This window comes from Neovison vison, chromosome 2 (genome assembly GCF_020171115.1).
Source record: "Neovison vison isolate M4711 chromosome 2, ASM_NN_V1, whole genome shotgun sequence".
In the NCBI taxonomy this organism is placed as follows: Eukaryota; Metazoa; Chordata; class Mammalia; order Carnivora; family Mustelidae; genus Neogale; species Neogale vison.
Window position 1 is genome coordinate 76,718,467 of NC_058092.1, and position 144,179 is coordinate 76,862,645.

General features: G+C 40.8%; 1 pseudogene; it reads left to right on the forward strand.

The window, feature by feature from the left end:
• Positions 1-749: 749 nt before the first annotated feature.
• On the forward strand, positions 750-62,698 carry LOC122899146 (annotated as a pseudogene).
• Positions 62,699-144,179: the final 81,481 nt, after the last annotated feature.

Here is a 144,179-nt window from a genome sequence, read left to right on the forward strand (position 1 = left end):
TTCATATGTATATACCTGTATAAAGAAAATTTCAGTTGAGGCGCCTGGGTGGGTTGGGTCTCTTCCTTTGGCTCAGGTCATGATCTCAGTGTCCTGGGATCGAGCCCTGCATCAGGCTGTCTGCTCCCCAGGGAGCCTGCTTCCCCTTCTTTCTCTGCCTGACTCTGCCTACTTGTGATCTGTCAAATAAGTAAATAAAATCTAAAAAAAAAAAAAAAAGAAAAAAAAGAAACAAAATTCCAGTTAAATAGAATATCTTCATTTTAAATGAACTCAGCAGTTCTACCTCTGTGGGTAGTAATTTAAACACAATATAAGTGCATTTAAATTAAGACCATCCTAGCTTAAACTCTTGGCTCCTGTCACTATTTTTTTTTTTAAAGATTTTATTTATTTATTTCACAGACCGAGATCACAAGTAGATAGAGAGGCAGGCAAAGAGAGAGGAGGAAACAGGCTCCCTGCTGAGCAGAGAGCCTGATGCAGGGCTCGGTCCCAAGACCCTGGGATCATGACCTGAGCCGAAGGCAGAGGCTTACCCACTGAACCACCCAGGCACCCTGGCTCCTGTCACTATTAGTGGTGTACCCTTGGGGACATTTTACGGTCATTCACAGTTTTCTCATCTGTAAAATGGGGATGATAGTTCTTTCCAACTGGGGAGGTTTGAAAGTGTATAGTCTAAGAAGAGTGCCTAATTCCGTGTGGGCCACAGAGTAAGAGGTGACTTAATTGTGTGCTAGGCAACCATGAACTTTGAGCTGTTGGACCCTCAGAGTAGCCGTTTGAGGTTGGTGCAAGAGTACAGGAGAGAGGATGCTCTGGGAGTGGGGATATCAGGAGAAATAGGTTGGGATATATATAGAGAGAGCTTGTTAGTTCTCTATCTTGGACCTAGTTGCTAGGGGAATAGCTTTGTCCCTGTCAGCAGACTCCACGGAGCTTTGTTCTGAAACTTTGGAATTCCTTTGCACATCATGGTGTTTTTGTCCCTAGAGGGTAGTGAGGGAAGGCATTATCATCAAAACTCCAGTGGCACCTGGGGCACCTGGGTGGCTCAGTGGGTTAAGCCTCTGCCTTCGGCTCGGGTCATGATCTCAGGGTCCTGGGATTGAGCCCCACATCGGGCGCTCTGCTCAGCAGAGAGCCTGCTTCCCTCCCCCCCCCTCCCGCCTACTTGTGATCTCTTTCTCTCTGTCAAATAAATAAATAAAATAAAATAAAAATATTAAAAAGAAACAAGTCTTAAAAAAAAACTCCAGTGGCACCTATTAAAAATTTTTAAAAATTTTAATTCCAATAAACATAGTGTTAATCTTAGTTTCAGTGGTGCAATCAAGTGATTTAACAGTTCTGTACATTACTTAATGCTTATATAAGTGTACTCTTAATCCCCTCCACCCATTTTATCCAGCCCACCACCCACCTCCCCTCTGGTAACCATCAGTTTGTTTTTTATAGCTAAGAGCTTGTTTTTTCGGAGTATCTCTTTTTTTATTTGTTCATTTCTTTTGTTCCTTAAATTCCACATCTGAGTGGAATCATATAGTATTTGTCTTTCTCTAATTGACATTTCACTTAGCATTACACTGTCTATATCCATCCATGTCATTGCAAATGGTGAGATTTCATTCTTTTGTATGGCTAAATAATCTTCATATATATATATAAAGATATGTGTGTATATATGTGTGTGTATATATTTGTATATACACACACCACATTTTCTGTATCCATTCATCAATTGCTGGACATTTGGGCTACTTCTACATCGTGCCTCCCTTTGAATTAGTGTTTTTGTATTATTTAGGTATTTTGTATTCTTTAGGTAAATACCCAGTAGTATGATTACTGGGTCATAGGGTAATTCTATTTTTTAAGGAAGCTCTACACCCAATGTGGGGCTTGAACTCATGACCCCAAGATCAAGGGCCACATGCTCTACTGACCAAACCAGTCACGCACCCCAGGGTACTTCTATTTTTAACTTTTTGAGGAACTTCCAGATGATTTTCCACAGCAAGTGTACCAGTCTGCATTCCCACTAATAGGACACGAGGGTTCCTTTTTTCCCCACATCCTCACAAACACTTGATTCTTGTGTTTTTATATTAGCCATCTACACCCCTCCATTTTTAATGTGATTGTATGAGTGTGTGTGTATGTCTACGTCTTGTTACAGATTCTTCTAGCCCTGATTCTTCCCTCATCATTTACATCCATGTCGTTGGCTGCCACTTTTGTAGCACGGGCAGGACCAGGTGAGGGGATAGATTTCCCATGCTTTCTTTACATAAACAGCTCCTTCTGACTCCCTTTGCCATCTGGTTCAACTTACTAAATTCTTGTTTCTCTTTTGCATGTCTGCTGAAATGTTATGTCCCCGATTAAGCCTTCCATGACTCCTCAAGACTTGTGAGGACTCTGATAATACCCTAGTACCAGACAAAGCCTTTGTCTTTCTGCACTGGCACTGTGGCCGTGCTGCTTCCACTCTTGAATGTAGCCGTTTCCTGACTTCCGAGCGCCTGAGAGAACTGCACCTTCTCACCTTCTTGAAGTTAGGTGTGGCCGTATGGTTTGATTTGGTTGATTTGTGAGCAGACTGACAGTTATCCTGTGCTCACATCCTTCTCTCTTTTCCACTGCCGTGGCAATTCTGAAAGCACACGTTGATAACAGAGGTACAGTGGTGAAACATGATGTGGACGACATCTGCCATGGAGACACATGATGGAGAGAGATACCTTTGTAGCTTTTTAGCCACTGAGATTTTTGCGACTGTGTTTACTGCAACATATCTTGACTGATACGGCCATTGCTGGGCCGTCATCCTGCTTCCTAACCTGTCTCTACATCTTACTGAGGGAAGTAATCGTCTTGTTCACTATTCCCATCCCTGGAGCCCTGTTACCGGCCTGCCTGACATACGGTAGGCAACTAATAAATCATTCATGGAATGAAATGATGATTCTGTATCAAGGAAGGCTCTATCTGAAGATTGCATTTCCATAGTAGCCAAACCCTTGGAATGGTTCTGATGTGAGAAAAAGTGATAAAAAAAATATTTATTTGAGGGAAAAATAAAGATCATGGTTCCATCTCTAAAGCTTTAGAAAATAAGTTATTTAGAAAAAAAATATTTTTTCAGTGAAAAAGAGCAATGGATACACAAGAAATGCATAGTTATCTTTATTTATGGACTAAAAACAGTGAAATATGCCAGGAATTTGAGAAAGAAGCCCATGCTATGAAGTCACATTGAAACAATTTTTTACTAATTATTCGTTCATTCAACATAGTTTGCTGATTGACCTTGTGTACTGTGGTGGGTGGGAAGAAGACAATCTGACACATTTCTTTGAAAAGTTCTCAGATAAGAAGAAGATAAACAGAGACCATGGAATGGAATAAGGGCAATAATGCAAATGCTTTGGGAAGGAACACAGAAGAAGCCTATAGTACTTCCGAGTTGGGCAATGATGAATTTGAAGAAGCATCATTTTATTTGGGCCCCTACACAGGTATAAACTTACCTTTCATCTCCAGTGACCATCCTCTGTATTCATCTTCAACTACTACTGTGGCCATATTCTGGGCTTTCTCATCATCTAAAACTGTCCCAACTCTGATACAATAAAATTCATGATCCAACTCTCTGACCAGACCCACTAGTCTTCCCAGTTTGTTCAGTTATGGTCAGTTACAGCCGTTCCTTCAAACTTTTCAAGATTTTCTTTTAGTAACCTCTATACCCAATGTGGGACTCAAACTTACCAAGATTTTCATTCTCTGATCCCTCCTATTTAAACTTTTCTCTTTTCCCAGCTTAGACCTCCACAGATCAGAATTTTGCCACTCTCTTGCTATTATTTTTAACTCCTTTATTGTTATTTTGTAGATTCTATAGAACCCATGTGGAAAATTCCACCTTGGATCAAACCACTTGTGGCCTTCTCCATGCTTGTATTTAGATTGCTAGAGAAAGTCATAGGCAGATTGGAGATCCTTAAAAACCATCCTTTGCAGCTTTAACTAGAACCTCAACGTAACTCCATTATCCATTTGTTTCCCTACTTAACCTTTTTCTCCAGTCCTTCACAACAACCACTTCAAGACTTCTTTCCTAATATTCTTTTTTTTAAAGATTTTATTTATTTATTTGACAGAGAGTACAAGTAGGCAGAGCAGCAGGCAGAGGGAGAGGGAGAAGTAGGCTTCCTGCTGAGCAGGGAGCCTGATGCAGGGCTCAATCCCAGGACTCTGGGATCATGACCCAAGCTGAAGGCAGATGCTTAATGACTGAGCCACCCAGGTTCCCCCTTCCTTAATATTCTTGGACCCTCCCATCTACCACATATTTAGCAGATGCCTGTGCCTGTTACTTTTCAGAGAAAATGTAAACCATCACAGAGGTGTAATCTTCTGCAACCCAACATAAAAAAGTCATGGCTCTGTCTTCTTTTTTCCTTCTTGTCTGTTAAAAAGTTGACATTCTGTCTACCCTAGCTGGTAACATGGGCATGGATTAAAATATCATATTGGAGTAAAGTGAGGGATGGAATAAGAAAGGGCCCAGGAAAGCATGTTGAGGAATGACAAGCTCTGAGAACCATAGAGGAGGAAGAGGCCATCACAGGGACAGAATGGGGAGCAGTCAGAGAGGGGAGAGGACAAGCAAGGAAGCGTCATGTTAAGGGAGCCAGGGCACGAGTGCGTTCCAAACAGGAGGGAGAATGGACATTTCCAAGCTCTAAAACCATGGAGAAGTCAAGTAAGATAAGTGAAGATCTATCTTTTGGATTTAGCCAACAATAGGGTCTTACGGGTCTTGATAAGGGTGCTTCGTTAGATGAGTGCAGACAGGCTGGAGTGGGCTGAGAAGTGAATGGCTCAGGGGGAAATGGAGATTCCCACTGCAGATTTCCCTTTCGAGAAGTTCAGCTCTGAAGGAGAGAGGGTAAATGGGACTGAAACTGGATAGAGTTAGAGGGCAGAAAAAAGCTATATATATATTTTTAATAATAGAGACTTAGTATATTTAATTGCCCATGGGGAAGAATAAGTAGCAAGGGAGAGGTTAATAAAACAAGTAAAAGAGGATAGGACAGTTGATGGACTAAGGTCCATATGAAAGCAGGAAAGAGGAGAATCCAAAGTCTTTTATAGATTTTTTTTTTTAATAGATTCTTTTTCTACCTTCTTACTCTCTAGAACTTTTATGCTTTCTAATATTATATATATGCTAATGACTTCCAAATCTATAGCTTCATGCAAAATCAATTTCTTGAGCACTAGATCATTTTATCCAGCTGCCTAGTGGACAGCTGTCTCTAGCCCCAGGCATCTCTGGCTCGTCCTATCTAAAACAACTTATTACCATTTCTTCCAAATATGATTTCTTTCAGTGTTTCTTACACCAGGAAAAACACCAAAATCCAGCCAGAATGCTAGTAGATGTCTCTGACTGTCCTTTATCTTCCCATCATCTCTTCCCACTTTCTTTCTCTAGTGTATTCCAGGTCCTGATATGAGGTTTCCATTTTTCCAAGATGCCTTCTTCATCCCTACAGGTCAGGAATAGGCATTCTACCTACGTGTCCTCGTTGTGTCATCTACATCCTCTGTTTTGGCGCTTCCTAATTTTCTTTTCTTTTCCTTTCTTACTTTCTTTCTTTCTTTTTTTTAGAGTAGTGTGAGAGAGAGTAGGGTGAGGAGAGGAGCAGAGAAATAGAAAGAAAGGGAGACTCAAGCGGACCCAGCATACCCAGCACAGAGCCCGACACAGGGCTCAATCTCACGACCCTGAGATCATGACCTGAGTGGAAATCAAGAGTCAGGCGCTTAACCGACTGAGCCACCAGGTGCCCCACTATTTTATTTTCTGATCGTCTTTTTCTTAGACTCTAAAAGCCATATTGATAGGTATAGTTGTGTCTACTTCACAGTGACATCTCCATCAGTTAAGACATAGCCTTGAATAAATAAATACTAGTGGAATGAATCGTTGTAACTGCTAACAGTTGGAATAGACCATGTTAAGGCATTTCTACATTTATTATCTAATTTAATCTTCATATAGAACCATGAGAGGTAGGTATTATTTTCCCTGTTTTATTGATCAAGAAAGCTGAGGTTCAGAGAGTTTAACTAACTAACTTCACCCTCAGTCATCCAGCTATATCTCGCCTTCCCAGTATTTATTTCACATCATGTTGTCTTTCAGTGAAGGAGATGTGACTTGGGCTAAGGTTTGGTCTGAGGCAGTAAGGTTTCCATGTGGAATGCCACACACTTTCTGATTTAAAGACACCCCCCCCCCACACACACACGAGGATATGTGTGTGTGTGTGTATGTGTGTGTGTGTGTATTCCAAGCTCTGTGGGAGATTCCTAGTGTAATAGTTAAAAACAACAACAAAACAAAACAAAAAACCACTGGAATCTGGCTACATATATTAAGATCCTGGCTGCTACCTCTGAACTCCGGCAAGTTTCATACCCTCTCTAAGACTCGTTTTTTTCAAATATAAATTGGGAAGAGCAGTACGTATCTCACAGTTACTTTCCTAAGAAGCCCTTAGCAGAGAGCCTGGCCTGGCTGGGCCTGTTGGTCAGGGGGACTTACTCATCCCATGCTGTCCCCCGTGGGGTTAGCAGTCACTTCGCTGCTGGGCTGGCAGCAGGACAGACGCCCAGGTTCCTGTGTACCAGGGCAGGTAAAGAGTGTCACCTTGCTTCTCCACGTGTCCAGAGTGCCAGACTTTTCTGGCTCCCTCCTGCAGGGTGACACCCAGGGGAAGAATCCTTCCTCCCAGGCGTCAGACAGTGTTTCGTGGCTCTAAGGAGGGCAGACAGGGTAGGATTGGAGCCTGGGGCATGCTCCCATTCAGACTCTGGAGGTTTGCATATCAGAGGGTGGGCGGAGGAAGATGGATGGGGCTTAGAGGAGAAACCAAAGAGAGGGTTTTCCGGTAACAAAGGAGAGACGAGACCTGAAAAAAGCTAGAAAAATTTTTGAAAAGCTAATAGATCTTGATTGCTTAGTATGTGTCAGGTACTTATGCATATTAACTTTTAAAATTCCTACAACAATCCCGTCGGTTGTGATACTATCTTTTGTAGTTGAGAAAACAGAGGCCGAGGAAGGTTAAGTATGTTGTGTGGGGTCTCATGGATGCAACCAACAGGAGAGCAGATCCGGAGTAAGGGGTCCAAGCTGGAGCCAGTCCCAGGAGGTGCTTAAACGTGGGATCTGGTGAACCCCTGAGCAGCATGCCTTCATTTCTCTGGGCTACACGGACTAGCTTGAGGTAGTTCACTCAGGTAGTTCCTTAAAGATGCTGACAAAACTGGCTGTGCATCACCCCCACCCTCACCCCCGGGGATCTTGTTAAATGTGCAGATGCCCAGGTCCTACTCCTAAAGGTTCTGACTCTGTTGGTCTCAGGTAGGTCCAGCAAATCCACATCTTTAACCATCACCCCAGAAAACTCTGAAGCACCTGGTCCCCTGGCAGGTCTTTCAGAAATCAATACCTTGAAGCTACCCGCCAGCTGGAGGCAGCACGAGGGCTTTGTGCCGGCGTTTACTCCCACAGGCTACCCCCAGCAGCCCTTGCTAAGAATGTATCGATTACTGGGTTCCAGCAGGGGAAGGGCTGGAGCCATGCTAGGTAATTCCCTGGGCTTCCCAAGTCCCAGGCTTCAGAAGGCGCCCCAGATTCATCGCCTGCGAGTGTAGAATGCAACGTGGCCGTAATTCGGGCTTTGAAAGGTATTCCTGTTAAAACCGCTTGTGTTCTCCCTAGAATGCGGCTGGTCTGTGAGGTTAGCTCGAAATCCTGACGATCGGGCCGAGTTCCGCAGCAGTCATTTGTGTTCTACACGAGTAGAGGAGCAATAAGCATTTTGTCTGCAGCAAAGCTAAATCATCCTGAGGGAGCAGTTTACATCATTAGAATGTAATGAAGGAGGTTGTCACCAGCAGCTGCCAACCGCATTTCTGGTGACTTAGAAAAAGGTTATGTTCAGCAGACATTTTTCTGAGTCGTATTTACTTTTGTGCGTGGAGGGAGGCTGGTTATGCTAGCAGACTGATTTTCTTTCTGATTTCATGTACTTTTAATAATGGTCTGTCTGGGTAAGGACGACTAATCTAGTCAAGTCCCTGATGAAATGCTTGATGTCAGAGCAATAATTCAGTGCTTCCCGAGGAGGCCTGCAGAGGCTGCTCTCCTCAAAGATGAAGTGTGTTGCATGCTAAAAGCTATTTATTACCCAACTTTCTTATCCTACTTGTAGGTACAGCGGTAAAAACTCCCAGCTAGGGAAGCCTCTGCCTCTTGCAGTTTCCACACGGTCACCTACACAGTCACCACCCTGGCCCAAGTTACTAGAGGCACACCTCGGAGGTCTTGCCCAGTTTGAGACCAGACCACTGCAATAAAGCCAATATCACAGTCAAGCGAATCAGATTCCTTTTTTTTTTTTTGGTTTCCCAGGGCATAGAAGTTATGTTCATGCTTCGTTACTGTCTGTTAAGAGTGCAAGAAAGTACACACCTTAATCAAAACATCCTTTCTTATTTAGAAAACGCTAACCATCATGTGAGCGTTCATCAAGTTTTAATCGCTGATCACAGATCACTATGGCAAATATGATAATGAGGAGAAGTTTGAAATAGTGTAGCGTGGCACTATTTGGAAATGTGGCATAGAGGCATGAAGTTTACAAACGCTGTCAGGAAAATGGAGAGGATAGACTTGCTTGAGACGGAATTGCCACAAACCTTGCGTTTGTTAGAAAGTATCTGTGAAGCACAGTAAAGCCAAGCACAATGGGACAAGGGGTGCCTGTGTTGGTCCTCACCTAGTAAATAGCAGTAAGCCCTTCAATGCCGCCCCCTCCTCTCTTGCCCTTCTATATCCAGTTCTTTGTTTGGTAGTTGAGTAATTGTTCTGTATGTAAATCAGATCACGTGTAACTGTGAACTCCCCAACATTTAGAACACTCTTTGGGACATGGTAGATGCCTAGACATCATTCGTTAAATGAACAAATAACATTTCCTTTCCTGCTCAAACTTTTCAGCCTTGCCTTTAGGGTACAGATGACACTTCTGAACGTGAGTTATAAGGCCCCTTCCGTCTCCCCACCCCTCCTTTCCACTGTCCTGTCCACCCCAGACTACCTTCAGCTCCTGCATGTTGCCTTCGGTCTCTTCTTAGAGCCTTTACACCTGCTCCACCTGCTCTTCCGTCCCCCCACAGATCTTCCCTTCCCCTCTCCTGCCCACTTCTCTTCGGGTAATTCCCTTCCATTCTTCACATCTCAACCTACATGTCATCTCTTTCAGTACATCTTCTCTGATTCTCCCAAGATCAGGTTGCTTGGACTTCATTCATGATCCCAAGTCCTGAACTCCCCGACCACAGCTTTCTCCCACCGCACTGTCATTGCTGATTTGCTTGTCACTGTGCACGGCGGGGCTGTGAGCTCCTTGGGTGAAGAGGTGACCTCTGGTCTTGACCTCCCAGTACAATAAATTCCATTTCCAAGTGCTGAGTGAATGAATCAGGTGATAGTAACAGCTTAGAGAGCCTAAGGCATAGGCTTGATTTTCCTCTTGCCTTTAGTTGAAGAAGGTGCTACAGATACATACACAGGCTCTCCAGAGGGAGAAGACTCTGGTTCAGCTCCCTCATTAGACCTGTGCACCATCACCACTCTGGCCCAGGCTGCTGTTAGCCCTCGCCTGGATGAGAGCAACAGACTCCTAACTGGCCTCTGCCCTCTCTTCTCCTTCTGTATACAGTTCTCCATTCAGTGGCCAGCGAAGTTGAAGCCCAGAACGTTTCGATGACCCATCCAAGGCCTTACAAATGTTTAGGAGCAAAACCAGAACAAGAAACCACTTTTAAGGAAAAAATTTCTTCTTCCAGCTGCTCTATAACCTCAAACTTCCCCTGGTTAAATCCAACTTGATTCTGATTCATACATGTTTCTTAACACAGCGACGTTACCCTCATTCCAGCTGCACTTTTCCTTGAGGTCTTGGCACAAGTCTTAGGGATCACATTGTTATTCCTTCCTTGTTATTCTGGGTATCTGCTTAATAAGTAACATTCTGCCCTTACCTAGTATCCATTCGTAGTCAGAGAAAGAGATTTCACTGACAGGAAGATATATAATAAACCTTAAATCTGCAGAGTACTTTTAAAGGCTTAATGCCTCAAAAAATGTGTATTCTCAGTGGGGTGTGTGTGTGTGTGTGTGTGTTTAACTCAGTCTGTGAAGACACAAGGGGGAAGGAGAGGAAGCTGGAGACTATTCAGTCCCAAAAGTCTGTGTTATTGCCGTAATTTGCTTTTAGCAAATGTCTCCATCATTAATATTGTTAGCTTGTTTCACTGAACACTCAAGGACCCCAATGACAAAACTTCATTATTTCCAATTGTTTTGGTGCCCATTTTCTTAGCTACTCCATGCAACTGCCATCTTGTATCCTTTGTATAGGTTCCTGATGTTTGCATGTTTTCCCAGTCGTTAGTGCTGTGATAGGATGCATTACAAAACACAGTGGCCTTTTGAAAAGGAGGGAGTAATGTTATGGTTTTCAGGTAGTCTCAAAGTTCTTCCTTTTTCTTCTAGCCCTTAGTCTAAGACCTTTGCTCTATGCTTACTTGCAGTGTTATACTGCCGTCATTTTCCTTGCCTCACAAGTAGCAATTGGGATTGCCATGTGGTCCTGGGTGTGAATACCTACAAATAAGTATTTTTTGAAGAAAGTGCAGAGTTATTTTTAGGGTTGAGGTCCTGTAGTCATCACTTAGACCTGGGCTTCGTGGGGACGAGTTGGGAGGGCAAAGGCGGGGAAGATGGCTTTAGAGGCCAGCAGCTAGGACAACCTTCAAGCAGCAGGTGACACATCCCTGGAGAATCCAGCTGAATAGCCTTGCATGTAGCTGGACGAGCACACCAATCTCAGGGCTCCTTTCCCAGCATTCCCTTGTCCGGACCATGACTTTTTCCTCCCTTCATTTTATTTTGAATTTTGAAATAATTTCACATTTATAGAAGAATTACAAAAACAGTACATTTTTACATATCCTTCATCCAGAGTCTTCAAATGTTAACATTTTTACTATATTTGTCTTCATTGTTTTTCCAGGTATGCGCACACACATTTTTCTGAATCATGTGAAAGTAAGTCACAGACCTGCAGCTTTTCTCCTATTATTTCAGTGTATGTTTCTTTCTTTCTTTCTTTCTTTTTTTTTTAAAGATTTTATTTATTTATTTGACAGACAGAGATCACAAGCAGGCAGAGAGGCAGACAGAGAGAGAGGAGAAGCAGGCTCCCTGCTGAGCAGAGAGCCTGATACGGGGCTCGATCCCAGGACTCTGGGATCATGACCTGAGCCGAAGGCAGAGGCCTTAACCCACTGAGCCACCCAGGCAACCTCGTATGTTTCTTTTTAAATTATTTATTATTTATTTATTTGACAGAGATCACAAGTAGGCAGAGAGGCATGCGCGGGGTAGGGGGAGAGGAAGCAGGCTCCCTGAAGATCCCAGGACCCTGAGATCATGACCTGAGCCGAAGGCAGAGGCTTAACGCACCGAGCCACCCAGGTGCCCCTCAGCGTGCATTTCTTAAAAACAATGCTACGATCTTAACTGTCATATAATTCAGCATCAGGAAATTAGCATGGATACAGTATTATTAAATAATTAAGAAACCCTATTCAAATTTTGTCGATTATCCTATTAACGTCCTTAATACAAAAAGAAAAAAATATCTGGTTCAAGAGCCTAACCAAGATTACTACTTGCATTTAGTTGTCATGACTTTTTAGTTTTCTTTAATGTGGAATAGTTTTTCTTTGTCATGACTTTGGTATTTTTGAAGACAATCTAGTTTTGTTTTTTTTTTTTGGAAAGTCCCTCAGTTTGAGTTTGTTTGTTTGGAATTTCCTCATGATTAGATTCTGATTATACATTTTGGACAGGGAAATGACTGAAATAATGTCCTCCTCTCAGTACATCTGTTGGGAGGCACTTGATATCAGATACATTAATCGTAACATCTCATTAATGGTAATGTCCGTTTTGATCACTTGGTCAGATTTCTCCACCATGTAGTGAACTATTTCTTCTTTGTTAATAAGTATCTGTAGGGAAATACTTTGAGATTATGCAGACAGCTTTTTTTTTTTTTTTCTCATCAAAGTAGAGCACACTAATTTTAGTATTCATTAATGATTCTTTCCTGAAACAAGTATTTCCATCATAGTTGTCAAATGGTGACTTTGATTTCATTATTCCTTCTGTGTTTATTAGTTGGCATTTTACTTTAAAGAAAAGCTCCTTCCCCCACCCCCTAAAAAAGAAATGAAAGCTTTCCCTTCTGATTGATTGATATTTGTATGGTTTCACATACTGTTATATTCTATGTGTTATAATTTGTTACTCTTATTTATTTTGATATATAAATAATTTTGAAATTTGAAAAGATTAAGATTTGAAATCAACTCAGATTTAGCTATCAGGGAGCCCTTAGAAGCTGACTTCTGTGTCCTTCCAACCTGCCTTTACTAGTCTTTGAATGCTCCTCACTCCTTACATATCCTGTCCCAGCCCTGGAACTGATTGTTTTTTCACAGAGCACTGTTCCCTTTGGTGAGGAATGGCACTTAGAAATCAAGATCTGGGTGCTAGGGGTGTTCATCAACATTGAGATGCCATTTCTTCTGGTCTCTGTCAGTAGATATGGCTAGGGCATGTACACACACACACTCCTGTATGTTTTCTTTTTATCTGTAGCAAAAGCTAGCTTTTGCTTATTCAGTTCACAGGGCAATGGGAAGGAATTACTGTTGTGTGTGTAGTTAGCCCTTAAAAAACTGTCAAGGACTCGTATTTTCACCAAGTTAAAAATGAGTCACCCTTTCCTCCCGAATTCCTGGACACATTTCACACATCTATCTTAAATTGTGAGTCTAGCACATGTGCTACATAAATATACCAAATATAAATCAATGTAAGTGGCCAGAAATGATAGAGAATAAAATCTTCCTACTTCCTAATGTGGCATATTGTCTTGTTCCTTCAGTGATGTAGGTGGGATGGGAAAAGTTTATTTATTTGGACATATGTGATCAATACTACTCTGGGAAAAGCAAGCATCAGTATTCTATTTAGTTATAGATTATTACATCATGGGCTGAGAATGTTGACTAATATTAATTGATACTCAATTAAAAATGTTCTTTAGTGAAATATGTAGAGCATTTAATATGCTAACAGGCATTGCAATTCCAAGAAAAAGATAAAGTAAGATTTCCCAAACTTATTTGCCTGCAGAATCTCCTTTTCATGGAGCATCTAAGTAAATTTGTGTCCCATGAAATCTACTTCGGGGAATGCCATTACACACTCATTCACTCACACATACAGTCATAATATCATAAAAGTCCCAGAAAGAGTGATTTGCTCAGAATCCCTGGACTCAGTCATAATGAAGTAGTTTGTATTTTCTGTAGATAAAAGAAGCTCCCCCACCCAAAATGTGTGAGCTCCATTTCCTCTCTGCCCCAAATTGCTATGTGTCTCTGATCAAGTGGGAGGCTTTGGATTTTCATATCCCTGTATCAGTGAGGTGGTAGAGATAGTTAAAAGTTAGCAAATATTTATTTCTGAAAGATATCCATACCTCTTCTTTCCTGACTCCCTAAGGGTTCCCACCCCGACTTCTCCCAAAGCCTGCTGTGATCCCATGTCCTGAGGTGAATTTAGAGCATTTTGGAAAACGCACATGAGAGAGGGGTGTGACTTTCATAGAAGTGGTCGTGGTGCACCTCATTAAACTAATGCCACTGCATATTCGAATTTCATCTATATTCTTAAAAAAAATTATCAGAGAAATTAAGAATTGATCACTTTAAGAAATCCACAATTTTTACATTGTCTTTGTTTTTATAGAGAGCCACAGAAAGTGCAAGTTAAGCTAAATTTTTTTCTTGCAAGTAGATTACATCATACAAATATTTTAGTATTTTTTGCATTTGGAATAATGAAGTTGACTATCAAGACTTTTCACTGACTGATAGATGTTTGCTAATGCTACTAAATCTATTCCTTCAACATTTTTAAGAATCATGAACAACACGTTTTGGGTCCCTGAATGGGTTTTAGATCTGTAAATCAATCCCATGGATCATTTTAAATTACTAATCATAAGCAAATAGATAAGCAAGAATGACTATAAATTGGGTTAATTACTGTAGCTCAAGTTTTAGCTCATAATTTTGACTTTCAAAGGCTACACAAACCAATTTTGTACTCTTAGATTATAATGAGCAGTCTTTATTCTTTAATCAGTTCGCCCCGTATCTGGCTGTCTAATGTAACATTCCTTTGAAGTCTAGAAAGATCTAACATAATTGAAGAAATGTCGAACTACTTGACTCTTTTTTTTTAATATAAAGGAATTAAACATTAATCAGGCTTGCGCATCTCAATTAAGCCAATTAAAATTATCACAGAATGCAATGCATACCGCAATAGGTAGCTTTAATGCTTGAATATGTTATCAACTTTTACCTAATGCTCCCTTCTTCATGAGGTTTGTTACTCGAACAGTAAATACAGACCTGAAGTCTGTCTCACAAGGTCCACTAGTGAATATGGTCTGGCAAAGCCCCATGAAAGACTCGTTTACAGTGTTGATTCAAGTGCTGCCGACAGCGCTGGAACTTACCTTAAATCTCTTGCCAAAAAAGGAGGTCTGTAATTATGGTGATGACTGGTGCCTTCACCCAAATAGGCCATTAGCGATTCAATTTGCTTCCCTAACAACTGGGAAGCAGTTTTGGTCTTGCAGGCTACGGTGTATACACAAAGTCCATATAATTACTAATAATTTGTAACAAGTGTTAATTGATAAACAGCTCCCTCTGGTAGCTTAATTAAAGCTGTAGGATAGCTAGGCGATTTACAACTGGGATTGATCTCAATTAGTCAACAAAATCTGTGTAGTCTGTTCAAAGGAGAAAAAGGAAATTCAGCCTAGTGAGGCTTTGGGGATTTTGTCTTGTCTCCTCGGTTTCTTTTTCCTTCAAGAAGAGAAACAGAATCAGAAGAGCCGCATGGCTCTGTCAGAAGCGACCCACCTAGCTTCGGCGGCCCGTTACTTGTAGGCTCTTCAACATTTGTTCTCCCATTTGTTTTTTCTCTGTCAGGTTACTGAAAAATATTCAAGCTTTTGCTTTTATTACACCCAGTGGTACGCATTGCCGAATACCAACCCTGAGGGACCTGAAAGTAGAAGGAGAAAACAATTTTTAAAAATGTCAGGTTTTGATCTTGCAGAGCTGTTTGCAAACTGGCATTTTGGGGCCATAATTAAAAGGAAGCCCAGGGAAGGTGGCATGGGGGACCCACCAGAGACGGGGCGGCCTGGGGATCTCATAGAGCCAGTTTGGCTGCTTCGGGACTCGAATGATTCTATCGTGGGGCTGATACAGTAAAAACCTAATCTAAGCATTGCTAAAATCGCCCCTATGGAATAGGAGAGGAAAAAAGTGTCATCTGTGCTCAGCGAGATCACAGACTGGCTGCAAACAGCTGCTGAAACATTAATTAATCTGTTTGCAAATAAATTGTGGATCTGTACTAGCTGAAATTGCTGTTATAAACAAGCTGGGATGCTGTACTTTCCAGATTTGCTTGTATTTTGAGATTTTTTTTTTTTTTTTTCATACGCTGTGAAATCACCACGGTGTGTTTACTTCTGGAAGCTCTGAGCCAGTATACTGACATTACCTCATAGACGCTCAGCTTGGAGGCAATTCGTACTGGTTGTGGTCCTTTGGAAGGCTGTACAGTACTGTGTGAAAGGTCTGCACCTCATTTAATTCAGATTTGTTAATCAAAGAGAATGAAATATTCTACAGAGCAAATGGCTGTGGATTTAGTAATTTTGTAATTTTAAAGCATTTCATAAGTGTCACATTTCCTTAATTTGTTCTAACTGGGCTGTGGCAAATTCTAGTTGCCTTGACACTTAGAAGATTAATATTGGTTCCCAGTGTTTACTCATTTTCTAAAAAGTGATAGCATGTATAGCTGGAACAGAGAATCTGGAGAGTTTATTTTGCCAAATTTAAAGTTCTGATGCTGTCTGTTCCCTGTCTCTTTGTCCTTTGTTCTTGATTTTAATTCAGCAAACACTCATGAGCTTACTCTTTATTCATTTACACATTTTTTTGGATGCCTAGTATGAACCAGTTATTCTGCTAGGTGCTGGGATACAGAAGGTATTGAGAATATAACCCTGTTCTCAAGGGGCTTATGGTCTAGCGCAGAGAATAAAAGCAGCCATAGCCAATATATAGGTGATTGGACATGATGGTATTCCAATAAAAGTTATTTAAAAAAATAAACAAACAGTGGCAGGCCAGATTTATTCATGGTCTAGTGGAAAGAGTCAAGTAAAAAGCCAAACTACAATATAGTCTGACTGTGATCCCTTAAAGTCATAGGTGCTATTGGAGCTCATTGGAAGGGCACTCTATCCAGGTCTGGTGGTGACAGTGGTGGTTGTAAGTTGAGTTACGGTCAACAAAGTCTTTAGAGGAACTCTAAGTGGAAATATCTGGATGAGAAGAAATTTTTCAGATAAAGGGACAAACAGGATGGACAGAATGTCCCAGGCACAGGTGACAAGGTGGGGCAAGGTCAAGGGTGAGATATATAGCATGGTGTGTGTGGTAGTGTCATTAAGGTGTTCATCCATATTCTGATTTTTTCCTTTCTTGCAAACACGATGAAGGCTCACACTTCTCTACCCTGCTGTAAAGGGAAGCATGGCCATATGACTTGCTTTAACCTGGAAAAATCAGAGGAAATGGCATGGGTTATCGCTGGTTGAGAGATTTAAGAGCCAGCCCTTAATCGGTTCTTCACATTCATACCCCCTGCCCTAGGGATTCGAGAAGCCCTTGTTGAGTTCAAACTTCCATCTGCCTTGGTTCCCAAGAGGTGATGATGACAGAGCTCCCCTAATAACTTATACTGGACATTTAGAGTGAAGTTCTGATAACTCTGTGTTGGATAAAACCAGTGAAATGTTGGAGTTTTTGTTTTTTATTCTGACATAGCCTAGTCTGTCTTGATTGTTGCCGTGTGTTCTTGGATCTGAAACTATTTGTGAAAGGCTTTCTTTTGGTTACTGGGGTGAGATCCAAGGACTTCAAGGAGTTTGCAATCTATTGGCACTCATTTGTGACACAAAGCAAGATGTGGTAAATGCTTTGAGAGAAATAAGAAATGAAAAGAGAGAGCCCATCCTTAAGACTATCAGGAAAGGTTTCATGAAAGAACTGTTTTTTGAGTTGAGCTATAAAGAACAGCCAGAGTTTCATTAGGAAAACCTTTTTTTTTTTTTTAAGATTTTAAAAATTATTTATTTATTTGACAACAGAGATCACAAGTAGGCAGAGAGAGAGAAGCAGGCTCCCCACTGAGCAGAGAGCCCCATGTGGTGCTTTATCCCAGGACCCTGGGATCATGACCCAAGCCAAAGGCAGAGGCTTTAACCCACTGAGCCACTCAGGTGCCTCTCATTAGGAGATCTTTTTTTTTTTTTTTAAGATTTTATTTATTTATTTGAGAGAGAGACAGTGAGAGAGAGCATGAGCGAGGAGAAGGCCAGAGAGCGAAGCAGACTCCCCATGGAGCTGGGAGCCTGATGCAGGACTCGATCCCAGGACTCCAGGATCATGACCTGAGCCGAAGGCAGTCGTCCAACCAACTGAGCCACCCAGGCGTCCCTCATTAGGAGATCTTAAGCAATGAGCTAGAAAAGGCATATGAGTGGTAAGAAGAGAATGAGACAAGGTATGGAGGCCAAAAAAATATAAATTATGCAGATTGAAAGCAAGACACGAAAATCAAGGTCAATCAGTGGGGACCCTTATATGATTTGCCAAGGGTTTTGGAGGAGAGTGGGGAGAGGAATTGATGTAGGGTCAGAAAATCTGGTTTCTTGTGTTCTTTTTTACCAATTACCAGCTGAGGAGGAAAAGGGTGTCTCTCTCTATGGTGCTAGAATTCAAGTTTCCTGACTTCTAGGTGAAAGCCTTGTCACACCGCAGTACCTCTGTAGTAACCAGAGAATCCTAACCCAGGATCATGTTATTCAAGTGTACCAAGCATACAAAGAAGTCAGCATACGAAGAAGTCAGCAGGCAGAAGTTTTACCTGGGGTGGTTGGAGGAACAACTCCAAGAGAGCAAAGGAATTACCATAGTGCTTCTGGACTTGGTTTCTGGGGCTGAGAATCAAGTCATAGATAAAGACCTGAAATGGTTGCTAAAGGCTGGGGAATGAGGGAAATAAAGTGAGGTTGGTAAAGGGTACAGATTTTCTGCCAGAAGATGAATAAGGTCTGAGTATCTAATGTATAACATGGTGGCTATAGTTGAAAACACTCATATGATTGAAATTTGCTAAGAGGGCAGAACTTAAATGTTCTCACACACACAAAGATAAATATATGAGGTGATAAATGTGTTCATTAACTACATGGGAGGAATCCATTCACAATGCCCCTGTATGTCAAATCATCATGATATATACTTTAAATATCTTACTGTTTTCTTTGTCAATTATACCTCAGTAAAGCTGAAAACCAAAAGACCTGAAATTCCCATGGCATGGTTGTCCTTGATGTCAGGCTTATGCTTCTATTAATATCCACATATGGACTTCTAGTCCTTGAATTTTTGCAAATTTCTTACAAGAACATATTTATAGTTATGTCAGTACCTGATGATAGTTACTGTCAATACAATATTATTCCAGGAGAAATACGTTTTAAAAATTTTATTAATGGCTCTCTACTTCAGAGACAGTAAGGTGTGGAGCATGGCATCGGCAGACTTGGGTCTAGTCTGCGTCCCCAAACCTGCCAACTTTAATGCCTTTGTGTAAGACACACCTTTGGGGATTTTCTCATCCCACCCTTTGAAAGGGACATTTGTAAATAAAAGGTATTATTTTTCCTATTATCAATTTTAAGTGGTAATTTTCCAAGTAAATTGAGAAGGAAGAGACGTTGCTCTAGGCCATCAGTTCACTGCACTGGGGCTGGGCTAGACTGCTTTTCTTCTCTCTCGGGAAGTCTGTCTTCTTGAAGGTGAAGACCAGAATGTATCCTTTGTATCTTCATTGGATCTTAAGCTTATTTTTGCTAGAGGACCTGTTACACATTTGTTTATATAGCTATCTCTCTCATTTATCTGGGAACTCATTGAGAAGTGTGTGCTGGTCTACGGCCATACCACCCTGAACGCGCCTGATCTCGTCTGATCTCGGAAGCTAAGCAGGGTCGGGCCTGGTTAGTACTCGGATGGGAGAAGTGTGTGCTGACCTTCAGGTCTTTTCAAAGTGAGGTAAGTGGAATTGTACCACGTGTGAATCTTACCCATCTAGATGCACGGGTAAGGTGGGGGTGGGGAGAGATTGATTTAACTAGGGCAAGTAAGTGATGCCAGTCACCATTGCATTTAATTATTCTGTGGTCCAGAATACACAGTATTTGGGAGGCCGTCATCTTTCATCTTTCATTCTCTCACACAGAGCTGGTATCTCTATGCTTCTTGTAGTGTGAGCTTCTTGCTGTGTTGGGTGTGATCCTTGGGTGTAAGGGTACGTACTTTTCCTACAACATGGCTGCTAAACTTCGCCAGCCACTTTATCTGTGCTCAGGGAAATGGCTGCAGTCTGTTCCAGTGCTGGAAGAAATACTTGTTCTGTTGGAGTTAACAAAAGATGAGGGCGTCAGTCTGATGTAAACTCTCCTGGGATATGCTCAAGGGTTATTTCAACTCTGCCATGTGTCTCACCTTTGCCTCCAGATACGAACTATTGGGTCTCCTTCACAACTTGGCAATAATTTGGACTCACATAGCTTTTCCAGTCACCTTTTGCTTTAGAGTTGTTTCCTATTAAGGCATGAAAGTGGTCAGTCCAGTTCAAACCACGGCTTTATTCTTGCCTCCAGTTCCAAACTTCTCCCTTCCTCCACTTCCTGCCAAGCCTCAGCCCCATGCCAAAATCTGTAGACCAGCAGGGAAAGATGTGTGGCGCTTTGTTCTTTCACTGTTACTCTGCCTTAGTCGTCTACTCTTTATGTTCCTAGTTCCTTGCGTACCAGGTCAAGGATCAGATGAGGATTAGAAGGGCCACTTGGTGGGTGGAGAGGAAATCTGGCTGTGGTGTCTTCCAGGAGACAGATAGCTGAAGCTTTCGTGGGCTCTCTGGAGGCCCCCGTGGGCATCTCTGGCTCTCTGCTGGCATCCAGTGCTGGACATCCATTCTCTCGCTGAGCTCTTACAAATCTTAGCTCTTGCTTAGGGCGGTAGATTGCCAGCTTCATTCTGCTGGTGGTGTTCTGCTCCGGCAGGTAGCCTCCTTCAGTAGAAACCTTTCAAGAGAGTAGCTAACGAGATGACCTCTTAGTTCAGAGGAAAACACAGCATTCTTGTTCCACCGAATTCTGGAAGGGGAAACCACTCATGCTACTGTCTTTTCTTGTCACTATGGTGTACACAAGTTTTTTTTTTCTTCACTTTGGGGACTTTGGGGACATTGTCAGTATCTCCCAGGAAGTGCCCCAGGCTCAACTCTGATCCAGGGACACTGGAGAATCCGTGTAGCTCGGCATCTCTTGCAGGTTAATGTGTCACTGTCCTCTCTGTAGAAGAACACCCATTCTCTCAAAAGATCTTCTTGAAGCTCTTTTCTCACTTGGTTTAAGAGAGGTCATCTATGAGGAGAGCTGGGGAAATGCATCTGAACTGCTGATTCCGTTGACAGCTTTTTACTTCAGTGGCTCAATGTTCATTTCAAATGTCTTGAGTTCTCTAGTAAGCCTGGTTTTGGGTCACAGTACTAGTTTTTCTATCTTCTAGTAACTCTTTCAAGAATGCATACTGTTTTTGTATCTACTGTATGCATACTTGTTATTTTTTGCTTTGGGCTTCAGTTTAAACTTCAAGACAATTGGAAAATTCCTTTCAATGTTTTGATAGAGTGGCATGTGAGATTTTTCTTCTTTCCCTTTGAATGCTGGTTTTAAGAGCCAAATTCCCACTTACATAGTTTCGCATAGACAAGGTGCTCAGTACATATTTTGGAATTGAACTATGCCCATATGCATACCTGCACTCATGTCAAAAGGAATCATGTGGCCTCCAGAGACTCCTTTGCTGGTCTGAGATTAACTCTTAAACTAAGAACATCCCTTCTGCTAGCTATCAGAAAAAGCATAACACTGATCCTAAGATTTTTCAAGGAAAACACACAAAAAAAATCCATAAGCTTTACTAGTGAATTAAAAACATTCTTCAAAATAAAATACAGCAAATGGAGTCCAAGTAACAGCAAAAGAATATGATTAAATTGATTCAATCTAGGAAATGCCAGGATATATTATTATTAAGAAGTTTGTTAATGTAATTTGCCATGTAAATAGGTCAAAAGAGAAAAGACTTTTTTTAAAAAGATTTTATTTATTTATTTGACAGTAGATGGAGAGGCAGGCAGAGAGAGAGAGGGAGGGGAGCAGGCTCCCTGCTGAGCAGAGAGCCCGATGCGGGACTCGATCCCAGGACCCTGAGATCATGACCTGAGCTGAAGGCAGCGGCTCAACCCACTGAGCCACTCAGGTGCCCCGAGAAAAGACATTTTAAAAATAATGAAAAGAAATTTGAAAAATTAATAGCTTTGCCTCAATTCAAGTCTTTATGGTTCAAATAGATGGATTCTCCCTTAATGTGATACAAATATGTATTTTTGTTTAAAACAGCATCATTCTTAGTAATAAATTTGCCTTATATATGTGTATATTTGAGAAATTCTGTTTCATTGGAATTTGTCTCATAAATCTATATTTTTATTAAAGTTAGGAACAAGACAAATTGCCAATAATCATTATTCTTGCTTAACATTATTTAAAAAATACTAGCAAATGCAATTAGACAAGAAAAAGAATGTGTAAATATTAGAATAGACATCAAAAGTCTTATTTTATATAACTTATTTATAGTTGATGTAATTATAGATTGTGGAAATACAAGATAACACCTGGGTGGGGGGAGTCTTTAGGCAGAATAAGAATCTAATAGGTAGCTATGTATGTACTTAATGCACAAAAATAAATAGCAAACATAGAAACAAGTAGAAGGTTGTAAATATAATGGGATAAAACAACTCATTTACCAAAGCTTATGAATGTGTTTAAGTACTTAGAAATAAATTCAACAAGGAAGGTGCAGGAAAAATATTTGAAGAAAACTAAGTTTTCTCAGGGGGAATATAATAGTTTGCTATAATTGAGAATGATTTTTATCTTTTAACTTTTTGCCTCTGAGTTACAAAATCACAGTTCAACAAAACAAACTTTGCTAGGTACATGAAAGAACACTAATAAATGGAAAAAGAAATTCTATTATCTTATAAAGAAATGGAATATTGTGAACATAACCATTCTCTCTAAGTGAATCAAGATATTCAAGTAATTCCAATAAAATACCAACTTTTTTGTGATCTTGAGAGAATGCTGTAGTTCATTTGGGGGGAAAAAACAGAGAGAAATGCCAGGAATTAAAGACAGAAGACAAGTCTTATCTGATAATAAACTATATTATACATCTATAACATTTAAAACAAAATGGATACTCTAGAAGTAGAATTAAATCCATATGGTAATTGATTATGGATAAAAGAGATATTGCAAATCAATCCTGAAAATATATTTAGGAAAAGACTTAGTTGGAGACCAGTGGATAGCTGTTAGAAAAAGTTTTTAAACATCACACCCTACACAAAAATTAAAAATGTAAATCTAAAAATCAGGGCACCTGGGTGACTCAGTCAGTTAAGTATCTGCCTTTGGGTTGGGTCGTGATCCCAGTGTCCTGGCGTTGGTCCCGAGTCGGGCTCTGCTTGGTGAGGAGCCTGCTGCTCTCTCTTTTGCTCTTTTTCTCTCTCCGACAAATAAATAAAATCTTTAAAAAAATATATAAAGATCTTACTGTAAATGTTTTAGAGAACTAATGGTTGAATTTGTTTTTAAATAATTTTGAGGAAGATCACACTATGAAACAAAAACCAAGGATCATAAAAACATTGAATTTGAAAACACAGAGATATCATACTTTTGTATAGCAAAAAAAAAAAAAAAGCCATAAACAACAATAAAAACAAAATACAGACTTGGAACGTATTCTCTTATAAACAGTACTTACAAAACATTAAGGAAAAGGCTAACAAGACATTAGAAAGATGTATATGAAGTTGCAAAGAAACATAATTGAGTAGCCTCACTCATAATAAAAGAAGCACAAAGTAGGAGAGTGATATACTATTTTAACCTATTAATTTGCTAAAGATTAAAAAGTGTGAACATTTCCAGTGTTGGTATAGATAAAGGAAAAAAATATGTATTCATGTACTGTTGCTGAAATGTTGTTTAGAGATTACTTTGGCATGATTTATCAAATTTTAAAATGTGTGTAGGAATGCCTGGGTGGCTCAGTCAGTTAAGCGTCTGCCTTCAGCTCAGGTCATGATCCCAGGGTCCTGGGATCAAGCCCTGCATTGGGCTCCCTCCTCAGTGGGGCACCTGCTTTTTTTTTTTTTTTTTAAGTTTTTATTTTTTAAATTTCTTTACAGTTTTCCAGAATTCATTGTTTATGCACCATACCCCATGCTCCATGCAATACATGCCCTCCATAATACCCACCACCAGGCTCATCCAACCTCCCACCCCCCGCCCTTCCAAAACCCTCAGGTTGTTTTTCAGAGTCCATAGTCTCTCATGGTTCGTCTCCCCCTCCAATTTCCCCCAACTCCCTTCTCCTCTCCATCTCCCCATGTCCTGCTATTCCTTATGCTCCACAAATAAGTGAAACCATATGATAATTGACTCTCTCTGCTTGAGTTATTTCACTCAGCATAATCTCTTCCTCTGTTGCTCCCCCCCGTTTGTGCGCTCTCTCTGATATATAAATAAATGAATAACCTTTAAAAAATATTTAAAATATGTATATTCTTTGAGAAATTTTACTTCTAGGAACTTCTCATGTATGCATTATATTTATTGTATAATCATATATATATACGTATATATGGCAGACATTGTATAATCATACACACACACACATACATTGCAGACAAGGTTGCAGCATTATTTTTGGTAACAAAAAAGTTGTAACAAATACCTAAATGTTTACCAGGTGGAAATAGGTTAAATGAATTATGATATGTCCATATTAGTATCCATTACAAAGTTTAAGACAGATATAAAATAGAGGTATTAATATTCAAGGATGTTCAAGATACATTATTATCTGAAAAAAGCAAACCACAGGAAATTACATCCTTTATGACCTTATTTGTGTAACAAAAAAAAGGATATCCAGCTCTTGTGGGTGTGTATGTGTTTAAATTCACAGGTTCTAGATATAGAAAAAAAAAGAATCTGTAAAAAATTGTTATCCCTGAGAATGGGACTGAATGGCTGGGAGGAAGTGGGTCCTGAAAAAAATAGTTGAGCTTTTCCATAGCGTTTAAATATGTTACTGGTTTACCAGAGCCATATTAAAAATAAGTCAGGAAAGTTTCAGAAGTTAATAAAAAGTCAGTGTCTATAGCAGCAGCTCTGGACCCTGCCCACATCCCTCATCGCCTTCCACTTTGGCTCACAGTGCCTGACTTCAAGCTTCCAGTAACTCCTTTTTTTTTTTTTCCCTGAGGACTTCTACTGGCCCCTAAGCCCCTCTGCCTAACCATTCAGTAGACTAGAAATGCCAGGGAATGAGTGCCCCTGAGGTGCAGCCTTAATCAGTGACTAACAGGGGCGTTGGTGTATAAATACTTCTGTTGTCACACTATGTCACACTTAGTCCCTGGTGGGACTAAGTCCCTGTTATCCAAGGTGATAACTGGTTTGATGGGGCACCCCTTATTGGCTGCCTTTGTTTCCTGTCTTACTACCTTCCCAATATTTTCTTGACATTTCAAATAAGCTACACGGACCCGCATCCTTGTTTTACAGCCAGCTTCTGGGGCAGCCCAAGATGAGGACACAGTCTCTCCGTGGCTGCAGCACATAGACTGACGTGTTCAACTGCTGAGCTGAATGGTCGAGCAGTTCTATCCAGGACCATTTCATGTAGATATCACCCAAGTGTGAGCATCTATATAAGCTACCGATGGGTGTTTTGGTTTATGGAAATGGAGATGTCCTTTATGCATTAGACAAAGAGTTCCTCAGGCTGCCAGCCTGATGGGCTGCAAGAGTGGGCTCCTTTTGGTTTCTCTTCTTGAGTTTTCTGGGAGGCTGAGATAAGCTGAGGATCCAAAGAATCAGATCCAAAGTATTCAGAGGACTTACCTGGGTGGTTTTTAAGCATCTCCCATTTCCCTGAGCAAAGATGTTGAGTCTATCCAGAATGGTTGGAAGTGTGTGTGTGTGTGTGTGTGCGTGTGCGTGTGTGTGTGTGTGTAGTGCGTGAAGCTGGTTGTAGAATCTGGGGACCTTTTCCGCAGGCTGTAGTGTAGGTGTTTGCCCCAGGTCCTCGGTGTCCCAATCACAATTCGGCTTTACCTACACTTGTGTTCCACCTGGATTTATGGAGCTGTCAGCTTGTAATTGGACTGAAGGGCTGAGTTCAGTTATGGAAACAGAATTTTATTCGGTTCTTATGTTTTGAACAGTTGAGCGTTTTATAGCTGGGTTGGTGAAAAGTTTTTATGCTATTGGTGTCATGAAACATTTTATAGGGAGGGATAATTGAGTTTTTATTTTTACTAGAAAATAATACTATCAGCCTGGCTTTGGGGACCAAAACAGGGAAGAACTTCATTAATGTCCAGAATTCAGGGAGGCCCAGTAATTATGACAACTGAATCGAGACAAATGCAGGAAAACAATAAGACCAGAGAAAGCAAAAACTAATTTCAATTCTTCTGTAAAATTCTGACCGGAACAATGAAACAGTCAAGGACATTATAAATCCATTCATTTATTTCAAAATTTGCAAAACAAATCCCTTCTTACACATAGTATTTGTACAACATGAAATTATTATTCAATAAGTTGACATTTTAAACCTATTACTGCCTAAACCCATCTATTACTGAGCTACTCAGAGCACTAAGTTAACATTTACCAGAACATTCATCCTCACATCATGGGGAGATCAAGCTGAAATCCTTTATTTCATATTCAGATCTTGCCAGGTCAGGATTGAAATCGGCTACCTTTCTGATACTTTACGGAAAAGCCACTGTGAAATCCACAAAAGAATTATTATCAAGTTACTGCAGTTATTCAGCTAGATGTTGACTTTGATATGTCAAATCTCTGATCTTTAATAGAAAATTGATGGTCGTGCCCTAAGGGTCAGTCATATGCACAACCAGGATAGGCCAAGGTTTGCATTAAATTACAGCCAGTCCTGTGGTCTCATTTCCTGGCAGTCAAAGTCAAACAAAGCAAATGGATCCCTTGCTAGTTGGGTCTCTTCATTGTTTCGTGTTGTCACATGGATTTAATTCTGTAATGGGGGACTGCTGGGCACATTCCCCTTATTGAAATAAAAATCTGCCTTATTGATTTTCTGGAGAGAGTTTTTTTTCTTAGAGCACCCAAAAGTGCAATAAAAGAAAAGCAACTGGTGCAGTTTTTCTTTTCCTTTGCCTTGGATGGTTGTGCTGGCAGCAGATTGATTCTGCCACTAGAAATCATATGAAGATATTAAATTATATCATCAATCAATTTGTTTTTAGAGGATTGACTTTCTCCATGCGAGCAGGCTAAGGAAAAGGAAACTGTAATTCCTGTATGGCTCAATCAGGGGCCAGGTTATTTGGCCATAATGTTCCCTTAGATTTGAGCTCGGCTAAAATGGACTCTTTCTATAATGATAATGGCTGACATGCTCTCATTTTCAGTATCGGAGGCTGGAAAGTCAGGGGAAATTGGAGAGGAAGATCACAATGTAAGGTGCGCAGTTTCCACGAAGATTCCAGTGTCGTTAGAGGAGCTCAGCCCTCCTGGCACGAATCATAGGCTAAAGGGACTGTGGACATGGACCTGCCTGTCCACTCTCCACACGCCTACTCCCCAGTGATGCCGGTGAGGACACTGGGATCCAGCAGAACTGAGGGATTTCATAGAGTCTCAGAGAGAATGAGTGCCCTAGTCCAGTCCAGTAGGTTGCTAAGCAAAGTGTTAAAAGAGAAATAAAATTAAAATGGCAGTAAATGTCATTTTCTTGGTATTATTGTTCTGTACCCCAGTTTTCTCATCTACAGGTATAGCTTCTTTGTGGGGTTGGTGAGAGGATCCCATGAGAGGGCTGATCTCCCAGAGACATGGTGGTGTTTGTAGCTTCTCCTGGGACACAGCTCATTGGAGTTGGACCCTTGGCTTGGGTAAAGTGTGACCATCACGGGATGGAATGGAGTTTGGGACCTCATCTCCTTCTCCCTGCTCAGAAGCAGTGTTTTATATCTCTAACTGAGCAGACACATTCATGAGGGGATGGGTTCCGCATTGTACATGTCATTTTTGCCTAGCTTTTTGCTTTCCAGGTTCAAGCAGACAGGATCCGTTTAGGTCTCCTGGTGCTGGTTGGTCAAACCCACTTCTAATCCCATTGCCGCTCGCCAAGAGAAGGGGGTCTGAGCTCTAATTACAGAACAGCTACGTGAGGTGGGAGCCAGAGCACCTTGTTAGATCAGAGGAGGACAGCCGGTTACAGCACATGTTGTTCATGTCGTCACAGAGACAAGGGTGGAGACAGCCCTTTGGGAGACTGTGATCATAACTTCCTCAGTTGAAGTTGTGTTGATAACTATGTATATCTAAAACCCTCTTCCAATGCCACCATGTCTGAAAGTGTTTTGGAGAGCAATGCTACTAATAATAGCAACAATGCAATAGTTAAATATGGGGGGAGTTTTCCCATATGCCAACCATTTGCTAGGTGTTTGACATGGAATTTCTCATTCCAGAGTGGGAGCTCTTTTTAATATTTCCTCATCTGCAGATGGGGAAAAGAAACCTTAAGACAGTGAAAGAAGTTTCCCAGAGTCCTGTGGTGAGAGGCTAAGCAGCCTTCAGGACCACGTGTGTCTGAAGCCAGAGCACCGACTCATGACACCTGTGTCGTGCTGTGTGTTCGCTGGTGCAGGGTGCAACAGGGGAAGACATAACTTCCTGTTTTCTTTATACAGAAGCTTTCTGAAACCTTAAACGGAGGCACAGAAAAGAAATTGAAATCTGTCCTGTCATTTCCCAGGGTCTTACATGCAGGCATGCCTGCCTACATTCATTCATTGAACGCACATTTGTTCAGACTTGGGTACATGCAGCCAGGGGCTGGGGAGACAAAGCTGGGAAAGTGTTGGTTCTTGTCTAATTAATACACTCCAAGTGTGGGCTCAGTTACCATGGCAGGATATGGCCGTGAACAGGGTGGAAAAGCTGGTATTTTGCCAAAGAAGGAAAAAAGAAAAAAACGAAATTGGGTTGGGTTCTGGAGAGGCCACCTTTGTCCCTTTGCATTCCTGATCTTTTTGTTCTTCAAGACAAATATTCAGGTTTTACCTTTGGGGGAAAAGAACTCGGCGAGGAGCCTGGAAACATACTTTAAGGAAGGTCTTCTTCCAGGTTTGCGAGGGCGAGTGCAGGAAACGACATTCATCTGACTCAAAATAAATACTCATTAAATAATTTCGAATAGAAACCACGGGGAGGCTCTTTTAAATCCAGGGTCAACTGAAGCCACCCAAATTTGCAGCTGGCATCATCCCCTCCCCCCACGAACAGAAGTGTGTTTTAATGAAAGAGGAACACTAAACGCTTCCCCCGCATTTTAAGGCATCAGACTCTCACAGAGTGAGTTCTGCCTCACAGCCAGAGCTGGCCCCTTCCTCACCCGGCCCCTTTCATCTGCCTTTGTTCCGTGTCTATGCTGAGGCTGAGATTTCCCCACCTCTCTCTGTCTTACTGTGGCTCTGAAAGATGATTGCCTTCTGGTGAAGCCCTTTCCCCTTCTTCTGTACCCAAGCTCCGTGTTCAATGAACATCAAAAAGCCTTATCATACCCTGATGGTTTAAATCTTTAAACAGAGCGTAACAGCCGGAGTACATCCAGACCGCTCACATCCTAGAGCCTTGTCACTATGTGTTCCTGCAACAATTACCAGGAGAGGGAGGCTGCGGAGTGAATCAAGTAGCGAGTGTTGTCTCCCCGGACTCCATGCTGATGCTCTGATCAGGACTTCAGCAAAATTCTGTTTGAAATGAGAATAGACTAATTTTCATCTGACTCTTCTCCGAGGAATCCCTTGTGGTCCAACACGCCAAGGGTCATCATTAGAAAACCGCCTTCAAAAGAGCTGAGGCTTCTTGTGGCAAAGCTCTCTCCCTTTGTTAAATTTATAAACATTTATGTAAAAATGTATACATTAATTGTTCAGGCTCTTCTCAGCCTGGAAAGCTATGCCCAGGAATGTACTTGGGGGAAATAAACTCATAAAAATACCCCAAGTCAGGATGAAAATGGCCTCGTTTTGACGGAAAATTCAGAAGAATTCAGTGATCAAAGGCGAGTCTTACTCCCAGCTGTTCAAAGGGACTTATATTAAAAAAAAATCAGATGTGACCAAGAATAGAAAAGAACTCATTAAGAGCTTAATGAGACAGTGACAGGTGAAGTCATCAGTTGCTTAAACACCGAACCGCTTTTTTCCCCTTTCCGTAAGAGTTACTCGCTTGTTTTCCTGGATTCAGTTTAGACTTCCTGTAAATCATCGTAAAATGCAGAAAAGTTCACCAAAGGGGGAACATTTTTCAGTCCCAAGTCACTGGGCATCTGTGTAATTAAGATGTCATCTTCCCCACTTGCCCCTCGCCTCTGTGGGAGATGTTTGCCAGCCCGTCCGGGGAAACAAATAATTGAATCGCTTCTCCTTTCCCGTTTCCTTGGGAGAGAGAACCCACAGGAGTGAGCAAGTACGCAAGGAAAGGCGTGATTTGGGGAAGTTGAACACTAAGCCTCATAACCCAAAAGAGAAGGTAAGTTTTTGGCGTCCTTAGAGACATGGAAGAAATCAGGACCCCTAGAGATGTAGGACTGCATACCCTTTTATAGCTTTTGTCCTGCCACTCCGGGTGTTTATAAAACACCAAAACAAAGCAAAAGAAATTTCTTTTCTTTTTCTTTTTTCTTTTTCTAATTCTCCTAAGCAGCTTAAACCCCCTTTCACTTTCCCCAGGCAAGACTGGGATCTCTTGCACGTTTCCAGGCTCTGACCTTCCTGATGTTGGTCTCCCAACACTAGTAGCCAGTTTTTTTATTCTTTAAGTGCTAGAGGAGTCATGAAATATTCAGACACTGGGTTTCCCTGAGACCAATCTGGTGGCTTTTTCTTTGTGCTAACTGCTGCTTTCTATGCATCATTCAAAAGGTACATACCAAGTTGTCAGCCCCTGAACTGCTACTTGGTGTTAAACATGAATATTTGTAGCTTAGCAAGGGACTAAATTTAAAAAAAAAATTAATATTTGACAAGCCCAAAGAAAGGCATAACAGGTCCAGAAGTATCCATTTGAAAGGTTTTTTTATTTGTAAAAAGTTGAAACTTTTTGTACAACAGGGATGATTCTGAGCCACAAAAGGTTTGTTTGGAAAGAACACTGATTGCCAGGCTTCTTCAAGGAACATGGATTATGACTCTGCCGTCACAAACACGGCAGCGAAGTTGTTGTTGTTGTTGTTGTGATGTGGATGTGGATGGCAGGAGGAATATTCATTCCACGCATGTGCCACCAATCTCCCATGACCGGAAAGCGACACGAGATGATAGAAGACTTACCCTACTTGCACATGAACTATACCTACGACGGCAAAATTGCCTTTTCCCACATTTCTTAATTAGAATTAGAATCAGCTTAGAACTAATAGAATCTCTTATTAGTCACAAAAAGAATGGTTGCCTCTCCACTTCAAGTGGCATATCTGCATAACTTACAGCCTTAAGAGCTTATAGTCCCTGGTACTCTTGGCTGACTGCCTTTAACTCTCTCATATTAATGAGTTGTTCTAAATTTAGTCTGCTGTGACAAACTAATATTAATACAGTATTTTATGGCCCAGAGCATTGTTAATACATAGGAATGAAACCCAGAGTCAAAGGAAGGGGGCGAGGGAGGGAGATTACTTTGTGTGATTGTCAAGATATAAGATAATCCAAGTATGTAGATATTAAGACTTAAATATAATACACTGCTTATGGATTTATATTATGTGAAACATTTTCTATTATTTTAAATCCTCATGGCATTAGTTTCCTATTTTCAGGGGTTTATAACTTGGCCATACAAATTCACTCTGGGCCAGAACTTGGAATGCAGGGTCTTAACCTGGGGACATTTTACTTATTTATTTATTTTTCCTATTTAACCAAATTAAAAGTCAGTTTGGCCATTTTTAACCCAGGCTAGTGGCAAAGATGGGTGCAGATGGGGGATAGAATTTTGTGTACAGAGAGCTCCAGCTTCTTTCAAAAAATGAACCCCAAGAAAAGAAAATATAAATGACTCCTTGGGAGAATGTAAAAACAAAAGGGAACAGAAAAGCTCCAAGTGCCATCAATAAACGTGCTGGAGACATTTCTGTCCTTAGGTCTTTGGGCATGGGTGTGGGTCGCCACCCCAGGGACAGACGGCATATTTGTAGAATTTGCAGAGGGCGTAGCTGTGTGCGTGTACGCTCATGTGCACATGTGTAAATGTAATTTATTTTTGTTGTCTGTAACGAAGTCCTAGAACCATTCAGTGTGGGACCTACTTGCTTCCCAAGCACGAGGCAGTGCTTGCTTTTTAATGAATCCACAACTTCAGGAGAAGGAAAGCGAGGGTCACAGCCCTTACCCCAGGCAGCTCCAGGCTGCCAGGTGAATCAATCCGGGAAACGGTGAGGTCCACACCAGTGAGGAAGCGGGGGTGTGGGAGCTCTGGCCAAGGCTGCTTGCGAAACTCGTTTTTGAAGTCCCATGGGTGGAGAAGCCAGCCCAAATGAAGCAGTGTTTTCATCCTAACTAAAAGCCCTAAAAGCCTACCACAAAGCCAGCTCCGTGGGTAACTCTCGGGGTGTGAGAGTGTCCTTTTGGCACGAGTTTTTAAAAAGTCTTTTCAGATCTTTAAAAGGAGAGCCTGTGTGGGAAACTGTCATTGTATTTCTAGGACATTGTATTTTGTAACTTGTAGAAAAATGTCATTTATTGGGCATTGAAAAATTTCCATATATGTGTGTGTGTACACACACACACACACACACACACACGTGGAATTCTGTGGCACTGAGATGAGTTGATAAAATTCTTCTCTCTCTTTTTTTCCTGCTCATTCTGTCAGGTCAGTGCCGATGAATTCATAGAACATTCCTTTCTGTACCAAGATCCTCTCAGGGAGATGCTAGGAAAGGTTTTCTGCCTGGAATTTCACAAAGAGAAATTCCTTCATATGGGAGATGGGAAGTGAGGCTCTTCAGAGCAAGAGAGGAACTCAACTGCCTTGCTCCAGCACGCTGTGGTCAGAGGTCTTTCCAGAGCCTAGGAGGGGCTGAGCGGCCCCAGCTCCGAGCAGCCGGGAGCACCTTGGCAGCAGGCGGAACCAGGAGGCAGTGTTCACTCATCATTTGTGGACTTGCAGTTCCGGGCGACCGTGCAGTGTCGGGTGGTAGTGTGTCCGAAGAAATTGAAAATAACAAGGCAGAATATTACATTTCAAAAGCGGTGGATTCCCCTGTATAAAAATATAGTCAAATATAAGACCAGAAAACAGAAATATCCACTTGGAGGGTTCTGGTTTAAGGACACGACTGTGTCGTTTTGTAAACTTCTTCATCCCATCATAGTCTTCCTGTTAATGGGCTAAAATAAAGCGCGAGCTAATAACCAGAGGCAAGGTAGCGGTAACTATCTGCTGGGGTAAACAAATCCCCTCAGGGCTACTTAAGGCAAAATTCCAATGCCTGTTGCTCTAGGATGACCAGTTACGCGGCTTACGCTGCGTAGATGCCGGATTTTGTCTATTTGAAACGTGGGGTTCACATTGTTTAGATTTAGCTGTTGCCTCTACATAACACATGTTGATGTATTTTTGAGCTAAGAGGATGCATTTTTGCTTCTTCAAAAGAGAAAATAACTTCTGCATTTTATGTTACACCTGCTGAGTTTCATAATCAAACTGAAAACCAGGTAGGGATTTTGCTATTGGATTTTGAAGCTTTGTTACCAATTTGAATCAGGGTTTCATTTAGCAGGGGTTGGCTGAGCATCTTGAATTGTGTATGGTTTTAAGAAAATCTAGATTGATTTTTGCATGGCAGCGTCAGGTGAGATAATTTGCTAGAACTGACAAAATGAGTCCATCCTATGAGGAAGTTTTCCTTTCTGGCTCTTCCTTGGGATTTAATTCTTCTTTTCATGTTCTTTTTTCTTGGGGGCCAGTGGAAGGGTGCTCTTTACCTTTATTAAAACCATCTGTTAAGGGGCACCTGGGTGGCTCAGTGGGTTAAAGCCTCTGTCTTCAGCTCAGGTCATGATCTCAGTGTCCTGGGATGGAGCCCTGCATGGTCGGGCTCCCTGCTCACTGGGGTGATCTCTGTCAAATAAACAAAATCTTAAAAAAAAGAAAACCCATCTGTTAAAATTGAAGACCTCTTTCAGAGGTCTTCCACCATCATAGCTAAAATTAGGGTGTGTCTTTAAAATTTTATTTTTTTTAAAGTAGCACACTAACATCCATATGGTTCAAAATTCAAAATATATAGTAAAAAGTCTACCTTTCAGCACTGTGATCCAGATGTCCACTTTTGTTCTCCTCTCCAAAAGTGGCCAGTATTAGCATTTGTCTCTTTTATTCTTTCAGGAATACCCTGCTCCAGTGATCTTTCCCCTTCTATTCTAGTGCTAGTGTTCTTTATATACTGCTCTGCACTTTGGTTTCCTTCTCTTAATAATTGGTCTTTGGAGATTTTTCCATATCAAGTCATAAGAAGTCCTTCCTTTTTTTTTTTTTTTCCCCAGACAGCACTATATCCCATTATGATTGTAACAAAATTAGGTTGAAGTTATGAACTGGTAAATATTTAAGATATTTCCAGTACTTTGCAGTTAAAAACACTGCAGTAAGAATAGTCTTGTATATATGGCATATAATACATATGCAAAAAATATCTGTAGGGTAAATTCCTAGATATGCAGTTGCTAGGCAAAGGAAATGTACATTTGTAATGTTCACGGACATTGCTCAATTATCTTCTGTAGAGGTTGTGACTTACAATGTTGGATGAGAGTGTTTAATTCCCTACCACCTGACTATGCATTCAGTGACTTATCAAACTTAATGGTCTACATCAATCTGATAGGTTAAAAAAAAGAAGACACTTGGACATGACTTTAAAATCTCATTTCTCCCACTATGAGTTGAAGTAAGCATTTGAAAAAATATTTAACTGTTCATGTTACTTTTTTTTTTTTTGTGAACAATCTGTTTATGTCTGAAATCACTTCTACTAAACAAGTCAAGTCACTTGTTTTCTAGCTTGCTCTACACAATCACGGGTCTGGAATCTGAAATTAGAGATTCCAGTCAATTCTTTTAAGTTTGGGCAAGAGTACTGGGAAAAACCTCTGTAGCTGATATGAACATGAAGAATATAAGGAGACACACCCCCCCCTTTTTTTTCCATTTTTTAAGTTATGAAAGTCCTGATTTTATTTGAAGGTTGAAAGCAGAGTAGGAATGGTAAAGCTTCAGGTTGTATGGGATTGAAATTATGTTCAAAATTGTTCTTTTTTTTTTTTCCAATTTATTTATTTTCAGAAAAACAGTATTCATTATTTTTTTCACCACACCCAGTGCTCCATGCAAGCCGTGCCCTCTATAATACCCACCACCTGGTACCCCAACCTCCCACCCCCCCGCCACTTCAAACCTCTCAGACTGTTTTTCAGAGTCCATAGTCTCTCATGGTTCACCTCCCCTTCCAATTTACCCAAATTCCCTACTCCTCTCTAACGCCCCTTGTCCTCCATGCTATTGGTTATGCTCCACAAATAAGTGAAACCATATGATAATTGACTCTCTCTGCTTGACTTATTTCACTCAGCATAATCTCTTCCAGTCCCGTCCATGTTGCTACAAAAGTTGGGTATTCATCCTTTCTGATGGAGGCATAATACTCCATAGTGTATATGGACCACATCTTCCTTATCCATTCATCCGTTGAAGGGCATCTTGGTTCTTTCCATAGTTTGGTGACTGTGGCCATTGCTGCTATAAACATTGGGGTACAGATGGCCCTTCTTTTCACGACATCTGTATCTTTGGGGTAAATACCCAGGAGTGCAATTGCAGGGTCGTAGGGAAGCTCTATTTTTAATTTCTTGAGGAATCTCCACACTGTTCTCCAAAGAGGCTGCACCAACTTGCATTCCCACCAACAGTGGAAGAGGGTTCCCCTTTCGTAGAATGTGTCTCTGCACTACTCCCTCCACCCTGGATCTATTCATGTAGATACTTGTTTGCATCCCTTGTTATATGTAGGTTGACCTTATCGTCAGATGACTCTTCTGTTGGTCTGTTACCGAAGACCATAAAACAAAGATGGGAGGGATCTTTGGATCATTGCATCAGCCCTATCTTAACCTCTTTACCAAAGAGCTTTACGCATGCTATTTATTTTGTTAAAAAATGTTTTTAAAGAGTTTATTTATTTATTTTACAGAGAGAGCGTGAATGGGAGAGTGTGAGTGGAGGAGGGGAGGGGCAGGGAGGAAGGGAGATGGAGGGAGAGAGAATCTGAAGCCGACTCTGCCCTGAGCAGAGAGACCAGCATGGCGCGCAATCTCAGGACTGTGAGATCATGACTTGAGCTGAAATCAGAAGCGGTCCCTTAAACCAACTGAGTCACGCAGGTGCCCCAGCTTAAAAAATTTTCTTTAAAGAAATCTAAAAGGTACGGGGAGTACTGGTGAATAAGGGGGAATATAGTTATGTTACCAGCACTCAGAGCTGATGCTTAACGCTGTCATATTTCTAACAGTCTCTTAAAATAATGACATGATTGGCCCTAGTCCTCTCTAACCTTGAATTGTTTTGTTGTTGTTGTTGTTTTTAAAGATTTATTTATTCATTTTAGAGTGAGAGTGAGAGCATGAGTGGGAGGGACAGAGGGAAAGAGAAAGAATATGCAGTAAACTCTGGGCTGAGCACAGAGCCTGGCACAGGGCTCCATCTCACCACCCTGAGATCACGACTGGAGCCAAAACCGAGTCAGACAATTAACCAACTGTACCACCTGGGCCCCCCAACCTTGAGTTTTGTTTCTTTTCTTCTTGTTGAGGGACAATCACTGTTGATTTAAAAAGAAAAAGTATGTGCGTGTATATATATTTACATATGTATCAGCAACCTATAATCCATCAACAACATATAATATTGTTCTGAGTGTTATTTAAGAATATAAGCAGTAAAATGGTATATCATTCTGTATCTTTATCTATGATCTGTGAATATATACATATATTAATATACATATGTCCAGATTATTCTTTTAATTTTTTTGTGTGTTGCCTTTCATGGTCTGAATATAACACGTTTTGTTTATATAAACACATTCTATTTTGTTAAATAAACACATTTGTGTTTATTTAAGTTGTTGTAATGTTCAATATACATTCACAAAGACGAATTCATGGGATCCTTGCGTGAAGCCAGGGACGCACGTAAGACAGAACAAGTGAGGAAATTCACACACAGAAAAATTAGATGACTTGGCTAGAGTTGGTTATATTCTCAGAATCCAGGCTGCTTAATTCCTTGTGTAAAACCATGTCCCTCCTTCATACAACATTTCATTCTGCAAAACATGGTGTACCATCTATTTTTTTTTTAAAGATTTTATTTATTTGACAGGCAGAGATCACAAGTACGCAGAGAGGCAGGCAGAGGGGGAGGGGGGGGCCAGGCTCCCCACAGAGCAGAGAGCCCAATGTGGGGCTCGATCCCAGGACATTGAGATCATGACCTGAGCCGAAGGCGTAGGCTTAACTCACTGAGCCACCTAGGCGCTCCCATGGTGTACCATTTAAATCTTGTGCTCACACTCTGGGTTGAGAACACCTTATGTTACCCTCATTGACCTATATTCATATCTTTATCCACATCTACATATCAGTTTTAGCTCTGTTTTAAAGTTTTTCTACATTCAGTTAATTTTAAGACATAAATAAAAAATTGCTGTCTAAAAACCAGGTATTTTAATAGATGCCAATATACAGATAAAATTTTCCTCGTGTCAAGGAAGGAATTTTTCTCATCAAGTTTAGAGAGAACATTAAAGGTTTCTCACATAGCAAGCCACCCTAACTTAATTCTTTTCCTAGAGCTGTATTCTTTTTTTTTTTTTAAAGATTTTATTTATTTATTTGACAGACAGAGATCACAAGTAGGCAGAGAGGCAGGCAGAGAGAGAGGGGGAAGCAGGCTCCCCGCTGAGCAGAGAGCCCAATGCAGGGCTTGATCCCAGGACCCTGGGATCATGACCTGAGCTGAAGGCAGAGGCTTAACCCACTGAGCCATCCAGGCACCCCTCTAGAGATGTATTCTTGATAGATTCCTGATATATATTTTTTAAAACCAGGACCTGGACTTTATACACTTTTCCTCCAAATTGCAATTTCTATTTTCTTTTTTAATGACTAAAGCCTTTGAGTAGAAAGGACAAGATTGCCCTTCTCAAGCAAGAACTTTTCTCCTACTTACCAAAATGACCGTGGTTAATTGGAGGATGAGGAGCTGAAAGTCAACAGTACTCAACAATGAATACAACACTTTAAGATGAACAAGAATGTTTCTATAGTGGGTTGCTTGTGAACTTACAGAATATTTGGACTGAGTGGATGTTAGACCATAGCTGTAGGACTTGCCCAAGGTCACATAGGGTGCTAACTGTTAGACTGGAGCACGTAAGGATTACATAATTTCCAAATAACTTAGTTTTCTTGTTTTTCCAGAAAAAGAGAGATATAATGTTCTGTGGATGTGTTCAGAAGTAAGAAAGGAGAACAAAATTTTCTGTTAAGTAAATTTACAAAAATTGGAATATTTCACTTTAAGTTATGGAGAGATTGGATTAAAATATTTGTATGGCTAGTGTTGACTGTGGCACTGTCATCATTGCATATCTAACTGGGAATGATATATTGCCGAAATCATGGAGCTGTCACAGAGTCACAGTCTTGGAATTGCTTCTGCAGAAAGAAACTGGCCTGTCTTGCCAGCACTGCCTTCAGAGGGCTTTCAATTGCTACGGAACCTTGTCAAAGCTCCAACTTTACTTCCTTGGGGGAGCAGAGTGTTTCTGGATTCCCAATATTGGATCAGGTATCCCTCCTTTCCTGCATGCTCCTGGAAAGTCCTGTGTCTATTCCTATTTTAAGCATTAATGACAACATTTCATCATGCCCTGATTACAGGTCTGTTACCCCCACTTGGCTGTGGGAGTCATACGCTTTAGGACCAAGTTCATCCTTTTCATCATTAGATCTCATGTGACTACCAGAGTACGGGTACAGATAGGCAATCACAAAAGTTCATTAACAGACACAAAAGATGGATGAATGAATGGATGGATGAATGAATGCTCTAGTGGGAATATCCTGTCTTAGGACTCTACACAAAGTGTAGCATGCAATTTAAAAAAATGTTAAATGCCCATTACTGCTAAATAAATAAAATGTATTAACATTGTATGAAAAAGTTTGAAAGTAGAGACTTTTCTTCTTTCCCCCTTACTGAATTAGGAATGATAAGTTATGTATGTGGGGATATAGCAGTTTTCCTGTATTGTTTAAGAACATTATAATTCTTGGCTTTTATGGCAAAATAACCAGCGAGAAGTAAAGAAATGCTTATTCCTACAAACATTCTGTGAAATATCTATCACGTCTTCTATGCTTTTTTATTGACAGAGTGGGAAGCCATATTATCACTCATTTAGTTTTAGGTAAGTTCTTTCACTGTACACCAGCTAAAAGAAACACATGAAGCTTTAAATTCCTATTAGATTATCAAGCACAAGAACTTAAAACAGCTAAATGTAAACAAGTACCGGCTGTAATTTTAATGTTTTACCAGTCTAACATAATTTTAGAAAGAAAACGAGGCAGTATCAAGAAAGTAAAAACACAGTGTTTGTTTCTGTCTAGAAAAAGTGGAACTCTAGTTGAAGATTCTTCTTGGGTATATGATTTGGGTCTCTTGTTGAAGCCCAGAGTGGGAGTACTTTAGAATCCCAGGGCTTTTTGGAGCCTTTTAAAGAGTTTTCTCACTAGAGGGCAGCATTTGACTAAATGTCCACACAGAACATTTCCTGGGGAACTGGGAATATATCCATGCAGATCACTTTAATAACTCAGTTAGCGGCCTTACATGGCTTTCTAATTCGATTTGTTGGGCTGGGACCCAATCTGGTTTGATAAGCCTTTAGAAAGGAATTTTGGGGATTTATTCCACTAATAAATATGAATTGTTTTTAGACAGGTATTATAACAGATAATAGACATTATAACTTTGTGGAAGTCACACATAACATAGAGCTTCCATTGCCTAGCCTTTTAAATGCACATACATTATTATATTAAATTATTTATTATTGTAACCGAATAAAACACAAATGGAGTTACCGATTTATCAGCCCTCTTTTTTTCTTTCTTTCTTTTTAAAACCTTTCCAATCACACATATTTCCCAGTTGGTCTTATATTATCTTTTCTCCCCTAGATTTTTGTTTTTAAGCGTGAGCCCTACAGAAGTGTTGTCAGTGACTGCAAGAGCTGTCAGGGGAGGGGTCTCTCTTATGGAAGACGGTCTTCCTTTGATCTGGGCCTCAAGGATAACAGAGGAGATGCTCGATGATGCTCGAGGAACGATGCTTTTTGACATCCCAGAGAGTACGTGCACAGGCTGGTCTACTAGGTGAGGCTTAAGACCGCAAAAGGTAGCCTCATTCTTGATTTTCAAGGACAAGAGAGTAAGCTCTTTCTTGGTCCTCATTGTAATTCTGCCAGTGCTGGGACAAAACCTCTTCTATGCCAGTGCAGAGCTGAAGGTACGGTGGAGACATCTGGGATGTAGAGCCCTTGATGGAGATTCGATACGACAGCCAATTACCAAACTGCAAACTGCTCTTTCTTAATAGGAGCATGGCCACGGAAGCCAATGTTGGAGAAAATGGCATTATCTTAATAGTCATTAGTTTTTTTTTTAATATGTTGAATTATTGCCAAAAGAAACTGTTCACATAGTCCCAACACAAATTTACGTCCATAAACATACACACATAGGCCCATGAACACATATGTATATTGTGCCATTGAATTTGTCTTTTCAAATCTTGATATAAATTTATTCCTGTTTTTTTAGGTAAACGTGATCATCATTTTTAGGTGCTTATATATATTTAGACACTTGCTCTTCCCGTTCCAATTTATGTTTGGATGAGTTATCCAAAAGCTTTAAAAATGCTCCTTTGAGGGTCTATACTGGGGTTCTAACAACTATGTTATTAGGAACTAAATTTCTTGGATGTTGTAATGGTTGGACGAGGTCATTTAGAAACTTTTCTGAGGAAGGCCAGGGAAGATCAGAAGCATCGTGAAGAGTTTTGTCCAAGATTAATCTCTCCAGCAGCCCTGGTTATCACCAGGGGAGTCATGGTTTGGGCTCCCAGTATGGCACCACTGGAAAACACTGTTAGGACAATATATTTAGCCTAAGGGATCTAAGAGGAAAATCTGTAATGGAGAGGAAGAAAGAATAACTAGTACGTGGAGTAGTGGATAAAAGTAGGAAATCTGGGGCGCCTGGGTGGCTCAGTGGGTTAAGCCGCTGCCTTCGGCTCAGGTCATGATCTCAGGGTCCTGGGATCGAGTCCCGCATCGGGCTCTCTGCTCGGCGGGGAGCCTGCTTCCCTCTCTCTCTCTCTGCCTGCCTCTCCGTCTACTTGTGATCTCTGTCTGTCCAATAAATAAATAAAATCTTTAAAAAAAAAAAAAAGTAGGAAATCTGCCTGGGTTCTAATCTAACCTCTGTCACTTACTCGCTGTGTCACCTTGGTGAGGTTATTTAGGCTCTCAATACCCTAGTGTTTTTATCTTTAAAAGGGGTATGAAAATAATTCCTACATCAGTAGGGTTATTACGAGGATCAAATAGCTGATGCTTGTAAAGCTATTAGAATTGTGCTTTCTTAATTAACATATTAATAAACCTGTTTATAAATAAAATATTGAATGCCTTCTGTGAACCTGGCATTTTCAAAGATGTCACTTCATTTTGATCTTTAATCTAGCTCTGTGAGTCACTGTTCTTAACCTGTTTTCACAGACTAGGAAACAAACTGAGGTTAAAAAAAGAGTTGGTAAATGGCCCAGGAGCATAGGGGAGGTGGGGGCAGGGTAGAGGATTCTGAGCTGTCACCTGGGGAGAGGGATAGGTAAGTGTTACTTCAAACAGAGCCACTCTGGTCTACTCCGGAAAGAGCGGTGCCACAGAAGCCAGCCCGGGATTTGGCCGGACCTCTTGCAGAGCGGGAGCCCACTCTGTGGGGAAGGAGACCTGGGTGTGATAAGCCCGGGCCCTGGTTCTGGTCCTGGTCATCCTGAGTACAGCCCCCTCCACTCAGGAGTGCCGGGCCCCTGTCTCAGGGAAAACCCCCTTCCCTATGAAGGAGTGTGCACAAACCTCCTGGAGAGGGAGAGGAATGTGCTGCAGAGGCAGTGGGTTAGGCATGAAGTCTCCTTGGGCTGTTTCCATAAGTGGGCTGTTGTAGGTAATGCTGTTGCTATAATCATCATAGGGCACAGGTCCATCAATTAATGAATATATGAAGAAGAGGGGCTCTATATCTATATATCTATATCTAAAATGGGATATTACTCCGCCATAAAGAACGAAATGATGCCCTTTACAATGACATGGATGGTGCTGGAGAGTATTATGCTAAGCGAAATAAGTCAGAGATGGACAAATACTCGTATGTGGAGTTTAAGAAACAAGCAAAGGGGAAAAAGAGTGAGGCGAACCAAGAAACAGACTCTTATCTATAGAGAATGAACTGATGGTTATCAGGAGGGAGGGGGAAGGGTTAAATCAGTGATGGGGATTAAGGAGGGCGCTTGTCAGTGATGAACCCAGGACAATATCTGGAAGTGCTGAATCACTATACTGTACACCTGAAATGAATACACTTGTATGTTGACTAATTGGAATTTAAAAGCTTAAAATAAAAATGAAAACTTTACACAGTGGAAAAAAAGAATGAAGACTCCTTTAGGGAATGCCAGGGAATACCTAAAAGTGACAGTTATTGAATCATTCCTGGCATCAGAGGCTTTGGTTTTCCTTGTGTGTTTTTCAGGTCTGTGTCCGTTTGGCAGGAGTTAAAGGGTATGTTCCCAACCCCGAGGTTGCAAGTTGCTGTTAACACTTGGTAATTGCTGGGTATGTGCTGAGCGCGAAACACATGTGGTGGTAAGCACCTCATGCGAATGACCTCATTTCATCGTCACTGCAGTATGGAGTCACTATTACCACCCTTATTTCACCGCTAGGGAGACTAAGGCTCAGCGAATTTGAGTGATTTGTCCAAGGCGGAACAGCAGGCTGGGTTAGAGCATTGGCTCTACTGTCTAGTTGCCTGAGGATAAATCTTAAAATTTTAAGGAACACCTGGATGGCTCAGTCAGTTAAGTCTCTGATTCTTGATCTTGGGTTCATAAGTTCGAGCCCTGTGCTGGGCTCCAGACTGGGTATAGAGCCTACTTAAAAGAAATTATTTTTTAATTTTTAAAATTTTATATTTATTTATTTGACAGATAGAGGTCACAAGTAGGCAGAGAGGCAGGCAGAGAGAGAAGGAGAAGCAGGCTCCCTGCTGAGCAGAGAGCCCGATGCAGGGCTTGATCCCAGGACCCTGGGATCATGACCTGAGCCGAAGTCAGAGGCTTTAACCCACTGAGCCACTCAGGTGCCCTTATAATTATTTCTTATTTAAATTTGGTCTTTAAAGTTCCAGTGTAATTAACATACAGTGTTATAGTAGTTTCAGGTGTACAATAAAGTGATTCAGCAATTCTGTAGGTTACTCAGTGCCCATCACAGGTGTACTTCCTTCCTCTTCATCTCTTTTGCCCATCCCCCTCCCCCCCTGCTAACCACCTGTTTGTTCTCTATAGTTAAGAGTTGGGTTCTTTTTTTTATTTTTAAATTAATTAATTAATTAATTAATTTGACAGAGAGAGATCACAAGTAGGCAGAGAGGCAGGCAGAGAGAAAGAGAGGAGGAAGCAGACTCCCTGCTGAGCAGAGAGCCCGATGCGGGACTCGATCCCAGGACCCTGAGATCATGACCTGAGCCCAAGGCAGCGGCTTAACCCACTGAGCCACCCAGGAGCCCCAAGAGTTGGCTTCTTTGTGTCTTTTTTTCTCTGTTCATTTGTTTTGTTTCTTAAGTTCCACATATGAGTGAAATCCTATGGTATTTGTCTTTCTGTGACTGACGTTTCACTTAGCATAATATTCTCTGATTCCATCCATGTCCTAGCAAATGGCCACATTTCGTTCTCTTTATTGGCTGAGTAATATTTCATGGTGGTATGTGTGTGTATACATACATATATACATACTACCTCTTCTTTATCCATTCATCTATCATTGGACATGTGGGCTGCTTCCATATTTTGGCTATTATAAATAATGCTGCAGTAAACATAGGGTTGTGTATATCTTTTTGAATTTTTTTTTTTCATGTTCTTTGGGTAAATATCCAGTAGTAGAATTTTTTTTTTTTTAAAGATTTTATTTGGGGGCGCCTGGGTGGCTCAGTGAGTTAAGCCGCTGCCTTCGGCCTCAGGTCATGATCTCAGGGTCCTGGGATTGAGTCCTGCATCGGGCTCTCTGCTCAGCAGGGAGCCTGCTTCCATCTCTCTCTCTCTGCCTGCCTCTCCATCTACTTGTGATCTCTCTCTATCAAATAAATAAATAAAATCTTTAAAAAAAAAAGATTTTATTTATTTATTTATTTGAGAGAGAGAGACAGACAACAACAGGAGTAATAGTAACTATTGTTTTTAAGTAACTCTACGGTTCAGATAGTTCCCATTAGTATATGATCATATTTCCTTCTCATATCCTGCTAAAGCGGGATTATGGCTTGTGCTTTGAAGATGAAGAAATAAAATCTTGGAATTTGTTAAGAAACGATGAAGAAACTTGCCCCAGAACTTGTAGTTATTAACTAGCAAATCTGGGATCCAAGCCCAGGTTCCACGGCTTCCTATGTTGATGTTCTTTTTTGCTCTGTGCTTGTCTGACCTAAAGCACTGATGAGGAAGCTAGACCGTTCTGGGTGGCTGCAGTGACTGGGTAGTGTGTGGCCTTGCAATGACCAGTAGGGACAAGAGTTTGGCTAGAAGTGCATGTGTATAGAAGATAAAGCTTGAGAGAAGTGTTGTCATTTAAAACACGGTTAAACTAGGAATCCATCAACAACCAGAGGCACTTCAGTCATAGGTAAGGGAGTATTTGCAAATGAAAGAGGATTTCTCTAAGCTGCTCTGATTCTGAGATATTACTTCTGCCAACTGTCCTAGGCTTGTCCCAAAGATCTTTAAGGTTGCCTCCTTGCCCCACCCTGCCTTTTTAGCCTGATCTAAAAGTAGGGTTATTAGAGCTAGAGGATAAAAATACACGTCACCAGCTAAATTAGAATTTTTGATAAACAGTAAATTTTTAGTATATGTGTATACTAAGTGTGAGTGTGTGTGTGTGGCAACCATATCTAAGTAGCCTATCGAAAGGCCCGTTTCCCTCCCGTGGTGCTTCACTGGAGGATGGGATCCAGCTCTGGGCACAGTTTAATAAACTGCTTCCACATATCTCAGGTAAGGTTCCCCCACACATGGTGCTCTAACCTTTGTCTAGTGCTTGGTCACTTAGAAGAAGGCCAGCCAGCCAGGTTTTACCTCCTCTAAGCTCACAATTCCACATTTGATGACCACTTAGAAGGGATACAGAGTAAAGGCAGCCTCAATGATGTCAGGTCAACAGTCAGTAGATTTGCTGCCTTGTAATGCAGCACGTCATGTGTTCTGCATGTGGCCTTATTAGCTACCGGGAAGTCTTCCTGCAAATAAGGCATCACTAACTGCATTCACTGGTCCTACTTTCCAGTCCTCTCATTGGTGGCTATCCATGGCCCACTCCATCTGAACGGAGCACACCACCTTCAACGTGGGCATGAGGCCAACAGAGCAGATGGCTGTGAACCTTGGCATGCCAGGAGACCATTAGGTTCATCAGTGTGAGCAACAGGGGGTAAGTTTCTATCTGCAAATGTGGAACTAACAGCCCTTGCAAGGCCTGGGCAGATGCCCTCTCAATCCAGGTGGGCTGACCTTTTGGTCCCAGATATGGTCTCCCTGGAGCTGAGGTATAGAATGTGGCATGGAAGTCTGACCTCCGGAGAACCTGGGGTGCAGAGGAAGCGGGTGCTGAGATGGACAGGAAGCTTCATTCCTACCTGGCTCGCAGGCTTTGGGGGCCAGGGTTGCTTGTGGGTTACAGATAGTGGATTCACCAGGAGCCTGCTTTCCATTTCTGTTGAGTAATCAATCCCCTGTAGAGAAGCAGCAGGCCTGCCAAAGGACAGGCTGTGTTCTAGTTCTTATACTGGAGGTCACACTTTCCCCCTTAAACCGGAGTCCTTTGGCATCTCCTGGTCCAGCAGACACAGGTAAAATGAAAGCAGCTTTCCTTCAGTTGATACTGACAATTGAAGAAGACAGCAGAGAGAGAATTCAAATTTATTAGAAAGATATTGAAGTGTCCACTTGGTTTTCTTTTAAGCTTTCTTTCTGCTTAAAAATGCTTGACTGTTAGGAAACTTCCAGTACTACAGAAACATACAAGAAAATGGAAGTCTCTTTTAACACACGAGCCCAAGAGATAATTACTATTAATAGCTTGTTATGTATTTGTGTGGATATTTTTCTGTGGATAGCAGGTGTCCACTTTGAAATCATAGCTTTTTTTTTTTTTTTTATCAAACAACCTGGCTTTTTTTTCTTCCTCATTGAAATATTCTCATTGAGGTAGAGGTCAGTAAAAATATCTGTATTTGGTGAGAACTAACCTGTCATGCATGAGTCTTTGTTTATTCCTACACTCGATGAAATTGCTGGGTTCTCCCCCCCACCAGGTTTGATGGACACGTTGTCAATTTCATGCCATTTGGTGTCAAACAATTTCATTTTTGGGAATATTGATGCTATGGTTTGTGTGTCATCAGATTTCTTTTCTAAATGGCTTTCTTGGATCCTCTTCCTATGCTGGTCCCTTAGACCATTGATGCTGTGCCGATTTTCTGCTTCTGCTGTAGTGCTGACCTCTTTTCTGACTTCTGACCCATTTATTCTAATGTGTGCTGGACAAAAGACCTTAAATGGCTCACATGCATCTCCAACTCTGAGTGTCTTCATTTGAGCCTCAATGCATTGATATTGAATTTGCCATCATTCATTACAAATCCACGTGAGAAATTTGATTTTCCTTCCTCCTCCTAGCTCACATCTAATCAGTCACCAAGACCAGGAGGTTTTATTACATAACCATTTCTCAAATCTTTACTTTCAAGGGTATCCATACTACTTATATCCAGTCCCTGAAAAAAAAAAAAGCCAGTTACACCCTGCCAAGCTGTGATTTCAGGAAAAACATTTTGCTGCAGCCGGTGAAACAATGCATCCCAGCACCCTGCTTTCTGTGACCTGGCTTAACCCGGGAGTGGAACTTGGAGATCCTGGAAGAAGGTATTGACTCTCTCTTCCAGGAGATCCTTCCAAATATCATTCCTCTTGCTTGGGATTTTGGGTAGGATGTACTCCTTGTGAAGTAGCTACAGCCGGTGTGTTTTGTCTATCTTAACAGACAATTGAGAAAGGCTAACTTGGGGCAGTCGAGTAAGGTAGGTGGCCTGGAGGGAAGGGCTCTGTCCCTGCTTTACAAGGAGCCAAGAGAGTGTCTCTAGAAAAGTCCGGATTTCAACTCAGAATACAGTTTTGAATCTGTTCTAATGTCAAAACAAATGTGTGATCAAGGGCCCACAGTGTTACTCCATCTAATAAGGCTAGCCTGGGAAATGCTGAAGTAGATTTAACTAGATGCCTGACTTTACAAGAGAAAAACAAAACTCAGCGGCCGCACGCCCAGCTTTAGCAATCCTGTGTCCTGGTCTGTCGTTATCCGCAAGATAAACTACGGCATAATGTGCCTCAAGGTAAATGAACAAGGCTACCTGTTGCTTGATTAGTATTTACGAACCCATGAGGAGCTGGGCCAGTGCTGCTGAAGATAATAACCACTGGGTTGGAAGAGATATTTTTTAGCCACCCCCTTTAGCAATATATAACAACCGGTACTAATTGTCTTCTGAGGCAACATCTAAGTATAAAAAAGTGCTTGTCTGTCTTCTCTAGACAGCCCAGAGAGTGGTGCTAGCGGCGGCAAGGTGGGTCTTCATTCATTCAGTCCGAGTGGCCTACATTTTATTTTTTTCATCTGAAAAACAGGTATTGGAAAAGAACACTGATATTTCCCTATGTCAAAGAAATGGTAAGTGTGCTGATAAGTTATCATGAAAACAGATTTTCGAAGAAAGCCAAGGATCAGAGCCATCTGGTCCTCATTATTCTCCAGAGATTTCTATATTTGGTTCTGAGTAGCTTTTGCTTTTAAAAATTACAAGACCTAGAATGGTAATGCTGGGATGAGAGGGGGCAGGGACCGAAGATCCCGAAGTCAGCAGAGAACTTATTAGCCTTCTTTTTACATCTTTTTCTAGCCCTTTGATTCCTAGGATTTAGCAATAGCTTCACAAGTGTGAGTGACAGGCCTCCATCTGAAAACACTCATTGCCTTAGTCATCGAAAACACTGGGATCAAAAAGATGGAAAGGTGATGTTTCTTTTGAGGAAACTGAGTCAGTGGGCCTTATTATTGCACACATTTGTTCTCTAGCAAGCCCCTCGGTCTCTTTGGTATTTCATATTAAACTGTGACCGACCTGTGGACAGACACTCAACTTACTTATCTTTGCGTTCCTGGTGTGTCCCTCATCAACAGAAACTCGGTGTTCCGTAATCTTTTGGAGACTGGATGATGGAACAGTGAAAGGGCTTCACAATCAGCCCAGTGTGGAAATCACTGATGAACAGGTGGGCTGTAGAACTTCTACAAGAAGGATGACATTTTTTCTGAAAACTATCCGCTTAAAATTAAAAAGCTAGGGGCACCTGGGTGACTCAGTTGGTTAAGCATCTGACTCATCATTTCACCAGGTCATGATCTCAGTGTTGTGAGATGGAACCCTGAGGGGCTCCACAGGTGTGGTACCTGATAAGATTCTCTTTCTGTCCTTCTTCCCTGCTCTCTCCCTTTCTCTCTCTCAAGTACATATATAAAAGCTAACAGTGATATAATTTACTTTAAGATGGAACTATAGCCAAATTCCACCAGAAGTTCTATCTGTGAGATCAAACAGGATGAAACCTCTTGGATTAGTAGGAAGGCTGACCGGTATTTCCATGTTCATGGCTTTAAAGAGAGCAGGGGAACGACTATAAACTGTCCAAAACCAAAGCAAACATTATGTAATATTAAGCCTCATATCAGTTTCTTTAATGTAGAAATATAATTTTTTAAAAGATTTTATTTACTGAGAGAGAGCGAGAGCAAGTGCAAGCATGAGCGAACCAGGGGAGGGGCACAGGGAGAGGGAAACAGACAATTCAAGCTGACTCCGTGCTGAGTGCAGAGTCCGTGGCAGGGCTCCATCCTGGGACCCTGAGATCATGACCTGAGCCCAGATCAAGAGTCAGCCTCGCAACTGGCTGAATCACTGAGGTGTCTCTAGAAACAGAATTTTCAATGATCTTTTCCTCAGTTGGGCAACTTTTTGTATTTATTAAATACCTAAGTACACTGAATATTAGTGCACAAAGCGTTTCTCTATGCATTTGACAGAAAAGCCAGAGACCTAACTAGATCTAGCTTCAAAGGGGAACTTTGAAGGGGGTCTTAAACTCTGACATGGAGTAGGAAATCAGGAAAATGATAATGTGCCACGGAATAAGGAAGAGATGTGTTGAGCTATGGCCTTCAGCCAGCACATGGGGCAATTCAGTGACTCTGTAGGGGGAGGTTGTACCCCCGTAGTTAGACTGAATTCATCTCAGACATTCCAGCACACCTGTTCTTTTGTTCTTTCATATCAAAACTACTTTTTCTTGAGCCTTGGTACTTCAGGGGGTAAAACGTGAAATGGGTTTTTGAAGGCAAAATGCTTATTGGTTTATTACTTGTTATGTCCTTGGACTTACTTGCCAGAGCAGTGTCTGGATATACACAAATTACCAGGTAGTTTTCTATCTTGGAAGAAGTAAGAAAATGACTCTGTTTCATTGCATCACAAAAATTCTCCTTATTTGGTAAGATCAAGCATTGCTGACAGTGCCCACTAGAATTTTATTGAAAGTGTAATCACTAAAAAAAAAAAAAAAAAACAAAAATAAAAAACCACACACACACACACAAAAACAAAAAAACAAAACCAAACAAACCAAAAAACCCCAAACTTTTAATTTATTTTTAACTATTTGTCTGTAGTCCAAAGAATCATTGCCAATAGTCAGTGAAGCATTTGTCATAGGAGTCAATAAGAGCTGTGGAAGTTTTTAGAGCCTTAATAAATGCTGGTCATTTAATGTGTTCTGTTAATAATACTGCATCAGCACAGTTTTTGTGCAGAGCCAGTGCCCAACAGATGTTTGAAGGACGAAGAAAGCACCTCGATTTTGTGAGACTCAGTCTAAGAGGTCATTATAATGATGTTTTCCGGGGTTGCTTTTGGGCTTACTTAAAAAAAAAAAAGTATACATGTTTTATCTAAAGTGTTGTGTGCAGATTTTTTTCCCTAAAGAATGACCAGCTGTTTCCTTCTACCATGAAGGCAGAGCTAAACTGAAGTGGGTTTTAGTTTTAGCCAGGGAAAATTTGGTTAGCGGCAATGAAGAAAGCGGAAACAAAGTTTATCAAGTCCTGGACTGAGCTGAGCGATGGTGTGCGCGGGCGCAGGTGTGGGCGCATGTGAGCGCAGGCGTGAATGCGTGCCGGCCGAACCGCATTTAGAAGATATTTTAAAATTGGCAAAAGTTTCTTCTTTGGGAGGGTATAAATCAGATCTTGATTGCAGGCCAGGGTGCAGGTAGATGGTCATGCAGACCACTTGGATCTTCCTGAGACTGTAGCTGATCATTTCATTCCCAAACCCCAGGCACTGGGAGGACCCTCGGTACCCCGTCCATCTGTCGGGTGTGGAGGGGAGCCTGCACGCACTTCTGCTCCATCGCGCAAGTAGCTTCTCCATCCTCTGGACGTCCCCTCTCTCAGAGGGTCCACCTCTCTAGCTCTTCCGTGTCCCTGACATCTCAGGGGACAGAGTTTCCCGTTGCCAGTGTGTTGCTGCTTAAAGATTTTCCAGGATTTAAGTGTAATCCCCCAGGTGTTGTTAAACATATAACATTAAGTGCAGCACTGGAGGGAGGCAGTGGGATTTAAGTTCCCTCTGAGACAATCACTTTTATTAAAGGAACTCTCTTACCCAAGGAAAGAAAGAAGAGACAGTAAAGAACCAACTGTGGTTAAATAAGAGTTACTGTGCCTTGTGCTTGTCAAGAATAGTTAGAGAAACATTGGGAAATAATTTGGGGAAGCAGGTCAAATAATTAAATGTTTGGGTTTATGATGCCACATATAATATAGTCCTTGGGGCCCTTTTTCTCTAGAATTCTTGGATCGAATCTGTGCATGGTATGTTATTTCAGGAATATGGGAAAGCTAACATACACATGAAAATGTCCTGATACACCAACAGGCATTATAACAATATTTAGTAATATTTAGTGACGGGGGGAAGTGGCAGAGATAGGGGGCAATATGTGGAGAGATGTTCATATTTCATTACAGTGAGTTTCCAGATGGCGAGAATGGGTGGAGTGAGCCAGTTATTAGTCCAAATGAACCTGGATTTGGGATGAGAAAAGAAATACAGACAAATAAATATGACCAAAAGAAATTAAGGTTCTCTGATATTGAAAGATGAGGAGTATCAATAGATATGGTATAAACTCAACAACAATTCCTGAAAAAGCAGGACTCGTAGACACACTCCTTGAAACTGGAATGAAGTGAATTTCAGCGGAATGAGCAGTAGTTAATGATAAGCATTGAGTTCATAGTCCCAAGAGGTGAAGATAGAACTGACTTTTTAAAGAGGTAAAAATAAATTCGTGGATGGCAGGTTCATGAATGCTTATTAAAGAAAATACTGATTTTTGGGACACCTGGGTGGCTCAGTGGGTTAAGCCTCTGCCTTCAACTCAGGTCATGGTCTCAGGGTTCTGGAATCGAGCCCCGAGTTGGGCTCTCTGCTCGGCAGGGAGTCTGCTTCCTTCTCTCTCTGCCTGCCTCACTGCCTACTTGTGATGTTTCTCTCTGTGTCAAATAAATAAATAATTTATTATTAAAAAATAATAAATAAAAAAATAAATGTTTAAAAAGAAAATACTGATTTTTGTGGAGATTTTTCATAAACCCCAGCATTTCCTTCAGGAAGGATAGCCATCCTCTCTGTGAATTAGACACTTCTGCCATAGTGCCTTTCCCCTCTTAAACTAAGAATGATTGTCTTCTCCCTTTATCTTGGTGACAAACTCCTATCCATACTTCAGGACCCATCTCACATTGCCTTTGGGAAATGATCTGACTCTTCCTGTTTCCAGTGTAGTATCCAATCCTTCCTTTTCTCAGCTAACTTTCATGTACAAACCTCTATGAAAGCATGTAATAATATACAGCATCCTGGTTTTCTGTTTACATCTCTTGACCTTGCTTAACTGTGGGGCCCCATCTGCCACTGACATTGAGCATGTTCTAGAAGAGAAGCCCAGTGTTCACAGTCTTAAGTTAAAGGGCTAAAATTCTCTTTCCAAATTTAATTTTTATAGCCATTTGGACCCAATTCAGCACTAACCTCTCATTCTGTTGAATGAAATCATTACCCAGACCATCAATTTGTCCTTATTCTCATCAGAAAAACAAAAACAAAAAATAAAAACTCTCAATGATTTATTTTAGAGTTTCTGCAAAAGCTTCCTAATGATACCTCCAATGGCCTTCCCTCCCCAATATCCTTCAAAAATATCCTTTCGAAATACAGGTTGAGTTCTGTCACCCCCCCCTTCCAAACTTCAGGAGCTCCCCATTATCAGCAAAGTCAAATCTTCGGCATGACATGCAGGAGCCCTCTGACAGGCTGCCCCCGCCTTCATGCCTCACCTCACACCACATCCTCTGCTACACAGCTCTCCACGGGTCATGTGTTACCTAGACTCCCTTTCTTCTCTCTTCTTTTCCCTTTATTGTCTGCCTGGTCTTTCTTCCTCTGTCCCCCCTGTGGCTGAGCGCCCTTCTGTCTTTTTCACCCAGGGACTGATGGTATCTCCATTTAGCATTTATTTTTTAAATGCCTCTTATATCTCCCCCCACCCCCCCTGCCCTGACCAGACCAAGTTCACTGAGCCTTGAAATCCCTAGCACACTGCCTGGCACCAAGTCGACAAAACCCCGATTGTTATTATTCATCTCCTGCTGCTGAGATGTTGTTCAAAGATGTGGGACTGAGAGTTCCAAACACTGGGAAGAAGAGGTTAAAAATATTAGGTTGGGAACAGACTAAATATCTTCCGATTTCATTTCCCCTCAAGAGTGAAGGTGAAACAGATGGAAATGCCTGTACTTAAAGGATGCTTCCATAAATTATTCTGTGTAAAAGACACCTAGGAGCCCACTCAGTCATGAGAACTCAGGCCATTCAGCCTTTGTTTTCATTGATTTTCCAGTTATCTTGTCACAGCCGGGCACAAAATAATGCTAATTGGATGAGGCTCATCTAAGGATACCTTATTAAAAAACTAAAAAAAGTGTCTAGGAAGGTATAAAGGTGATGCCAAAGCCTTCAGAAGGGGAGATAAAAAGTACTATATGTCTGTCAGAAGCAATAGCTGAGCCAGTCCTTAAGCACCCAATAAGAAAATATGGGTATTATTTATCTTCCAAGATGGCACAGCATCTTAAATCTGCCCACCACTGTCAGTATTCAGTAAGGAGGTACTGAGTGCCTCCTGTGTGGCAGGCATCCTGCTGGGGGTGGGAGAAACCACCCCACCTCTACCCCGAGGGCCCTGCCATCCAGGGGAGGAGGAGACGTGTGACGTGGTTACAGCAGGAGAGTGAGTTCCTTGGTGTGAGAGAGGAGCAGGACAAAGGAGGCTGTGTGCTCCTCTGGTAGAGTGGATCTGAAAACGCTTTATGAGCACCCTTGAGTTGTATCTTGAAGGATGAGTGGGCATTCACCAAGCCCCAGCAGAAGGCATTCTTGGTAAGGAGGTGACCCCATGCTAAGTCATGATGCAGTAAAAAGTCATGGTGATGTCACGAGTAGGCTTCATGAGTGTTTGTATCGGGTTACTTCATTTTCTAGAACATAAATGTTGGGACTGAATCCTTTCATTGGGGAGCTGCTAGGTTGAGTATGAATGTGGTTGTAAGTGTACCTTTTTCCTACATCATTAGAAGTGCTTGAGGTGCTCTACACACCTGGTTTTAGAGTCCTAATCAAGATAAAAATTTTCTTCGACACTCTCACTCTTACTAACCAGCTTTCTTGTAAGTGGAGGTGGATAGGTAGCACTTGGGACTACCAGACACTCGGAGCTGATTCACTCATTGAGAATCCTCTCTAGTGGTCCCCAGAGGAATGCTGCCATTGGACGGTGTCACTGGGATGTGAAGGAGGGGACCTGCAGCTGTGTGTGGTTTTCTGCTTGAGATCCATTCTGCCTCCATTCCACAAAGTTCTACTACTTGCTTCAGTTCTTTAAGTGCACTACCCTGTTCACCAGCTCTGGAACCTTGGGTTAATACTCTGGAGAACTTTTGATGGGTGGCTGGGGACTGGGAACCTCCTGGTCATTTGTTATTTTGGCAAACTGCAGGCCTTTTGAGTAGGGTTGAGTTGGCACAGAGAATTAGGATATTTCACGGGAGTGGTCCAAACAGAGGTAGGAAAGAGATAAAAGAGAGAAAAGGGGCTCGATTCTCACAGGTATTGTCTCATTGCTGTATCTCATTCTCTCTCTTCCCCTCCGACAACCCTCCTGTTGTGGCGGTAAATCCCTACCTCAGTGAGTTAATTATGAAAACCCAAAAGGGTCTTTTCTCTTCTTCCCTTCACATTTGGATACACATCTCCGTGACTGTATAACATTATTTTATTGTATGTATCTGGTGACAGTAATGTGCCATCAAGATTCATTTTGATCCATGGATAAGGTAATACATGTGTTGATGAATTGTTCCTGATGTTTTGAGCGAGCAAGCTTATTTTTGGGGCTGGGCATATGTTTGTTGACTGAATATGAATTCTATACCCAGCACACCCTGCAAATCCGGCTCAATCTGTAAAAAGAGTGGGGAGCCATGTTCTCAAAGTAACGGCTAGAAATGGCAGGGCCCCTGCTCACCATGGTCTAGGTTGGGCACTGCCAAACTCTAGGGGGAGCCATTCGCACATGTAAGAGGCACCTGTTAGGATTAACGGCACAGCAATCTTTTTCTCCCAGGTCTTACAGTTCCTGGGCCACCTTTTCAGTCACATCTCCCCTCACTTTTATTTTTTCCATCCTTCTTCATCCATTTCTGAGGTCACTTGGGGACTTTATAGATTTGTACATGTTTAGTATTATATTTGTCAGAATAGGCTAGGTTACGCTGCAGTCAGTAACTAATATTTTCACAATCTCGGGCTTAAATAACATTTATTTCTCACTTATTCTTCATATCTGTTGTAGGTTGGCTGTGGGCTCCAAGTCCTCCTAAGATCCAGGCTGAGAGACATTCATGATTCCTCATAGGGAAAAGGGGTCAGGGTGAACCACACAGTGACTTCTGAAGCTTCTGTTAGCATATCATCAGTCAAAAAAGTCTACACAGCTATGAAAAGAGGGCAAGGAAACCTAACCTTATCATATGCCCCAAAGGATGAGACCTGGGGCATCTGGGAACAGCCCTGGTGACTGCCATGGGTGTAGTGAAGAGGTACAGTGGGATCATGGACTTTGAGCTCAGTCAGACACGGGTTTGAATCCTGGTTCTGCTCTTTATTTCATGTTTAATAACTTGCAAATAAATTACATGATCTCTCTGTGCCCCAGTTTCCTCCCCATATAATAGAGGTAATAATAGTATCTTTGTAGGAATGATGGTGATACAGTGCCCGTTATGTAGCAGGAGAACCAACAAATTTCTTTTCTCTTGTGTCCCCCTACCTCCCTCTCCACTCCGGGTCCCCTGTTAGTGCCAGTGCTTTGTGCTAGTCTATTGAATAAGGGGCAAAACTGCTCCCATCTTCCAGCCAGCAAACAAGAAAGCCCTGGTGACACTTGCCAAAGCTCATGAAAATAGCTATTAGGAAGGCAAACTGTGCTTAGAAAAATATTAATTGGACTTTAAGCTCATTAGGAATTAAAAACAGCAACAAAAATGTTCACCTTTAGCATAAAGGAAAAAAAAAATCCTTGAGAGCCACATAGCCTCCCCCTAAAATGCATAGCTACTGACCCTCTGTAAATGCCCAGAGGATTCTCTCTGCCTGGCTACGAAGGTTCAGGACAACACAGCAGACGCAAGTGACTTCAGGATACCTTTCATGCTTGGCAGGCGTCCCCATTTTATTTATGATATCAAAGCTGCAACGCTGTGTTCTCTTCTGCGGAAGACATAAAAGAGATTCAGAAGTCATCCAAATCATCTTGTAATTAATGTTACCACGCACGCCCAGGACATTAAAATGTTAACAGTGTTAGAATCGTGTGCTTTGGAATACCGAGTGAGGGCTTTATTAGAGAGAAATGCTCAGCAGATGTCATCCACCCTAATTGAGGACATCAGGGTGCCTGCTGCTTGTTCTTATCAGTGGTGCAGAGGGTTTTTTTTTTTAATTTATTCATTTTCTTTACTGCTAGAATCTGCTCTCATTATTAGACTATCTTGTCACTCATTTGCATTTCAAGTGCTGGGACTGGTGGGGGGGTAGCAGCTATCTTCCTTAAAAGAACACTTCAAGGGTTACTCTATCAAATAGCAGCACAGTAACACAGTGAATCTGACATCTGGGTTATCTTATTCCCAGATGCTCTGTGGTGTCATTAGCAGGATTAATCTTAGCTTTAATTTCATAATGATTCTTATTCTAATATATGTGAATGAACACAAAGTCTCTTGACTCATTATCACCAATTTACCCAAGATATGTAATCAGGCTCTTACATTCACCAACATTTATTTTTGCTAATACATCTAAAATTGTAGATTAAGCAAATACAGTTAGTTCCAGCTGAGTGAATGCCTACCGAGGTAGCACTGTAGTATTTATGTTTTAATTAAAGGACATTAATGGTGTTGTTTTTAAATATGTACTGACCAAAAATGTGTTCACAGGGACCGGTAACGTCGTTGTTCGAGCAGCGTCCAGCTGTAAAATTAGTCATGGCAGCATTACATTAGAATGTAATTTGCGAATTATTGAAATTCCCTCTGTTAATTATGTTTTTAACCTTTATAAATAAGATGGAGGTGCACAGCCTCAATTCCAAACAACTCTGCTCCCCGAAGGAAACAGAGCGGCAGGTCCTTAATGGGGAGCATAATTGTAATAAGCTTTGTTGTTTTCATTCCCATTCAAGGTTACTATGTCACATCAAATATTGTCACTGTCAGTTTATGACTCAGAGTAGCCAAAAGGCCGTTTCCCCTCTCATTTGACACGAAGTTTCATAGTATCCTTAGAGGGGGTAGGCTGGGGGGGAGGAAGAGATGAAGATGCTCTAGCAAATTCCCAATCTCTCTTCACTTTAACACTGGACTAACTTTTTTCATTTACCAGCTGTTGTCGCCCAGCAGCATGTAGTGCTTTATTATTGATGGATAAAATGTTCAAACATTTAAAGAAATGAAAGTCAGCTTTGCATTTTTAATTAATTAATTAAAAGTACTGTAAATGCCAGCTTGTTAATTGCTTTGCACCTGCAAGCCAACACAGGTTTTGTGCACTCTTTCTTTGAATATTAAATTTTTTCTTGCATGTCTTTATAATGCTTGGGAAGTCTCTCCAGCAAACATATTAGTAAAGAGTAAATATTGAATCTTAGACAAAACTCATGGCTTCATCTTTCACTGTACCCAGAATAGGATTTAAAGGAGGATTTAGATTTCCAAGGCTTCTAATTAAGTAGTGATAATCAGGCTTTCTGCTGAGGGTCACTTCCTGGGAGTAATTTGAGTTATTAAAATGCATGTTTTTGTTTGTTCTGCTTTGTGAGCTAAAACTGATCCCTTTTAATATAGCAGCAAATATGCAAATTGGTGTTTCATTATATTGTGCAATTTATGGCAATCTTCTCTAATTTACTAAAAGGTCAGGAGCCTGACCTTGTCATTCAAAAAATTTTTTTTCCTGGTAAAGCTAAACTAATTATGTGGGTTTTTTTTTTTTTTAATGAAACTCTGAAAGTGTGCAGCATGGTAAAGAATGTGACAATTTAACTTTCATTTAGCTCTTATATTCATAAAGATGGCCTTCAGTTTTGTGTGGATCTCTAGTAACAAAGAGTAGGTGATCTCAATTGTGATTTAGGAATCAGTTGTTTTTAAATACTGCAGAGAAAAAAGAGAGAACTTAAAATCAATTCTTGTGCCTCAGAAAAATGTGGCAACTGGAATAGCCTAGCTTTACTGAAATAATTAGCATCTATGTACATGCTTTAAATTGTCACTGACCAGAAAATGTTAAAAATGAACTATTGTGAGCTCAATAGCAAGTTTTTTGTTCAAAAGACTTACCAAATCTTTATATGATTTTGTTCTTTATTGATCTGAACTTTTTTCGTTGCTTTACAGAGTTTTCAACTTTGACTAGGAGAATTGTTTTTTTAAGACTTATTTATTTCATTGATTGGGGTAGGGGACAGGCTGAGGGGGGAGATGGAGAATCTCAAGCAGACTCCTTGCTGATCATGGAGCCCCATGACACGCTCTATTCCACAATCCTGAGATTATGATCCAAGCTGAAACCAAGAATCTGATGCTCAACCATCTGAGCCATCCAGGATGGCTGAGCCAGCCACTCTAATAGAGGATTTTTTATCTTAAATATTTTTAAATCCTTAGGAGCGGAAGTTGGTCACAATGAACTGTTTACTTTTAAATTATAGGCACTGGTTCTTACACATTAGCTTGAATAAAAATCACTTGGATTTCTTGCTAAAACTTAGTTTCTGTGGTCCCATCATCTCAAAATTCTGGTTCAGTAGGTCTAGGATTGGCTTCTAGTAATCTGCATTTTCCTCAAGTGGTCTGAGGCACCTATCTGGTTATATAGGTGACTGTTGGATAACATGGATTTGAATTGTGTGTATATCCTTCTTCTTCTTTTTTTAAAAATAAATATAGTATAGTACTGTAAATGTAGTTTCTTTTTTAAATGATTTTCTTTTCTCTAACTTATTTTAATACTATCACGTATAGTATATAAAATGTAAAAAATATGTGTTAGGGCGCCTGGGTGGCTCAGTGGGTTAAGCCGCTGCCTTCGGCTCGGGTCATGATCTCGGGGTCCTGGGATTGAGTCCCGCATCGGGCTCTCTGCTCAGCAGGGAGCCTGCTTCCTCCTCTCACTCTCTCTGCCTGCCTCTCTGCCTACTTGTGATCTCTCTCTGTCAAATAAATAAATAAATAATCTTAAAAAATAAAAAAAAATATGTGTTAGTTGATTATGTTATTGGTAAGGCTTCAACAGTATGCTATCAGTTTGGGGGGAGTCAAAAATTATACATGGATTTTTGACCATGCCAACACCCCTAGCGCCCATATTATTTATGAGTCAACCTCAGTTTGAAAAGAAGTTACAGCAATTTGATTCTCTTCCACCCAATATGCTCATGCTTAGTTACTCATTTATCATATGTATATGGCGTTTTAAAAAAATGGATAAAGGAATAAATAAACATCTATTATGTGCCATGCATGATCACTGCCCTTAAGGAGCTAACCAGAAAAACATATGTATAAATGGTTATAGGCAACATTTAAGAAACTATATGTAAAATACTTTAAAAATCTCTGAGAATGTAAAGGAGGTAAAAATTTATTATAATTGGGGGACATTTAACAAAGGAAATTATATTTAGATTAGGAAGAATGAGAGTATTCCTCTAGGTAAGAAGGTAGGAGAAAGACTATACTGATTAGTGAAGAGCTTGAACAAAGGTCCAGAGAAGGGAGCATGTGTGGTGTGTTCTGGGGAAGTGCATGACCTAATGTGGTCACAACTCTTATTGCATGATGAATTGGTAGTGGGAGTAAAGCTCCAAAATTTTCTAACATCAGATTTGGCAGGACCTGGAATATCTCAATGCTGAGCAGTTGGGGGTTTATTTGATGGGCAGTGGGACACCAGTGCCAATTTTAAAGTGAGGGACTGACCTCATTATGTCTGTGTCTAGCAACAGTTTGGACAGAAAAGATCAAGGACAGGAAGAGATATTAAGAGGCTACTCATAGTCCATAGGAAGATACAAAAGTCCTGAACAAAGATAATGGAGATGGAGATGGTGAAAAGGATTCAAGAGACAAATGGAACTTGGCAATAAGTTGGATTTGAGGTGGAATTAGAAGGAGGTGGGAAGGGAAGGGAATTTGGTGTCCAAGTTTCCAGTTGAGTAACTGTACAAATAGTGACACCATTAACCAAGACAGGAAATGTAGGAAGAGAAACATCTGTGGAAATAAAGATTCTGACTTAGAAGCTTGCTTAGAACATGTGTTTGAAGACCAGTAACACTGGCAGCTCTAGGAAGCTTGTAAGAAAGGCAGAATCTCAGACTTCCAACCCAGATCTTCTTTTTTTTTTAATTTTTAATTTTTTATAAACATACATTTTTATCCCCAAGGGTACAGGTCTGTGAATCGCCAGGTTTACACACTTCACAGCACTCACCAAAGCACATACCCTCCCCAATGTCCATAACCCCACCCCCCTTCTCCCAACCCCCTCCCCCCAGCAACCCTCAGTTTGTTTTGTGAGATTAAGAGTCACTTATCAACCCAGATCTTCTGAATCAGAATCTGTACTTGTACACCATCCCCAGGTGATTCACACACACATGAAAATCTGAGGAACAATGGTAAAAGAACATACAAAGTCTATTGTTGGACTATCCTTCTGAAGGACTCTATACCAAAAAGGGCTTTGTGGTTATCTAAGTTTAGGGAAATTTCTATGTAGTAACCTATATGTTAACTATTCTTGGAGATTCAAAAACTATAATTTTAAGAACAAATGAAGCTCAATGTTAGTAGAAAGAAGGAAATAATAAAGATCAGAGCAGAAATAAATGAAATAGAGACTAAGAAACTAAGAAGATAATAGAAAATGTGAATGAATGTAAGAGTTGATTCTTTGAAAAGATAAACAAAATTGACAAACCTTTAGCAGACTCACCAAGAAAAAAAGAAGAAATAAGATCAGAAATGAAAAAGAAAATGCTGCAATTGATAGCATAGAAATAAAAAGGATGATAAGAGACTATTATGAACAATTGTATGCCAACAAATTGGACAACCTAGAAGAAATGGCTAAATTACTAGAAACATAACCTTCCAAGTTTGAATTATAAAGAAACAAAATCAGAACAGGTCAATCAATAGTAAGGAGATTGAATCAGTAATTTTTAAAAAAAGATTTATTTATTTATTTGACAGACAGAGATCACAAGTAGGCAGAGAGGGAGGCAGAGAGAGGGGGGAAGCAGGCCTCCCGCTGAGCAGAGAGCCCGATGCAGGGCTCGATCCCTGGACCCCGAGATCATGACCTGGGCTGAAGGCAGAGGCTTAACCCTCTGAGCCACCTAGACGCCCCTTGAATCAGTAATTTAAGAGCTCACTACAAACAAAAGTCCAAGACCAGACAGCTTTACTAGTGAATTTTACTAAACATTCAAAGATGAATTAATACCAATCTTCAAACTCTTTTAAAAAAACAGAAGGGGAAGGAACAGTTCCAAACTCATTTTATGAGATCAGCATTATCTTGATACCATAACCAGACAAAGATACCACAAGGGAAGAAAATTATAGACCAATATCCCCGATGAACATATATGCAGACAATCCTCAACAAAATGTTAGCAAACCAAATTCAGTAATACCTTAAAAGGATCAAACATGTGAAAGTAGGATATATTCTAGGGATTCAAAAATGGTTCAACCTCTATGTCAGTCAGTGTGATACGCAACATTCACAAAATGAAGGTAAGATAAGAAGAATCGTGTAACTATTTCAATAGATGCAGAAGTCCTACCCAGAGCAGTTGGGCAAGATAAGTAAATAAAAAACAACTAAACTGGAAAGGAAGAAGTAAAACTGTCACTATTTGCAGATGACATGATACTATGTATAAAAAGCCCTAAAGACACCACCCCAAAACTGTGAAAACTAATAAGTTTGGTAAATTTGCAGGATACAAAACCAGTATACAGAAATCTGTTGTGTTTCTACCCACTAATAATGAACTATCAGAAAAACAAGAAGACAATTCCATTTACAGTTGCATCAAAGAGAATGAAATACTGCTCTGTCAGATTGTCCAGAGACACTTCTGGAAGCAACAGTATAATGACTGCCCAAGGTGATCAAACTTGTATTGTTTGGCAATGGTAGTACTGGAAAAACTACATTTGTGAAATGTCATCTGACTGGTCAACTTGAGAGGTACATAGCCACGTTGAGCTTTGAGGTCCATCCCCTTCCTCGTTCCATACCAACGGGGACCTATTAAGTTCAATGTATGGGAAACAGCTGGTCAGGAGAAATTTGGGTGGGCTGAGAGATGGCTATTACTTCCTGGCCCAGTGTGCCATTACAATGTTTGATTTAACATCAAGGGTTACTTACAAGAATGTGCCTAACTGGCATTGAGATCTGGTTCAAGTAGGTGAAAACACCCCCATTGTGCTGTGTGGCAACAAAGTGAACACTGAAGACAGAAAAGTTAAGGCAAAATCTATTGTTTTAGAGAGAAGTACCTTCAGGAATATGACATTTCTGCCAAAAGTAACTACAACTTTAAAAAGCCCTTTCTGTGGCTCGCTAGAAAACTAATTCTAGACCCTAACTTGGGAGTTTGTCGCCATGCTAGCTCTTGCCCCACCAGAGGTTGTCATGGACACAGCTTTGGCAGCACAGTATGAACTTGATCTAGAGGTCGCCTAGACACCTGGTCATCTTCCAGAGGAGGAGGATGACCTGTGAGAAAGTGAAGCTGGAGCCCAGCATCAGAAGTCTGGTTTTATAGGCAACTGTCCCATAATGTCAGTGGTACAACAGGTTTCCCACTTTATTTTATAGCTGAGCAGAACATATACTTGATCTTTGGGATGCTGAAGGAGATGAATGGGCTTTGGAGTACCTGTAGCAGTTGGAAAAGTACCTTCCTTTTTTGGACCTGCATATTTAGCTGTTTTGGAAAGCAGTTGGAATGCACCCCCAATGTGTTTTGAGGCATTATTTACAATAGCCAAAACATGAAGATAAACTAAATGTTTATTGATGGATGAAGGGATAAAGAAAATGTGTCCAATATATATCATGGAATACTATTCAGCTATAAAAAGAGAATGAAATCTTGCCATTTATGACAACATGGATGAAATTTGAGGACATTATGCGCAATGAAGTAAGTCAGACAGAAAAAGACAAATACTATGTGATCTCAGTTAGACATAGAATCTAAAATTGCCCCAAACAAACACAAATCAAAGTGCATAAATATAGAGAACAGACTGGTGGTTGTCAAAGGTAGGGGGTGTCTGGTAGGCAAAATGGGTAAAGGGAGTGGAAAGGTACAGATTTTCAGTTATAAAATAGATAAGTCCTGGGGATATAATATGCAGCCTGGTGACTATAGTGAATACTACACTATTGACTATTTGGAAGTTACTAAGAGAGTAAATCTCAACATTTCTCATCACAAGGAGAAAACAGTCTGTAGCTATGTGTGGTAATGGATGTTGACTCACTCGCAGTCGTTTTGCAGTGTATTCGAATAGCAAGTCATGTTGCACACCTGAATCTGATGTTAACACAACAAACCCCCTACAGTTTGCATTAGCCTGTTAAGGCTCTGAGGAGTTCTTTAGTGACGAAATCTGTCTGATTCTGCTTAAACCAACACTTCCAAAATGTATTTTGTCATGAGGTAGTGGGTTAGTTGTGTCCTTCCAAAAAATATGTTGAAGTTCTGACCCACAGTACCTGTGAATGTGACCTTATTTGGAAATAAGGTTTTGTGGATGTAATCAAGTGAAGATGAGACAATGCTGTATTTGGGTAGATGCTATATCCAATGAATGTTGTCTTAGTAAGAGTAAGAAGAGGGAGGCTTCAAGAAAGATACACATAGAGAAGAAGGCTTTATGAGGACAGAGCAGAGATTGGGGTGACATAGCAACAAGCTTAGAGAAGCTAAGTTACTGGCAACCACTAGAAGCTTGGAAGAAGCAAGGAAGGATTCTTTCCTCAGACTCCAGAGGGAGCATGGTCTTGCCAACACCTTAATTCTGGACTTCTAGCCTCCAGAACTGTGAAGAATAAATTGTCTTAAGCCATCCAGTTTGTGGTAATTTATTATTGCAAACCTAGGAAACTAATAATGTGTGAATCTTTAAAATGAATAACACAACACTAATTAACATTCTGAGAGTCAGTAGATTAGAAAATAGTGGTTTAGAACATACATGGAGATGCCAGTGGGGTTGTGCATGTGCAGGTGTCAAGCAGGCTTTGGAAATTGGGTATAAGTTTCAAGAGAGGATCAGGATAGATGAGAGACATTTGGGAGTAAAGCGTACAGTGGGCAGTTTAAAAACCTGAGTAAGGCATAGAGTTGATCAGGAAGAGCATGTAAACAAAAAACCCTGGGAGAATAGCTGTAATTGAAGGAAAACTGAAAAAGAGCAAGAGAATGGGCATTTAGGAGCCATAACAGAAGAAATATAAAGTGAAAAAATACATGCATTCCTATGTTTATTGTAGCATTATTTACAATAGCCAAATTATGGAAGCAGCCATTGATAGGTCCATTGATAGGTGAATGGATACAGAAGATGATTAACAGAGGGGAAATGGTGTGGGGTGGATGAAATAGATGAAGGGGATTAAAAGCACACTTTTCTTGATGAACACTGAGTAATGCATAGAATTGTTGACTCAAATTGTACATCTAAAACTAATACAACCTGTATGTTAATTATACTTCAATCATAAAAAAAGAAATTATGATAACAGAAAAAGAAACAGGATGAAAGACTTTTAATTTACCAATTAGGAAGTCACTAGTAATCTTTGAGAAAGTAATCTGATCAACTGGAGGTAGAAGCAAGCTTGCCATGGCTCAAGGAGTGAATGAGAGGACCTTCAGTTAAAGAAGTCAAGGTAAAAATATTTTCAGTTACCAAGCCTCCTTGAAACCTCGAAGAAGATTTTGGAAAACTTTTCTAGAAAAAAATGAAAATCCTCCACTTGAAAAAATGAAAAAAAAAAAAAAGGAATAAAACTCCATCTTTGATGAAATAGAGAAACTTCACTCTGAACAAAATCTGGCCAGTTCTTAAAAATCGAAACTAACACTAAGGGTGGAGGCCGAGAACCCAAAAACCGTCTCAGATTTTAGCAGAGTCAGAATTCTCAAAAAGTACATGTTACAGTCTTCATATCCATAGGGTCCTCCATTCAGGTTCCTGGGATCTAGAGAAATGTGGCCAAAGAAGAAGTGGACATGGCCCTATGTAGACTCAGCTGTCAACAGCGGAAGAGCAGGTGTGGCAGAGCTGAAGGGTAGTCACGTGGAGGCTGCACCTGTACCATGTGCAGGGCACCCTAGTCTCCTAGCTAAGGGGTGTGCAGTGGGAGGATGGAGGGAGGACGAAACTGTGCTTGCCAGACCGCAACACAAATCAACATCCTAACTAAACAGAGGGAGGAGAAATACACAATCAGGGTCGAGGGCACATTTGGTGAGAAGATTTTTGAGATAACACGCTACATTTAAAACTCTGGGCTTCCCTTCTTCACGGAAGACTTTAAGCTAATGATGCCCTCAGTTAGAATTACTCTAAGAATAACTATCAAAAAGGAACACATTAGGCCATATGCATATGAACAAAAGAGGAAAGAGTAAGCAGAAGTCAGATAACATACAGAACTTAGAAAAGGGATTGTTCTATGAATTTGACAAGGAATTTTAAAGTTACTATAGGTAGTATCTCTTGGGGAGGAGGAGGTGCACACACACAAAATCATTGAAAAGGAGATGAAAAGACAATAGAAGAAAATTTTAAAAAATGGTAGAGCTCAGTAAAGAAATGATGAGGGCACATAAAATCAATGCAGAGATAAAAATCTCATTAAATAAAAAAAGAGTAAACAGAATTGAAAACATAGGGATACAATGGTTAGGAAATGGTGAAAGCCTTGTCCACCTTTTAGGTATCTCTTATTGAAGTGCTTCTCATTTCTCCAAAGTCTTGTCTTGATGGTATGTTCTATTAATTAGTAACAAGGGAGCTGGGATTTGGATCCAGAGCAGTGGAATGAATTCTGCAATCCCTTTCATTACTCCTTTAGGTACTGAGTTATTCTTTTGCAATGTCTTTATCTTTTCAAGATTTCCCTTAATTCTCATAAGCATGTTTTCCACAGCACAGAAGTATTGATGGTGTAAGCTGGTGAAGTGAGAACGTATGGCCAATGACCCCATGCCAGTTGTGTTCCCACTAAGAGCTACACAGACAGTAAGAGAAGTGTCTAGAATCCTATGGAATAAAGCATAAATGTCTGTCCCCAAAGCTATTTTAATTGGTTAGGCCCCAGCATCATAATCCACCTTAAACTGATGGCCTTCAAGTGGTGCTCAAGTTCCACAGAGGTGAGAATGTCCCTGAATCATTGGCTTCCAGCTACTAGCTTTGAGTTTAATGGTCTGGAAGAGTCTCTGACAACAAATTTCAACGGAGAAGCTCATCTCAGGCAGGATAAGAGCCTAAATTCATCTCTCAGTACTCTTTCCCAAGGAAGTTAATTTCCTCTGACCAGTGAGCAACTGCCCATCTTTGATTTGGGTTTTCTCTAAAGAATTTGATTCCAGTGGCTGGTAGATGTGTATGTATGAATTCTGCTCAGTTCATCCAATAATGCAACTCATGTCAAACGTTTGGTACACAAGTCCTAACTCCTGAGAAAAATGTGATTTTTATGTTTGGGTTGTTTTCTTGTTCTCTTGAGCATCACTAAGCTGCAGTTGGCTCTGCCTGCTAACACTCTGCACACTAGTCGGGGCTGGGAAATCTGACAGTAAGGTCTGACATGGGTCTTCCTTTGAACCATCTTGGCTAACGTGTGTGTGTTTAGTTCCCTAGAAGTACAAAAGAGTCAAGAAAGCTCTCCCCACAGGTGGCTCTATTAGAAAGAAAATGAAAAACCCTGTAGGGCCAACCCTGTAGGGCCCCACGTGTGTACCACAAACAGGCCATCACACTAGAACAGAAGAAATACGGGACTATTTTCGCCATCTTAATCAATGGTATCATCACCCACCCCAGTCAAAAGTTTAAAATTATCCATGATTTTTCCTCTTGCCTTCATGTCCACATCTAATTTCCAAGCAAATCCTTTTGATTTTACCTCAGAAAGGTGGGTTGAGTCTGTCCTCTTCTCTCCATTTCACTTCTTCCTTGGGCCACTCTCCTGAGTGCCTGTTTGGACTGTTACAACAGTTTCTTGTCTCCCCACAGCCACGTGTTTCTTCCTGCAGTCCATTCTCTGCATACTAGCCAGGGCCATAAAAAACAGACTAGGTCATGTCACTCTTCTATTTAAATCTCCAGCAGCTTTCAATATACCTCAGAATAAAATGAAAATTCCATACCATGACCTTCAATATCCTGCATCATCTAGCCCCTGCCTACCTCTCTGAGCTCACCCCAGCTACATAAGTTTCCTTTCGGTGCCATGAATACAACAAACCCTTTCATTCCTCAGAGACTTGGTATGGGCTGTCTCCTTCTTCTGAAAATGTTCGTCCCTTAGTACTATAGGAATGATACAGCCTCTCATTTTTCAGGGCTCAATTTAACTGTCACCTGTTGAGGGTGGCTTTCCTTCCTGAAAATAGGCATGTCTCATTCATTTTATTCTCCACCTCTGTCTCCTATTTCTTTCTTTCTTACATCTTAGCAATATCTATAATTATTTTAATTACTTTCTTCTCTCTTCCCACTAGAGCAGGAACACCTCAAGAGCTAGCACACAGTCTGTCTTGTTCTATTCACTAATATATCCCAGGACTTTGCACCCTCAACAAATAATGGGCAGACAACCCATAACTGAATAAATGAAGAGAGGAACCCATTCTTGCAGACCGTATATGAATTCAGGATCTTTAACTGGTGAACATCTACGTGATCTGTTCCCTTTCCTTTCAGAGTTTTAAACAAGGACCTCATATTTGGGGACATTTAATTTTCAGAATCCTTTGAACTGGAATTTTTCAAATAAACATCACCAGGTTTCCAAAAGTTGAAGTCTTTCATGAGCTGCGTAACTCTGCAAAGGCGTAGGCGGGAAGGTGACCCATTCATCCATTGCTCATGGATGTTCAGAACAATCTGGCCATAAAGCAGTTCAACCACAGACATCAACAAAGCCCTGGTCATTTCTGTCCACACAGTTGTGTGGAATTTGGCAAATAAACATGAAATGGGTGTTGATGAGGACTTAATGAGCATTATACGTCAATACGTCAATTTAAAAAATGACCTACTTGTGGTTTACAATGAACAAAATCATAAGGTATGCCTATTTAAAGCATCTCTTCCACTGGGAGAGACTATTCTGGAGGAAGGATGGGAATAGAAAATTTAAATTAGATTATGCAAAACAAAAAGCTGCTTTGGAAGGGTACACTTGCTTTTAGGTCTATTTGGCAGGGTGAGTTTTTCTTGTCCCCCTTTATCACTTCTCTTTACTCTTGGTAAGAAAGAAAACTTTTTGCTTCATAACACATAGCCTACTGTTAAGCCAGCATAGATGGCCTTAAAAAATTATCTGCTCCTCCAAGAAGTAGTCTTGTTTGTCCTGCAGTGGTTTTACATGGAAGAAGGGGAAATATCATAGACAATGCTTATGGAGAACTTAAGACGTTTTTGACTGAGAATCCTCTCTAACTTCTCCCTCTGCAGAATGGAAGCAAGAATCATGATCTTTGTGGTCCAAACCAAGTGGTACAAGCTTGGATAACACTGGGACCCTGGAGGACGGTGCAAGATATCAAGATGGGAGAAGCTGGGAAAAATCAGAGGAAGAAGGGATTCTTGGTCATTCACCCAAGACTTCTAGGCATCCATCCAAGACTGACAGTGTACAAAGTGAAAGGTGGCCCCATCTGATCAATAAAGAAATGGCCATTGTTCATCTTTCATCTTTCAGATTTCAGGGGAGTTTGGATCAGCTCCTGGTAGGATATTTTCCTCCCAACAGATGACTTTGTGTGCACTACAGGCCCTCCTAGATATTTTTGCAGGGTGGGGGGAGATAAGGTTGAATTTACTTAGAAATTTTATCTAGAATCTCATTAGCAGGAAGGCTACCTCTGCCTTAAATACTCTCCTCCAAACTAACATTTGGAAACTGCAGGCCTCAGCTCTTTCCTCTGGGGTCTTTGAGGCTCCTTCCTCCACTATAAATATGGGTGACATCATTTTATCTTGGTTCTTTCCATCCCTTAAAGTTGATTTAAGGTCTTTTTTTATGTTTGGTGGGAAAATACAAAGATTCTGGCAGCATGCACTTAAATATAATGTAGCTAATAAGTCTACTATTTAATTGTAGCTGTTAATGCAAAATTTGATGATGATATTTCAGCTGGTATGATTAGCATTTAATCATTTTTTATCATGGCGATACTGCATTTACTGCCTTTCTGCTTTGAAGATGTCGGCAGTCTTCTATATTTATTTAGAATTTTATGTGTTGGAGACTTTGGTTTTAGAATTTCAGGGTCTTGAGACCATGAATGCTTAAAGAAAGTTATTTGCATTTCTGCAGACTGCAGATGATTCCTGGTTCTTTTAATTCTTGGACTGTTTTGCACAGGTCAAGGGTAAGAGTTTTGAGACATCCGAGCCTTCAGCCCAGGTCCATTAGCTGCATAACCTTGGGCACGTCATTAACCTAACTGTGCTTCAGCTTCTTCATCTGGAAGCTGGGGAGAATAATACCTGATGGCTGTCTCCTGGGCGAGGCAATGGGCATCAGGTGAGAGGTGCGTGAAAGTGGCTCGAAAACCCGTAAACTGTTAAGTGAATCAAGATTGCTTTCGTCATGTTTGTTGCCGTCCTCCTCCACCTCCTCCTCTAAATTAACTCAGTATGGAGGTTTGGGAATGTCAGTGGTGATTATCTGGGGTTTCAGTTATCTGTGGTCAACCGTGGTCCGGAAGCAGAGGGTCCTACTTACGACGTCTGGTCAGGTGATTAGTTGCCTGACACTACGTCATATGCCTGCGTCCTTCACCCCCCTTCATCTCCTCACACGGGCATTTTATCCTTCCACACGGTCACAAGAACAAGGATGAGTACAGTATGATATTTTGAGAGAGGGAGAGAGACACTATATTCACACAACTTGTTCTGGAGCACATTGTTGTAATTGTTCTATTTTTAGTTACTGTTGTTAATCTCTCACTGGGCCTAACTTAGAAATCATACTTTGTCAGAATACATATGTAGGGGAAAAACACAGTATATATGTTGTGTCCGGTACTTTCCTTAGTTTCAGGCATCTACTGGGGGTCTTAGAGTGTATACCCATGGGTAAGGTTTGGGGGGGGTGGTTAGGCCAAATATCAGTTTGCTTTGTTTGACAGAATTCCCTACCCTGAAATTTCTTCACGCTCTGAGCATCCCCGGACCTTTTAAATCTAGATTTAATTCACAAGCAACATTTGAGAAAAATGATTGTATAAAGGGAGGTAATCCTATAATGAAAGATAAAATGATTCTGCCTTGACATCTATGGGTGACAAGGCATTGTCACATTGATTACCTAATTTCATTGAGGGGGGGGAGATAGAACAGGTGATTAAAAAAAAAGATTTTATTTATTTGAAAGAGAAAACATGAGCAGGGTGGGGGTGCAGGGAGGAGCAGAGGGTGAGGGAGAAGCAGACTCCCCGCCAAGCAGGGAACCCAAGCAGGGAGCAGAACTCAATTCGGGGCCCCCAGGATCATGACCTGAGCCAAAGGCAGACACTTAAGCAACTGCTGGCATCACTAGAACGGGTGATATTAAGCCACTTCGATGTAAGAGAAAGCTTAGGCACGAGGGAGCTAAATAAAAGGTTCAAGGTGTCTTAACAAGCAGGATGCCTTGTTGGAGTGGACACCCAAGTAAAATGTGATGGTCTTTGAACAGGGGCAAGGAGCTGAGATTAAAGAAACCACATTGAAGGGAAACCAGACTAGCTGGAGAACATGACTGAAGAACTTTAGAGAGGTGAGGAAAAAGAAGGCTAGTGGTGGGCTACTTAGAGTGACCCCTTTTTGAGGACTGGACTCCCCAAATAAGGGCTGCTTTGTTATTACTTTTGTTTTTTTCCTGGTTACCAGATTATCCTCTACATGCAGGCCTTGATGGTGCTGGCAGAGGAAGATGGATTGTTTTGTTGGAATATTAGGAATTCTCTCAAAAGTCTTGGCGAGGCCCCTGTGGGTAGGTAGCTTTAGCTCCTGAATGCCTCACATTCTCAAACTGAATCTAGATCAAGCTCAGTTAACCTGTTTAACAGAGAGAGTCAGTTTTCTCTGTGGGCAGCTTGAGGCAACAGGTCCTATATCATGCTTAATGGATATTCATTGTATATAGTAGGAGCTTAATGGATATTCATTGCCTGGAAGGATTATAATGTGGGTCTATCTGACCAGCTGACAGATGACACAAATATAGCCTTTACTGACTTGAGCCTGACTGAGGGCTTTCCATACATTAATTTACACTAAGACCCTATGAGTGAGGTACCACTATCACCATTGTACACATGAAAAAAACTGAAGCATAGCAAAGTCAAGTAACTTGTCCAGGGCTAGAAAGTGGAATTTGAACCAGGGTAATTTGACTAGAAACACTGTGCTGTGAATTAAGAGTCCAGGCCCCTGCATGTAGTTCCTTCTATAGAGCTCAGCAGTTCTCAAAGTTTGGTGTTATCTACATATTCTTGTACGAGTTTGCACATAAAAAAGGTACACTGTATTCTGTGGGAGAGTTAATGGATTTTCAAGGATGAATTAACCCCATCTCTAGATGAAAGTGCACTGTGCTGTGTAATTCCCATAGCACGGTGTTTGTTATCATTCAGGACCCTTGATTGTAAGTCACAGAAACCCCCTCGGACCAGTTTAAGGAAATGAAATGACTTTGTTTTCCTCTAAAAATTTAAAACCCAGGTTTGTTGAGATATAACTTACATACATTCACCACAGTGTACAGGTCTGTGTTTTGACAAAATCCTACAGTTGTACCGCCCCATTACAGGCAAGATAGAGAATATTCTGTCACCCCCAGAAGTTCCCCATGCCCCATTGTAGCCTGTCTTCTTCCCACCCTGGCCATTGGCAACTGCTGATTAGTTTTCTGTCCTATAGTTTTGCCTTTTCCCAAACAAAATACCGATGGTTCTCCCTCCCTTCCTCTGTGGAGAACCATCGGTATTTTGTTTGGGAAAACTGAACAGGATGAAATCAGAGAGAGAGACAAACCACAAAAGACTCTGGACTGGGGGAAACACACTGAGGGTTACAGAAGGGAGGGGGTGGAGGATGGGATAACTGGGTGATGGGTATTCAGGAGGGCACGTGTGGTGAGCACTGGGTATTAAATGCAAATAATGAATCGAACAGTACGTCAAAAAGTAATGATGTATCATGTGTTGACTAATTGAACATAAAAAAATACCAATGGTTTGTGTGATATGTAGCCTTCTGAATTTGGCTTTTTTCATTCAGATTCATTCATGTCAAAATCTGTATCAGTCCACTGAGCCACCCAGGCGCCTTTGGCTCAGGTCATGGTCTCGGTGTCCTGGGATCGAGCCCCGCGTCGGGCTCTTTGCTTGGCGGGAGCCTGCTTCTCTCTCTCTCTCTGCCTGACTCTCCGCCTGCTTGTGATCTCTCTCTCTCTGTCAAATAAATAAATAAAATCTTTAAAAAAAAATCTGCATCAGTTGTTAATTTCCTTTTATACTGAGAAGTATTCCATTGTATGAAGGGGCCACAGTTTGCTTCTCTGTTGACCAACTGAAAGGTATCTGGGTTGTTTCCAGTTTCTGATGATGATGATGGATAAAACTGCTACAAATATCTGTGTGTAAGTTGAGAGTACACATATGTTTTCATGTCTCTTGAGTGAAAATATCTAGTAGTGGGACTGCAGAGTCCTATATTAAGTGTATATTTAATTTTAGGAGTAACAGCCAAACTGAGTTCTGAAAGGGCTGTAGGGTTTAGGTTCCCATCAGCTGTGTGTGGGTTCCGGGTGCTCCTCGTCCTCACTAGCTGTGGGTTTGCTTCGGGTCTAGCCTAGCTCTTGTGATGTGGTGCAGAGCTGCCTCGTGACTTTAATTTGCATTTCCCAAATGAGTAATGATGCGGAGTACCTTTCCATGGACTTATCTGCCACACATAAATTTGCTTTTGGTCATGTTTCTGTTCAAATATTACTGGGGTCTTTGTGTTCTTATTACTGAGTTTTGAGAGTTCTTTACATATTTTAAGTCTTTTGTCTGACATGTGTTTTTGCAAATATTTTCTATCTATGGCTTGTCCTTCTCTTAATGGTGTCTTACCAAACAAAATAAAAAGTTCCAAAAAACCAGAAGCTTTTAGTTTTGATGAGGTCCAGTTAATCACCTTCTAAAAAATGGATTGTGGTAAGAACCATATATTTAGGTCCTATCTAATCTTTGTCTAACCCAAAGTCACAGAGATTTTCTCTTATGGTTTCTTCTTGAAGTTTTATAGTTTTGGGGTTTACATTTAGGTCTATGATCCACTTCAGGTTGATTTTTTTAAACATTTATTTATTTTAGAAAAAGAGAGCAAGCAAGCTCGATGGGGGGAGGGGTGCGTGGGGGGAAGAGCAGAGGAGAGGTAGAGAAACCTTAGCAGCAGACTCCTCACTGCGCGCAGTCAGATGTGGTGCTCCACCCCTGATAGGAGATCATGACCTGAGCCAAAACCAAGGGTTGAATGGTTAATGGACTGCCCCGCTCAGGGGCCCCAAATTAATTTTTGTACATGTTGCAAACTATTGGTTGAAGGTCAGTTTTTTGATTATGGATTTCCAATTATTCCAAATCAATTGTTATAAAGATTATCATTTCTCTACTGAACTGTTTGCGATTGTTTGCAATTGTCAGCAATCAACTGACAATATTTATGGGTCTGTTTCTGGTCTTGTATTCTATTCTGTATTCTAAGCACTTTTAATAGATTACTTCACTTAATTCTCACATGGCCCTATTATGATAGAGGAAATTGAGTCACAGGGATCTTAAGTACTTCGCTTAGGGTGATGGAGCAGGAATACAGCAACTGGGCTTTGCATATTGGCAGCGGAGCTCCTGACCCCAGGCCTGGAACCACTGTCCTGTTCATCTGCTGATGTCTCAGAGATGCCAAGAGACGGGGTGCCAGCAACCCCAGAAACAGCCTCCAGCCCGAGATTAGAATATGTCTGGGACCTTCGATTTTAGTTCTCCGTTCCCTTGGGCGCCTATTCTGCCTCAGATTGGCTTTCTCTGCTTTAATTCCATGTACTGGGAAATAACAGCTCCCCAGTTTTCATCTTCTTTCAGGGAGAGACTAGACAGACTGGCTGGATCTCAGAAGCAAGTCAATTCATAAGGAAGACATTAGCTCAGCCCAGTTGGAGGAGGAGGAGGAGGATGGATGAAGGAGGCCCCTCCCCAAATATTCCCTCTGAACCCCAAACTAGTTAACCATAGTCAGGATGAGTACTGAGTGGGGCAACTCTGTCAGTCCCAGGCTGGGCCAGGTGTAGGTCTGGGTACAATCAAACCACAGGAGCAGAGTCAAAACTGGTTGCTGGAAACAAACCCTACTGTCCATAGAATCCTGGATTGTTGTGCAGCAGCGATCCCTACACCCCCATTGTACAGCTGTACATTGTACAGTTGATCTTTGCACAAGAAGAGGTTGAATTGTGTGGGTCTACTTATATGCAGATTTTTAAAAATAAATACAGCACAGAGCTGTTTAAAAAAAAAAAAGACAATACAAAACTGGTGCTAAGAATGCAGTGCTGTGGGATGCCTGGGTGGCTCAGTCGGTTAAGTGTCTGCCTTTAGCTCAGGTCATGATGCTGGGACACCTGGGATGGAGTCCCAAGATGGGCTTCCCACTCAGCAGACTCAGAGTCTGCTTCTCCCTCTGCTCCTCCTCCTGTCTTGCTCTCTCCCTCTCAAATAAGTAAAATCTTAAAAGAATGCAGTGCTCTAACCAAGAGAACAGTGGGGGGGAGGAAGATCTCCAAGAAGGGGTTGGGGACAGGGCTACAGTATGACTCTTGTAGGCCCTGAACACTTAAACCTTTGTATATTTATTAAACGTTCTTGATAAATATAGCAACATTTTTAGTTTATGACATCTTGACATAATGATGCATGTAATCCAGGCTAGATTATATTAATTATCTTCTGATCTTAGAAGAAGTTAAATCATTTTGATGAGCTCCTAAAAGTATCCTGGGTCCTGAGCACTGGGCCTTCTGTGCATAATGGAGGGAGAAGTCAGTGCCAGGGAAGTGCAGGGAAGAAATGGAAGGAGTGTCTACCAAATGCTGTCATTCCCATTTCTGTAAATGCAGAGGCTGAGGCTTACTGAGGTAGTCACAGAAGAACCAGGTCTTTTGGTCCCGAGAGGTCTCTTGAGTGTGGCATGCTCGAGAGATTTCCAAGGTGTGTTCGAATGAAACCGCTGCCGGCTGGCTGGCTGGTTGTGCTCTTCAGTGGCGTCGGGCAGAGAGAGACTTTTTGGTCTCAGTTCTCTTGATCCTTTCAGTCGAGCTAACTAAAGGAGCTGCTCTTTAGACTTTAAAATCTAGACGCAGGAGGTTGGTGAAGTTGTCCACATTTTCTCATCTGTTTGAGATCTCATCATTCCTTTAGGAGAGAGTATCCGTCTTCCACTTGGGCAAGAATCTCACCGGACAAACAAGCCAACAGGCTGAGAATGTTCCAGCTGGGCTTCGGTGTAGTTCCATCCCCATTCATAAGTCTGTTCATTTATTCAGTTATCCTTTCGTTCCTGCTACTTTTTCTCTAGCATCAGACACTGTGCTAAGTGCTGGGAATACAGAGTTGCAGATGGGGTTCCTGTATTTTTGGAGCTTATCGTCGAATCTAGAATTTAGTTACAAGTGAGGTAAAATCCACAAAGACACAGCAGCTTCTGTGATGACAGACCTTATATATCACCAGGGAACATAACAGTGTGGGGTGAGAGCTATGAATTTCCCTCCGTCTGAGGTCACTCAGACCTGTAAAAGCAGTCTCCTGGCTGCTACCTGAGGGAGGAGTCAGGTGGAAGCTTGGGGAGGTGAGGGGGTGGGTGGAGGGGGGCAGGTAGAAGGAAAGAAGGAAAGTCTGTGAGGAGCCCCTGAGCAAGTTCAAGGACTCACAAATGCTGGTATGGCTGGAGTGCAGTAAACAAGGGGCAGGGTGAGGGAATGAGTCTAGAGGGGCAGGCAGGAGGCACATTCTTCAGGGTCGCTTAGGCAATGAGAACTCAGAGCCTCAGAGCCATGGGGGCTGTGGAAGTTTCAAGCAGAGGAGTGATGTGATCAGATTTCCTGCTTTCTTTTTCCTCCCACCTTCTCTCCCTAGCTCTTTTTCCCTCTCCCTCTCTTTTTACACAAAATCACTCTGTTACTATTCCATTTTCAGATATATGCAGGCCTATAAAACCTTCAAATACATGTATTCTTACCATATGTTCACCAGCATATTCAGTTGCCAGGAAGCAGCCTGCATTCCTTTAAAGGTTAAAAGGTGAGGCAGGTCAGCCTTAGTTAAATAAACCAAATTGGAAATCACTAATACCAAATTGACAATACTGTAAGTTAACATTCAGTAGCCATCAACCTGACCTTGAGCAAGAACTCGCACATTTGCAGAAGCCAAAGCTTCCTGCTGGCTGGGCAGGGACCGTTTGTTCCAACCAGGCTTCGGCCAGTGATTCTCAGGGAGGGACCATCCCCTACTGTTGTAGTGGCTGGTTGCATAAAGGCAGCATGAATTATTCATGGTGGAAGACAAATTGGAGTTAGAACCAGGTGCTCTGCCTTCCCTCGTGAGGACTCTGCCAATTAGGATAAAGAAGGAACTCTTGCTCCATCAAGCCACAGTCTCGCTCTGTTATACCGTGCTTAACCCAGCTTCCCGAACTGGGTTTGGAAATGGATTAGCGGATGATGAGCTTGTTTTAAAGGTGATACAGTCTTCAGGAGAAAGGGAGAGTTAACTCCACCACTGGCTTTAAAAGTAAAATGCAAGGTTCAAAGGGAATTGCTTTAATAGCATTTGCCACAGAAGCCTGCTAAATGAGGTAGTTTCATCTGGGGGAAGCCACTGTTGCTGTCAAGGTAGGAAAGCTACTACTGAGACCTATTTTCAGAGCAGTCCGTACTTCGCGGGGCTTCTGTTGGTTTAAGGCAATGTCTAGAATGACAGAGTAACAAGGGGCTTAAGGATTCATTGGTCTGATTTGCACAAATTACTCCAAGCCCACTCAGCCTCGGGAATGAGAACAAACTGGTTATTGCTCTTAAGCAGCTTGAGTAACACTCGCTGTGGTGAAAGGAAACCGCATTGTCACCTCTGCTCTGTCACCATCCAGGCATGGGTGGTCTCAGTTGAACACGATGGGGGGTATAGATACTGTGAAGGTTCAAAAGTCACATCGATGTTGCTACACAGGGCTGTGGCAGTCTGTTTGCTCTGCCTTCTCAGCTGTTCTCGGGATGTGTCCTAAGTATAGAAACTCAGGAAACTGAGAAGGTTTCGTCTCATTATCAAGGACAAGTAATTAATCAATCCACAAACACTTAGTAAGTGCTTTATCTCTACACAGCTCTGCTGAGAGCGGGGGTGAGTTCACAAAATTGTAAGACTTTGGTGCGAGGAGAGATGATAATGAAGACAGGCACCATCTAGGACCAGATAGACCTTAGCTCTAAGGAGTGGCTTCCTTCAGAGAGGGTAAGCCTGGCCAGCTGGGATTTCCCAGAAGAGATGGCATTGGAGCAGGGCCTTGAAGAGTAAATCATATTCAGTAAAAAGGAGGAGAAGGGCCAGAACGTGTAGGCAGAATGCAGTATTAGGCATCGCTGAATTCCATGGCCAAAGAAGTGTGGTTCCCCTTCTATGTTAAAAAGCTTAGGTGGATTGGTTTGTATTAGTTTGCTGGGGCTGCCACAGCAGGATTCCACAGACTGGCAGACCTAAACATAAATTTACTTTCTCATGGTTTTGGAGGCTAGAAGTCTAAGATCAAGGTGTCAGCAGAGTTGGTTTCTGGTGAGGCCTCTCTCCTTGGTTTGTAGACAGCCACCTTCTTGCTGTGTCCTCACATGGCCTTTTTATATGCATGCTTTTAAGGACGCCAGTCCCACTGGATTGGGTCCCATTGTTATGGCTTTAATTAATCTCAATTACTTCTTTAAAGGTCCTGTCTCATAGTTATATTGGCAGTTAGGGCTTCAGCATATGACTTTTGGGGAACAAAGTTCAGTCTATAACATTCCAATAACACTTTTAGATCTAAAGCGACCTAAAGTGATTTTGTGCGTGTGTGTGTGTGTGCGCGTGCGCATGTGCACGCAGCCCTATTTTCTGGAGATTTATGATGAATGTACAGGTAAAATCAAGGGAGATCATAATTCAGTTCTAGAGACTTAAGAAACCAATAGAAAAGGGTTTTGCTTAATCTCAAAATGCACATGGAAAGCAAAGCTCTTAGGTCTAAGGCAGTTATTTCAATGACACACACACGAGCCCCTTGAATCCCTCTCTCTTTTTTTTTTTGCCACATTTACATTTTCCAGTGAAACGTCATTGTCCCACCATCCTCTTCATCTGCTTCTCATGAGTAGCAAGGTTACGCCGGGCAAGTAAGCACCACAGACTTAGAGTTCCTAGCTTCACCTGTGCCTAAGGCGATCCTTTTATTTCACTCCACTGAGTTTCCTCCTTTTTTCCCCCCCATTTGAGGATCCCAGACAGGACACAAATGTCACACCTAATTTTAGGAGAATTTAATGAGAAGATTGTCTGCCCGGGGTTATGGGAAAATACCAAAAGATGGGGAAGTACCCTGGGGTTAACAACAGAGAGAGAGCACTACTAACCACTGTTAATAGTGGCTAACACTGTGGCTCTGTGGGCCTCACAACCACTGGCCACTGGCAGCTCATGGCCAGCTGGAAAGACACCAGGGAATAAATATCTCAAACTCTCCTTTCTTCCAGTGGTTGAAACCAGTCAAAAGCAAGATGGTTAGGAAATTGGTTGGGCAATCCGTAGCTGCCAGCATCTCAGAGCACAGAGCAGGGTGGAGAAGTATGGAGAATGGATCTGGGAGGGCTAAAAGGGAACACCCCAACCTTAGAGAAAGTGGTCCAGACCTTTGCCATTCTTCTTGAACTGTTTACCTCTGCTTATCTGCCTCTTTTTTTTTTTTTTTTAAAGATTTTATTTATTTATTTGACAGAGAGAGATCACAGTAGACAGAGAGGCAGGCAGAGAGAGAGAGGAAGGAAAGCAGGCCCCCTGCTGAGCAAAGAGCCCGATTCGGGACTGGATCCCAGGACCCTGAGATCATGACCTGAGCCGAAGGCAGCGGCTTAACCCACTGAGCCACCCAGGCGCCCCTGCTTATCTGCCTCTTAAAGCATGATTCTACTCCATTTTTTCTTAATGGAAATAAGAGGCATTTCACTTATTCTTCCTTCCTTCCTTCCTTCTTCACTTTTAGATTCTAATTCTTGTCCTATTACTTTATCCTTCCCAATACAAAAATCTCTGCCCATAAAATACCACAAATGATCCTGGAGTCTTGTACATAAATTATCTTCATTCTTTCCTGTATCTTCAATTTCTCTCAAACTATTTGCTCTTTGCTTTTAAGTTTATAAACATACTTGAATTTCTCCTAGATCCCAGACAGCCTTTTTTCATTTGGTGATCTCTTCTCTCCATGTTGCAACTGTATCTGCTCCTTTCTTTTTGTTGTCTTCAGAAATGAAGAGACTGTCCTCATTGATGCTGATTCCTTCCTGGTGTCACCTGTTGTCTACAGTCTTCCCCCCCCCCAACTCATTGAAAATGCTTTTGTTAAAGGTCCCCAATGACCTCTTCAATGCCAATTCTGATTTTCTGTTTTCAATCATTACCCTACCTCTCAACAAGATTCAACTTGAAGGGAGAACTAGCCAGGTAAAGAAAGAGAGGAGTAAGCGAAAGATAAAATGCCTCAAGAGTCTTATTTAGGTTTTGCATTTCCGGAACCTATGACACAGTGGACAGACATGAAACAAATATTTGTTGAAGGATAAAGTAACAAATAGAATATCTCCAGTGTTTTGATGTTGGATAAGCATAGCTGACATGTAAACATTGAAAGAAGCATAACAATACACTCCAGCAAAATAACAAAAAAATCAACAAACTTCAAGGAAATTCTGGTACAAAGTTGCTGGTTATCATTAGTGGAGAAAAAACTATGGTAGAAAACAATGAGGAAAAATACAGGCAATTAAAGATGCTCAGGTTAAGAAAAAATGATCAGTCATCATAAAGACAGTTCATTTTATTAGAAGTACAGTAAAAATTAACAGAAATTAATATGAAAAAATATATAGTTACTGCTTATCCCAGGGGATCAAGAGTAACATTATAGGGTAACTTATTTTATATATTGTAAAATGATCTGGCATACTACAGATCAGTGTGACCTTAAACATGCACTTATAGTCAAAGTAGCTAATATCGCCTACAGTACTGATGTGTCTAGAAAAGGGTAATTAAGTGGCCCTTGAAGCAACAGTGTCCTTCCACATAAAAAAAAAATACCCAAAAGAAAAATTAAAAAGTGACTTTACTCTGCAAAGAAGTGTCTACTTCCCAAAAAATAATCATATATTTCCTTTTAAAAGTTAATTTTAAATAAAAATTCTGGTAAATTTTAAATTATTTCCCTTGCCCTTTGAGTGTTCTTAGTAGAGAAAACTGATTAACATTCTTCAGCATCATTTGAGTTGGGGAACCTCACTGAAGGATAACATGCAGTGATTTATTACCAGGATTAGGAATGGAAGTCTGAGTGACAATAGAAAGTACTCATTTCCAGATTCATAAAGTCTCTCCATGAAAGAGTTTCCAGCCCTTAGAATGACCTCACCTGAACCATAGATAGTATGTAAGCCATTCTACTGGAACTCACAAATTATATTTCTATGCTGAACTTTAATGTTTCATTCTCTTTCCTATCGCCTGATTCTAATTAAGACTGTCTTTCTAATATTACTCACCACATCTAAACTTTACTTTTGTTAACTTCCTGATGTATTTCCTGGAATGTAGTTTTTCTCTCAGATCAGTGAAGAAATGGAAAACTTGTGTTGTGACCTTTGTAGATTCTTCTAGTAGACTTGGGGGAACACAGTGAGACAAGGTTTTCACTCTGAGTAGGTAGTCTTCCTCTTTGAACTCGTGCTCAAATTACTGTCTAATCATGCTCTTTCCAAGTCCATGTCTTGTTGAAGACAGCAGAGGATTACATGGGTCACTTCTTCCCCAACATGGTTTCTTCTCTGGGTTAAGAAATTAATGTGGGCATGTATTGCATGGAGCGCTGTGTGTTATACATAAACAATGAATCTTGGAACACTACATCAAAAACTAATGATGTATTGCATGATGACTAATATAACACAATGAAAAAAAAAAGAAATTTAACATGAATGCACCCACAGGGAAAGAATTCGGTGATTTATTTCTAAATATAATTCCCGATAAAAGAAAAGGACTAATGTCTGAAGAATGTCAGAGCCTCATAAAGGTTCTCAAGTTAGGAATTGCTTAAATTTTTCTTGGAAACTCAAATGGTGTCATATTCACTTAGTTACAGATTCAGAGACGGTTCAGAGGAGAATCCCTATGGTGCTCTCTGAAAGAAAGCATGTCTGTGGGAGAAAGTTTCTTCCAAGCTGACAGTTGTTGAGATACAAGTAGGTCTGATATATTGGAGCCCATCCCCTAGGAAATAGAAATTGAAAAAAAAAGTATTTAGAAGTTATTGATTCAGAAATAATGATTAAATTTTGAATCAAAGATATGCCACATGCCTGTTGCATGACCTAAGGCCATATCCTCTTTTTTAATATGAAATATTTGAACAATACAGAAAAGTATAAAGAGTAATAGAGCACCCATCCCACCGTTTGCATTTAAGTTCACTTTGGGTCTTTTTAATGAATCTCATCCTCTTTTTCTATTCTATGAAACAATTGTATAAGATGGGGACAATAGTTTCTGAGGAGTTTAGAGAATGCTAACTATAAAACCAGTGGTAGAAGTTGACTACTGAGTCAGTCTTTTTAATTCCAATGGTTTATTAGTTTTTGGCCTTTTGAGTCAGTTTTAGGAATTCTATTTTTTTCAGAAAATTGTATATTTCATCTATGTTTTAAATTTTTTGGCATAAAGTACATTCTCTTATGTATTTTAGAATCTCTACTTTATCTGTACTATGTCTTCCTTCTTATTTCTATCATGATGGATATGTCTTCTTCGTTTTTCAATTTTTGGATTGATCTCATAAGCAGTTTGTAATTTTGTCTTCTCAGAGAATCAGCTTTTGATTTGTTGAACACCTCTACTGTTTCTCAGTTTTCTATTTTTATTAATGCTTTGTTCTTGCCTCTATTACTCAACGTTATGGTTATGACTTGGACGCTGGAATCAGAACATCTGGATTCATATCCCAGCTTTACTTAGAGCTTGGTTGTATGATTGTGTACAAGCAACTTAGCCTCCATACCTCTTGTAAAATGAGAACATAATGGTGACTACCCCATAGATTATTCATGAAGATTAGCTCAATTTTCATAACTGCTCCATTAAGTAGCCTCTTTGCTGATTGTGAGATTCTGTCTATTGGAATAAGCTTATTAGTTGTTCAGTTTTTCTATGGGTTTTCTTTTTGCTATGTATAATTTTTTTTTTTTTTTTGAGAGAAAGAGAGAGAGTGCACATGGGTGAGGGTGGGGAGGGGAAAAGGAGAGGGGGTGAGAGGAATTCCAAGCAGGCTCTGTGCTCCGTGTGGAGCCTGATATTGGGCTTGATCTCATGACCCTGGGATCAGGACCTGAGCCGAAATCAAGAGTTGGACACTTAACTGACTGAACCACCCAGGCGCCCCTTGATGTATATTTATTGAGGGAGGCATATTAAGACCTCCAATATAATAATGGATTAATAAATCTCCCTTTGTGACAGGATAAGGTTTTTTTTAAAAAAGTATTTCTCTTTTCTTTTTTCATTGTGGTAAACATACATAATATAAATTTTACCGTTTTAACCTTTTTAAGTGTACAGTTCAGTGGCATTAAATACTTTCACATTGTTTTGCAATGATCACCACTATCTAATTTCAGTACCTTTTTGTCATTCCAAGTTGTAACCATTTAACAATAAATTCTCATCCTTGCCTCCCCCTAGCCCTGGGAACCACTCCCTGATTTCCGTCTCTATGAATTTGACTATTCAGGATACCACATATAAGTGGAATTACACGGTAGTTGTCTTTCTGTGTCCTACTTATTTCACTTAATATGCTCAAGGTTCATCCATGTTGTTGTAGCATGTGACAAGATGGAATTCTTTTGATAAATCTTTCTTTGTTTTGCATAAAGCACATTCAAGTTCATGATTGTTATATGTTCCTGGCAGGGTTTTCCTTTTTATCATAAATAAGAGCTATCATTGTAAAGGTTAGGGTCTGTACTAGTTGAGGGCACCATGTCACTTGACCATCAGATGACTGTAGCTTTGTTGTATGAAGCACGTAGGCTGACACACTGACCCAGTCGGCTTAGGCCTTAGCATAAGTTCTGTTAGCCAAAACTTTCATTCATTACCAGTCCTGGCTGACTGGTCCTGATCATTACTACATGGCTCTTACCCTGGACCTGCTCCATACTCTTATAAATAAGACCCACTCACCTGCCCCAGAAGGATTGTCTACCCTGTACCTCCAATGGCCTTTATAGGGTTTTTCTGTTATTGTGTTTTGCTTTGAATTCCATTTAGTGTCTAATATTGCTACAGCAGGCTTATTTTAGGTAATATTTTCTTAGTGTATTTTTACTATTCTTTTAACTTTGAACTTTTTATGTCCTTATGTTTCATCCGGGTCTCTTATAAACACCATAAAATAGCTGGAGTTTGTTTAGTTTTCAACATTCCAAATACCTGAGAGCTTCCAACTTTTTACAGGTAATAAATAGTAAATGCCATCCATTTATTTTTGTGATTACTAACATATTTAGACTCATTTCTACTATCTTAGTTACAAAAATATACTATGCTCCTTCCCCATTCCTTACCTACCTTCTATTTCATTGTACATGTTACCTTTATTGTCCCATCTTTTCCTTTCTACAGTTGGGAGTGATCTATTCCATTTCTATTGTTTTCACTGGCTATTCTTTAATACGTGTCCTTAATGTAGCAAAATCCAGAAACGAAACCTCTTTCATTTATATAGACCTCAAGATGCTTTTAATCTTAGCATTTCCTTTATTATTTTCATATCTGTTGCAGTTTTCAGTTCACTTTGAATTTAATCCTCCCAATTTTAGTCATTCTTCTTCTTAATAATGGTCAGCTCTCATTCAAATTTACCAAAAGTTTATCAGCTAGCTGCTTTACTACATCGTGTCTTACACATGGTGCATGTGTGTCAGAAGGGGATAAAAAGTGTTAACTACCTTTTGTTTGTCTGCTCTCTTAATGACTAACTTCGCTTCATAAGGATTGCTTTGTTGAAACTAATTTTCCCTAAGCATTTTGAAGATACTTACAACTACTAGCATCTACTGTTTTAAGCCTTTTGAGGAACTAATTATCATTCTGTTATATATGTTCTATCTTTCTCTCTTTGATACATTTTAGGATTTTCCTCTTATCCTTTATGTTCAATAGTTGTACTGAAATTGTGTCTAGGTGTGAGTTTAATTTATTTGGTTTAGGGCTTGGTGGGCCCCCTGTGTCTGAGGACTGGTAGCTTTTCAGGGGTTTACAGTCTGGGGGGAAAGAGAGCACACTCTCATGAATTATAGATTTATGAGATAATTACCCAAAGATATGACAATTTAGTGGAAGTCAGTTGACCCCACAAAGCAGAAACCAAAACACAGCTTGTGCCTCCAAAGAAAAGACCATCTTGGCTTATATCCTGCCAGGCTAGCACTTGCTCAACTCCATGCTCACCTAGCAACCTTCTGATGCTTGGGCTTTAGAGAGTCTCATCAGGCCATAGCAACACCAGCTTTTCATGACAGAATGAACTTACCCTTCTACATTACTTCTTCTGGAATATATTCTTATTCTCTTCTATCTCCTTTCTCTCTTCCTCATTCCTTCTTTCCATATGTTCTCTGTTGTGAGTGCAATTTCCTGCATTACAATGAAAGCCATTGATGATTCATTTTACAAGAAGTCTACATTACTGATGATGCTTACAGATCTGTGTATGAAATGTGCATCTTCAGTTGAAAGTCATGGTGAAACTCCATGTGCAGCCTGCTGTAGCCCAATTCCGTAGGAATTCTCCTGAATGAATTAGTCAATTAGGCAACATACAGGGACATCTACTGTTTAAGGTGTGCTCTAGACTAGCTCAAGCTAATTGAGTCCTGCTAATCTGCGATACACATTCTGTTATATCTTTCAGAAGGTGTAATGTAGAAGGGTAAGTTCATTCTGAATGAAACAACATATGTGAATCAACACATCTTCATTGAGCACCACTTTGGACTAGCAAGCAATACAAGATAAAATATATACCAGTATTTCTGTCTTCCAGAAGTTTACTGTCTAACTGCAGTTCCAAGGGTAGCATCTATGAAATAACCAAAGAATAGGACACAGCAATTGTGTTAAATAGTATGGAATACTCCAAGAGCTATAGAAGTGTGCATATGTATGAGCCTAAGTGTATAAACAACCTCTGATTCCATAAATAATTACAAGGCAGCCTCTCTCATAGAGCATCCTGCTGCTAGTTGCTCTGTAGGACCGACCCACTACAAATAGAAGCTGGCTCTTTGCTCTCAGGGAGCTTACAGTTGCTTTAGGGTGACCAGATGGATAGGCATGTTGAAAAGTGGATAACCCTTGCAGCATTTCTTCAAGACTTCAAGCACTTACAGGTCTAGGGGGCATTCCTTTTTTTTTCTTTTTTTTCTTTTTTTCTTTTTTCTTTTTCTTTTTCTTTTTTTTAAGATTTTTATTTATTTATTTGACAGACAGAAATCACAAGTAGGCAGAGAGAGAGATTGGAGGAAGCAGGCTCCCCGCTGAGCAGAGAGCCCAATGCGGGGCTCAATCCCAGGACCCTGGGATCATGAGCTGAGTTGAAGGCAGAGGCTTTAACCCACTAAGCCACCCAGGCACCCCTATTTTTTTTTTTTTTAAAGATTTTATATATTTATTTGGCAGATCACAAGTAGGCAGAGAGGCGGAGGTAGGGGGTGGGAAGAAGGCGGGTGGGGGGAGAGGGGAAGAAAGTTTCCTGCTGAGCAGAGAGCTCAATGCAGGGCTTGATCCAAGGACCCTGAGACCATGACCTGAACCAAATGCAGAGGCTTAACCCACTGAGCCACCCAGGTGCCCCCCAAAAGATGGGCTTTTCAACACAACCTGTTCTTCCTTATTCAGCTCATGTTCTTTCCCCATGTCCACCTCTTCCCTCTTCCCTACACACCAGCCATACTCTACTCACTGCGCCTTCACTTCCTGCAGCCTTTTGCATGCTACTGTGCTAGAAAGGATCTTTCCTCTCTCCACCATGGCTCAATTCTAGCATTTCTTCAAGACTGCTTCGGTGATACCTCTTCCAGGAAACTTTCCCTGCCTGATCTTCTTCACCATCTGTCAAAACCTACAGACTGTGTAGGTGTCCTCATCTGTCCTCAGTGTTTGCTTCATGACATTATGCATTCAAATTGTTAATTGTCTTAGACACTGCTTGGCTTCCAGGGAATTTTAAAACTCTTGAGTGCAGGAAATATATCTCCTCCATTTATATCCTGAAGTTTAGCTCAGCCCACACATACTGAAGGATCAGTGACTGCTTAACAAACAGATGAGAGATGTACTATTAAATGGTAATAATGATAGATAATTCTAAAAGGGAAAGATCTTGGTGCTTTAGAAAAGGGAGGGTGGTCTAGATGAAAGAAAAATTTTGAGCCAAAGTATGGGAATGAGAGTGCAAGATTAGGAGACTGTGAGACTCAGCTGGCCTTTCCAAGGAAAGTACAATCAGGTTGGGGAGGGGGACAGACTTTGGTCAGTGTTCCAGGCCAGCCGCAGCAGCTTCTCTTCATTCAGTGATAAACTCCTGCTCAACTGCTGTCAAATGAACTTGTTTCCTAAACATTTACTAAGTCCTAACTCTGTGCAAAATATCTATTTAACTACATAAAATTTGGTTCGGCTGTGTTAATTTAGACTCTCTGTCTAGATTGCAAGCCTCTTTGAGGGCAAGGACAGACTTTGTAAACTCTTTTAGTCATTTAAAAAAGTTATTATTCAAGGTGCCTGGGTGGCTCAGTGGGTTAAAGCCTCTGCTTTCAGCTCGGGTCATGATCCCAGGGTCCTGGGATTGAGCCCTGCATCGGGCTTTCTGCTCGGCGGGGAGCCTGCTTCCTCCTCTCTCTCTGCCTGCCTCTCTGCCTACTTGTGATCTCTGTCTGTCAAATAAATAAAAAGCTTTTAAAAAATTTATTCAATATTTATTGAGAATCTACTATATGCTTGGAGCTGTGATAGACAAATACAAACAATAATGAGAACTTCTTGGTTTGATGAGTATTTCTTCACCCACAAAGAAATATTAAAACCTCCCATCTGGGTGCCCTATGAGAGCCAGTGGGGAGTCAAGACAGACTCAGAGGTAAGGTGAGCTCAGCATACATTTCTCTACTTACTCTGCCAGTTGAGGAATGTCCTCTAAGTGTATTGATGGGAAGTCTTCACATAGGTCTCAGTGATGCTAAGAGCTATATTCACAATTCTCTTCTGATTCGAACCATTATCTTTAGTAGAGAGCTATTTCTTTCTTTATTTTTTTTTTCCAGATTTTATTTATTTGACAGAGAGAGGTCACAAGTAGGCAGAGGCAGGCAGAGAGAGAGGAAGGGAAGCAGGCTCCCTGCTGAGCAGAGAGTCCGATGCAGATGCGGGGGCTTGATCACAGGACCCTGGGATCATGACCAGAGCCGAAAGCAGAGGCTTTAACCCACTGAGCCACCAGGTAGAGAGCCCCAGGTAGAGAGCTATTTCTTAAAAATGTTATTTACTATCTCTCTTACTGCAATGCTAATTCCAGTTTCCTGTTCTGGAAATATACAAAATAAATCTAATTAAAAGAGATAACTCTGGGGACGCCTGGGTGGCGCAGTTGGTTGGACGACTGCCTCCGGCTCAGGGCGTGATCCTGGAGTCCCGGGATCGAGTCCCACATCAGGCTCCCAGCTCCATGGGGAGTCTGCTTCTCCCTCTGACCTTCTCCTCGCTCATGCTCTCTCTCACTGTCTCTCTCTCTCAAACAAATAAATAAAATCTAAAAAAACAAAAAAAAAACAAAAAAAAACAAAACCAAAAAATGTTCTTTAAAAAAAAAAAAAAAAAAAAAGAGATAACTCTGTCATTTTCCAAAAACATCTCCAGTTCTTTTATTCTTCATTTGAGCTCATCTCCAGACATTTCTTAGGCCTGCTATTTTGGGTTTCCTTATTTCACAGCACACTTACAGGAATGCTGGATGGCTTGATGTTCACTTTGTAAAACAGTTTTTGAAGCTCAATAAACAAATGCAGTTAATATCTTCAAATGTTATGCCACTCTCTAGAAAAGAACATGAGGTGAGTAAAGTGGTATAGCCATTATGTCAGCCCCAAAGCACTGCACGGAGTTGTGGAAAATCTACTGGAAGGGGCCTTGGAGACTTACCTCGTTCAATTTCCTCATTGTACAGACGGCGAAGCTGAGATCCAGACAGATAAAGTGGCTTTAAAAGTGTACACAGTTAGTTTATTCCCCTGATCTTTGTGTGTTTCTACTTGGTATTTGAAGATGGGGCATGGGAGAGTTTGAGAGCTCATTGAAAAATGAAAACACAGTAATTATTTATCCTAATTAAAGGGGAATCTAAAATACTCGCTTAAAGCATTTTCCAAGGAACTGTTTATATAATTAATGCTGTTGCTTTTCCTCCCTTTCCTCGAAGCCTCAGGGATCGGCTACTCTGACCCACAGCTTTATCTGCCACGGACAGTCTTGTATGTCTGTGGTTTATTGGGTAATGATTTATATTTGCAAGGGAATGCTTGACTGGCATGGGCTGGGTTAGCTCAGCTAGAGAAACTTGCTAATGAAGCCAAGGTTGAGGGGTTTGGTCCCTGTGAGCCCCTTAGCTTTGCTGTGATCCTTAGCTATAGCCAATACCCCTAATCCCCACCAGCCATCTCAAAACCCCCTGTGTGGGCTTTTGAAAGCAATAGGGTGCCTGGATAGAGTGAAGAAGGAACATTCCTTCCAAACGCTCACCTACAGTGGAAAGCCACATGTGTAGTACATAATGATGACAATGATAATTCATAAAGTTTATAGACCACTGCATTGCTGGAATCATATAATTGTGCTTATGCAGGTAATACTTCTCAAAACTCTGTGAGATAAGCCCTGTTACATCTCCATTTTAAAGATTGGGAGATTGAGACTTGGGATAGTCCAATAACCTGTTCAAGTTTAACTGACTTACATAGGTCCTAGGATTCGACCTTGAGTTAGTCTGACTCCAATGCCTACCGTCTAATTAAAGAACCCAACATCGCCAGTGTGAATGCATTGGGTATTCATTGGTTATCTCTGAGTTCCAAGTCCTGTGCTTATTTGTATGCACTTATTTTATTATTAGCTGGATTGGCAGGGATTATAGTATACTTCTTAAGAGCATAGACTCTGAGGCCAGAGCACCTGGGTTCAAATCCTAGTTGCACTGTGTATTATCTTTGTGACCAAGAGCCAGTTATCAGACCTCTTGGTACCTCATCTTTCTTATCTATACAATCGCAAAATAATAGGACCTACTTAGATTTCTTGAGGAGGGATGAAATTATTCAATACCATTAGGGGGTTTAAATAGCTCCTAGTGTTTGGTGTTATTGTTGGACAGTAATCCCACAGGGCATCTGTTTGGCACCTTAGTCTTTGAAAAATATACTCATTTACATTGCCCGTTATTCCAGGTGGCATCAGTCCCAAACTGTAGATCTGCATGCTCACAAGGAGAGGGTGAGAAACTGCGCAGGAGCCAAGAGCCACTGGGGAATGTGTGTTGACAATAAACATGGCTTACTTAAAAAAAAAAAAAAATCCAAGAAGGCACTCATTTGAAAGTTGAAATTTTCCTCAACTCTGCTTCCTTCCTCTTTTTTGAGCATGCCAAAAACTCCTCAGTTTTAGATGGCTGTTGTGCAACATGCGTCACTGGGAACACAGAACACATATGTTGCGTTCCCTCCTATGGCTGACCTGCTCCTATGCTCTTGTCTGACTCAAGCCGTCCATGAACAGAATCCCCGGGAAGGAGTAGTTTCCTTACTTTAGGCAGTAATGCTGTCTTTAATGATAAATTGATGAAGAGCTGCTTTTTTTTATTAGGTCAATGGTCCTTTAATAATGTGGTTGGAGTCAGACCAAAGGTTTTATTCTGTTTTGCTAGTAGAATGAGAACTACCTAAAACATGCTTTTTTTTTTTCTTGTCTGTCACCAGAAAAGTGACACAGAGCATTTTGGTTTTCCATTTGAACATCTCAAACTGTATGTGACAGGTGATTTTATTCCATTTTCTTTTTTCTTATCTTTTGGTAGGTGATGAGTTTCAAAAAGATCTTAGGGCTTCATCATAAATCTTGGTCCATTGGTGTTCCCACAGATACCCACTTCAGGCCTCCAGCCCTTATCCAGTTGGCTTGAATGGTGAAGATATCTAGTCAGCCAGATTCTGAGTCTTCTATACTAAGCCATGAAGGTACCCTTTCTAGGAAGGTCTTGTGACTTGGTTTATGCTGGGATGCTTGTGGTCAGTGTGGTTTGACTGTAGAGAATGACTGAGTACTGAATGGCCTGAACTGGAACCAGTCATTGAGCCCTTTAAGAGTCTTACTGACACCCTGAAAAACTTGGTCTTGACTTCATCTCCTGGTTGGGAAAGGATGAAATACCTTCTGGGACGGAGGGATGAAGCTCTGTTTTCCAAGGAGCTGGCCCCATGGTGATAGATTCCTTATTTGTCCTGATTACTGAAATAAAGGCCGGCTTGGGGACCAGCAGAGCCTAGTTACACAACCTCCTTTTTCTGTGGCCCATAAGACATCTGAGAAAAAGTCTTCCACCTTAGAGTAAAAGTTCATAAAATTTTCTCCAAGAGAGAGAGAAGCTTTGGGGGAAATTCTTTAGCTCTTTCTGAAACTACACAAATTAGAAACCAATCAAAGTAGTGCTTGCTTGTTGATTTAGACCCAGGGCCTGTATCGACAAGCATAATGTCCCTTTGGGGTAAATTAGTGAAAGGAGGGCACTTTGGCTAATTAGTAAAGCAAAATGATTTAAAAAAAAAAAAGTGTATTTGGTTTTGGTTGAGTGGTTATGGTATATAATATGTTGTTTATTTGTAGGATTGCCCCTTTGTGTTTTTCTCCCAAAATATTTAGGGGAAAATAAATCCTGGGTAGAGATATGTTTTTGGGAGAAGGAAAAGGGTGATGGAGTACCTACTGTATGTTGGGCTTTATAGAAATCATTTTTTTTGGACAACTTTGTGAGATAAATTTTTAAGTCAGTTTTTTAACTCACGTTACCAGCAAAGAACCTAAGACTTACGATCTGGTGGTTAATATATTTGCTGGGCTGGGATTGGGATTCTAACCAGTCTGACCAAGTTGACTGTGCGATATGGTATTGATGAATTGGAAGTTGGATATCAGGCAGGGTTTTAGGGAGCTATAGACGACTGGATAGGGTATTATACTCAGGAATGGTAGCAGAGCCTACTTAATCAAGTTTTCAAATTGTACCCTTTGCATGAGTTGCCTCAGGCATGAGGCATCAAGGGATCTTATTTTACCAGAATTAAACTCTTTAATGGATTTTCCTCTTCATGCCCTGAGAATATTTCTGGTCTAAGAGATATCTTCCTTTTCGGGAAGATCTGTTCCATATGATGGGCCATGAGTAAACTGTATTTCTTGTCTTATGTAAAAAAAAAAAAAAAGTATTAATTGGACTTTATATTTTTACTGCACGTGAGGTACACTTAAAAAAAAAAAATGCTGGGGCGCCTGGGTGGCTCAGTGGGTTAAAGCCTCTGCCTTCGGCTCGGGTCATGATCCCAGGGTCCTGGGATCGAGCCCTACATCGGGCTCTCTGCTCGGCGGGGAGCCTGCTTCCCACTCTTTCTGTCTCTGCCTGCCTCTCTGCCTACTTGTGATCTCTGTCTGTCAAATAAATAAATAAAAATCTTAAAAAAAAAAAAAACATGCTGTTCTTAATTCTGCCTTGATAGGAATTTAGAATTTTGCATGGAATGACTGCACTAGAAAAAAGCCAATGAAAGCAACATAGGTAAAATGTTGATAACGCATTGATAATCGAACATGCAATTCTGCTTGTTGGCTGTGGGTTTGGAGGTGGGGGCCTTTCTTCTTCATCCTCTTAATACACGAAGCTTGAATACTAATATTTCCGTGAAATGCAAGTTTTTAGACTTGCAAATTTTTGTCATGAAATCAAAGGGAATAGAGAATTGTGAGAGCGGGGGTGGGGTGGGGTGGGTGGGAGATAAGAGAACCTCTTAGTGTCAGCAGGATGGAAATCAACAGGATAATGAGGATTGCTAGAGTAAATAATTTCCATTTTATCCCCAATAAGAATATCCCTTCCCTCACCTTTCAAATTCCCTGCTCACCTCCTGTGCATCCCAAACAAATGATTATCTCCTCTTCATTCCTGAAATGAGCCCTGAAGTAGGTGTAGTTATGGAATTCTGAAGTGTTTCTCTCTGGGGTCCTCGATCTTAAGCTGGTAGACCATGGGCATTAACATGTATGTTGGTTTTCTACAAGTTTTGCAAAGCCCTATTTGTTTTTATCATTTGAATTTGGGAGCATAGTAACACCTACCAAAGTGTATTAGGTATTCTCATCTTGGGGATTCATAGCTAACTCTGGAATTTCTACAGAAAAATAAGAGATTCTGCATAATGTGTCCAGTTAAAGCTCCAGAAATACAAAATGAAACAGATGGGTTGCAGATAGACTCCTTCATCTTCAAGTGACTTTTTTTTTCTGTGTCACTTCACTAGTACAGATTCTAACACTTTTTCAGGCCACATCCCAGAGACCTTGCGGCATTTTTTAAAAGCAACACTCCAGATATCTGGCATGGGGGTAGCTCTCTTCCCTGTGAAAGATTCTGAGACGCCTGCCCTGAGTTGGCCAAACTACCATGCATTGTCACAAAGGAAAACACCCACTTTATTGCCATGGCTCTTCAGTGTCCATAGGGGAATATTAGGACAGCCATCCATTTGCACAGTGCTCGGCACTTGTGTGGTGTGAAAATGAGCCACTTGACCACATGATGAGCCTATCTTTTCTTGGTCTTTCTCTTTTAAGTGTGTGTATAACAGCAGTGCATAGAACCAGTGCTTCCAGGATGGGCACCAGCATGAGGATGTGGGTCTCAGACCTCCATCTCATGTAAACTGTTCTGTAACTCAACCAGCCTCTGGTCCCTCACCCTCCTCTGTTGGATTTAGGAACTGGGATTGATGTCTATTACTGTCATAAGTTAGCACTTGAAAACAAAAAGAAAGATTTACCCATCCTCAGTGTTATTTAATTGAAAAGCATCTTGCATTCATACCTTTGGATGGCAGAATCAGGTAGTATCTGAACTTGTTTTTCTTGGTAGAAGACTATATCGAAAAGGGAACACAGTTATGTTAATGTTGCTCTGGGAAAACTGACATACAAAATTAAAGCATTATTGTCTAGAATTTTTTTAAAGAAAGCTACATAAGCTCTCAAACTTTATCTGTTTATTCTCCCATCTCACTCTGCAGAGAATTTAAAATGGCTGCTATTATTATTTACATGTTGGAGTCTTGAAGTTCCTTTATTTTTTTTGATCTTGTTGACAGTAAATCTAATTGTCTTTCCACCTTCACTGGACAGAAACTCCTTGAGTGCAGGGATTGTGCTGTTTGCAGGTATATATCTGGGATCTGGAACTGTGCCTTGTGTTGCATAAGCAATCAATGAATATTTGTCACTGGGATGGTTGGCTTGTAAAATATAATTTAACAGACAAATGTAGGCCGGTAGAATCTGGGGATAATTAGTTAAGTGTCTAAGTTGTGGAGCATGGGTAAGGAACTGGGGAGTGTTTCATTGCATGTCCCTGCCAACAGGAAAGGTTAAGGAAGATTTCTTAGGCAGGCCTACTTTAAATCAATAGATTTAATCACTCAGTTAGCCAAATTTGAAATTAGTTTTTTGCACGGTATTTCTGCATTCTAGAATACTCAAGAATCATTTCATCTCTTAAGCTGATAGGGCCCTCAACTCTAATTTTTTGTTATATTGCCCTTGGTGGTGTTTTATAGCAAATTAGTGGAAGCCGGACTGTTGGCGTCTAGACAGCCAGTGGGCAAAGTGCCACCCCTTCCTTTTACCATGCTAAGCTTTGTTTTCCAAAAAGGAGTAGCTTTTTTAATTAAGTGTCTTTTTAAAAAAGATTTATTTATTTATATTAAGAGAGAGAGAAAGTAAGAGTGGTGGGGAAGGGGTAGAGGATGAGGGAGTCTCAGGAAGACTCCCCTCTGAGCTCCACCTGGGGCCCGATCCCACCGCCAGGAGATCAGAACCTGAGCTGCAAACAAGATCTGATGCTCAACCACGAGTGCCGCCCCGGCACCCCTTAAAGTAAGTTTTTATTTTGAAATAATATGTTCTGGTTTTGTGAGGTCATAGGTAAAATGTGTCCCACTTTCAAATATGTCTGGGGAAAAAACGAATATTTGCTGAACTGCGCTGAAGACCAAAGCTCCCAGACAAAGCAGATATTTATAAATTCTGGTTGACCAGATGTCCTAATATAGAGGTTGATAGAGACAAACTTGACTTTGGTGGCTGTATTTTCTCATGCTGTTGCCTCCATTCCTCCTACCCTGGAAAGGAAAGTATATAGGAAATGGACTCCCATGAAGGAAACCTCCTAAGTCTTTGAAGCCCTGAAATCCCGTAGCCAAGGGCGAGGGCTCCCAAGGAGGCTGCCTCCCAGCCTGTGGGAGGAGCAGTGACTTCCTGCATGTAAGCTGCCTCCTTTCTTTTCAGTCGTGGTGGGGAGGATGTCAGTGCTACCACAACCACAACGTATTTCTGCATTTGAATATATAAATGATAGCGTTCCTTACCTTTTATAGGTTTCTCTTTGACAGGTAGGCTCAGAAAAGCATTTCTCCCTAAAACTGAAATGTTGATATAAATATCTGAAGAAGAATTCTAATCACAGTATACACTGAACAGGCTCACTGATCTTGGATACCTGGAAAAAGATTTTCAAACAAATTGTCAGCTCAGCCTTGGCATTACTTGTCAAACAAAAGCACGCCTAAAGACACATTTCAAAAGCAGACGATGCAGCACTTGCGAACCTGCGGAAAATCGAAAAGGAGCACAGAGGCCAAGAACAAACAAAATAGGAGCCAATGAGAAATGGAGCACAGTTCTGAGGAACCGTTTCCGAGAACCAAATATGTTTTCAAAAGGCCGCATCAATAATTAAACATCAGCAAGTCAAATTCCATTTTTTGTTTGCTGCAGTTGTCTTAAGATTTGTAATGAGGAAATGAAAAGGATCAATTCCGCCGTGGCTAAAAAGGGCTAATGCTTATAAGCTGGAGGACAGAATGAGACCAAAGAGGGTGGAAGCCAGAAAGAAATCTTACTTTTGGCTTTGCACAAATTATCTTCAGTAATGTCAGAATTTAAACATTTCAGTCAACTGTGGATTTGGGTGAGGTGGCCCGGAGGAGAATTAAAAGTCTGTCTCACTCTTTTTCTAGGGTGAGGAATATCTCTTTAATTACGTATATGTCACTCATATGACTCAACTTGGGTGGTGGACTAACCCAGTGATTGGATAATGTGCAGTCCCACACGAGACAAACCCTGGTTTAGGGCTAGCTAAATAAAATCATGTAGTATCCTATGGCTTTAACCTTTCTTTCTGCTCATTTTCAGAGTGTTACTTATCCCACTGTTAGGCCTAGACTTCACCAATGGATTTCTTTATTTACGTACAATTGGTATTACTCATAAGGGGTGGAAGCGAGGGCTTTCACCATTTTCTGTACGGTCACAGGCAAAGCCCCTGGTCAGGTGTGGGTGCATGGAGGGGTTGAAAAATGAGAAGGCCATGCGGAGGCTCTTTGGAGAGATGGTTGCAGATATGAGCATACCTCACAGGTGGGAGAATGTCTTTGTGGAAGGGAAGGGGGGAGCTTGGTTTAGGCTGACTGTGGTTTTGGAAACTTTGACTCCCTTCTGTGTTCAGAACACAAGTATACAAATTGCAGTAGGAAGAAGAAGGAACGAAGTTTGCTTTTTTTTTTAAAAAGATTTTATTTTTAAGTAATCTCTACACCCAACATGGGGCTAGAACTCACAACCCCAAGATCAGAAGTTGCTTGGTTTACTGACGGAGTCAGTCAGCCACCCCTGAAGTTTGCTTTCGATAGCATATAATGGGTTTGATGTATAATCGTGCCTTCCATAGTAATATTTTAACAAATGTCTGTTTTACCCAGTGAGAATGACTGGAAAGAATTTAATGATACTTAGGGGCCTTTTATATAATTTCAGACTAAATTTTTTATTCTTGTTATTGAGGGGAAATAATGAACAATCCAAACATTGCTTATTTCCCATAACTATTTGAATACAAGGGAGCATCTTTTTGATGTAACGATTGCAGTGATTTGACAATTTCTTCCCCTCCCTGTATTTTGCTAATCCACCATTTCTTAGGCATGTGATGCAGGACAAGTTATTTAACTTCCCTGTATCTCAGTTTTCTATCTGTAAGATAGGGATGATACTAGTACCTACCTTTTAATAATAGCTGATGGTAGTATAATGATAATGAATACTAACATAATAAAAACTGATCACAATAGCACTTGCCAATAGCAGTACAAATTTTTGAGAGGATTCAGTGTAGACGTAGTTGTGTGTATAAAGTGCTTGGATCACTGCCCAGCACACGGCAGGTACATAAATATATGTTGTCATTGTATTAGTATCCATCACATCTCTACAAATACAAAACTCTCACTTACTCTTTGCTTAAAAATAACTTTATTGAGGTACAATTTGCATATCATATAATTCACCTGTTTTAGGTGTACAATTCAATGATGTTTTGTAAATTTACAGATTTGTGCAACCAATGCCACAATTCAACTCGATTTATTTGCTCACTAGTTGATGGACACTAGGATGGTTTCCACTTTCTAGCTACTATGAATAATACTGTGTACATTCACATACGGGTCTTTGTATGGACATATATTTTCATTTCTCTTGTGTGGATGACTGTTTTGGGTAGAGACTTAAGAGTAAAATTGTTGGATCATATAGTCAATAAATTTTTAAATTTTAGGAGACTACCAAACTGTTTGCCAAAGTAGCTGCTTTGTTTTACATTCTCACCAGCAATGTTTTGAGAATTCCAGTTTCTCTGTGTCTGTGACAACACTTCTAATTATGTGTCTTTTCTTATTATAGTGTTTTCAGTAAGAGTGATAGGATATTTCATAGAAGTTCTAATTTTCATTTCCCTAATGGCTAATGATGTTCAACGTATTTTCATGAGCTTATTGTTCATTCATGTATCTTTAGTGAAATGCCCATTCTTTTGCCCGTTTTAAAAAGATTTTATTTATTTGAAAGAGAGAGAGGGAGAGAGCACACACAAACAGGGGGAAAGGGAGAGGAGAAGGGAGAGGACCCTGGGATCATGACCTGAGCTGAAGGCAGACGCTTACCTGACTGAGCCACCCAGGTGCCCCTCTTTTGCCAAATTTTAACTTGGATTCTTTCTTTCTATTATTGAGTATATGAGTTCTTTATATATTCTAGGTAAGATTCTAGCAGAGCTGTAACTTACAAATATATATTCTGATCCATGACTTGTCTCGTCATTTTCATAATAGTATTTTTTGAATCCCAAAGCTTATAATTTTGATGAAGACCAATTTACCAACTTGTTTTATGGGTCATGCTTTTGTTATATCTGAGGACTCTGTCCAATCCAAGATCATGAAGATTTCCTCCTATGTGTTCTTCTAAAAGTTTTGTAGTATAGTTTGGCTTTTACATTTAGGTCAATGATAATTTATTATTTCCTGAGCAAACATTTGAGTATTGTGAATACACTGATAAAAAGATTTGGTCCCTGCCCTGAAGAAGTTTGTAGTCTGGTGGGAAGATGGATGTACTCACAATGATCCTGGCACATTATTACCATGGCAGAAGTAGGTAGACTGTGTAAAAGGAGCAGAAAGATCCATGTTTGTTTCTGGGAATCAAGCCCATTGTCCAGAGAAGTTGCTGTTGGAGCTGAGACTTGAGAGATGAGTAGTTGTCATCCAGGTAGTATGTTGGGGAGGGCTATCAGGCAGGGTAAGAGAACATACAAAAGTAGAGGGAGGTGGATGAACAAAATTACTAGAGAATCAATGGTCAGGTGGAGCTGGGAGGGCAGTAAGGCTGGTGAGTAGGCAGAACCCACTCACAAGGGCTTTACCATATAGCCTTTGAGGAATTTGTGTCGGTGAGCTAAATCAGATTTGTGTGATAGAAAAAATAACTTCAGGGGCAGTATAGATACTAGACTAAAAAAAGGGAATAACAATATATTCTATGGACCACACGTTCCAGAATCACCGTGCCAGGCTTCACCCAGTCCCATTAATCAGAAACTATGGTCTGGATCTCATGAGTCAGCTCTTTAATCTTTAAAGAATTTTTATTTATTTATTTATTTATTTATTTATTTATTTATTGTTACAAGGCCCCCAGATGATCACAATACCCTGTAAAAGATAGGTATCCCTGGGTTAGAGAACAGTTAGGAGGTGATGGTTAGAGTTCAGGTAAGAGCTAATTAGAGCCTTAAGCCAGCATAGTGTGAGAGAAGACAATAAGGGTGGGGTATGAGAGAGATTGAGAAGGGGAGGAATAGGCAGCATTTAGATAGGTTGTGGTGCCACTAACTTCAGTAGGAGATTCAGCAGAAGGAATAACATTAACAGGAGGTGAGTGAGAGGGCGTTGAGGTCAGTGTTAGAGATCCCAAGTTTAAGGTGCCTGTGGAACACCCCTCTGGAGACATTTAGCAGCAATAAAAAGTACACGGTTCTTTAGTTCAGGAAAGTGGCTTGGGCTGGAGATAGGAGATACAGGCAACTTCAGAGAATAGTCATAACCATGAGTTTGAGCATATTGGAACCTACAAAAAATAGTTTTGTTAGGACCGGTGGAACATGCTTGGATTCTTCATTAAATGCACAGAGGCACATTTTGGAAGCCAGTTAGCCTTCAGCCTGATAACTCATCATATATTAATGCATGAGAGTTTAAATACTTCTTATCTTGAACCTCTCTTCCCTCAGTGCACTCACCTTCAGTCATTCAGAGGTAGGTAAGTGGATTAGTTAGCTGTAACAAATCCCAGTTTTGCAGTAGCTATAAACACAATAAGAGTCTATATTTCCCCTGAAGTCACAGTCCAATGAAATTGGCAGGACGTTTCCTCCATGTTGTTGGTGACTCAGGGATCTAGTTCTTTCCAACATCTGGCTCCACTGTCCTCTAAATACTCAAGAGATTTGCATCCAGGTGGCACCTGAGAGGAAAGAGGGTAAAAGCATATCCACTTCTTGGCCACTCTGGCCTAGAAAAGATTTTGACTTATGTTCCACTGGTGAACACTAGTGATGTGGTTTTACTTAGATATAAAGAGGCTGGAAAGTTTTGTGTCTGACTGGGCAGTTGCTTCTCAATGACAGCTCTGTATAATGGCAGGAGGCACACAGATTTTGGGGAAGATAGTTAGTTTTCTCTAGCACAGTGGCCTTAGTGTTAAAGAATGTTCTGATCCAATATCTGGAGTAGACTAAAGAAAATTTTCCATGAAAGTGTCTAATTCTCGGTTAACTAGAGTTTTTGATACCCTACTATAAACCCACCACTATTTTAGGCACAATAGGGATAGGATTAAAGCATGAATGGGTTGACCAATCAAAAGCTATTTATTTGGAACCTACAATGACCATAGCATTATGTGGAAACTTGAGTTTAAATTATGACTCTTCTTGAAGAAGCAAAAATGACTCTCATGAATTGATCAGCAATCAGTACAAGAGAGATTATTAACCCTTAGCAATAAAGAATATTGTAATACTGTTTTCAGGAACAAAATCCTAGAGAGCCTGGGATTTTATGGCAGCCAAATTTGCAGAGGTGGGGCTGGGACAGAGTCTTACAGAATGGGACTTGGATGTATGGGTGGAGAGGAGGAACATGCCAAGAAGAGCAAAGCAGATGTGAAGGCACAGAGGCAGCATGGATGCAGGTGTTCATAGAATGCAGCCAGTCTGGCGAGGGTGGAGGGTGGAGGGCATGTGGAGGTGGTGGAGATGGTGGAGGCAGCCATCTCACTAAACTTGCTCTTATTTGTTACTGCAGCGTAAAAAAAAAGAAAAAGAGTTTGTGGATTTGCCCAAATTTGGATTCACGGGGAGGGAGGCTTTTTCGTGGGAATAGGGTGAGTGGGCCATAGACCAAGAAAACAAATAGCATTTTTTAACCTCTAAAATGTAATTCACAAGGGCAGATGCTTTAAATTGCAGGCTTTACTTTTGGGTTTTACTGTCTCTCACATTGGCAGCACTATGTAACTTGTTCACTCTTTGTAGTGGGCTCCAGGGTGAACAGTAGCAGGGATTTATTTATTCAACAATGGTTAATGATTCTCCTGAGCCAGGCAGGGTAAGACAGCTCATGGAAAATAAGGCTATCTTGGTTGAATGGGGTCATCTTATAAAAGGCTGTGACAGTCAGATGGCTGAGTTCAGATTTGATGTGGTGGGTACTGGGGAGCCATTGAAAGTTTCCAAATAGGCGAGTAACTTTTTGAGAGTGTTAGTTAATGAAGATTCATCGTCCATCAATATGCAGCATGGTTGGAAGTGAGGGAGACTGGTGGAAGGGCGTTCAGGCAGACTGCTGCAGAAATCCAGGGGTGAAGGGCTGAGGGCTGGTGTGGAGGGATTCGAGGCAAGTACAAGGGGAAATGGTAAAGTGAGGGAGGAGGCAGAGTCTGGAGATTATGGGCTTGGGGCAATGGCAGTGACACGACAGAATTAGTGGGCAGTGGAGCGTGGGGAGGAGATGATCCCGTCCGCCTGATTACAGCAGAGCCCTGGGTTGACAGCACGGCTGGTAAAGAACGCTATCTCTTTAGTCTCTCATTAGTCGGGGGAGCGCATTCGTGGCTCAGCCCAACCACTTGCTTCCCGCAGCTAGCAGGCTGTGCTCGGAGTCTCCTCAGGTGCCCCGCAACCCTCTAATCCAAGGATAAAGGATTGCAAGCCAAGACTGAAGGCTTTTGAGTGGTCTCTAATTTTTATTGACAGCCCCGAAAAGTTCTAGATGCACTTAGCACCTCCAAAGAAGCGCTAAATGATTTAACATTTTGGGGACAAATTGGTTCTATTAGTCTCTAGTGCCAAATTCACCAAAAATAGCTCATTAGCTGTGCATTGTGATTTCACTAGGGTGCCCTGCTCTTGGCTGGATTCCAAAGAACACATTTGTATAAAAATGTTCCCATTATGGAGTGTGATACCTATTAATGGAACACCATATGCAGCGGAGCATTTCCCTTGCTTCCTCCCTGTCTTTCAACCTGAAGTTTGTATTTTCCATCCATTTTTGCCAAGTGACCTGCTTTGCAGGGGTTAAACTTTACCTAATGGGCTAAGGCCTGAGATGCTGCAGCAATCAATCTTTCATCTGGATTTCAGCATCTCGGTTTTCCCTTACTCCGTGCCTACTGCCAATCCCAACCCTTTCATTCCGGCCTAGCCTGGGGGAAAGAGAGGGAGGGGGCAAAGCTGAGAGTGGGCTCCAAGCCCAGACCTACAGCTGTGCCTGATTGACCGACATTTCTGTTGTTAGCCACAAAAAAGGCCACTTTTAATGGCCAAAGCAAGAATGACCAGCTGGTGTGACAGGCCTTGGGTCTTTGCCTGGTTGCATTAAAATTCATCAGTTCCGGCCCTTTTTTATTATGTGCATGATTTTCAAGGGTGATATTTCCAGACACATCTTTTACTCAAGTTCCTGGCTTCCGAATATTATCTGTCATTATTTATTTTTAAAGGATATCTTTCATGGTGTAGGTGGCTTTAAACTTTCATTTAAAATGACTTATGGTAAAAACAAATGAAAGATACCAGTTATTCATCAGGACAGAGCTGTAGAGAGGTTCGGTAATAACAAAATCAAGAGATCATACCAAAGTCAAGAAAGTCCACTGGATAGAGGTAAACATTTGTCTGAAAATGAATGTTTTCTGAGATCTTGGATTTGAAACCTTTAGTGGTGCCTTTAGTGTTTAAACTGAACATAATATATTTGGATTTGAGATCTAGGTTTTCTTCTTTGTGCCTGGAGTGGGAGAGTTGAGAATGGCCCCATAGGTGTGCATGACGGGAAGAGGTATATGTCAGTGAAAAATATCATTAGTACCAGGTATCTTTTGTTCATAAAGAAATACATTTGTGGGGTACCTGGGTGGCTCATTTGGTTCAGCACCTGCCTTCAGCTTAGGTCATGGTCCCGGGGTTCTGGGATGGACTCCCAGCTCAGCGCGGAGCTTGCTTCTTCCTCTCCCTCTCCTTCTGTCCTTCTCCCTATTCATGAGCATGTTCTCTCTCTCTCTTGCTCACTTGCTTGCTTGCTTGCTCGTTTGCACTCTCTCACTAGTAAATCAATTAAAAAATTAAAAAAAAAGAAATACATTTGTTTTTGAAGTCATGTATTAATTCAACAGACATACAGGGAGCATCTACAATGGACTACACTGGACAAGCACTGTGGGTGATGATACAAAAATGAACAAACACAATCTCTGACCTCAAAGTGTTATATATATATATATATATATAAATCCAGAAGATGAAATGTGCTGAAATAAATGAGCCAACAAGTAAGCATACAAACAAGCAAACAAAAAAACCAGGAGGCAGGAGCAGAATCCTTTACTAATTCAGTGGATGGCAGAATTACTTATTGGAGATACTGAGGAATTAAAACTCTTTGCCTTTTCACATACAAAATCCTGGCTGGGGGCACCTGGGTGGCTCAGTGGGTTAAGCCTCTGCCTTCAACTCAGGTCACGATCCCAGGGTCTTGGGATCGAGCCCCGCATCGGGCTCTCTGCTCAACAGGGAGCCTGCTTCCCTCTCTGTCTCTCTGCCTACTTGTGATCTCTCTGTCAAATGAATAAATAAAATCTTAAAAAAAAAAATCCTGGCTGTTCTCTGGAAGGATTTGAGCTGGGTTTGGAAGACTATATAAGCAACATTTAGTTTGTTCATTGTACTTTTCAGAAGTGCCACAACTCCCCCTCCCCCTTAAATGACAAACTAATTTTAATTCTGCATGTGAAAATACTTATTTTTTTAAATTTTGCATTCAGTCCATTGCTTTTATGAGAGTATGTGAAAGTTAATTTCTATTTCCCTTGGATATGTACTTCTAAATAGTAAATTGTCTTGAGACTAACATGGGACATCTTTAAGAAAACATAACATGTTAAAGTTTATTGATAGGTCAAAGAGGTCTGGATAAAAATCTCTATCTAGAGTGTCCTAATCATACAGCTATAATTTTAAATTAATGACTCTGAATCAAAAGTCTCTGGGGCAGGTCCCAGGATTCGGTACGAGATAACAGTTCTGAAGGTGATGCTGGTGAGCACTGCATTCCATCTAGAATGGAAATACGTGCAATTTCCCACTTCCAGAGGAAGTCCGATCTGTGGATGCCTCATGGCTGGCTGTCTCTGTTTCAGGTATTGTTAACTGGAAAAGAGAATTTGTTCTTCCTTCCTGCATTTCTGCAAGCAGAAGAGAGTGGTGTCCCACAAATCTTGGGAGTCTTGAAGAGAATCACGATCACAGGTAAGGTGATGCTACTTTCCTTCTTTAGAAATTAAACTGACCTCTGTTTTCTAGTAACACCAATGAAGGCCAGGGAGAGTCAAACAAGTAGGAAGCCCCTTGGAGAGTGTTTTGCATGGATAGAGTTTTATGTAGTGGGCAAGGTGACAGTGTGCAATGTCATTTCCAGGTTTGGTACATGAACTTTCAGATACATTGTGCTGGTTGTTCTCTGCTTCCCTTCCTCATCTCACCTGTAAGATTCATTCTCTGTCCTTTTCTTTGGTTCAGCGGGCTCCAGGCCTCCCCCTTCCTGCCTGGGAGAGCCATGTCCTCCCAGACAAGGGCTGGCCTCTCTTCTGTGGCTCCAGCTATCTCCAAGCTCCAGCAACATGATGGCAGTGGCTTCTCTGTCTCTGAGAAGTCCCTGACCCTGCTTTGTGCATAGTCTTTCCTTACTTTTCTTCAGAATACCATCTGACTGGGTCTTCTGATGCCTACCAGGCCCTGGCAGATCTATGAATCATATTCCCAAGGGCTTCCTGAATGTTCACAAGAGGAGCCCAAATTTGTCTCTTTAGAGAAGGATTAGAGCAGCTTAAAATGTCCAAGTACTAGAGTGGGAGCGTCAAGAAGGGGAGATGGCAAAAGGAGTTCTTAGGGGGAAAACTCTAATAAAGCTCAAAGGGACGGAGGAAAGATTTATGCTGATGGCAGAGAATGCCTAGGAACATTACAGAAAGAAAACTATTAGATTTACCTTGTGTTCACAAGAGCGTATTTTGGAAATAGGTATTGCGAGCGAAATGATGAAGACTTGCAATCTTAGCTCACAATTTAGCCATAGATCTGAAAGGAATGAGCTGACAGCAGATCAGAGTGAGAATAAATATAGTGACTACTAACTACGGGCAGGGCACTGTCCTTGATCCGGTCGCTGATGCTTCTGGCATCTGCCGTAGCATTTGTATGTCACTGGGAAGGTGGGGAAGCGCCAGTGACAGCTCTATATGTTGGGAAAAGTTTTTGTGTGCTGTCAGAGTTTTGCAGCCTTGTCAGGTTACCAGAAGGCAAAATTTGACTTTGTGTTACACCTTGTGTCTCAGTTGTACGTGGATGCTTACAAAGAGATGTACTTTACATGCTGATACGGAGATAGTTGGGTCCTTCCTCCTGGTATAAGCTTATGTCAACAAAGTCAACATATATATTCTCAGAGTTTAGCATATGCTAGGCATTACATAAACCTCATGTGCTTCATTTCAATATGTATTTGTCGGACACATACATGAACCAGAGACAGAAGGATGTTGTTTCTGCTCCCAAGTACCTTACTCTAAGCTGGACCTTCAAAACTTGCCCTGAGCTCTTCTAGAACCCTACTGGCTGGAGGAGATGAGATCTCACTATCAACATGTAAGGACAGTAAGAAGAGGTAGATGAGCAAGATACCATACATATAAGGAAGTGAGGCAAGATCTTCTGGAGAAATAAAAGTTCTTTTAGAGTTCATAGCTGAAAGCCAATTAATAGAGCTTAGCTTTAGTTAAGTGTTTACACACACGAGGTGCTGTGCCAAGCATTTATCGTGAATTGAATTATTGGATTCTCACAGGACTTTGAGATAGGTTGCCTTATTCTCCCTATTTTACAGATGAGGAATTGGGACACATGGAGTTCAAATTACCTGCCCAGGGTCCCAAGTCAAGAATATGTTGGGCTAACATTTGATCCCAGGCAGGGACACCATAGTTGTAGGACGAAGTTGCCTTGGGTGGCCAGGATCAAGACTGTGGAGGAGACTGAGTTTGAGAAGGGTCAGAGAAACTGACCAAGATGTCAGTAATATGAGATGCTGTATGTGTGGCAGACAAGAGAGGGCATTCCAACTGATGAGAAAGTGTAAACTTCCAAAATCAAAGCTGTCAACCCTGACCATATCTTTTCCATTTTCCCTATTGCCACCATATAATATGACAAATAGGTTAATTCCTAAGTGACCACAAAAGTCTGGAAAAAGAAGGGCTAATTTGGGGTGTCTGGGTGTCTCAGTGGGTTAAGCCCCTGCCTTTGGCTCAGGTCATGATCTCAGGGTCCTGGGATTGAGTCCCACATCAGGCTCTCTGCTCAGCAGAGATCCTGCTTCTCCCTCTCTCTCTCTCTGTCTACTTGTGATCTCTCTCTGTCAAATAAATAAATAAAGTATTAAAAAAAAAAGGCGAATTCATAGTATCCCTGAACACAGCCCTTATTTAGTGACAGAAGCTGGCAGTGGAAGTTGCAAACCATGGAATGTGAAACTCAAATTAGGGAGGTCTCCCATCGCCCCCAGCTGGGAGGGGGAGTGTAGGTGAATTCAGAGTAAGGTTGGAGTTCTCTTTCCACATCAATGATTCATCTTTAAAAAAATGAAGTTACTGAGTAAAAGCGAAATTGGGCTTCCGAATGCCTTAAGCCATGTTCCAGTCATGCCCGTTGTTGGCTCCTTGCTGTGCAGGTGTTTCTTCTTCTCCGTGTGATTTCACCTGAAGGCAGGGGTTTCTGACGCAGGGTGTTCATGGGCAGCAGCAAAAACTTTAAGGAGAAGCATAGGGAGTCTTTCTGGACATGGCCTGGGAGAAGAGGTTTGGTCAATGCATCAACCAGCTACATTTGTTGAGGGCTTACTCTCTGGACCTAGAACATGTTTACTAGGAAGTAGATTTTTAAAAAAGCATAAAGGTAATTATGGCTAGAATTTGTCTTCACAGTGTACTGCACTCTCTCAGAGATGAAGTAGTGCCGTTCTTCAACTCCAGCCAGGAACCGACAACCCCGAGTGTCAAATATGGTGACGGGCTCTGCCTCGTCTGTCCACACGAGCATGGAGGCTGGTGTCACACTGTGCCGCTGGGGAAAGGCAGGCTCAAGGAGTGACAGGTTTATTCAGAGAGCTCCACTGGGGAAAAATAATGAATGGAAATGAGGGAGGGGTCACGATAGAAGAGCAGAACATGAAGTCTTCAGTTTGGACACTCGGGATAGTGTTGCAGAAAGCTGTTCCGAAAACCATCACTGATTCTTGGCAGAGCTAGAAGAAGGATGTTCTTGGGTTTACGTGGTGTGTGTGTGTGTGTGTGTGTGTGTGTGTGTTTCTTTTCTGTCCACACTCCATCTTTTATTCCGGAATTACCCTGTTTTAATAAAAGATTTTTCTGTTTCCCAAACATAAGTGCACAAGCAGATACAAAATATTTCAGTATGGACATGCGCCAAGTGCAGGGCACCCTGCCTTACATTGCAAATAGTTCCAAAGAGCCTGGGGAATCCAGAGACCCGCCCACACATTTATGGGCCTGGCTTCTCCCATCTTTGTGCAGCCTCATGGCTCTTTATTAAAGAATGAACACTCCTTACTGACTTTTGGACTCTGAATCAGGGACTCTCAGATTCTCTTCCAGAGGGTAAACTGACTCGCCTCCAGTCTAAGAGCGGGGGTGGGGGGGATGGGGAGGTCTTGATCAAGCTGATAGTCCCCTGATATCTCCCCTCCTCCCCCTGCTGTAACTGGTAGGAGCCAAGCTTGCCAGTTTTGGTATAGTATGAAGAGAGGAAGGAGTCTTTGTGACAGAGAAGGAAAGAGGGACAGGTGGTCAGATGGAATGAGAAGGCCCCCAGCCAGCTCTTTGAGAGAAGGTAATGCATTTGATGTCCTCTAATGGTACCCCTGACTGAGGGGCCATATGGAGCCCTGGATACCACATAATTCCATCTCATTCCCCAGTTGAGACCACCTTTTCCTGCCGAAATCTTACTGTCTATTGGTTCACGCAGTTGCCACTGGTGTTCCCTACCGCTCTCATTCAGAAGGGAAAGTTTAAAAATACAAGGAGTACTCTGGCACCTGATCCTAGAACACCTTTTATAATTAGAGTTTAGCCTAACTTTAGCATCACAGAGCCTCCTGGGAATGTATTATTTAAAATACCTGCATTTAGAGACAGTCGAGGTTAACTCTTTAAGCCATGAGACAGAAACTGGTAGGACGAAGGGCCAAACTGGGCTGTAGATGCCCCTGGAGAACTTTCACTGGCTCATACTCCTCCCTTTGGTGGCAAGCTCTCCTGATTCACCCAGCTGTCTCATATGCTGGGCCCCAAAGGCATCTGGGTTTGTAACCCCTACTTAGGCACTGACATTTCTAATGGAAATAAAAAATTATGTTTAATACACACACACACACACACACACACATCTTTCTAAAAGATACTGTGCTTCCCAGCTTTCTGAAGCAATATATAGTAAACATAATTTTCCTTTCTGCCCTCATCATATGCTCTGTGTCTCTAGTTAGAGCTGTAATTTCAGAATCAGATAATATAGTCAAAAACTGACTGAAACTGACCCGCAAAGTCCTTGTAACATGCTCTGAAAGGTCCCTGAGGCCAGGTCGCCCTTTTTTGATTGTGTGATGCTTACAAAGGTCAGGTGAAGCTAGGGCAGCAGCCTGAACCCCTGAGTACGGTAGGATGGTGGCTTCCTCCGAATAATTAATAAGTGAAAAGAGGTTGAAACTTTTTCAAGCTCTAAAATAGCCTGTCTCTGTGCTTCTCCCACGACCCTAACCTTGGCTGCTCATTCCAGGAATGTTGGAGAATTTTTTCCTGGAAGTCCTAAGAGCTGGACATCTTTTCCTCCCATCTGAGTTTTCTTAAAACTGTGGGGTCCTAGTAGCTTGTGGTCTCTGACCCTATGATGAGTTTTCCAATGCATAGTTCAAGCGACTTGGGTACATTCTGTCAGTATGAGTGCTCTTTCCTAGTGCCATACACACACACACATATACACACTATTCAAATTTCTTAAAATCTCTCCACACTTAACTCTATGCAGTCTTTGACTATGCTGAAAATCAGGAGGGGGCGGCAGATTTCCTGTGACATGGTAAATTCCAGAGGCCAACTGCATGGCGTGGTCCACAGCTGTTCCTAAGTCCTCCCTTGCTTATAATGCATTTTTTAAAAAAAGATTTATTTATTTATTTGACAGAAAGAGATCACAAGTAGGCAGAGAGACAGGTGGGTGGGTGGGGAAGCAGGCTCCCTGCTGAGCAGAGAGCCTGATGCAGGGCTCGATCCCAGGACCCTGAGATCATGACCTGAGCCAAGGCAGAGGCTTAACCCACTGAGCCACCCAGGTGCCCCTCTAATGCATTTTCTGTAGGAAACTCTACATTCCAAGATGCAAGGTACGGCCACCTCCCCCAGAAGCCCCTGTGTGGCTGTCTTCTGAATGGTCATGCTAAGGTAGGAGGTGCGGGGGCAGCCATGGTCTGGAAGCTCAGAAGGCAGTTCTAGTGCATCTGAGGAGTGAGCGCCTGCTCTCTCGGTTAGCACACCTTGCATCTTGAGGGGTGTGGGTGCTGACACTGGGATCAAAGTCTTTTTCTATTATTTTTCTCCATGTTTGGATTCAGAGGATGGTGTGTGTATATTCTAAGAATGTATTTTTAACCTATCCTCATTTATGTTTGCAGTTGGTGGAACCTTCCTCTCAATTATGAACTATAACTACATGCCATCTTTAGCTTCCAGGGCTGTTACCAATTTTTGTCCTTTTGCGAATCTCCATGAGGATTTTGATCAAAAGTTGAAGACTAGGTAGGCGTCACAGGCACAACTTTGTGCCACCATCTTGGAACAGAAGTCCCCTGTCACCCTGCTTTGAAGAGAGGGCCAGAGAGAATAGAGCAAAACAAGCAATACTTATTTCTTTTATCTTCTTCCTTAAGTGTTTTTGTTAAAATTCTGTCCTTTACTGGAAGAAACAATGTCATTTCCCTCTAACCTCTTCTCATTTGCTATTTTGAATTTGAGTTTTGCTCTCATTTTTCAGTTGTGAACAGCTACCTCTTGCTGGTAGTTTTGAATCTTGTGCTGACAGTGTGGTCAACACACTGCTAGGCATCTCATTTGGGGTCAGAAGGTTAAGGAGGGGGTCCTCTTAATTAAGAGGGCTAGTTAACTGTTGTTAGTCCTCTCTTCCTTAATAGATTGAATCTAGGACCATTTCCCATTTTCCCTCTTGTTCCAGTTGCCCATAGCGCCTGGGACAGGTGACAGACTGACAAAGAGGGAATAAAGGCTCCTTGGTTGCCGCTCTTCCCAGGTGGTCTTCCCCCCTCACCCTGCCCTGGTGGTTTATCCCAGATTGTTCTATCTGGAGCTGCTGTGACCTTGATGACTCTACTGAAAACGGACTTCTATAAAATCGACCTCTTCTACTGGGGGGGCCGTGGGGAAGAAGATGAAGTGAAGAGCCAGAGGGAAAAGTATAGGAAGAAAACAGGAAGAAGTGTATTGCTCTGGACACAAGTCTTTCCTTAATATCCGTCTAATCTAGCATCTTTAAAAAAAAAAATCACTGTATATAGCCACTCATAAGTGATGGCCATAATCTATGGTATAACTAGAGCGCTGATAAGGTTTGAGGACCAAGACTGAAACCCATCTCGACAGAAAGTCAACTGCATCATTTTCAAGCGAGCACAGCTCCAAGCATTGGCAGATATTTAACAATTAATAGTGGGTTGATGAAACGCCTTCCTGCTCTGCCCGAATATGACCTGGATACTTAGAAGCAGAGAAGGAAACCATTCGGGGGATTTATAAATTCTGGTCTTTGACCTACAGGTCTATCATGTATCAGCCAAACTTTTACACGGTGATGCATTTGTTTGTATAATACAGAGAGAGGTCAGGTGGGACCATCCCTTCCAGCTACTTAACGTGTCAGAGGCCAAATTCTGCACTATGATGAGCAGTTATCAGAACTCAGGAGCCAGCCTGTCAATAGATTCCTCATTCTATTTTTTTTTTTTTTAAAGCAACATACAGTTGTTTATTGGCTGCACGTTATTATGTTACATCCCAACCTCTTTACTTCTACGTCTTCGAGTTTGGTCAATGATTGCAATAACTTTTTGGTCTCTCTGAGAAAAGCCATTTAAATGTTTTCAAGATTTCCACAGACAGGCCATGATTAGAATATCTTGTCAAATCTCTTAGGTTTGCCCCCCCCCACCCCTTCTTCTTCTTCTTCTTCTTTCTTTTTTGTCACCTCGCTCACCTGCCAGCTTGTTCTTGTTAATTCAGCTCTGGTAGCTCGTGCCTGTTTCCGCACTTGGTTGTGGGGAGACGAGGTGACTGAGTGAATAGGAGGTAGCAGCGGTAGCTGAAGCAAGATGAAAATGAACGATATTTTCAGATCCTAAGCAGGGCGGCAGAGGCTAATAATTACATTAAAAAGGCCCTCTGTAGGTAGGTGCAAATAGGCTAGTCTAAACAAGTGTCGCTGTTTTAATATGGGCTGTTGGAGAGATGTCATTACCTGACGGGACCGCCACCTTTCACCTCCAGCCACTGCGAGCCGTTAGGTCTCACTAACGGGAGAGCGGGGAACTTGTTTGCAGGGGATTTGTTGTCTCACGCTCCGAGGCAGCTGAGAGACTTGCCAAATGACAGGAAGACGCTTACATTCACAAGGTGTGATTGCCTAAGTGTTTGTCTGTGTCTAATTAGTTTGCCTTTGCTGGTTGGTAGCTCCGCAGCCGGGAGGCAGATTGACTCTGCGGGCTGTAAGCAAAGAGGGTTGATTGGTGTTGTTATCATTTGTTTACTTAACCCTCCCTCGAACCGGGACGTGTTCTCTGAAAGGAGCAGGAGAGCCTCTTCTGCTGCCTTTAAAAAAGGCATTACAAAAATAAAATAAAATAAAATAAAAAAATAAAAATCCCCCAAAACAAAAGAAAGAAAAGGAAGAGAGGGAGAAAGCCGCTCACACCACCGCGGTGACACAGACTCTTCCCCCACCTCCCCCCTCGCCCCCATACCGGTAACGCGTAAGTCAGCCGGTCACAGATGCTCTTTGTTCAAGAGAAAACGCACAAGGTTTGGCTCCGAGATGGTGGACCCGATGCTCCAATCCTTGGGACCAGAGAGCAGATGAATCTGGGAGCCGCGCTGCCTTTTCTGTCTCTCCCATTTTGTAAAGGGCAGTAGGAAGGAAGGCAGTGGCCAGGCCCCTGCTGGGGCTGTGAGCGCCCTGCGGAAATGGGCCCTGGGATGGGAAAGGGGGGGATTTGACTTCTTCTTGCTGGTTGCCTTCTGCTGTGCATGGGCGCTTCTGCCATAGCCACTTTCACTGACAGACATGCCCTGGCCCTTTGGGGCTTGGGCATGTCTTTTTAGGCCAGGCCCTTCTTCAGCCTCGCTGTGCCTCTGCTCCAAGCTGTCTCAAACAGAAGCCAGAGCTGAGGGGGCCTTTAGTTGGTGGTAGCTTTTTTTGTTTTTTTTTTGTTTGTTTGTTTTTTACAGGGAATCCAGTTTCCTCAAGGATATTACATCTTGTGAGTATGTACCCTCAGACCTTTGTGTCATTAGCAGAAAAGACAAAAAAATTGTCATTTGGGTTTTGTGGGTGTTTCTTCTAGTGTGTCTTTAGCATCGTAGTAGATGAGTCTGCCTTCCTGACCTACTGGGGTTACCAGCACTAAGTAGGTCCTGAATAAACATAAGCTGAATGAATGAGCAGGCTTATGGGATCTCACTGTAATATTCATGGAAGCTTTATTCTCCAGCTCAGTTTCTTCAAATAGTGCCTGTTGCCCATTGAAGGACATGGTCCTGATCCTGTCCACAAGGACAGATGAAAGTCATAGCTTTTATTTACTGTCTCCTGTGTCCCAGGCCCTATACTACCTGCTTTATACTTACTGACTCATTTAGTCCTTATGACCACCCTCTGGGTTAGATGCTACCATTATTTCCGTTTGTAGATGAGTCACCTAAGTCTCTGTGACTCTGAAGAACCTGCCCAAGCTCATACAGCTCCTAACTGGGAGACTCAGGGCTTGAACCTAGTCTTGGAAATCTGTGTTTCTAAGGAGCAAGGATGCTCCCTGAGGGCTCCGTGTATGCCCTGAACTGAGCAGCACTCACAGTACCCCAACCAGAAAGCCTTTCCAGATCAAATTCAGCAAACGACTCATGAGCTAGGCAAGGGAATTAGCCAAGACGTCTGTAGCCAACAAGGGTCAAGCTCATGAATGAAGCTCATGGTTTAGAGCAAGCGGGGACAATTGTATAAAAATATCTTACCTCCATAGGTTCTGAGAAGGGCATACTTTTCTGTGGAGTCTGAGCCTGAATCAGGGAGACTTCTCAGAAGATACCACATTGTTATTACCACCACCATGTTTATTTACTGCCTCTTCACAGGGGATACTTTTTAAGGGCCATATTTGGGAGAAGAAAAGCCTGCCACCAAAAAACTCCAGGTCATAGAGACAATAAGCCCCCCATGGAAGGGCAGAAAGGGAGTGCGCGGTGGGCAGAGGCAGTGCGCGGTGTCTGTCCCAGGAATAAAATGCTCCTCTTGAAGGGGTGGAGGCAGAGGTGGAAGGCAATGAGCAGTAGAGCGCATGGCAGGGACAAGAAATGCCAGGACACTGTGGGGAACAAAGATTTCTCTGGTCATGAGACAGTGTTGGGGGGTTTGCTCCTACCCCGACCCTCATCTTGATCCAAATCAGGGTGTGAGTGGCATCAGTAATTGTGAGGTCAGAATGGTCTCATAGTCCCCTTTCTGTTGATGCTGCCCCCTAGAAGGGCTCAGGCATTCTCTTCCCCTCTGATAACTATGCCCTCACCCACTTGGGAATTCACAACTGACAGCAAGCCCTGTTCCTCAGTCTTCACTTCTTGCAGGCACTGTTTGCAGAAGATTAAAGAAATAACCTGTAATTAAAAGAATAAATAAACAACAGATATGCATACTACGCCTTGTCAAACCCATCTCCACTGGGTATACTTGATTCTTTCTGACACAGTCAACCAGAAAAAAGGCAAAATGGGAAGAAGGAGGTTTGCTTGTAGTTCCTGCCAGGGTTAGGCCTCGGCTGAGCTGCTGAAATTTCTAGCATGAACCTTTCTTCATTAGTGAAACCTGCAATATATTCCTAGCACGCGGGATCACCTGGCAGGGGAGAGGAGGTTAGGGAGCTAAGCCACTTCTGCTACCATGGTCACCCACAATTTTGGGCAACCGCGTCTTGTCCTTTGCTCACTTGATAGTCTTAGAATGTTAGGTGTGTCCTTAAATGGTGTCTAGTTCTTTCCCTCAAGGGGAGGGAAGCTGGGGGAATGCTCTTTCTGCAGGGACAGCTCCATACATTTTGTGTGCTTTTATTTTATATAATTTTCAAAATAATTAATTTTGTTGTACTTAGAACATTGGTCCATGACGGGAAATGATAAAAGAAAACAAAAGAACAAAAAGTTGTCCTTCACACATGGATAGTTTGAGAAGAACTAGTATAGAGCATTGCTTGGTCTCAGCAGGATTGGAGAAAAGAAAAAAAAAAAGGAAAAAAGTTGTCAGACTTTTTCTTGTATATCACTACATATTTTATATATATATATATATATATATATAAAATGTTAGATATACATATATATCTATATATGTTGTCTCCCTTCCCCCACCCGCCCCCATACTGTGGGAATCTATGTTTTTCCCTCCTGGCTGCCTTCCCTTGTTTACACACACACACACACACACACACACACACACACACCAGCATTTATGTTTACTAGGCTCATTAGTCTTCAGATTTGACTCTCACTTTCTCTAACAATACACTAAACGAATCCATGGCTTATTAACTTCTCTTGGTTTTTCTGGAATGCTTTTCTTAGGAATGAATTACAGTTTTGTTTTAAAGTTGTGCTCCAAGTCGTGATAATTTTTGTCTGGAGAGGAGCTTGTTTGGCAGACATGCAAACCTGGCAGGAAGCCACAGTATACCACACCACCCTGGCACGTCTAAATGGATCAGCGAACCGTAAATAAGGCTCTGCGATAAACTGAGAGCAGAAACTCAGTCTGGTCTCCTGTCACCTCACCTGTGACTCTATTTGCCAAGTTGAGTGGTAGTCATTCATTTACTCATCAAGTAAACTGAACATTTACTTACCAAGCCACAAGCCCAAGATGAGAAGTGAGTTCAAGTCCACGATTTTCCCCAAGCACCTCTAGACTTTGTGGGTGATTATCTGGAAGTCTCTGTCCTCTGGGGAAGACTCACCAAGCTATGAGTGTCAGAATCCATCACTGCTGAAGGGACAGGGGTTTTAGTGGGGGACTAAAGGCTAATGCCTGTGGACTGCTTGTGACCCATGAATGAATGGGTCATGGATGACTTAGGCAGGATCCAAGACTTTGTTGTCAGTTACAGTTGGCCATGGGCCAAGAGTTAACCTTGGGTGGTCGTCAGGGCAAGAGCTCAGGGTGGAAGTGGGGTTTAGGAAAGGACGGTCTGTATTTCTTTTTTCTGTATGCTTTAGTGAGAGTTTCTTATGTGTGAGATCCTGTTCAAAGTGCTTTATGAACAATATCTCATGTGGTCCTTATCACCAACAACCCCAAGAGGTAGGCATTACCACTGTCCCCAACTTACAAAGGTAGGAATGGCAGCCTGGAGAGGTTATGTGACTTGTCTCAGGTCACAGAGCCAGAGTGCTGGAGCAGGCTGTCTGATCCCGGGGCCAGTGCTTCTGGGTCTTCGGCACACATGAGAATCACCTAGAGTACTTATTACACAGATTCCTGGACTCTGCCCTCAGAGAGTCTGACTATCAAGTACATCAGGGTGGGAGCCACTATCTGGCATTTCTAACGAGCTCCCTGGGGATACTGGGGCTGCTGGTCCTTGGGCCAGCCTCGCAGTTACTACCAGGCCCACACTCATCCCTGCTCCGTGTGAGGCTTTCTCTGCGTTTCATCTTTTTGCCTCCCCTCCGTCTCTCTTCCAGCTGAGAGGGAGATGACCCTGCTTCATTCTTTGAGCTTGCAAACCCAAGTCTCATCCTCTGATTCTCTAGTGGATCCGTCACGTTAAAGTTCTGCCTTGTCTGTGTGTGTGTATGTGTGTGCACATAGGCACACGCATGTGCATGTAGGTATATTTTGGGGGAAGGGAGGCTGAGGCGAATCAGAATGCACTGCTTTGTGTTCCACGTTACTGCTCCAAGTGAACACCCTTCCTGCCTTGCCCATTCCCTTACAGAACACAACAGGGAAGCTGGGAGCCGCGAGGGTGCCTGTGGGAACTGTGGCCCTGTTCTCCTGCCTGCCCCACTGGGTGTGGGCTACTCCATTACTAACAAACAGTATGGATGTAGTAATCAACCCTGATGCTCTGTGAACAACTTCTATGTGTGGCTTAAGCATTGTTTTTAGTTCCTCAGCACTAGAGAGTTTGTAGATCCCTTGATACACATGTTAAAGTTCAGTTTCCATTTACTTTTCCTCCTGGAACAACCTGAATGGGCCTCTTGAAGCTTGTCCCTTGGCTTTTCCCCACCCAGATGTCTGCAGAGGCTGTGGAAAGTGCTGTCTTTCTCCAAGGAGTGGATTCTTCAGTCCTGGCTAGAGGAGATGGCTCAACGGTGACACAGTGACCCAGCATGGTCCGCCTCCTTCCCTTCTGGGTTTCAGATCCATCTCCTCCAAGTCAGGATGATAATGCTGACCTTCTTTCCTGGAGCCGCCCTTGGGGTAGTAAATAAGTGATTACAGAGCACCTGGAAAGCATCCATGCTGCCCAAGGGTGCAGTTATGACTCTCCGTCCTGCCACCTCACCTGCCCCCTGCATCAGCTTCCAGACATTAAAGGAAGGTGCAATAAATCACACCCATCACACACACAGTGAGGAGGTCATGTTCCTCCAGCCTTTCTCTCTGTATGTCTGGGTGAAGCCTTTCCATGGATGGGGAGAGACAGTGTTTCCCTCTTAAAAAAAAAAAAGAGTGCCCGGGTGGCTCAGAGGGTTAAGCCTCTGCCTTTGCTCAGGTCATGATCTCAGGGTCCTCGGATCGAGCCCCGCATCAGGCTCTCTGCTCAGCGGGGACTCTACTTCCCCCTCTTTCTCTCTACCTGCCTCTTTGCCTAGTTTTGATCTCTGTCTGTCAAATAAATAAATAAAATCTTTAAAAAAAATAAAAAACAACACACAGAAGAACGGTTTCCACTTACTGTCTAAAGAGCTCACCTGAAGGATCCTTCTTGTCCAGTCTATGGATTTTATTGCAGTAAATGTGTCTGGGAGACCATGTCCATTTGGTTCCTGTTGTGTAAAGAAGACTAAGTGACTAGTGTAGAAACCCAGGGACTGGCTTTGTGATGGGGTGCCTCCTACGGCTCCTTGCAGTTTGTTGTCGATTTCCACGTTGTAACTTAGAGAACCCGTCTTGGGTATCTGTTACGTGCCTCACCCTGGGACCTCAGGGTCGCAGGATGCAGCACAGCCCCTGTCCCTGAACCACTCTAGGTGGAAGGAGGCAGCGGGGGTGTGAGGAAAGAGAGAAGAGCCACAGTGCTGAGGTGCTGGGGGCAGGCTCCCTGCCACTGGGGAGGGAGGCTGAGGATGCAGATTCTGAGACTGTCCTGGATCCTGGACCAGAGGGGAGATTTGGGTATGTTGGGCCTGTGATGGATTCCTAATGTGACCCCAGTACATAGAGAGGTGCTAGATATCCTAACTTTAACGCTTTTAAGAAACTGGCTAAACTGCTGGGCACATGTTCTGAGACTGGGAATGGGCTCCAATGCGATGCCAGATGCTTAAAATATATTTATTGTTGGCAAAACCTTATTTTAATGTGTGGGATCCCACTGAGGGTTTAGAACACCAGGAGAGTGGGGGAAAAGAAGACTGGGAAAATAAGGTGAAAAGATTGACTAAGTATGAGGATAAAAATTCTGCAGAGTTGAAGATGAGATATGGAATTTGCTGCCTTACCCCAAACCTTGCTGTTTGAGGTCACCTGTTGTAAAAACAGTTCTGTGTGAAGGCAAGTGGTCATCTCCTTTGGGTGGTGGGGAAAAGAGCCCTCTCCCTGAAAGAACACCCCCCCCCACACATGGGACAGGATCCAGGGGCAGGTTATGTCCTATCCTTCTGATACACACCGGTGTTTCTCAAGGATGGTCCCGGGATCCCCTCCTCACCCTCATGTAACTGAATCACCAGATGCCTGCTACAAATACAGATTCCTAGGCCCACCTGCAGCAAAGCACAGGTTAAGAATTTGGGGGACAAGGACCTTGAGATCTGTATCTTAATGAAAACAAGTGGATTCTTACAATAAATTTGAAGACAACTGATGTAAATTCTCCTGTTTAGATATCGTGTGTGGTTCCATGCCGTGATTTCCGTGTAACCTTCCTGTATGCCTCAGATGAGAATGTGTGTACAGAAGCAGTTGTTAGACGGTAAAGTGCCATACAAATATTAGGTGTAACTACCATTAGTTATTTTATCTAATTTTGTAATTGAATCATGAGGTGTTAGCCATCCAAGGCAAAAGAGCCTTACAAATCCCCAACCTTCCTCAGCTCTATGGTAATACAGTTGTTGTAATTTGAATATCTTTAAGGATGATTTCAGTGGGCTTGTTAGGAAATTCTCTCCTGTGCAGCTATTGTTCTTCCTGCCCTGCACTGCTAGTAAAAGGTAATACTGTGATTTTTTTTGCGGGTAATATCTGTTCCTTTTCTAATTTCCTGCGGATGGGTCTGCATTGTGCGAAAAGTTCAGACTTCAGAGAAAAACCACTTAAGATACTTAAATCCTTTTTCTTTGACTAATGGAAGGATGGGTTTTTCCATATTATTAGATCTCCACTTTTATCCTAACCAAAATAGTTGCTTAGAGGTTTGTTTCTTATCTCTTTTTCTCCTCTCTAGCCCATTGCACATGTGTTTTAAAAAATGCAAATAATGATTCTGGAGAAGGTTTGAGCCATTGGATTTTTAATGAACCCAAAGCTGGTGGTCCAAGGGGCTTCATGGCTGTGATTTCATAGGACAGTACTGGGCTTATGTCCTGCCTCTGTGATTTACGAACTGTGGGGGTTAGACATGGAACTTTCCTCTCCACCCCTCAGTCTTGTCATCTGTCAGATGGAACCTGAAGTGCCTACTTTATAAGGCTGGTGGGAGAATTCTGAGTTCAGCAGACTGTGGCTAACACATAGGCACTCCCCAAACAGTTGTCAGACTAGTCCTTAAAATTTCATCTTTCCCCCAAATTTGATAACTTAGTGGCAGTTACACTGTGATAACCTTGTCAGTGTCCACCCATGCAAAGCCCCCTGCTCTCCGCTTCACTAATCTGCTATTTGTAATGACCATGATGACACAGATTATACTTTCCCGGACTTGTCGCTTAGAACATCAGCGCTATTGCTCTTGCTTATTTCTAGTCTTAATTATGTGCTCATCTGCACCTCCTTAGGTGACCAAGCAAAAGGCCATACTTACCAGTTCTGCAATGGCTAACATAAGCAGGAAACAGGAACAGGTGACAGTTTAACCCACAGGAAGTTACTTCTTCACCAGTTTTTCCCACTCCTTTACTTCTGTGATTATTTTCAGTCCAGTGGGAAAATGTAAATGGTAGCCATGTATCACCCATGTGTAAGTGTGTCCTTGGCCAAGAGCAGGCAATTTATAGTATTCATTCTTTATGGTGGGAGTTTACAAAATTTCATCAGTTTATGGGAACTGTTACAAAATCTAGAGAATTAGCAGGAAAACTGGAGGAGACTTCTTCTATTGAGTATTGCTAAAATACCAGTTAAAGTGTACTTCTGGGTAAAATGAGTAATAAAAGTTGTCAAATCTAAAGTTGGTCGGCTGAAATTTATTCTTAGTTTTGCAATAGATTTTAATCAAAAGGTTATAGCTGTGAGGCCTTTCATGACAAAATATGTATATATTTAAGTTCCACTGGTTGCAGAATTACATCAGCTCTAACTGATGTAAATGTAAATTTATTCAGTGGAAAAAAACCCCACTACCATAATGCATTCATTTGCATGTGCAATGCCAGCTCAATCTTTCTCAGCTTTTTTTTTTTTTTCCCCCTTCTTTAACTCTCTCCTTCCAAATGCTGTCATTCAGGACAAAATTTGATAGCAGCAAAAACATTCTAATTGAGATTTTAAGCTACATAAAAGATAATTCTAGACCCTGACTTAATTTCCTTATAAAAATGTCAATTTCCATGCTATATCTGATAGGAGCGAACTTATTATGGTGCCATTTAAATCTTTTTTCCTTGACTAACGGAAGGACGGGCTTTTCTATGTTATCAGATCTCCAGTTTTATCCTAGTTGCAATAGTCTCTTGGAGGCTCACCTCTTGTCTCATTTGTCTCTTATCCATCCCGTCCCATATCTGCTTTTAGGAAAATTTAAGTAATGATTCTGGAAAAGACTTGAGCCTTCAGATTTCTGAAAGAACAGCGAACCCGAAGTTGGTGGCCCAAGTTGTTTCATGGCTGTGATTTCACAAGGCAGTAGGAGGTCCCAGCTTGGTGTTCCTGGACTCATGTCGATGGTGCTCTGTGTGTCTGCAGAGGCTACTTTGTATCCAGATAATGGGCATTTCAGTGGAATTCGGGATTGCTGCCCCACTTTAGGGCAAGGGGTGGCATGGCATGGGTTGTAGGTTTGAGTTGGGACTGGAAATTCTGGAGATGTCCTTGGTGGTGGTAAATTCTACATTTCAAAGCAGAAGACTCCCCACCCCCACCCCCGGTCGCAGGCCAGTGTCTGCCTATGGGCTTCTTGATCTGCCCATGTGACAAAGCAAGCTTTGGGGGCATCTGCAGGATAGGGTGTTGCTACAGGATAGGGTTTATGGCTGTCAGTCAAGTCACAGTGGTCTTGGGTCAGATAAAGCATTATACTCAAACATTTCTTCCACAATCTTCATAACAAGATCTAGGCAACCACCTAGCACTTGGCTGGGAATTTTCTTTTTGACAGAAGTAACCTCCAGGAGTTGAAATAACTGTTCCACCCCTTAGACACAAAACCTTGAAATCATGGGCCACACATATTTGGTTCATTTCTTTCCACTGATAGGACTTCCTAGAGGACCATTGCCAATGGTCAAAAGTTTAAGGACATTTACAAAAGAAGAAAGTAAATCTGTGATTAATGTCTTAAGTTTGATGTAACACATTAAAGTAAAAGGATCTCCAAAAGAATTTATTGATTCTAGAATGGGTTTTAAGAGTTAACTTCCCTGATTTAGGCACACTCGGAATGTTCTACACTTAAAATTATTTCCTCACAGCTGACTCTGGTTTTTATGGTTTCTTGTTCAACATGTCTCAAGAGTTTTGCTCTGTGAAAGATGATACACACAGCCCCAAAGCCTGAGTTCAGGTCTCTGGTTTTTTGTTTTTGTTTGTTTTAAGATTTATTTATTTTAGAGAGAGAGCATGCGTATGTGAGAGAGCGTGAGTCGGGGGAGGGGCAGAGGGAGAGAATCTTAAAGCAGCTGAGCAGGGAACCTGATGCAGGCTGATTCCACGACCCATGAGATCATGACCTCAGCCAAAGCCAAGAGTTGGGCGCCCAACTGACTGAGACACCCAGTTGCCCCATGCCTCTGGATTTCTACCATTACATCACCTATGCTTACCTCTTCCATCATATTTTTCATACTGTCTAGAAATTTTCTTTTGCTTTTTATTCTCCTCCAATAGGTTGTACACTCCTCAAATGGAAGGTGTTTCTCATTTTCCTGGGAGTATTTCTGGCCTTGGTCATGCCTAAAATTAGGAAGAGTGCCAACACTGATGAATGAGTGAACAATTGTAGGAATATAGCACTATAATAATTATTAGTACTTTTAATTCTTACATATGTAGGGTGAAGTTTGGTGCCTAAATACTCTCTCCTCCCAGGGCACACTTGGGAAGTTACATGCATAAGGTATGAAAGTTTAGTGGCTTTCACTGAAATTAAGGAAAGCCTCTGTCTGTCACAACTCTCAGAACCACCCTCCAGATGAGGGGTTTCACAGTAAGTGGGATTGGACTCCCAGTAAAGATTGCCTTTCTACTCTTCTGTTCATTCTGGAATCATACAGAGCAAACCCCATGTCCATGTAGTCAACCACTGGCTGGTCAGGGATCTAGAACAGATTAGCTAGGAGAGAGGCTGAGCCTGCAAACAGCCCTCCCCTGCATGCAGCACCCTATGGGCTAGAAAGCATGGGCTAGAAAGCATGGATGGGAGCACAGGGAGAATGCCAGACTCTGCTACGGCCTGGTCTGAAGTGTGCTTGTGTATGAAGAAAGTGTGCTCATCCCTCTGGATGTGAATCACCTTTCTCAGTCATGATTTTGCCTGCTGGTGAAATGTGGCCCAGTGACTCTCACATCAGCCTGGTAGGGAGGAGCTAAGTATAGGCTGATGGAGAAGCTGGGAAAATAATTTCCTTCCTCTATGGGCTGAGGCAGAAAAGTGAAAGACACAAAGAAGGTGTTTTCTCCTTTTCCTAGGTAAAACCCAGCATGACAGATTTCTGTGGCTGGTAGGGGTGACTCCCACTGACTGGAAGGGTCAGCACTTCCACAGTGAATATCGTATTTCCTTATTTCCAAGACAGCTTAAATTATTAGGCAAGGTAGTAAAAGCTTCTAAGGAAACAAAGAAATACTTCGGTGAAAAATGTTTATATTCATAGTTGCTTACTGGCTGAACAATTACATTGCCCCACTTCCCTTTCCCTAGGGGAACTGGCAAATTTGGAAAAGTAAACTCTGCGTGGCAAAATTTGGTAATGCACTGGGCAGACAGATGTGCTGGAGAATCTCCACACAGGCAAATCTAGTCCCACTTTATGCAGCAGCAAAATTGACAAGGTGCTCAGGCATCCGAAAGGGAGCACATTACAGCACTTGTCCTTCAGTGTATCCTCTCTCCTTATTTACATATTTCCCATAAAAGGTACATCTTCAGAGTTCAGCTCCTAAAAGCGTACATGCTAATTTTTCTACAGATCTATTATGTATGAATGAGAAGAGTCTATTCTCTTCTTGGTGTGTGGAGGATTTGTGCATGTAACCCCCCATTAGTGTTAATGGCAGATCTATGCATAATTTCCCTAACTCCCAGAATCCAGGGCGCCTAACTAAGCCACATGCAATTACTTACACACACAATGACAGAGAGCTGACTCTGGGGCAAAAGAAATTGTGTTCAGAGACTAGATTTCCAGTCTTACTCTTTAGTGGTCTGGGTCCAAAACAAAGGGAAGCAAAGGATATCCATAGAAGACATTTGCTTATCTTAAAATACTCTAAACATTTCATGGCTTCTACTTGTTAAGATTATCTCCGTGGCTGCTGAGACTGTGAACTGGTAGAAGTCAAGGACAGCATAGCTCTGTAGGGTGCCTGGTTCCGAGGAGGTGCATTATGCATTTTTTTTTTTTTTTGAGTGATTGAATGAACATAAGAAGTCTTTTGTTAATAGGTGTGCTGACTCTTTGGATTTAAGGCTTGGATTTTTGGGTCCAAACCTATTACCTGCTACTTTGTAACACATTTTCTAGACAGCAAAATGAATCCTCCTAACAATCTTATTATCCCAATTTGGAGATAAGCAAACTAAAGTTTGGAAAGCATAAGTTACTTATCTAAGGTCTCACAGTAAGAATCAGACTAGAACTTGAGTTTGGGTCTTGTAATGATAAAACTCATTTTATTTCTTTTAAAGCAGCTGCCCACTTTTTTTTTTTTTTTTTGCATTCTCTCATCCCCTCTTTCCTGATAGATTTTCCTACTCTCTAGACCCATTAGCATTCCTACTCCCACACCCACTCATTTATAGCCACACCTTTGCAGGTCTAAATACAAAAACCTACATTTGGGATCAGGTAATTTTAATTCATTTAATTTATTTTTATTTATTTAATTTATTTTTATTTTAATAACAAATAAATCTTATTTAAAAACAAATACTGGTGAGGAAATAGTGTCATCTATTTTAAAAACATCTTATTTTAAAAAGAAATACCAGTGAGGGAATAGTACCAGCTACAGAGAAGGTCACAATAAACTTCAGTGGTATCAACCCCTACAGATCTTGAGCCCCCGAACTCATTCCTTAGTTCTCTAAATTACACAAAGATGTGAATTCTGTTGGGAGAGGGGAAAAAAAGTCATTGTGAAATAGTTTAAAAAAAAAAAAAGAAGAGGTGATTTAAAGAGCCAGTGTTTCTTGTTCTTGAACATCCGTTATAGCTAATCTTGGGCACACTGAGAATATACTTCCCCCATTCACTAAACGGACGTTAAATTCCACTCACATGGATATAGCAAATTCTTCTCTGGCATGATTGTCATTTTAATTTTTTACTTGGCCAAAATTAGTGTTTACTTTATGATTTCAACAGCAAAGGGCATTTTGATATAATTTGAATGACTACCTATATATAAGTTTTGCCTGACAATTTGCCATTTCCACAGTTTATATGCTATAATTCTATAAGTCAATCCAATTCTATAGTCTAAATCCAATTCTACAGTAAATAATAATTAGTAAGTTAATAGAGAATATTGAGTTTGTCCTCAGTGACAAATTGCAACCCGGTACCCTTAGTATGAACAGGTCGCATAGTTTTTGTTTTTTTTTTAAAGATTTTATTTATTTATTTGACAGAGATCACAAGTAGGCAGAGAGGCAGGCAGAGAGAGAGGAGGAAGCAGGCTCCCCGATGAGCAGAGAGCCCAATGCGGGGCTCGATCCCAGGACCCTGGGATCATGACCTGAGCCCAAGGCTGTGGCTTTAACCCACTGAGCCACCCAGGTGCCCCCAGGTGGCATAGTTTTAAGATTAATAGCCTGTTGAACAAATTCTGCTCCTCTATGATACTTCACTGTGGTTTTCTCTCCAGGACTTCAAATCTCCCATCCTTTTCCCACTCTGCTAATGGATTCTGTTCCACACTTGCAGAAGCTCAAAACTTTAGCATGGACTGTTTGAAAACACTTGATGGAGAAATATTCAAAGAATAGGTATAATCACTGTCATCATGAAATAGGACATATCAGAAAGGAAAGGTGGAACTTGGTGCTTTTCATTTTAGTAAGAATTAGCTCTGATTCCCACCTCCGAACCCCCCGACCCCCAGAGCAGAATAGATTTCATAGCTGTTACAGAATTAAAAGCTGTGTGATTCCAAACACCTTGTTAAGTCCAAGTCCAGTGTTTGGTTTTATATGTGGTCCTTGTTGTGAGAACTATAACTTTTCCTTTAACACTTATTTGTAGCTTTTTGAGCCCAATATTAGGTTTCTAAAAATTATTTTATAAATGATTTAATTTGGGGGGCATCTGAGTGGCTCATTTGGCTAGATCAAGCCCTGCATTGGGGCTCCCTGCTCAGTGGGGAGTCTGTTGGAGATTCTGTCTGCCTTCTCATCCCCTCCTCCACTCTCCTGCTCTCTCTCAAAATAAATAAATCTTAAAGATTTATTTTAGGAAATTCATGGCCCTTGGTAAATTTGAAGGCTAGTTTAAAAATGAGTTACTTACAAGACCAGTGCTCTAACCCCTGAGCTATAGGGCGCCTGGGTGGTTCAGTGGGTTGGGCCGCTGCCTTCGGCTCGGGTCATGATCTCAGGGTCCTGGGATCGAGTCCCGCGTCGGGCTCTCTGCTCGGCAGGGGCCTGCTTCCCTTCCCCTCTCTCTGCCTGCCTCTCTGCCTACTGTGATCTCTCTCTGTCAAATAAATAAATAAATAAAATCTTAAAAAAAAAAATGAGTTACTTAAAAAAACACTAGTGATAAAACTATTAAGAAAGTAGAATCATTCATGACAAGTGAGGAATTTCTTGGTAGTTAGCAAAGCACACATTTTTTTGTGTCTTGTTTTACTAGGAAGATGTACTTTTGGATGTGGAATATGATGTAGTAGAGACTGGTTGAGGTATAAGGACATATTTCATTAATAGATATGGAAGTCAAAGGGAGTAGGAGAATAAATTTCTTTGAAAACAAATAATTTTTTTTATAAAGAGCTTTCTCTTGCTGCTCAATTATAATGTATGCAAGGAATCTTACATAATATCAGAGATGTAAAAAAATGCAAAACCTTAAAATTTTCCACTATATCCCTCTACTTCCCTTCTCTTGCTTTAATTTTTGCCCATATGAAATTGTTCTGGGTACCCTAGGAGGAAAAAAGATGCACTGTAGGGTAAGAAGTGCCTGGGATTGTTGTCCAAGAACCTTTAGAGATTTTTCTTAGTCCGCTGCTGGCAAGCGTCTGAGCTGTGGCCCATCAAAGACAGTCCATCAGGCAGACTTGTTGACAGTTTTACCTTTACAGTCCCATGATTGAATTATTAATGAAGAGAGACATATTATGCAGAACAATTCAAAGCTGCAAGATAATCACTAAGGTAAGATTGGAATTTTATTTGACAGAGTAGAAAGAATCAGAGCAAGAGCAAGAGAGCAGAAGCCATTCTTTTTCTGGAAAGCCAGTTGGTCAATTTACTAATTTACATTAAGCGTGGTGTTAATTAACTTATTGTGGAGGAGAAACTACTACTTGATGTTGGTGTATTCATCACAATGTGCAAAATGAATTTGGACTATTATAGCTAGAAGGAACGAGTATATACTGGACTATGAGATCTGTCTGCCAATGATGCTTAGGCAGTAAAGGATACTTTTTAGAATGTCTGACACCATCAACCTATACACATCCATAAATATATACATGCTTGGGGATGGCTGGATCAATCAATGTATAATCAGACATGTGTTGTGAGGGGCAAAGATACAGTCTGCTAGTCTCTAGAAGAAGAATGGAGGCAAACATGTTGAGGTTTTTTGCTTGTCTGAGTTTTTGAACTAGTGAACAGAAAATAGCTTCTTCTCCCTAGTAACCTTGCTATCTCTGTATTTTTATACCCACATATTCTTCACGCATTCTGACGGTAGCCGGACTGTTCTCTTTAGCTACAATTTGCTGTGCTGCATCATGACTGGCTGGGAAAGAAGTCTATGTAATGTCATATGGAGTGGGAAGGGAGGTATCAGTCAAGATATAATTAAGAGAAGTGAAGATCGCCTCTTATTTAACTCTGAAAAGTTATCTGTATTAATGACTTTCTGTTTACTACTTCTTTCAATTACTAATAGAAGAGTGTTGAACTTTCCAACTATAATTGGGAATTTGTCTATTTCTCCTATCTGTTCTCTCATTTTTTTTCACATATTTTGAAGTATTGTTAACTGCCTATGTGTTTAGGATTGTTTTGTCCTCTTGGACCCCTTTCTCATTATGAAATGTCCATTTTTATTATTTTACTTTGTCAGATACTAATATAGTTATTTTAGTTACCTTCATCCTTCCTACCTTTTTTTGTGTTTACATGGTATATCATTACCTATTTTTTACCTTTTTTATTATATCTTTATATTGAATTTATAATTGATGGTATATATTTGGACCTTTTTAACTGACTCTGACAATCTCTGCCTTTATTTGGAGTATTAGACAATTTACATTGAAATTAATTATCAATGTTGCCAGATTTAAATCTACTAACTTGCTATTTGTTTTCTGTTTACCTTTGCTTTATTCCCCTTTTCTTTTTCACCTGCTTTCTTTTGGATTTTCAATTTTATCCCATTTTATCTCCATTATTGGCTAAGTGGATATACATTTTTGTCTATTTATTTTTAGTGATTTTAGTGATTCTGGGATTTACAGCATACATTTTTAACTTATAATGTGTGTGTGCTTTAAAGAATGATGTGACATTTCACATCTAAGAAACTTATGACAGTCTAGTTCCATTTCTAGTTCTTTATGGAGTTGTTATACATTTTAGTTTCTCCTGTTATAAACCCCATGATATATTATTATTCCTGCTTTAAGATTTTAATTTAATTTAATTTAAGAGAGGGGAAGCATATGGGCAGGAAGAGGGAGAGAATCTTAAGCAGATTTTGCATGGAACCTAATATGGGGCTTGGTCTCATGACTCTGAGATCATGACTTGAGCCCAAACCAAGAGTTGGACTCTTAACTGACTGAGCCACCCAGGCACCCCTTATTCTTGCCTTAAGGAGTTATTTATCTTTTAAAGATAAAAAACTAAGGAAAAGGTTTCTTTATATTCACCTCCTGCTATTGTCTGAATGTTTGTGTGAAACTTAACCTCTAAGGTGATCAGGGTCTTTGGGATGTGACTAAGTTATGAGAGATGAATGGTTTTATAAAAGAGACCTCAGAGAGCTCCCTTGCCCCTTCTGTCATGTGAGGATGCAGTGGGAAGTCACCATCTATGAACCAGGAGTAGGTCTGTCTAGACACAAGATCTGTTGTTGCCTTGTTCTTGAACTTCTCAGACTCCGGAACTGTGAGAAAAAAATAAAAAGTTTTTTGTTTATAAAATACCAGTTTATGGTACTGTGTCATAGCAACCCAAATGGACTAAGACACTTACACATTTGCCCTTTCTATGTCTTTCCTTTCTTTTGTGTATATCCAATTTTATATTTAGTATCATTTATCTTCCACCTGAGGAATTTACTTTCCTATTTCTTTTAATGCCAGTGCCTCCAATGAATTTCCTTAGATTTTTTTCCTCCAAAAAAGTTTTTATTTTGCCTTCATTTTAAAAAGTTATTTTCACTGGGTATAGAATTCTGTGTTGACAGGTTTTCTTTCAGTACTTTACAGACATGAATCTATTATCTTCTGCTTGAAGTAGTTTCAGGCAAAAATTCCAATATATTTTTATCTTTTTTCCTATGTTTGTAATATTCCTATTTTATATTTTGGATGTTTGTAATATTTTCTCTTTATCACTGGATTAAGGCAATATGATTGTATTTTATGTAAGCATGCCTTTCTTTATGGTCATATTCATCTTGAAGTTGGATGACCTTTTGGGTTTGTGGGTTTATAGTCATTTGGAAAAATTTTGGCCATTATTATATCTCCATATATTTTTTTTTGTCCACACCTACTCTCTTTCTGATATTTCAGTGACGTGTCTGTTAGACTACTTGGTAATGTTGCATACGGCATTGGTGCTCTGTTAATTTTTTGACTTTTTCTGTCCGTGCTTCATTTGGGATTGTTTCTACTGAAGTGTTTTCAAGTTAACTGACTTTTTTTTCTGCCTAATCTATCTGCTAGGTATTTTGATTTGAGACATTTAGTTTCTCTTGCTAAAAGATATTTTATTTTTCTTTGAGACTTTTTAGTTTTCATTGCCATTTTGGTCTTTTTGAAAAAGCCATTGTAAATTGAAAATATTGTAAATTGAAACCCATTTAATACAGTATACCTAGCTTACTGAACCTCATAGCTTGGACTAGCTTGCATTAGACATGCTTAGAACATTTATATTAGTCTATAGTTGGGCAGAATCATCCAACACCAAGCCTATTTTATAATAAAGAGTTGAATATCTCACATAATTTATTGAAGGCTGTACTGAAAGTGAAAACCAAAATCTCTATGTGGATACAGAATGGTTGTCAGTGTATTGGTTATTTAGCCTGGTGATTGTGGGGCTGACTAGGAGCTGCCACTGCCTATTGCAAGACAGTATTATACCATGTATCACTAGTCCAGGGAAAGATCAAAATTCAAAATTTGAAACACAGTTTCTACTGACTTTGTATTGCTTTTGTGCCATTGTAAAATTGAAAGGTCATATAAGTTGAACAATCGTTGAGTCAGGGACCATCTGCATCTGTTTCAGTGTCCTTATCTGCTAATTATATCATCTGTCATTTCAGTGTCTAAGTCCAGTAATTGATTTTTTTTCTCCTGATTAGGTGTTACATTTTCTTATTTGCATGTTTGGTAAATTTCGATTAGATGCCTGAAATTGTGAATTTTATGCTGTTGAATGTTGACTTTGGTGTATTCGTTTAAATAGTGTCAGACTTGTTCTGGTATGCAATTAAGTTATTTGGAATCAGTTGGATCTTTGTGGGGCTTGCTTTGGGCAGTCTTTTTTTTTATGGGTAATTTAATATGGCTACTAAGGTCATACCCTTCTGATGATTTCACCTGATGTCCTGTGTATTATGAGATTTTCCCATTCTGGTGGGAACATGATATAAGCTTTGGGCATTGTTTGATCTTTTGCTTTCCAGAGGGTTTCCCCGGGGCTTTGGGGAATTTACTTTCATGTATGTATAGATCAGTCCTCATCCAAAGACTTAAGGGGAACCCTTTGTAGATCTGCAGAGCATGCATGCAAGCTCTTTCTCACACAGTTTCAGTGCAGCTCCTCCACCCCTGATGTTCTGTTCTGCAGATTTTAGCTGTTTTACCTTCTTGAACTTCCATATCTATCTCTTCATCTAAATGAGACTGTTGGTCTCTGCTTCGGTACCCTTTCCTATGCTGTGGCTTAGAAACTTTCTCCAGGTAGTAAGCTGCAGAATTGTAAGGCTTACCTTTCTTCCTTAGGTCTTTCTCGAGGATCATAGTCCCCAGTTTTTCAATGTCAAAAAGCTTTGTTTCATTTTTATCTATCTATAGATATATATATATATGAGAATTAGAAAAATGATATGTAATTTATATATATATATATAAAGATTATATATATATATATAATTTTTCTAGTTGTTTAATGCAGGACTCTAGGACTCCATTTTGGTCAGAGATAGTGGCTATTGTGAAGTTTAAATGAAGTAATAGCACGTATAGTTAATGCTTAAAATATGTAGGCTATTATTAATTTCCTCACAATTGCAACACAATTGAACTATGACCAAAAGATGAAAGTGGTGGTTCAGTCTTTCTACCATACCTAGCCAGTAGTGGAAATAGGTGGGAAATAGTAAAGTTTTCTTTATTTTTAACCACAGGAAGGAATTACATAGACTATACAAGAGAGGCTTTTTGTAAAGTAATTCCTTATTGCTAGGCTGACCTCTATATTTCCTCCCATTATCAAATTCCAGGATACTTTTGAGCAGTGTTTCATAGCTAAGTATTACTACTTAGAGCTGAAGTAGAGATGGGTTCTTGTGAATCTCTGGTTAGTGCATGTCTATAACTAATCTTTAGAATTGCCTCTTCGATTTTAATTAAACTGTTCATAAAAATGACTATGGAAGAGTTTGAAACTTAAAAGATTGAATGAGCATATTTGCTAAGTGTAGAACTTAGAAAGATTTTGTTCTAAGAGTATCTACTTAGACATATTTTTTGTCTTCACCTATATTAATATCATAGCCTTGGTAAGATCAGTGATTGTATTCAAAAGATAGGAAAAAACTAAAGGGCCTAAATATTTTTCCCAACCTGTGCTATTTTTAATTCCCCAATGAGTTACAAGGAGATAAAATTCTGAATTCAAAACAAATCAGACCTTAAAGGTAAATTTTCTTTTAAAAAATTGGTTGGATTTATTGAATCTCTAGACTGCTTGAACTATTTGAAAAATCTCCTAGGACTGCATGTCTGTTCTCTGAGGTTGTCCCCTAGTAGGGAACTGACTCAATAGACAGTTCCAAAGGTCATTTTGAGTTCCAGGAACTTGTTTCTCAGCCTTTGTCTTCAATTTGCCTAAGGAACACTTTGGGAAAACTATATAGGAGAGATGGGAATTTCAGAGGCCCCATTCTGGATTTTGGAACTTATCTTTTCCAGCCCTTGGATGTTAAACTAGGAGACTGAGGCCCTACAAGATGAAAGGACCTCACACAGGCTGGTTATAAGGAGAGTTAGGACTACTGCCTCATTTAACAAATACTCACTGAGTACCTAGTGTGTGCATTGCATCTGGTTCAGTGCTATTTACATTACCTGCATTCCTTCCTGCATTAATTATGATCCTGTGGAAAGAGCTTATCAGGATTTATAGACAGATTTAAAAAAAAAAAACTTATCTTCAAAAAGCAGCCTCCCAGAACCTATTGCTGAAATATATTCAAGGAAATTCAGCAGCTGTGGTGACAGAAAAGCCCTAGTGACAATCAGGAGTAAGTGGCTATATGCTAGAGAATGATGCATTTTTACTGAGAGGGAGATTTCCATGCAGAAATGAGACCAGGGGTCAGGTACTAGATACAATGGTCAAACGTGAATTAAGAGCAATTAATGAGTCTGGGCACAAATTAATTGAGTTGACCAGATAAATAGTCAGGTCATACTGACACTTGAATTTACAATTGCAACAGCAGGAAAATATTGAGCGTTGAACAAGTTATATGATTATTCAAAAAGGAAAGGATGCTAGTGTTGTCAAGTACAAACTCTTGTCAGATGCCTTTATCTGCTCAGATCTCCAGTTACTGTTCAAAGTTCAACTTTCACTAGGTATGAGCTGCACAATTATGTCAGCTTCTCAGGTTCAATCGAGACAATATCAGAGAAAAAGGAATGATGTTCAGTAGAAATAAACAAAAGCTGTTTGCACTTCTGGAGTGGAGGAGAAACAGTGACGTGCCGATGTGGGACAAAACAAAGATGATACCTAGGAACACTGCCTTCTGATATACCGATATCAATGAAGTTTTGTTTCCTCTTTCAACTTAAATTTTCTAAAAAAATTCTAAGCTAGAGAGACAGGAGTTTCAAGTGCTCTATTAAGGTTCTCACTGTTGTTTCTAGGAAAAAAAAAAAGTCCAACCTTTGTGAATCAGAGTCATGCCTGTCTGGCCTTGAAATAGAGTCTTCTTTTGTACATATGGTGCCTTTGGGCAAATTAGAAAAAAGTACCTTATGTAAAAGACCTCTTCTTTGAGTGAATTAATAAGGAAACAGGTACTGCTTCCTGCAGTTTTCAGCCTAGCAGTGGGGCTCAGATCTAGAGACTAGAGCACGGGCTGGATTTCAGCCCCAACTTGACCCTTTGGCTGGGTACCTAATGCAGGACATGGGTTTACCTAGTCTTCCCTTGAAACCTTTTGATTTTTGGACCTTCTCTCCTAGTCAGTATAAGCTGGCATATAAGCTAGGGCCCTTCCTAGACCTGGGGTTGGTTGCAAAGGTGTGAGTTTGCAGTAACCTAAGACTTCGAGGCATGAAGCATAGGGGTGGGAGGGTGCAGAATCCAAAAAGACAGTCTATTGTCAGAGATGTAGTTGAGGACCAGAGGGTCCAAATTAGCATCAAATCTAAAGGAACTGGGCAGAAAGGCACAAACTAGATTTGACTAGAGACAGTGAGGGGTAGATTCTAAGGAGAAGGTGGCAGGTGGGCCTCAATGATTCATGAAGCTGTGGCGCCTGTCAGCACACTGAGCTGGATTGGACAGGCATCAGTAATGACTATCAGTGGTGCTCTGGGGAAGGAAGGCAGCTATAAGACCTTGCTAGCTCTGGAACAATTTTTTTACTGGGTTCAAATTCTAACCATATGATAATTGACCTTCTTTGCTTGACTTATTTCACTTAGCATAATCTTCTCCAGTTCCATCCATGTTGATGCAAATGTTGGGTATTCATCCTTTCTCATGGCTGGGTAATACTCCATTGTGTATATGGACCACATTTTCTTTATCCATTCATCTGTTGAAGGACATCTCGGCTCCTTCCACAGTTTGGCTATGTGGACATTGCTGCTATGAACATTGGGGTGCACATAGCCCTTCTTTTCACAACATCTGTATCTTTGGGGTAAGTACCCAGTGGTGCAATTGTTGGGTCATGCGATACCATTGGCACTACTCTTGTCCGAGTCACTGAAAGAGTCTCCTAGCCCATTGAGCATCTTTTTATTGAATATTAGCCATTCACATGCCTTGTTCTGGAAGAGTTTGTTCAAATCTTTTGCTGATATTTTCACTGAGCTGTCTTTTTTTACTATTAATTAGTGGAAGGTCTTTATATATTCTGATCATAAGTCCTTTGATCTATGCATTTGTTATATTTTCCCTACTTTTTTTTAGTGATGATGCAAATTTCCTTAATTATGCCCATGATTTCACTGTAAATATGCTATATGACAAAAGGCATCAAATTCTACACTGGAAATATGTGCAGTTTATTATTTTCCCGACTTTTGCTTTGACTATTCATTTTCCTTTTTTGTCTTGACAAACAGAGCTTTACATTTTGGTAAGGTTCAGCTTGTTATTATTGAATCTTTCTAGTTAATATACTCTCCAAGTTTTGCTTAAGGAATTTTTGCCCACCCTAAGATCATGAAAACATTCTTCCATATTTTTTTCTCGGAACTTTGTAGTTTTTACTTTTCTGATTTGGTCTGCAATCTGTCTCAAATTAAGTTTTGTATATGGTGTGAGGTAGGGGTTGAAATTAATTTTTTTCTCCATATGATTATCTACTTGTTCCAGAGTAATTTGTTGAAAAGATTCCTGTACCCACTGAATTCCTTGGTGCCTTTGTTTATATAAGCTGATAGCATATATATGGGTCTATTTATGTTTCCTGTGTTCTATTTGTCTATCCTATTATGCACTGCCTAGACTACAGTGGTTTTAAGGTAGGTCTTCAAATCAGGTAATGTACATCTTCTATGTTCTTTTTCAAGATCATTTTGGGTTTCTCATGAATGATTCATTTCTTATTCCTCTTCATATAATTTTTACAATCAGCTTATTAATTTCTACACAAATGTCAACTTGGATTCTGATTACAATAGCATTGCATCCATAGATCAACTCATAGAGAATTGAAATCTATACTAGTTTGTTAGGGCTATCCTATCAAAATACCACAGATTGGGTGACATAAGCAACAATTTATTTTCTCACAGTTCTGGAGGCTAGAAGTTTAAGTCACGGTGTCCATAATTTTGTTTTTTTTTTTCTGAACCCTCTCTCCTTGGCTTGCAGTTGCCTGCCTCCTCATTTTGTTATCACATGTTTGCCTCTGGGTTGATAGGAGTGTCTGTGTCCTAATTTCTTTTTATTATAAGGACACCAGTCATATTAGATTATGACCCACCCATATGACTTCATTTTATCTTCATTACCCCTTTAAATGCTCTATATAGTCACATTCTGAGGTAATGGTGTTAGGACTTCAATATATGAACATAACATCTTGACAATATTAAAATTTTCAGTCCTTGAACATGCCTTATATTTCCATTTATTTAGGTTATCTTTAATTCCTCTCAGTGTTTTGTAACTTTCAGTGTATAAGTCTTACAAATACAGTGGTAATTTATATGTAAACATTTTCATTTAATGTTTCAGATGCTATTAGTAACATTTTTTCAAATATAATTCTTAATTGCTAGTATATAGAAATCAATAAATTCTTGCATATTTATCTTATAAATGATACTCACTAAACTCATTATTGTAGCCTTTTTGGTATGTGGATTCCTTAGGGTTTTCTATATACATAATCATATTGTTTGTGAATAAAAGCTATTTTATATTTTTGTTTACAATCTGAGTGGTTTTATTTCTTTGTCTTGCCTTGCTGCACTCGCTAGGACCTTGTACAATGTGGAACAGTAGTGGTGAGAAGAGACACTCTTGTCTTGCTGCTGACCTTCTTTGGAGAGAGAATTAAATTTTTCACCATTCAGAACCTACATGTTTCTCACAGATGTCCTCTATCAGCTTGAGGAATCTCCTTTCTATTACTACTTACTGAGTTGAACTAGGTTTGCTGAAGTTGAATTACATCAACTTAATTTTTTTGTGTCTATCGAGATGATCATTAGGCTTCTCTCTTTTATTCTCTTAGCGTGATGAATTGATTGAGTGTGTTAAACCAACTTTACATTGCTGGGATAAACCCCACTTTATCATGTGGTATTCCTCTTTTCAAATACTACTAGATTTAATTTACTAATGTTTTGTGAGAATTATTGGCCTGTAATTTTTTTCTTGTAATGTCTTTGTCAATAAAACAAGCTGAGAAGTGTTTCTTCATTCTTGATTTACTAAAAAATTTTCTGTAAGATAGGTTGTGTTTATTTAAAAAAATATTTTATAAAAAACACAAGTAAAGCTGTCTGAGAGGGTTTTACATTATGGATTCTAGCTCTTTAACAGATATAGAGCAATTTATATTTTCTATTTCTTCTTGTTTCAGATTCAGCAAGCTGTATCTTACAGGGAATCTGTACATTTTATGTATGCTGTCAAATGTAGTGGCAATACTTTTCATAATATCCTTTAGTATCTTTTAAATATGTACAAAACCTTTAATGTCTCTCTTTTTAGGATACTGCTTAGTTGACTTTTATCTCTCCTTTTAAAAAACACAGACTATTTACTTTTTGAGTAAAATTAGATTTACTGAAAAATTGAGTGGTAATTGCAGATTCCCTATATACCCCTCTCCCCAGTTTCCCCCTGTTATTAACATCTTGCATTAGTGTCAGTCATTTGTTAAAAGGGTGAGTCAATATTGATATATTATTGTTGATTTAGAAAGTCCATAGTTTACCTTAGGCTTCACTCTATGTACTGCATATTCTGTTTTGACAAATGAGTATCTACACTTACAGTATCATGAAGAATAATTTCATTGTGCTCTACCTATTCATCTCTCCCTCCCTCCAGACTCATGGCAACCACTGACCTTTCTACTGTCTCCATTATTTTGCCTTTTTCAGAAGATCATGTAGCTGGAATGGTATGGTGTGTAGCCTTTTCAAATTGGTTTCTTTAGTTGAGTAATATGCATTTGTTTCTTCTGTGTCTTCTGTAGCTTGATAGCTCATTGTTTTCCTTTTTTTTTTTAACTTAATCTTTCTAGGGGCTTATCGATTATTAATATTTTCAAAGAAAAAGTTGTGGTGTTGTTCTAGTTTATATTTTACTATGATTAGAAAGCACATTTTGTATAATTTTGTTTCTTTAAAAAAAAGTACAGAGACTTGATTTGTTTCATATGGTTCATTTTGATGAAATGTTCTATGTGTTCCCATAGCCATATTACTTTCCTGTATACTTCTTCTATCAATTATTGAGAGAGGAGAACTGAAATTTCCAGCTGTAATCATGTATTTATCTATTTCTCCTTTTAGTGCAGTCAGGTTTTGCTCCATGTATTTTGAAGCTCTGTTAGATATATACTCATTGAATATTGCTATGTCTTTTAATGAATTGACCCATTTTTAAAGAAGATTTTTGTTTGAGAGAGAGAGAGAGAGAAAGAATGAGAGAGAGAGAGAATAAGCATGAGGAGCAGCAGGCAGAGGGGAAGGGAGAAGCAGCCTCCACACTGAGCAGGAAGCCCAACGCAGGGCTTGATCCCAGGATCCTGCGATCATGACCTGAGCTGAAGGCAGATGTTTAACTGACTGAGCTGCCTAGGCACCCCATGAATTGACCCATTTTTCATTATCACCTGCTTTCTTTTATTACCAATCAATCCCTTGTTTTGAATTCCATATCTGATATACGGTCACAATTAGCTTTTGCACCTTTACATATGCATGGTATATCTGCTTCTACCCTTTTACCTTCAACTGTCTGTATCTTTATATTTCAGCTATGGCTCTTGTAGTTGTAACTATTGTTTTCCTTCGTCCAGTTTGACAATCTCTAGTTTTCAATTGTTGTATGTATCCATTTACATTTAATGCAATTACTCCTATTGTTGAGTTTTAATCTACCATTTTGCTATTTATTTTCTATTTTCCTCCTCTCTTTGTGTTCCTCTGCTTTTAGCTTCTTTTATTTCTTTTTTAAAAAATTAAATTAAATGTGTGTGTGTGTGTGTGTGCACGCGCACGTGTGTGTTCCAAAATTCATTGTTTATGCACCACATCCAGTGCTCCATGCAATACATGCCCTCCTTGATACCCACCACAAGGCTCACCTAATCTCCCACCTCCCTCCCCTCCAAACCCTCAGTTTGCTTCTCAGAGTCCACAATCTCTCATGGTTTGTCTCCCCCTCTGACTTCCCCCAACTCACTTCTCTCCATCTCCCCATGTCCTCTGTGTTATTCCTTATGCTCCACAAGTAAGTGAAACCATATATAATTGACTGTCTCTGCTTGATTTATTTCACTCAGCATAATCTCTCCAGTCCCATCCATGTTGATACAAAAGGTGGGTATTCATCCTTTCTGATGGAGGCATAATACTCCATTGTCTCTATAGACCATATCTTCTTTATCCATTTGTCTGTTGAAGGTCGTCTTGGCTCTTTCCACAGTTTGGTGACTGTGGCTATTGCTGCTATGAACATTGGGGTACAGATAGCCCTTCTTTTCACTCTATCTGTATCTTTAGGGTAAATACCCAGTAGTGCAATTGGAGGGTCATAGGGTAGCTCTATTTTTAATTTCTTAAGGAATCTCCACACTGTTTTCCAAAATGCTGCACCATCTTGCATTCCCACCAACAGTGTAAGAGGATTCCCCTTTCTCCATATCCTCTCCAAAACATGTTGTCTACTCTGTTGTTAATTTTGGCCATTCTAACTGGCATAGGGTGGTATTTCAATGTGGTTTTGATTTGAATCTCCTGGTGATGATGAACATTTTTTCATGTGTCTTTTAGTCATTTGTATGTCTTCTTTGGAGAAGTGTCTGTTCATGTCTTCTGCCCATTTTGTGACATGATTATCTGTTTTGTGTGTGTCAAGTTTGAGGACCATTTTTTGATGTGATTATCTGTTTTGTGTGTGTCGAGTTTGAGGAGTTCTTTATAAATCTTGGATATCAGCCCTTTGTCTATAATGTCATTTGTGAATATCTTCTCCCATTCTGTGGGTTGCCTCTTTGTTTTGTTGACTGTTTCCTTTGCTGTGCAGAAACTTTTGATCTTGATGAAATCCCAAAAGTTCATTTTTGCTTTTGTTTCCTTTGCCTTTGGAGACATATCTTGAGAGAAGTTGCTGTGGCTGATGTCAAAGAGGTTACTGCCTACATTCTCCTCTAGGATTTTGATAGATTCCTGCCTCATATTTAGATATTTTATCCATTTTGAGTTTATCTTTTTGTATGGTGTAAGAGAGTGGTTAAGTTTCATTCTTCTACACATAGCTGTCCAATTTTTCCAGCACCATTTATTGAAGAGATTGTTTTTTTTCCATTGTTTATTTTTTCCTGCTTTGTCAAAGATTATTTGACCATAGAGTTGAGGGTCCATATTTGGGCTCTCTACTCTGTTCTGTGTGTTCTGTGTGTCTGTTTTTGTGCCAGTACCATGCTGTCTTGGTGATTACAGCTTTGTAGTAAAGCTTGAAATCAGGCAATGTGATGTGCCCAGTTTTGTTTTTCCTTTTAAACATTTCCTTAGCAATTCAGGGTCTCTTCTGGTTCCATACAAATTTTAGGTTTGTTCTAGCTCTTTAAAAAATACTGGTGGAATTTTGATTGGGATGACATTGAAAGTAAATATTGCTCTAAGCAGTATAGACATTTTAAGGATGTTTATTCTTCTGATCCATGAGCATGGAATGCCTTTCCATCTTTTTGTGTCTTCTTCAATTTCTTTCATGAGTGTTCAGTAGTTCCTCGAGTACAGATTCTTTACCTCTTTGGTTAGGTTTGTTGCCAGATATCTTATGGTTCTTGGTGCTATAGTAAATAGAGTGGATTCTCTAATTTCCCTTTCTATATTTTCGTTGTTAGTGAATAAGAAAGCAACTGATTTCTGTACATTGATTTTGTGTTCTGCCACATTACTGAATTGCTGTATGAGTTCTAGTAGTTTGGGGGTAGAGTCTTTTGAGTTTTCCGTATAAAGTATCATGTCATCTGCGAAGAGAGAGAGTTTGACTTCTTTGCCAATTTGAATACCTTTTATTTCTTTTCGTTGTCTGATTGCCATTGCTAGAACTTCCAGTATTATGTTGAACCACAGTGGTGAGAGTGGACGTCCTTGTGTTTCTGATCTCAAAGGGAAGGCTGTCAGCTTTTCCCCATTGAGGATGATATTCGCTGTGGGTTTTTCATAGATGGATTTTATGAAGTTGAGGAATGTTCCCTCTATCCCTACACTTTGAAGGGTTTTAATCAGGACAGATGCTATCTTGTCAAATGTTTTTTCTGCATCAATCGAGAGGACCATGTAGATCTTATCTCTTCTCTTACTGATTTGTTCTGTCACATTGATTGATTTGAATGTTGAACCACTCTTGCATCCCATGGATAAATCCCACCTGGTCATGGTGGATAATCTTTTTAATGTACTGTTGGATCCTATTAGCTAGGATCTTGTTGAGAATCTTGGCATGCATATTCACCAGGGATATTGGTCTGAAATTCTCCTTTTTGGTGGGGTCTTGCCTGGTTTGGGGATCAAGGTAATGATGGCTTCATAAAAAGAGTCTGGAAGTTTTCTTTCTGTTTCTATTTTTTGAAACAGCCTCAGGAAGATAGGTATTATTTCTCCTTTGAGTGTTTGGTAGAATTCCCCAGGGAATCCTTCAGGTCCTGTGCTCTTGTTTTTTGGGATATTTTTGATCACTGCTTCAATCTCGTTACTAGATATTGGTCTATTCAGGTTGTCAGTTTCTTCCTGATTCAGTTTTGGAAGTTTATAGTTTTCCAGGAATGCATCCATTTTATCTAGGTTGCTTAACTTATTGGCATTAACTAATTTCTGATGATTGTTTCTATTTCCTTGGTGTTAGTTGTGATCTCTCCCTTTTCACTCATAATTTTATTAATTTGGGTCCTCTCTCTTTTCTTTTGAATTAGTTTGGACAATGGTTTATCAGTCTTACTGATTCTTTCCAAAAACCAGCTTCTAGTTTTGTTGATGTGTTCTTCTATATCTCTAGTTTCCATCTCATTGATCTCTGCTCTAATCTTGATTATTTCCCTTCCTATGTGTGGGGGGGGTTGGCTTAATTTGTTGTTGATGCTCCAGTTCTTTAAGGTGTAAAGAGAGCTGGTATATTCTGGATTTTTTCAGTTTTTTTGAGTAAGGCTTGGATGGCTATGTATTTCCCCCTTGGGACGGCCTTTGCTGTATCCCATAGGTTTTGTACTAATGTGTCTTCATTCTCCTTGGTTTCCATGAATTGTTTAAGTTCTTCTTTGATTTCCTGATTGATCCAAACATTCTTAAGCAAGGTGGTCTTTAGCTTCCAAGTGTTTGAATTCCTTCCATACTTTTTTTTGTGGTTGAGTTTGAAGTTAAAAGCATTGTGGTCTGAGAATACGCAGGAAATAATCTCATTCTTTTGGTGTCAGTTGAGTCCCTGATTTGTGACCAAATATGTGATCTATCCTGGAGAAAGTTCCCTGTGTGCTCAAGAAGAATGAATATTCTGTGTTTTAGGGTGGAATGTTCTGTATATATCTATGAGGTCCATCTGGTCCTATGTGTCATTCAATGCTCTTATTTCTTTATTGATTTTCTGCTCAGATGATCTGTCTGTTACTGAGAGTGGCATGTTAAAGTCCCCTACTATTAATGTATTCATATCAGTATGACTCTTTATCTTGATTAACAGTTGTCTTATGTAGTTGGTTGCTCCTGTATTAGGGGCATAAATATTTACAATTGTTAGATCTTCTTGGCGGATAGGCCCTTTAAGAATGATGTAGTGTCCTTCTTTATCTCTGACTACAGTCTTTAGTTTAAATCTAATTTCTCTGGTATGAGAATCACTACTCCAGCTTTCTTTTGAGGCCCATTGGCATGAAAGATGCTTCTCCATCCCTTCACTTTCAGTCTGGATGTACCTTTAGTTTCCAAATGGGTCTCTTGTAGACAACATATGGATGGGTCCTGTCATTTTATCATCTGTAACCCTGTGTCATTTTATGGGAGCATTTAGGCCATTCACGTTAAGAGTAGTTATTGAAAGATTCGTTTTTATTGACATCATGTTGCCTGTGAAGTACTTGTTTCTCTAGATTTTCTCTGTAAATTTCTGTTCTGTGTCACTCTTGGGTTCTTTCTTCTTTTATAAACCCCCCCCACCCCTTTAATATTTCTTGTAGTGCTGGCTTGGTGGTCACATACTCTTTAAACCTTGCTGGTCTTGGAAGCTCTTTATCTCACCATCCATTTTGATTGTCAGCCTCACTGAATAGAGTGTTCTTGGCTGCATGTTCTTCTCATTTAGTGCCCTGAATATGTCTTGCTAGGCCTGTCTGGCTTGCCAGTTTTCTGTGGACAGATCTGACATTCTGATGGAACTTCCTCTGTACGTAAGGGATCTTTTCTCCCTAGCTGCCCTCAGGAGCTCTTGTATAAAATTATGATTCATCAGTCTCCCAATCAAGTGTCTTGTGGTCTTTCTAGATTCGTCGATCTTGGGAGGGTGATCTTTCTGCCTCTAGGACACGAACGCTGGTTCCATTCCCCAGATTGGGAAAATTTTCATTGAGAATTTGAGAATATCTTACAGTTTTCTTTCTTTCTCCTTCCCCTCAGGGATCCCAATAATTCTGATGTTGGAATGTTTCATGGCATCATTTATTTCCCTAATTCTGTTCTCATGGTTTCTAAGCTGTTTCTTCCATGCCTCCTCCTGATCCTTTTTCTCTATCAGTTTGTCCTCTAGATCACTAATTCTGTCTTCTGCCTTGGTTACCCTAGCTGTTAGAGTATTTAGAGTAGATTGGATCTTATTGATAGTGTTTTTAACTTCTTCCCCACTTCTGTCCTTAGAGATTTCACTTTCACTTCTGTCCTTAGAGATTCCATGTTGTCACTAATGGTTTTCTCCAACCTAGCCTTTGCCTGGATAATTGTTACCCTGAATTCCCTTCCCGACATACTGTTTATGTCCATATCCAGTAGTTCTGTGGAGAGGGCACAGTCTCTGAATTTTTCCTCTGTTGGGTGTTCCTCCTCTTAGTCATTTTGATGAGAGCTGGTTGAGGGGATGTGTAGCTGAATATATCAACCACAGTCCAGGCAAGGTGCACCCTGGAACACTTCTGACAATCGAAAGTTATTACTGTGAGTGGTAGTGACCGGTGGCTAGTGGGTTTCCCAAAAGCATGTGGTCAGGTAGATCATGGTGAAGGCAGCAAGGAAGCAGTGCTAACAGTGGTGGAGAGAATGGGCTCATGCAAGGTTCTGAGACAGTTTTCTTGCTGGTCTCCAACCTCTCAGTATGAACGCATGCAAGAGTTTACTCAGGAACCAAGTATCATGTGTTCCTCATAAGAGATGCAAACACTGTGTGTCTTAGAGGAAGAGAGTCAACCACAAACTGCAAACAAATTCTGTGCTGCAATCACACAGAGGACGTGACCAATGCTCCAGGAAGTGCTGATGCCAGAACTCTGCAGAGCAAGGCTCTGCTTTTAGCTTCTTTTAGATTAATCAATAATTTTCTTTTCCATTTTGTCCCCACTATTACCTTTTAGCTATCCTACTTTGCTTTATTTTTATTTTATTATTTTTAAAGATTTTATCTATTTATTTGACACAGAGGGAGAGAGAGAGAGAGAGAGAGAGAGAGAGAACACACAAGAAGGGGGAGCAGGAAAGGGAAAAGCCAACTCCCCACTGAGCAGGGAGCCCAGTACGGGACTCAGTTGAGCTGAAGGCAGATGCTTAAACCACTGAGCCACCCAGGTGCCCCTATTTCTTTATTTTTTAGTAGTTGCTCCTGAAATTACAGTATGTCTCCTTAACCTCTCACAGTCTATCTTAAGTTGTTATACCACTTCATGTTTAATGTGAGAGCCTTAGGACAAATTATGTTCACTTCCTTCCCTCCCTTCCCTTGTGCAACTGTTGTTAAATACGCAACGTGTATTTCTTTTTCAAAGTTTATTTGTTTAAGTCACATCTACACCCAATGTGGGGCTCAAACTCAAGATCCTAAGATGAAGAGTTGCTTCTCCTCTGACTGAGCCAGCCAGGCACCCTAATATGTGACATGCTATTAATATATCACTAATCCCAGTTACCTTACTTTTATCTTTTAAGGAAAGTAAAGAAAGACAATAGTCTATTATATTTCCCCATAATTTTATCATTTCATGTTCTTCATTTCTTTCTATAGATCTGTCTTTCCATCTGATATTATTTCCCTTCAGCTTAAAGAATTTTCTTTAATTTTTCTTGTAGTATGGATCTGTTGGTCAAGAGTTCTCTCCATTTTTGTTTGAACCTATATTTATTTCATCTTCAAATTTTTAAAAGATTTTATTTATTTATTTAAGAGAGAGAGAGAGGGCAAGCACAAGCAGGGGGAGCAGCAGACACCTCACTGAGCAGGGAGCCCGATGCAGGACTCGATCCCA